At 43.6% G+C, this 104,910-nt stretch overlaps 6 protein-coding genes across 9 annotated transcripts; 5 read left to right on the plus strand and 1 right to left on the minus strand.

The window, feature by feature from the left end:
* Positions 1-7,118: 7,118 nt before the first annotated feature.
* On the plus strand, positions 7,119-25,437 carry LOC306802897 (uncharacterized protein C4orf54 homolog). Of its 3 annotated transcripts, XR_013774510.1 has the most exons (3): positions 7,119-16,735; positions 20,926-21,038; positions 25,322-25,437. XR_013774510.1 is itself a non-coding variant. In XM_079307544.1 (2 exons), exon 1 carries the CDS (start codon positions 11,998-12,000, stop codon positions 16,717-16,719), a length of 4,722 nt encoding a protein of 1,573 aa, XP_079163670.1. In that variant the 5' UTR covers positions 7,119-11,997; the 3' UTR covers positions 16,720-16,735; positions 20,926-24,579. The 3 variants fall into 3 exon arrangements, 2 of the variants coding, with proteins under 2 accessions (XP_079163670.1, XP_079163671.1); XM_079307544.1 differs by lacking the exon at positions 25,322-25,437 and having other exon boundaries at positions 20,926-24,579; XM_079307545.1 differs by lacking the exon at positions 25,322-25,437 and having other exon boundaries at positions 7,119-16,731; positions 20,919-24,579.
* A 2,575-nt stretch (positions 25,438-28,012) lies between these two features.
* On the minus strand, positions 28,013-54,287 carry MTTP (microsomal triglyceride transfer protein). The gene is made up of 18 exons (XM_079307079.1): positions 54,119-54,287; positions 49,508-49,695; positions 48,797-48,940; positions 46,696-46,803; positions 45,859-45,975; positions 44,685-44,824; positions 43,731-43,881; positions 40,236-40,393; positions 39,223-39,391; positions 38,553-38,660; positions 37,492-37,704; positions 36,272-36,483; positions 35,569-35,666; positions 35,346-35,467; positions 34,328-34,555; positions 30,412-30,536; positions 29,901-30,071; positions 28,013-29,405 (listed from the first exon to the last, which is right to left on the minus strand). The coding sequence occupies exons 1-18, from the start codon at positions 54,177-54,179 to the stop codon at positions 29,237-29,239; spliced, it is 2,682 nt and encodes an 893-aa protein (XP_079163205.1). The 5' UTR covers positions 54,180-54,287; the 3' UTR covers positions 28,013-29,236.
* Positions 54,288-57,979: 3,692 nt separating this feature from the next.
* TRMT10A (tRNA methyltransferase 10A) lies at positions 57,980-65,065 on the plus strand. Of its 2 annotated transcripts, none has more exons than XM_079307102.1 (8): positions 57,980-58,014; positions 58,990-59,288; positions 60,299-60,458; positions 60,882-60,953; positions 61,385-61,459; positions 62,440-62,589; positions 63,126-63,231; positions 64,520-65,065. In XM_079307102.1, exons 2-8 carry the CDS (start codon positions 59,017-59,019, stop codon positions 64,684-64,686), a joined length of 1,002 nt encoding a protein of 333 aa, XP_079163228.1. In that variant the 5' UTR covers positions 57,980-58,014; positions 58,990-59,016; the 3' UTR covers positions 64,687-65,065. The 2 variants fall into 2 exon arrangements, with proteins under 2 accessions (XP_079163228.1, XP_079163227.1); XM_079307101.1 differs by lacking the exon at positions 57,980-58,014 and adding an exon at positions 58,022-58,190.
* A 7,770-nt stretch (positions 65,066-72,835) lies between these two features.
* On the plus strand, positions 72,836-84,469 carry LOC306802619 (alcohol dehydrogenase 1). The gene is made up of 9 exons (XM_079307094.1): positions 72,836-73,000; positions 75,867-75,968; positions 77,155-77,293; positions 79,374-79,461; positions 79,570-79,789; positions 80,482-80,742; positions 81,241-81,376; positions 82,641-82,779; positions 84,216-84,469. The coding sequence occupies exons 1-9, from the start codon at positions 72,983-72,985 to the stop codon at positions 84,238-84,240; spliced, it is 1,128 nt and encodes a 375-aa protein (XP_079163220.1). The 5' UTR covers positions 72,836-72,982; the 3' UTR covers positions 84,241-84,469.
* Positions 84,470-87,623: 3,154 nt separating this feature from the next.
* LOC306802622 (alcohol dehydrogenase 1-like) lies at positions 87,624-92,373 on the plus strand. Its single transcript, XM_079307097.1, has 9 exons — positions 87,624-87,951; positions 88,737-88,838; positions 89,027-89,168; positions 89,485-89,572; positions 89,680-89,899; positions 90,030-90,290; positions 90,584-90,713; positions 91,018-91,156; positions 91,573-92,373. Exons 1-9 carry the CDS (start codon positions 87,934-87,936, stop codon positions 91,595-91,597), a joined length of 1,125 nt encoding a protein of 374 aa, XP_079163223.1. The 5' UTR covers positions 87,624-87,933; the 3' UTR covers positions 91,598-92,373.
* Positions 92,374-96,435: 4,062 nt separating this feature from the next.
* On the plus strand, positions 96,436-101,245 carry LOC306802621 (alcohol dehydrogenase 1-like). The gene is made up of 10 exons (XM_079307096.1): positions 96,436-96,784; positions 97,694-97,795; positions 98,253-98,394; positions 98,485-98,572; positions 98,685-98,904; positions 99,035-99,295; positions 99,589-99,718; positions 100,025-100,163; positions 100,580-100,732; positions 101,176-101,245. The coding sequence occupies exons 1-9, from the start codon at positions 96,767-96,769 to the stop codon at positions 100,602-100,604; spliced, it is 1,125 nt and encodes a 374-aa protein (XP_079163222.1). The 5' UTR covers positions 96,436-96,766; the 3' UTR covers positions 100,605-100,732; positions 101,176-101,245.
* The last annotated feature ends 3,665 nt before the right edge of the window (positions 101,246-104,910 follow it).

Genomic DNA, 104,910 nt, shown 5'->3' on the forward strand with positions numbered 1-104,910 from the left:
TGCTGTAAAACCAACAGAACAGCTGTTCCTCGGGTCAAAATGGGAGAAGGTTCAAATTTAGGGGCACCCAATCAATGGAAATTAACCAGATATGAGCCCAGGATATAGTTTTATTTCTCTAGTTTGCAAATACAAAATACCAGATAAACTTTTTTGTTAAAAGGATGCTGCGTTTTTCTTCTGTAAATGATACTCATTTGCAGGGAAACACTGCACAAAAAGAACAGCAAGGTTATACAACTGCAGAAAACTTTGGACTTGATGATCCTTGTGGGTTCCTTCCAACTCAGAATTTTCCACGAATCTGTGAATCAAAGCATTATGAGGAATACTAATAACTCTGCTGACTTTCCTGATTGATAACAGAGAAGGGGAATGGTGTCCTCCCAAGACAAAGCCACAGTTTTTGGCTTCAGTTAGAGGTTGTATCATCCTCTGACAAGCACAAAAGGAAAAGCTATTTCTTGAACCTTTAGTGTTTTCCTTTTTGAGATAGGGGCATTCTTAATATGTTCTTACTAAGTATTTTTTTTTCATTACTTCTAGTACTTAACTTTATAAATATGACATCTGAAAATAAGATCTGGGCAGAACATGATAAAGGACCAGCATGTCTTCACCTCTTGCAGCAGCATACTGTGACAGCACTAAATGTTTAGCTCCCCAGTCATTTCCTGAGTAACCAAGCTTGGGAACCAAACTACTTTGTTAAAAACAAGAATGTCATCACTTTCTTCTGGTACCCAGAGAGCTCTCTGTGAAAGCCCAGTGTGATTTGACTCCAGCAGGCATTAATGCATGTGAGGGCAGAAAGGTTTTGTACGTGTGCCCCTGCCTTGTCTGCTTGGCTTTTGTGCCAGCTGCACAACCGTGCGCTGGGGAGTGGCAAAGCTGCCTAACAGACGAAGGCAGCTGCCAGGAGAGCTGCTGCTGATCTCCCAGCTGCTTCTCCTGTAACCTTGGATGACCATGGTTTCTGGGTAAAGGGAGAGAACATGAACCTGTGGGTTGGGATCTGATAAATCGTGCCTTTCCCCCAAACATATGTGATTAGTTCTATCACGATGGCCTAAATCGTGTAACTTGAGAGCCTGGCCATGTACAGTAGAGATCAGCTTTGGTCTGCTCCCCTCAGTCTATGGGCTGTACTCTCTCCATCACCACACAGCTCTTCTCAGGTTGCCATCATATCCCTGTAACTGCTTTTGGCTGTATCTGATCACTAAAACAACTGTACAGCCGCAACAGGATACGTGTTAAGTAAGGCTTTATTGTCAAGTGATGCTGGATTTTTGCCCAACCACTTTAAGTGCCCGTTCTCTTCAGCTCCTCCACAGGAGGAGGTATGGATGTTTCAGCTGAGAGAGTGATTTGTCCAAAAAGATCAGCATGTGCTTCGTTTTATCAGCCAGGGTTAAAAAATCATTACGCTGTGCACTCTGCTTGCTTTATATATTCAATTCATGTGACTTACTGCATGGAAAGTTAAGTGGCTTGAACTGCTGGTGCACCAGAATAAGACCTTAATGGACTCCTCTTTTTCCAGCATGGAGAGGAACATGCCCTAGTTGAATGTATTTGAACCAGGGCTCAGGAGTTCATTCAAGCTAAATATATCCCTGCAGTGCTGTCAAAGTATCAGGCACTAAACTTATATATAACTACATTTTTTCCATACAAACCCACTCACATGGTTTTATATCAATCAATAAAACAGCCCAAAGCACAATGTAGATTTAATTTGCTTTCCCTTTAATCACATAGGCTCAGTGCAATCACTGATCCCAGCTCAGATACAGCTACCCATCTGGTAAATCTTTTTATTGAGACCCTGCTCTATACATAATTATGTATACAACACTTGCCTTTATGTGCCAAAGTGACTCATCTAAAGTAAAAAGCCAATTACTGTCTGCTAATGACAGACCAGGTGGGACTTCAGGTGGGTTGAACTCTCCCTTTGCCAATTGTCTTTTAAGTTTTGGTGAAAAGTTATACTCTAGAAGCATTTTCTCCATTCTGGGCTTAGTCCTGGCAGGGTTAGGACATAGGAATGGAAATATGTAAGGTAAAGGGATAAAATTCAGCTACAGTTCTAGTTTTCCTGCCTTGTAAAGTACAGAGTAGCAGGTGAGAAATAGCTCTTGTGGGGGAAAAAAAATCTAGGCTCTCTTTTTTATACATTATTTTGAATTTCTTTCCCATCACAAATGCTAAAACAAACAAAATCTCTCTGACAAGGAGCACATTGTCAGGTTTCACCCTTGAAGGGTCTCCATTGTTGCAGAAGATGTGTTGTGATAATGAAGAAAAAATGCTCACATAAAGATATCCAAAGATGAGGTACCCCAACTGAACTGCTCTGCTTTTGCAGGTGAACAAATGGGCAGCACCCCAGCCAGTCAATTTAAAACTGTCTCAGGAATCTCTGTGCTACGTGCTGCCATGCAGCCAGCAGCTAATACAGTTGTTACTTGTGTCACTGGGTAGCAACCTTTTGTGCCATCTAGGCTTGTACTGGTAGTAAAAGATAACAATTACTAGAGTGTCGCCAAATACAATTCCCCACTTGTCACTTTACTGACTGACCACTTCAGACCTTTCTGTTCATTTGGGTTAAGTTCAGCAAATGGTGCATAAGAGGAGAAAGAGTTGCTAAGTGTTCAAATTTTCTGAAACAGAGAGGGTTTCTTGCTTTCTTTTTCCAGACTTGATGCACAGAGAGGTTTGGAAATCAGTCAGAGACAGGAAGGGGAAGGTTTTTCTTCTTATTTCCCTTAGCCTTCAGAGTTATCCAAAGCAGAATACGATCCATGCCCAGTTCCAAGATCCCCTGGCTGTGGTGTGTTGGTGCAGGTGGAGGGATAAGAAGCCACTCATCAACTGCAAGAGCCTCCGAGCAGGAGAGGCTCCTTTGGAGGAGGAACACTGCTTCATGGGGGTTGGTTTGGCCCTGGGCTCTGGGGCTGAGGGAAAAGTGACCTGCAGCATGCAGCTGGGCTCTAGGGAGCCCATGGCCCCAGAGGGTTTGCACACCAGCCCTCACTGCCAAGCAGCTACAGACTTAAGTCACAAAGTGGACTTCAGTATTTTGGCAGAATGAACTTCACAGCAGCCAATATTTGCCCCAAATTCCCCCTGCCTCATTACCAGGATGATCAGTTTGTTAATGGAGAACTTCCACTAAGGCAACACATGAGGATGAGTTTGGTGCTTGCTGCAGAGAGGATTCCCAGGAGGGTGTCATGGAGATGTGGTCAGTGTCTGCCCGGCCTGGGGATGTAAGTCACAGGGATTTCTGAGAGCTCATCGCTTCCTGGGAAGCACTCAACACCTCACAGGATTAGGGCTGCACACTTTGTGCAGGGCACCCTACTAAACCCCACACCCCTGGGTGCTGAGACACCATCTGTGCTTTCAAAATGCTGTGGTAAATTAAAGCAGCAGACCTGGAGAGAGAACCTCAGCCTCCTTGCAGAAAAGAGAATACACCATTTTGGTGTTCAAAGTATTCCTACTTTTTCTGTTTTAAAAAATATTCCTATTTTTCACTGTTGATTAAAGGAATTGTGGGAAACACAGAAGTGGATAATCAAATATTGTATGTTTTGTATTATTATAGATAATATGCTATATCATATCTATAGCTATGTTTTGATTGAGAGGCCAAAGTTGAAACTGCAGTTTAATGAAAATTGCATTAAGCTTCAGCATGACAAGAACTGCTCAATTGATGAAGATGTGTTTAGGTGCTTGCAGTCTTTAAAGGGTGGATTAACTCGTTGCACAAGGTAAAAAAAAATAACCCAACAAATCCAGACTTTGTGTTGATACTGCTTCTTGGAGAAACAGCATTAAGATGAGAGAGATTTTTGTACTGCAAATGAGAAGGTATTTTTGCTCTGGTTAGGTGCACCAAGGCTTATTCTTATAGTGCACATGCATCTCCATTAAATGCATACATTGGACTACAAGCTCTTCTGGACACATCCTTCTGTTCTAGGCAGAAATGCATAAAATGGAGTTAAAATTGTGTTAAAATTCCTGTGTTAGAAACTCTTTCTATTTCTGATTCTGAGGCTAGCTATAGTTGATGTTTTATGCATTTTTTGCAAAGTATAGGCATTGAAATTTGTATAACTTGCAATAACATATTCTGCAAAAAAATATGTAAAACCAAATTTTATCCACCAAAAAATATTTTGAAGGGTAAAATTACAGAATAATGCCTCACATAAATAACCTTTTCTTACCTCACTTGTCAGCTGAGTGTGGGGAGCTACTTACACATTTTTCATCTCTGAGAGATCTGGAAGGATCAAGGACAAAATAAAAATAAATAAATAAATAAAAAGTAGCCCAATTTAAATAAATCCCTTGCTCTAATATTACTTGGCTTCTGCCAAGCTATCATTTTCCAGCCTCGTAAAACTGTCATGTCATTAGTGTTTTGGGATGGTCTCCTTATAAACCTGACCTTTACAATGGATTTTACACGTGGATTTAAAAATCGTATTCTTACTTTGCTCTGCAGTTGCCTAATGTACTGACTTAAACGTTTTGTCAGATAGAAACCGGCTGGATTTATAACTCTTCATTACAACTTCTCTGCAATTCTTTAATTTGTAAGCCAAGCCAGCCAGCGGAGAAACACCCACCAAAGCGTGGATGCGCCCTTAATTGCGGCAGGCGCGGATCACAATGGTGTTTATGGAGCTCCCCTATAAATAGCCCCTCCATCCCGAGGGAGATTCGCTCCGGGGGCTGCCCGGTGCCCTTGTCCCTGCCAGGCAGAGGGAGGGGGGCACTTCAGCTGGCTTTTGCTGGGAGCCCAGCGAGAAACGCCTCGGGACGGGGCTGCGCGCCCGCGCCCCGCTCGCTGCCCAAACACAGTCCCGGGGCAGGAGCTGGGCGCAACAGCCGGGATCGCGTTCCACGGGGCGCTCCCGCATCATTTACTGAACGCTGGGAGCAAATGGATCCCAACCCGGCGCCGGCTGCTCCCCAAAGCATGGCAATTTCATGTTAGGGCCTCGGAGCACATCTGCAATTGACGGCTCGAGAGAGCTGCTGGAGCTCTTGTCAGCAAATCGCTGCCAGAGCTCAAAACCCTTCTGCAAAGCAGCTGATTGCATAAAGCAATGGTATTATCCCATATAAAATCCAGACTGACTGCTGGCACTTTTAATTCTAAAGTAAGTGGGGGGAAAAAATGGTACTGCTTTATGTTTCCATGTGATGGCCCCTGACCAGTTAAAAACTGATTTTTTAAAAATATTAAAATAATAAAACTAGATTTAACAAAGCCTAGTAATTAAAAAAAAAAAAAAATCAAAAAAATTAACAAATAATGAGAAAATTAAGAAAAACACCCTGAGTATAAATAAGATATATTTTAAAATTTAGCACAAAACATCATATAAATACAATCCATTTACATTCACATCACTTCAAGAGATAATTCCTTGTTTTCTCATGTCCAAATACCCTGAACTATGCAGCCAGATTTTGAGCCTGAACTTTTCAGCTGAAATCTACCTCTATAACCAGTTTTGTGTAATTTTAATGAATGGTCATAAATCATCTCTCCTTCCCCCCACCAGCTTGGCTGATAACAACTCAAGGAAAGGTCATGGTTTCGGGTTTTTTGGCAATCATCTCCAAAGTTCAAATAATCAGATGCATCTGCAGTTCTCGGGTTACCCAATAATACTGTACAAAGAATAGGGTCACTGAGGGAAGTTCATTTCCTAAGCAGGCCCATGACTGCAGATTTGAACAGACCCAGCCACGCAAAGAGAGAGAACCATGAAGAACAGATGAATATCAGTGTGAGTTTGATGGGATTTGTTCTTGGTGAGTTCTTCTAAAATGGGGCAACGGGCTTTGCAGAGAGAGCAGAAATGGTGTTTGCCTTTCACAGGGAATGGTTGTCTTCTCTTAGCCAGGTAGGGAAGCACTGTGCTGGTGAAATTGTGAGGTGAGAAAAGACTGGGTTGTGCTTGAAGGCCAATGACAAATACTGCATCATTTGTGTAGTAGTGAACATATGGGGCTCAACACCATTGTGTTTGTTCAATATTTTCATTAGTGCCAGGGGGAAGAATGGAAAGCCCAGGGTAAGGCCCAAGCCAAAGAACACAATCATGCCAACATAAAAACAAGAGATGTTATTCAGGGAGGGGTGAGCAGGATGCAAAATTATTCCTTCCCTCTTCTCACTGAGGGGGAGGCTCCACCTGGTATCTTGTAGGCACCACTTCTCACTGCACCTAGAGATGGGATAAAGGACATCTGAGGAGCAGTGATGAGAGATGCTGCTGGCATGTCCCACAGGTAAAGTTAAAGTGAACCTAGGCCTAGTGAATGCTGGAGATTGAAGGAAGCACACTGGTCACCCTTAGTTATGAAAAAAACCACCTTTAACATAGAGTGGGAATCATCTTCTTCCTCCCTCTGTGGCAGAAATCATGGATTTCCAGCAAGGAGAAGCTAGAAAGACCAGAGGACCATCTTTCTAATATGGACAATCAGGTGCCAGGGAATTGGCCTGTGGAAGCCATGAAGCCTCTGCAAGCAGAAGTTTCTCAGTGCAGGCTGGAAAGGCACTTGCCAGGATGTTTGTGAAAGCAATAAAGTGTTTATAATTAGTCTTATTCAACAGATTCCTGCAGTTTGCATGTGCTATTGCTGTCTACATGTAATAGCCACCAGAATATTCTCTTATATCACTGACATTGTAGACACAGTTTAATCTGACATGCACAAAATTCAGCAAGTATTTGATTTATTTTGTCTGAGTAGCAGACACCCCATATAAATACATGAACACATATTTAGACTGTATTTGCAGCACAACTGGAAAGTAGGGCCGAAATCTAAACTCGTTCTGGGATTATGTTCCTGCCTGTTTGCTTTGGCATGAGATTTTGGGGTCTGGAAGAGAAGGATGGGTAGCAAGGGGGAGGATCTGTTTTAAAAGAATATATATCTTCTGCAGCCCTTGTAAGGCATCCAGCAGGAGCTGCTTTCGGCAAGGGCTGAGGGAGCTGCGGGCAGGGGAAGGGGTTGTTGCTTCACCAGCACTTCAGCCAGTGCTGCTCACAGGGGCTGAATGCACTGCAGGGTGTAAGGCAGTGGCCAGAACCTGATCCTATCTCATCCAAGGAGGAAAAGTGTCCTCCCATTCGGGGTGCCATGCCAAGGTTTTTGAATCCTGCAAGCTCAAGCATTCAGGTTAGGGTCTTGAAATCCAACCAGCTCTGGAGTTTCTTTTGAAAGGTCTGACTCTCACTGAGAGGGAGAGGTCTGCCAGGAAGGAGCACACATTTGGTTTACATTTGTAGGTCAAGTGTTAAGAAGAACTCTTCAATCTCTTCAACAGGCTCAGGATAGAAAAGGAAAGAAAGGTTCCTCTGACTAGCACAGTCTGTGAGAGAAAGGATTGAGCTATCCAGGCTTTGGTTTTCACTTAGTTTTAGCTTTTTCAGTCAGACCTTTGCTAAATGCCATGAGAAATGCAATTACAGCGCAAGCTACAAAAATCTCACTTTTTTTCTGCTTGGTTTTTCTAGAAAGCTTCCATACCAATACACATGTGTAGGTACTGTATTTCCTTTCAGGATATCTGGTGAACTTGGAAATGTATAATGTGTGCTGGGCTTCACTGTTTGTTGCTAAGCCACAAATCCACCTCTTCTATTCGAAAATGCTGTTTGCTCCCTCCTTCTTGGTCACTAGTCCAGAGAGAAAATCAGGGTGCTGTTTTCAGTTTTCCCTTCTCCTTAACACACACAGATAAATCCATCTAAATTCCAGTAATGTATTTTTTGCTTTGATTTCAAAGATTACCTCAGAGCTCACTTTGACAATGTGCAATGTTACCAGAGACGTACTGAGAGAAAAATTTAATCCAGCAGTATTGAAATACTACCCAAGAGAATAATCAGCCAAAAATTAAAGTTTCTCCCTATGACTCCATCATTCTCTCTGAACCTATAGTGAGCATCTTTTGCTGTGTGCATGGAATTCAACAGAATCCTTGTGCTGTTTCCTTATTTCTTGTGAAAGACATCACTTTCCATGCAAGAAGCATAACCTCTTCTGCAGACCATCCTATTTACTGGAACAGTGTTTGTCTTCTCCATGAAAATAATATTTTGATTTTTCTTCTGTATGAGTTTGATTTTTATAACTCCTTCGTGACGACTTAACACCGTAAGAGCTAAAATATGTGAAGTGGTATTAACATTTCCTAAGGTTAAATTAACACATTTTGCCTTTCCCTAGTCACAGAAAGCTCAACTAAATACTCCCCCACTGGTTGTTCATTTTCCTGTCTGTCTCACTTAAAGGGAAAAAAAAACCCTATGCTTTCTTCTGTATGGTCTCCTATGTGACTGTATAGTTACAGTCTCCCTAACCTCATTCTTCATCTCTTGATTCTGCTTTTAAGTATCTCTTCCCAAATACCTTTTAAATCCCACCTCCCTGTTACTTCCATGAGTAATGTATTTTGAGGAGCGGAGCTAATTCAGCCTTTCTGCATTTTCCACATCACCTTTACCTGTCTGACCTAACCTCTATGAGCAAAGGACAAAATGTGGTTAAAGAGTATATGTTGTTATTTTTACCAGAAAGCATTTAAAAGTAGAATACCAGCTATGTTACAAAAGGCATTAAACATACAGGTTTTCTGTGATTGTGAGGACATCTCCAGTAACATTTCATGATAGATCTGGATGCAGAAATCTTAGACTTTGGTACCTTTAGTGAGCAAGAGAGATTTAAAGGTGGAAGCCACAAGAGATTGATGCTAATGCATGCCTCAGCTGAATATTGCTAGAATCATAACAGGCTAGTTACTTATATTCCATATTATTAACCAAATCACATTGATCTGATTAACAGTCAGTGAAGATGTCATGCCAGCACAGAGCAAGAAATTGTTGTTTGTAGGAAGATGTGATGGAGCTGCAGTTTTCCTGGGTACTTTTGACTGTGACCAAACAAGCCTATCACTTTGTTTGCTGTAGAATTTTTCTAGCAACTGTAATAGACATGGAAAAAATCTTTTAAACTCAAAATCATCTACACCTTTGCAAAGCTGTTGAAGCACAGTCTGATCTCTTGTGAGGCAGTGCTACAGGGGAGCAGTCCTGGGGAGTCAGCTCCAGGTTCAAGCTGTGCACCCAAGCTTTGGATGTGATGCACAGATGCTATTAGACACCTTCAAAACAGGCTTTACAAACGCTGACACTATGGTAGCTAAGAGGAAAGGCTGGGCAGAAGGCATTAAGCCTAAACCCCATGGAATTTTACGCTTTGCTCGGGGCCAGACTTGCAGCAAAAGCATCTCTGAGAGAAGCTGGCACTACATCAGAAAAGAAATTTCTGATACAAAAAGACAGAGGGGGAAATCCTTCTCATTTCCCCCTGCTCTTCTAATGCCATACAGTGATTAGAGCACTTAAGCTGGGTGTCAAAGATTCGCTTTTTACAAACGGCATTTGGATTTGTGTGGCTCTGTACCCTGTAGCAACGTCTTAGTGCCACGGGAAATGCCCTGATCTGACAGCCTAAGGCATGCAGGCCTCCAGGGCTAGCCATGGCTGAAAGTGGAGAAGAACAGGTGTGGATTTTATGTATGTATTTTTGTCAGCAGGGGCATAAATTCGCTGTGCTGGAGACATAAGTGTGTTATAAACATACACGTGTGAGTGCTCATTGAAACACTCAGAAGCATTGTGGTTTCTGCCCCAGTTGTGAGAGTTATTGCCTGCGTTTGTAAGATTTAGTAGATCAAGTTCAAGATATCACCAAAGGAAAAGAGCAGAAAAAACTATCTCAAGGCCATAGCTAGAAATTAGAAAAATAAAATAGATAAATAAAGAGAATAGAAAATAGATAAATAAAGTGTCAAGTTTCAATGTTCATTTTGGTGGGGATCTTGTCTGGACATCTTGGCAGGAATACATGAACAACTGTTACTCAAAAGAACACCACCATTTTTAACTGTGCAGGTTTGGGGAGCAAAGATCTGATTCACTGTGTACTCTTAATGCAGGAAAACCAAATAGTAGAGGGGGGAGTAAAATGTAAGAGACTGACACCCGAGACCCTGGTTTGGGGATCAGAGTGTGGGGGCATTGAGAACTTGGGGTGGAGACCTTGCTTGAGAGGAGGCATCTGGTGGAAGGCAGAGGCAGAGCAGAAGGCCAGGCTGCTACAGCTGCCAGCAGTCACCCAAGTACAATGAATGATCAGGGTTTAAAACACATTCCTCGGCATCCCAGGCATTTGGAAAGGACTGTATTTGAGGATCTACTCTCAGCCCAGCATCAATTAAAACTAAGATGTCTCTTAATAATGTGCTAAAATATTGTCTTTCTCTAGTTATGTCATGATTTTATTGTGGCTGCTTGAGACAGATGGGCAAGCCTGTAACACGTGTGGATGGGACAGAAAACCCAGAGCAGTTGTTTAGGGATGAGGATGCCATTTACCACAGCTCTGTGGAGAACTGCAGTCGGTCTGTGTACCAGAGCAGTTGAAGCTACATAAACCTGGACTAAGATTATGGCTGAGGGAGCCTAGCACTCATAAAAGCTGATGCCCAGTTTCTCATTTACAGCACACTGGAGGCAGGACACACTCAGTAAGGATGGAAATCAGTTATCCCTGCTGCCTGGGGAGAGCCTCACTGCATGTGACCTGACTTGCTCCAAACCCTCCAGGTCTGGAGTACGTGTCTTTCTGTTAAAATATCACATAGTGCTTCAGTAATATTTTCCATCCTGTCAATCTACAGCCTAAAAAACAACCATGTATCTATGCAAAGTACTAAAAACTGGAGCCAGCTCAGTTGTTTTCTTCCAGACAGCAGAGACCCTTATCTGAAACAGGCTATGAACCTTCCCTTGCTGCAGGGAGCCTCACAAGAGGTTCAGTAAAGAAGGCAGGTCATTTTTCCTGAAGGCAGCAGGAAGACTGCAGCCCCATGGGGAGGACGGCAGCAGAGCAGCCTGGCTACAGGGTGGGATGAGGAGCTGGGAGCACTGGGAAACCCTTGTTTTGACATGGACAGTGCTGGGAAGACTTATGTGATGACTTGAGCTTTGCATCTTGGCTCCTCTGTTCCTGTGGCATCCCTGGCAGAGCTGCACACCATGCCAGTCCTGGATCCTGGTAATCGCTTTAGGGACTTCCACAACTCTCCTCCACCTTAGTTCAGTGTTACCAGCCCAGTTTGCTCACCTCAGGGTTCAGGTACTGTAAATTTGGAATGTTGTTTTCTAAACTGAGAATTTAGGACATTACTTGCTTTGTGTATCTGAGGGCTGCTCCTCGACATTGCTCATTTTCCTTTGTTACTCCTCCCCAGTGTTTAACAGCTTGCCTACACAAAACTTCCATGGTGCTGAACTGATTTTTGGGTGCCATCTTGGGGATCGCTCAGTAGAGCTCTCAGCCACCAAAGGTCAGGCATGCCATAGAAATGCCTATTAATAGGTCTCAGGTGCTGGTTGTGTCTAAACCGGCATTTCTAGGAAAGAGAAAGATTTCTTGGAGACCGGTGGCTGTCTGGGACCACTGTAAAGCTGCAGGACCAGGCTGCCATCCATAGGGCGTCCCCATGCAGCCACACCTCCTGCAAATGAGGACACAGGGTGCAAGGGGATAATTTAGGGAAGAAAGTAGCTGTTTAGCCACTGCTGCGTGTAGAACGAGGGTGCACTTGCTGTTGGCACGCTGTGCGCCCAGCCGGTGCCCTGGGAGTGTCTCCTGCAGCCGGTGCCGCCGGCTCCTCGGGGAGCTGGGCAGCGGCAGCATTTTTGTTGCCCTCCCCTTCCAAGGGGTGTCCGGGCGCCTTTATTCCGGCAAACACAGATGTTTAAAATAGGATTTCGTTCGGCCTAAGCGACGCCGGCTCTATGTATAGTCCGCGCCTGGGGCCGCCCAAGTGAAGACCATCTCGGAAAACCCGTAGGAGCCGGGATGTGCAGGGCCAGCTCCCCCGCGGTGGCCGCGCTGCCTGCCCCGTGCCGCGGAGCGCTGCGGGGGGAGCTGAGCCCGGCCCGAGCCCTCCGCCCCCCGGCGGCGATGCCCGCCCGGGCCGGGAGCCGGCGGCCGGGCGGAGGAGGGGACGACGAGGAGGGGACGGAGAGGAGGGACGGGAAGGAGGGGAGGGCAGGGAGGGAAGGGCAGGGCGTGGGCAGCCGCTGCCCCCCCGTCCCCCCGGCACGTGCCTGCCCGCCCCCGGGGCCACTGCCGCGCCCCGACGGCCCCGGCATGGACGCGCCCGGCCAGCGGCCCGCCAGCCCCCGACCCGGCCCGGAGGGCGCGGCGGCAGAACGGGACCCGAGCACCAGCCCGAACCCGAACCCCGGCCCGGAGGCGCCCATTCAGGAGGAGGAGGAGGCGGCGTACGTGGAGATCCGCAGCTCGCCGCAGGGGCCGGAGGAGAGCCGCCAGAAGCCCGAGCTGGCCCCGGCCGGCGGCGCGGAGGGAGCGGCCGGTCCCGCACCGGACAGCGGAGCCGGTGGGACTGGGGATGGCGACTCGGCGAGCGGTGGATCCCCGGGGGAGGAAGCAGGGCCAGCATCCCTGGACCACGGGCGGGATCGCCCTCCTTCCCCGGCGGTGGCGGAATGCGGCGCTGACACCGGCACCGGCTCCGTGGAAGCGGCGGGGAGCGGCGGGACGCCGGAGGCGGGGGGCTGCCCGGAGTCCTCCTCCTCCTCCTCCTGCCCCTCGCCCGTGACCAAGGCGGAAGACTTTCCCGCTATGAGCGACCCGGTGTCGACGGAGGGCAAAACCTCCTCGTCCTCCTTCGGCTACGAAAGCGAAGTGGAGGATGAGGTCGCGGGGCGCAAGGCGACTCCTCCCGGCGCCCCCCCGGGCACCCCTCCCGGTGGCGGCCGCGACGAGGCGCACTATATCAGCACGCAGGAGATCCAGCTCAGCGAGGTGGACCACGACATGGACTTCGACGCGGGGCTGGCCGCCCGCTGGGACTTCGAGGATAACAACGTGATCTACTCCTTCGTTGACTACGCCTCCTTCGGGAGCGACGAGACCCCGGGGGACACGCTGACGGAGGAGGAGGAGAATAGCTGCTACCTTAGCACGACCACCAGCGACCCCAACAACCAGACGGACAGCATCGACAACACCAGCAGCACCGAGATCGTCAGCCTTACCTCCGAACACGACACCCCCAGCGGGGACAAGCGCGCCAGCTCGGAGGAAAGCCGGTCCAAGCAGCCCGGCCGCCCCGGCGGGAGCCCGGGCGCCCAGCTTCTCCTATCAATCAAAGCCGCTTCCCGGGCTATAAATGAGTCTAGCAACGTGCACGGAAAGCAAAACACTGTTTACGCTGCCAAGCATGAAGGCGACATGAGTCTCCGTGTCGCCGCGGCTCCAGACCGCAGTGCGAGTTTAAAACAGGATGCGGTCCGCGACCACGCGAAAAAGTTCATCGCGGTGCCCGCGCGGCTGCAGACGCGGTGCGGGGCCGCCAGGGCAGGGGAGCACTCCAGCGGCGCCTCCAGCGCCGTCAGCGAGCTGGACGATGCCGACAAAGAGGTGCGAAACCTTACGGCCAGGGCTTTCCGCAGCCTGGCGTACCCGTATTTCGACACCCTGCGCCCCGGCTCCCGCGCCTCCTCCGCCTCCCTGTCCGACAATGCCCTGGGCATCAACCGCTGGTCCACCTACCTGGACCTCAAATGCGGCAGCCTGGGGCCGAGAGCCGAGCCCAGCCTGCTGCGCTCCGGCCGCTCGCAGACCAAAGCCCTCGAGTTCGTGGTCAGCAAGCTCGACGGGGAGATCGCCCACGTCGAAACGCCGCGGCGGCTGCGGGCGGGCTCCCGGGTGGTGACCCTGCTGGACCTCGGCGATGCCGCCGAGGCCGGGGAGCCGCCGGCGGTGGAGGGCGGCGGGAAGGGGTCCAGCAAGAAGTCCAGGTTCGCCTCCAGTCTCCTCAAAAACGTTATCTCCAAGAAGATGCAGCTGGAGCACGAGTTCAAGATGGAGCGGGGCGAGATCACCGACACCTCCTACACCGGGCCGGGCACGGGCCGGGAGCCGGAACCCACCGGCGGCAGCGGCGGCCGGGAGCGGCAGCGGGAGGGCGGCGTGCAGCGGCAGAACTCCCGGCACTCGGAGGCCGGCTCGGACTGCGCCGCGGCGCCGGCGGAGGATGCGGGCGAGGGCGGCGGGGGCCGCTCCCCGGCCTCCAAGGCGTCGACGCCCCGCGAGGGGAACCGCAGCCTGGACCGGGCGCTGTCAGAGGAGCTGTGCGAGGTGAAGCGCAGCGCCTCGGAGGCCATCAAGGCCACCTTCCTCCGCAGCCAGAACAGCGCCTTCAGGTCCTGGAAGGAGCGGGAGGCGGAAAGGAAGGAGGAGAGGGCGCCCGTCGGTAAGCTGAAACTCTCTCCCAAGCACGACTGGCGAGCCGACCTGGGTGAGATCTCTGCCGGCAAGTCCACCAAGATGTCCCGCCTGTTCGTCCCCGCCATTCAGCACACCCCTCGGGAGAAGGAACCCGGCAAGAGGGCGACCAAGTGCTCTACCGCGGCCGCCGCCGTCTCCTCGCCCGCCGCCGCGGCCGCCTCGCCCCCCGCCGCCAAGCCCAAAGCCCCCGAGATCAAGATCAGCCTGGGCAACCTGCAGCAGCCACGGGACGCCGCTTTCAGCATCGCCCAGCTGCTGACGCCGCAGATCGCAGGCCGACCACCGGAGGAGGGCAGGGCACAGCCCCCCAAGCCTCTCAAGGCCGGGGACGGCTCCGACAAAGTGCCACAGTTCCTGGTGCGCGACGTGAGGGACAGCAAGTACAGAGCCCAGGGGATCCTCCATCAGGTGCGGGACGTACGGAAGCTCATTAAAAGCTCCTACAGCGCTGACTCCGGAGATAACAGCAGCGACAAGGGCAGCGGCGCCTCCGAGCAAGGCGGCGCGGAGCAGAAGCCCCGGCAGCAACTGGTCATCGCCGGCGTCCCCCGCTCGCTCTCCCCCGTGGTCATCACCTGCCAGGCGGTCGGCCACACCGGCAGCAAGCCCACCGAGGCGGGGGCCAAGGCGGCGGGCAAAGTGCCCGCCTGCCCCCCGGAGGGCACCGTCCTGGTACACCGCACCTCGGGCAGGCTGCCAGTAGCCACCATCGCCCCGAACAAGAGCGATGCTCGCCAGCCGGCTGTGCTCAAGATCGTCTCCAAATCCTCCGCTCCCTGGCGGCACCAGCCCCCGCCGCCGCCCGCCGAGAGGAGCCGGGCGCCCGAGGAGGACCCGCGGGAGGAGAGCAAGGCGGCGCCGGTGCAGAACGCCTTGGAGAAGCTGACGGCGGCGGTGAGGAGCATGGAGGAGCTCTACAGCTTCAACAAGCGCGAGTGGAAGCGCAAGAGCGACCCTCTGCCCATCACCGACAGCCACGTCCTCTCCCTCATCGCCAGCCAAGAGCGGGACGCCGGCTCCCGACCCGCCGCCGCTACCGCTCCCCCGCCGCCGCCGGCCGACAAGGCGGAGGAGCCGTCGGGCAAGGGGCCGAGCGGCGAGCGGCTGCCCCGCCGCCCCTCCAACAGCGCCGCCGACAAGGTCTCGGCCAAGGCGGCCGCCTTCGAGAGCCTGGCCCGGCAGCGGCAGCGCGGCCCGCCCGCGCCCCGCGCCGAGCCCGCCGCGCCCCGCGCCCTCCTCACGCTCCGCGGGGCGGGCGCAGGCGCAGCCGCGGCCCCCGCGCCGCCCAAGGCCCCCCCCGAGGGCGGCCCGCGCGGTCCGGCCCCGCCGCGCTCCCCTCGCTTGCCCGCGGGCGGCGGCGATGCGGAGCGCGGCCCCGACTGCGGGAACTACCTGTCCCTGCCGCTGAAGGCGCCCACCGAACCCGGCTCGCCCCCGTCCCCGGGGACCGCGGCGGCGAGCGGCGGCGTCCGCCCCAGCGCGGTGTCGGCGTCAGCGGCGGCCGCGGCGCTGTGCAGCCTGCAACCCTTCGGCCCGGCCAAGACCCCCGGCAACCCCCGGCCGCCGCCCGGACCGCCGTCCGCCGAGGAGCCGCCCGCCGCCGCCCCGGCGCCCGCCGAGGGCCCGCCCGCCGCCGTGTACCGCCCGCCGCTGCCCCTCGCCGCGCTTCCCGGCGCCGCGCCGCCGCCGCTGCTCTGCTTCTCGCCCTCCGTGCCCGCCGCCGCCACCGCGGCCGAGCCCTTCCCGCAGACGCAGCGCAAGGTGCTGCTGGACGTGAGCACCGGGCAGTACTACCTGGTGGACACGCCGGTGCAGCAGCCCCTCAAGCGGCGCCTCTTCGACCCCGAGACCGGGCAGTACGTGGAGGTGCCGGTGCCCCAGCAGCCGGCCGTGGCTCCCGTCCCGCTGCCGCTCTCGCCCCTCGCCCTCAATGCCGGTGCCTACGGCGCCACGTACATGCTGTACCCCGGGCTGCTGCCCGCCGCCGCCGTGCTGCCCGCCGGCGCCCTGCAGCGCCCGCTGTCCCACCCGGGCAGCGATGCCAGCGCCGCGGCAGAGCCCGGCAGCCCCGCCGCGCCGGAGGCGGCTTTTGCCGAGAGCCCCTACTACGTGGCGACCAGCAAGGGCCCGCCGCCACCGCGGCACGGGGCAGCCGAGGCCAAGCCGGTCATCAGCATCACGGCGCCCGCCACCGGCCCGCGGATCGTCGCCCCGCCCTCCTTCGACGGCACCACCATGCGCTTCGTGGTGGAGCACCGGTGAAAGCGCGGGTGAGTGGGTGCTGCCCGGCGGGTGACGGCTCACACCGGGTTAGTGGCCGAATGACGGCAGTGTCACAGCTTCTCCCGAGGGGAAAGAGCGCCCACAGAAGGACCCTCACCAGGGCGTAAAATACAGAAAGGTTAGGCACAGCCCGTGGTGCAGTTCAGTATTCCTTGGAGCTTCTTTTTTTTGGCAGTTTCAGAGAAGAACACCATAGCTTCTCATCACACAGCCTGTATTTGTGTGGTTGGGCATCTCTGGATCCATCATCTTGCAAACCATTAAAGAGCCACTTCACCTTGGCATCACATCCTTGTCTTGTCTTACCTCTTACCCCTTCCTCCCAAGGGGAGGTGAACACTTCTCTCTTTCCTCTGAACCTGTTTCTCCCCAACCTCAAGAAGAGTGGGAGAGCGGTTTGATGGAAGCAAACCCTTATTTTGGGTCCTTCTTATTAGTGGGGTGAGGGAGCAGGATGCAGGGAGCAGTCCCAGTTGTGCTCTCCTGGAGCCATGGGCTGCTGGCAGGAGCAGAGGTGCCCACAGTGTTCCAAAGCAGCTCTGAGCTTGGAGTGACAGAGTCCTGACAGTGTCCAGCTACCTGGGCTGTAACCCAGGGCCAGACTCCCAATTCAGGGATGGGTGTGTAGGGGCACTGGGTACCTGTCTGGAGCAAGGAGGAGAGCACAGGACTCAGCATTCAGCATGCAGTGGAACCACAATGGTGCAGTATGGCCTGTGCAAAGTAACCAAGGAGCCATGACATTTCATTTTAAAAGACCTGAAATATCACAGAAGTGCCTTCAGGACTGGTGTCACTGCTCCTTGCATTAGAATGCATGGCTTATATTTATCAGGTGCAGTATTAGGCAAAGCTGACAAATCTTCTGTGGCTTACCAAAAACTCACAGAGTTGTTTTTTTGGTGTATATGAAAAGGCAAAGAGAAAGAGTGGAAGAGTGGCAACAGTCAGAAGTTTGGGTTTGTCACCAGTTTGTGCTCAGCTTTGTCCAGTTTTATGCTTGAGGGTAAATTTTGTCTTCTAGCACTTGAGTTACTAATTTTACTTTAGTATATATATTAATTTGCATTATCTACTACACAGTAGATTATTTGTCAAATGAAACTTTATTGATGTGATTCATACACTTACTTCTCTGCTTATAATTATTTTATCTTGAAAGCCCCATTCTTTTATCCTGACTGTGGATGAAATTGTTTTCATTGGCTCTTACAGGTCACTCAGGACAGGCAATATGCCAGTTTTACTTGAGCTGTGCTGTGCTACTTGAGTTCATCTTGCCAGTAAAGTCAGGGAATCTAGATGAAATGGTAAAAAGTAGTTCATTATTTTCCATATCTGGAGGCTGAATTTGGACTGCTAGCATAAAGAATTTGTTAGATTTCAGGTTAGAGACTTGATGTTTTTGAAATGACGGGGTATATAGTAGATGTATTTCTAACAGTAGCTATTTAAACAAAAACCTCCAGCTTTTCTTTTTGTCACTCTTCAAAAGTGAAAAACATCATATTTCCTGGTGTGCCCTGTCCCTCATTCCCAGAAGGTTTTCCTGTTATCATGTATTTAGCTTGCTTTCAGTGCCTGGTGAGGCAGGTGATGTTCTCACCAAATTGCTCTTTCTCACTGGTGAAGTTAAAACAGAAACTCTGCTTTGTTGTGCTGTGCCAGAGCTCTACCACTGCAAAACTGTGCAAAAAGCTGCCCCAAAAGACTGGTGATGCAAAAATGTGCATACTCATAGAGAAGGTCATTCAGCAGTGTGCAGACTTTAGTTTAGTTTTTCCATCCTTTCCATCTTTGATGGTGCCAAGGCACTCCTTGTCTAATACAGACAGGGTGCCCCCTCTGGGCTGGCTCAGACCTGCTGAGGGAGGTGTCCTGCTGCTGGACAATGGATGCACTTTTTTCCCTTGACCTGTTCTGACAGTTCTTAAAATAAATACTTTTAACTGCACATTTCAGGATGTGTGTAACTTGTCATTAGACTTTGGTTATTCCTATATCTTATGTCTCAGTGGAAAATTAGGTGCATGCCAGAGAGGAATCACATCTGTAGCTGCCTTCTTCCTGTTATTTTCATTCACCTACATAACTTTCATGTCCCTGTGGATATTTTTTTCTCTTCTTCTCTCTGTTTTTATCTTCTTTGCCTTTTGTTTTCCATTATTTTCCTCTATCTTTTGCCATTCCATTCCTAATGAAAAGCATTTTTTTTTCTCAGCGTCGAGTTTTGCCCCTAACAAGAACAGCACTATAATTTCATAAAAATCTAAGGGTGAACTGTTGTTAACTTTTCAAATTCCAATTAGTTGCTTTCACACCACACCAGGGTTTTTTGATTGCAGCAATGCTGTGCAGATCCTAAAATGGATTTTAAACCAGCCACATTTCATCCTTTGAGTTGAATAAAGTACTGTCCTTTCAGGTCCCTTTTTTTACTAGGCAAAACGAGCTGAATGGGATGCTCTTTTTCTCCACTCCTGAATCCCTTTCTGCACTGCACATATTATTTTCTTCCCTCCTTTGTTCCATTTCTTTCACATCTTCGTTCACAAACTGTATCACTGTGTTAAGAGCTGCTCCATCTTCCACAGCTGTCCTGTCACCTGTGGGAGGTCAGTGTGACTTGGAGTTTTGGTAATGGTGTGATGCCCATGGTGGATTGACACCAGATCCTCTGCACATCCACTGCTCTTCCAGCACTTCCCTTTGGATCTGGTGCTCTTTTCTGTTTAATCATTGGGATAAAATGGATCCTTTCACTCTGTGTTCTGACAAAATCCAAGCTGCCATTTCTGAACTATTCTTAAGTTTTTGATATGCAGAAGATAGTAGAAAATATGTTCATATTTCTGAGTGGTATCACAAGGTTGCTTCTCTCCCTCCTCTTCTTCACTCACAGTTAATGGGGAGCTTTAACATCATCCTTTCCTGCTGCACTTCTTCCTTGATGCTAATTTTCAGTACAAATAAACTTGCATCCAAGCCTAGACAGAACTGACCCGTACAGAGTGAACTGCCTGACAGGAGTTCATTCCCAGAATGAGTGAGTGAAAGTGTGCTTTTAACTTTTGTATCTATTCCCACATTTTACACTCTGGAGATACTGCCTCCTGTTAGGTAGATAAATGAGAAAAGAACAGGTAAAAGTAAAGTAGAAAGCAACTGTAGTAAATTGTAATGCCAATATTAGAAGGGCGTTTTTCATTGTTGGGTTTAAACCATGAGCATGAACACCTTATAGGTACAGGAATACATATGCATATATACTTATTAGTTGTATTTTCTTCCTAACTGCAAGTATATAATCTATACTTGCCTTTTGAAATTAATTTTGTGTGGATAGTGTATAAAAATTATTTTTAAAGGCTCATAAATTGATACTTTAAAACTTTGTTTTAGTTGTTCTCTGCTCAGCAGGATGTATGTTCTACATTACTAAGTCAAGAAGTCAACTTACAGTATAATATGCAGTACATATTATTTACTTATACTGATACCTTTGCTGAGAATTTAGTAAATAATTTACCCAGTTTTAGTGGGAAATACTGGAATATTCCAAGAACCAAACAGGCTTTAACATTTGATCTAGTAAATCTGTCTACAAATGGAAGTAAGCGTGACCTTGTGTTCAAAACTGTGGCTACTTAGGAAACATTTCAATACTGCTGAGCCTTGGTACCAATAAAAGTTCATGGTGGCCTTAATGACTCCTCCTGCCCAGGATGATTTCCTGACCCAGTATTTAACTCCACAAATCTTAGAGCATGTGGCTATGGGTTGTTTCCCTTTTCCTGCTGTATTCCATGCTGGATGCTGTGTTGGTAAGGAAAGTGCTCAGGTCTTTAACTGAGTGGATGGATTGCTTAAATCGTGCATGGGTCCCACTCCCTGTTTCCACCAGGACCAGTCTGCTGTGGGGTTTAAGGCACAGCTTGAGCAGCAAGGATGGGTTCTGCTCAAAAAACCCAACAATTGACTCCATTTAAAAGGTGGGGTGCCCTTGTCTGATGGTTGGCAGTAACTAGGAAATGAGGAGCAAGAATAGTGTGATGACAAAGGAGGTGTTTATGCACTTCTCTAGAGGAATAAAGATTGTTCAGATTGCTGTGGCAGCTCTCTTAACAATCTATATTAATTATGCTTTTCTGATTTTGTTTGTTTGTTTTTTTCCACAGGGATAAGGAAGAGGAATGCTTCTTTAATTTGAAATAGACTTGGTAAATCTTCCACATTAATCCTAAAAACTGCTTCTATAGTTTTCTCAATTTTTTTGCTTCATCATACAAAACAAGCATGTAAGTTTCTTGTTTTCTCCTAAATGCTCCTCTGTTTTGGAGTATGCCTACATTTAATTATGTAAGCAACACTAAATTACTGCATTATTTTGTCCAAAGTTCTTGTGAAGCTGATCTGCACGTTTTAGGCATTGCCTCTCTGCTGGTAGCAGAGCTAATGGTAGTGGTGCTCTTTGTAAAATGCAGGGTGTGAATGCAGCAATGTTTCAGTGTGGATCAAAAACCAGCTTCATTCAGGTCCCTGGAATGTGTTGTGATGAGCCCTGCAGCTCTTCCAAAAGTAAAATAAAGCCCTCAGCTCTCCTATTGCAGTAAACAAGGGTTATCCATACAGGTTTTAGTCACAATTTGCAATCAGATGTTTTTTTGTACTTTCTACTTCCCACTTGGAATTGCAAATGCAGAGAACCGTAGTGTTAAATTTATCTTTAGTGGGGTTTTTATTTGCATGGTTCAAAACAAACTGTGTAAATGACAGAAAACACATTTGATTGCTTTCATTTTTTGTTTGCTCCTCTGTACTGTGTTGAATATCACAAATTGCCTTAATTTTGATGGTGTTTAAATACTGGGAAATCAAAAAATGAATGTAATATTTTAAAATCCTGGTTCTAAAGAAGAGAACAGCATTTATTTTTCTTTAAGACTGCAGTCTGTTCTTCCTCAAAATTACACTGTTGTTGAAAACATACTCCTAGTCACTGCCCTGTGAGAGGAATTTTTAAATGTTCCAGCCTCAGTACTATGTGGTTGTTTCTTTAGCTGTTTGATGGGTTTATCTGAGGGCTACAATTACAACTAGCTAAGAAAATATTTACCTTTCACAAGAAAATATACAGTAAGATTACTGACAGTGCAGTGATTTACATGTTCAACTCTGCTCAAACTAATTGTTTTGTTATCAGCAACTAGTTTGTCTCAGCAAAAGAGAATTGTTATTATGAGAGTAAAACTGAAATTCAGTAGTCTGTTCCCTGCCCAAAATTTTGGTTAAGTGAAGCATTTTGGGAAGCAAATCAATATAAGAGCAAACCTAAATTATAAAACATAAAGCTTTCTTGAGGTAACAGATTAGAATTTTGAAGTCTAAATGCAAATCCCAGAAGTCTTTATTTAAGTATTTGCCCACAGGCAGGATTTTCCACCACCTGTTCTCAAGGTTTCCTGTGGCTAGGGAAATTTCAGTGTTTCCCATTTTTAAAACAAGCCCTGGGTTTTCATTTTCCTGAGTAACTCATGAGGTACAGAAAACTCAGGTGGAACTGTCTTTAACCATATATGTGAGATTGTATTTCAATGCAATTTATTTGTTTACAGGCACAAATTGTAATTGCCCTCAGGATGAAATGCACTACAAGTGTGCAGACAGCAAGTGATTTCTCATGTATCTTCTCACTCATTTTCATCATTGTGGAAATCCAGTGAATTTTCTAACCCTTTTTAAAGAGCCTGGTGTGCCCAGCTAGAGCACATATCATGTAAGGCTAATTCCTGTGCTCTTCAGCTGTACAGTCTGCATTACAAGCTTTAACTTCCCCCTGGGATTCGGGCTGACTGTCTCATAAAGGAGATGAATGCTTCTCACCTTTCTCATGACTGATAAGTCTGCAGGTGTTGTGATTAGAGAGTTGGTGTTAAAAGAAGAGTACTTGGGACTGCAGGACAGTGCAGGTACCAGAGTGGATGGTTCCCTGTGACACACACGTGTGCAGGACATTCAGTATAATACTAGCAAAAATCTTCCTGTCCTGCCTTTTCCTGTATCGGTGCTCGGAGCAGAGTTTCACATTGCAGTTTACAAGATATAGGTTTGCACACACAACCTCAGGTTTACAGTTTCACCCGGTGTACTTGAAAGGAAAAAAAAAAAAAAAAAGCATAGAAAGCAAGTGCCCAGGATTTCAGCATGTATTTGTTGGAGGAAAATTTTGCAAGGTTTTTTTTTCACTGCCTATGGAGCTGAAAGCAATGAAATGAGGGAATACCAACAGCTATTTATTTTCTCAGGGGAGATTACTTCAGTGGAGTGTGTCAATCCTAATGTCAAACAGTGTTTACTTGATTTTGTCTATTAATGAAAAGACTTCTTGTTTGCATCAAGGGGTCTGTTTTTCAAGGTGCTTCACTTCATAAACCCAGCAAAACCTTTGCACATATCTCCAGCTTCAGATAGTTAAGCAGACTCTTGGGGACTTCAGTGGAAGGATTTTTTTCCTTCACCCATCTATGCAAAGCTTTGCTGAACTCATCCCAGAGTGCTGAGTGCCTTTCAGACCTGAGCACTTCACAGAACCTGAGCTCTGGGCTTGAGTCAAGCCAGACCCAGCAGATAATGCCAAAAAAGGTCACCAGGACAAAACTCTGGTAATATGGTGCTCCTTCATGTATACCCAGTGGTGAATTTCTCCAGTGGATGGGGTAATGTGTAACCACATATCTTGGATTAGAGTCAAGCCCTCCATGTCAGGGCTCACAAGCTGCTGGTATTATATGTTTCACGGTGCAGTCATAGTATGTTACAGCTGAAATTCACCCCATGTGCAAAGCATGGCAAAATCCTGTGCACCACTCAAGTTCCCTCCCAGTCCTGCTGTCAGTGTTTGAGGGCTGCACCAGCCAATGTACATGCATTTTAGGTCAGGATCCAAATAAAAGTTTGAGTGGGACTGGAGTGATGCTCCAACCAGAATGTTGTTCTGGTCTTTTGCAACAGGGGTGGTTTCACTCAGTATCAAATTTAGCCCTTGGTGAATCAATTGGTGAATGATTTGAAATGTATTTGTGGGTTGTGGGGGGTGTTTTCCTCCCTTGTCTGTATTCAATGCAACCTTTATTCTTTAGTGTTGACGGCCAAAGTGTCATTCCTTATGCTTATATATTGCCATTAACTTGTGGCTATCTGAGAACACATATTTCAAAAATGCTTGTGATTTTTTTTTTTTTCCACCTATTTCTTTTTTTTTTTAATTTCTTTTTTCCTGCCCCCCACCCCCTTTCTTTTTCCTCTCATTCTTAAAAGGGTGGGTTAGTTATCAAAGATATTTAAAAGTGCAAATGTGAAGTAAGGATAATGACTGTTAAGAGGATGTGGGTGGTATGTCTGATGAGAGGGGTGGGCTGTAAGGCAAAGGGAAAATGCTGTGAACGCATTGTGTTGATGATTGCTGCCTGTGGAGGAAGAATTAAGAAACAGGAGATGTATAACTGGAGAGAAATGGACTCTTTGAGCTGCTTTCAGTGGAGACAACAGTGTGGCAAGTGTGGAGCTGAAACCCGAAGTGATCCCACTGCAGGGTGCTGTGGGCCTGGGATTGAAGGAGTTGCTCTGGGAATTGCACAGTGGGAACACCTCAGTGCATCACAGCCACGTGAGAACAGACTGACTGAAACTGCCAAGTACCAAAGTTTGTAACTGAATGAGTTGACATTTGTATTATGTTGGAGTTTGTTTTGTTGTTTGTTGTTTTGTTTTTTTTTTCTTGAATGTTATGATAAATAAAATGTATTTTTCAGTAAAAGACATACTGCAAGTAAGCCTGCAGTCCTGCTTGGTTGTATATTTGCAAAGTTACCTTGGCTGCTGTGCAGAACTAGTGAAAACAGAGTTATTTCTTGGTTTAACATGTGAATAGCAACAGAAAGGACTTCACCACAGAACAGATCAAAAACTCTGCACTCAGAGTCTCCCTGAGTTTGTCCCAAGTCTCTTTCTGACCTGATTTCTCTTTATTCTTTCCTCTTAGGACAAAGGGAAGTTGGCATTGTTATTTTTTTTTTACTCAAGTATAATTTAAGAAAGAACTCCTCAGTTTCAGTGAATGAACTTTGGTGTATGGGTTTGGTGATCCAAAGAACTGTTTCTTTGTCTGTTATCATGTTCAGAGAGAGCAACTGGTGGGGTAAATAACTTTTTTCTGCTCACTCTCTAGGTTATTTTCATTGCCTAATATTGCAATACAAGCAAAGATAAGATGAGTTTATTAGTGGATAGCATTACTGCTTGAACTATTACTAGGAAAAATCTTTTGCTGCTTTAGGCTGTTCCTTCTATCTTATGGAGATTGAGAAAGTTTCTGTTGTTAACTCCAAGTGTTTAAAAGACATGAGTCAAACACCAAAAACTACAGAATACACTTGAGAATTAGCTTATTACTTTTGCAGTTTAAAAGAACACTCAGTTTTCAGTATGTAAGAGGCACATTAAAATGATCTTTCCTTTTAATCATGTGACCGAGATACTTAAAGGATAACTGGTTCCCACCTCATTATTTATCTACAAGCAGTACAGAATGGAGACATCTGCTGTGAATTGGCTTATCATTCCCAGACATTGCTGCTTGACCATCCCACCTTGCTGGAAGCACAAGTTCACTGGTAAAACAGTGCTCTGGTGTTTGTGACTTTCTCCCTCCCTCTCTTTCCAGATTCATTGGAATTTGTACCTTAGCACTGCATCCACAATAGATATCATTGGTGGCTTCACTGCTAATGCCCAGGCAGTGATTCCCATACAGAGACAGCCCCAAAAGACTTAAGATTGGAGTGAGAACAGGTGTTGAGAGGAAGAATGGGGAAGAGGGAGGGAGGAATGAACTGGGAAAAGCACAGCCACATCAGCTCAGCTGAACAAGAGCAAGTGTCTTACCAGGAGATAAAAGGTGACCAAAACAAACACAAAATAAGAGTGGATGTATAGAGCAGAGAGAAAGGCCTTGGATCCCTTTGTTAAAATCAGAGAAGTCTGAAATTGCAAAGGGACCTGGGGTTGTGAACTGGAAAATTTGGGAACTACTATTCCTGAAAGAGAGCTCCTGGATCCTGATTTCAGTGGAGCTATGTTACAAGATCTTCACAGCACTGCTGGTTTCTCACAATAGATGGAAAATTTAATCTGACACCTCTACAAAAGAGAGGTCAAAAGTAAATAGAGACATGAACTTTAACCTTCCCCTAAGAGGCCCAGACTTGCAACCAGTGTTTGTAAAGCCACAAAGTGCCTCACACCACATGAATCCACTTAAATTAAAGTATGAGGATTTCTTACAACACCTAAAATGAACTGACAGGTGGAATATGTCTGGGATTTTCAAGGATTGTTGGAGAAAATCTTGTTAGTTTCTACACAGCCATTAAAATATCACTGGTAGGAATGACAAGACCAAGACGGTCAAAGTGCAGCTCTATTGTCAAAAGGAGTAGGAACAAAGTCAAATGAGAAGCAGATAATTCCCTGATGCCAGATCTAAACAAGCTATCCAAACATAGAACGTAACACTAAAAAAAAAAAAACAACCCACAAACCCTAAAAAAAACCAACAAAAACCACAAAACCTAAAAAAAAAAAAGGCACCTATTTAAAATTGCTGACCCCTGGGCTTGTTGCTATTGAGAACGTGTCATCTGCATGCCAAACCAAACTGTATCCCTATATAGATGAATATTTTTTAAGAGTAGATTAAAAATAATCTTTAAAAACTAGCACTCTTGGAAACCTGAAGAGGAAAGTTTCCAAGTGTCTATTGCAAGTGAGCTGCTTTTTGGACTTAGCTGGATTATCATTGCACTGTTCCTTCTGTGGCTTCCAATTAGAAAAGACTGAGCATTTGTCTGCTTCTCTAAACTTATTGTTTAATTGCTACCACTGCTGATTACTTAAAAGTTAATGTAATACAATTATTAAATACATATTTTACATCTTGATTAACCCCCACTCATCTGATAAACACTATGAACATTTGCTTTGTTTGTAACTCTGTTTTTTCCTTTCAAATGCAGCCTCGAGCAGTTAATTTCACCTTATTTTTAGAAGTTTGTTACTTTTGTTGTTTCAGTAGCTATGGAGCCCAAGTAAGGAAGCCATGGCCTTCCATTACCCAGCTGCTGGACTAAACCTCTCCTGGAATCCCCATTATGTCCAGCTGTTGGGGTCAGATAGCTTCAGAAGCATCTGCTGCCATGCCAGGGGGTATCCACGAAGACAAGTATCACTTCTGAAGGAGCAGTGTGGGTCTCAGGGGCTCTGTTTAAGTGTAAAAGCTGTGGGAGGGCCACAATTTCCCTTTACAGGCTGGTTCTTCAATTTGATAAAATTGAGAAGGGGTAAGCCTTGCAGTGGGATTGCTGCCAGACAAAGGTCTTACAGATATAAACTGCATTATCTAGAACCTTTTTATTCTGATTTTGGGTTGTAAAATGATCAGCAAGCCTGGCAGAGTGGGTCTGAGGTGTCATCTGTTGATATCTCAACCCTTTCCATGTAAAATAGTGACAGCAGCTATTTCATTGTCCATCTTCGATATTTAGGGTGTCAGGTCACTGCAGGAGGAGACTCTCTTGCTTTGTGAGTGAGTAGCTCTGCCCTCATTTCTGTTTTGTGTGACACAAAGAGCAAGTAGTAATAGCAAATGCAAAAGCTTGTCTTCAGTTTGCTCCTGAAGCAGCAGTGGAGGTGCCTACAGCACAGAGAGTGCAGACTGTGAGTGGATGTTGAGGGCAGTATTGACACTGAGGAATGCCTGGGTCCTGCCTCTCCTCTGGGCAGAGAGTTTGGGCAGGCACCTCCAGCCTGTGTGCATCCAGCTGGAGGTGTCCTGGTCAGAGAGGGAGCCCAGGACAAGTGAGTGCCAACTTAAGTTATTGCTCCGTATTGTCAAGGTGAGTAAAATGGTTCCTCTTACCCCAATCAAAACCATTCCTTCTCCAGTGAGGGGCTTCCTCTACCCAGAAAGTAACAGACAATAAGACTGGAAACAAGTTTTTCACATTGTATTTTTACCTGGTTTATTTAGGCTTTGGCTAGAAATGTGCCAGCATTTTTAGGAAAGACAACAAGCAGGCTATTTCATCCCACTGACAGTTTGATTTTTGCAGATTTCTGCACTCTTGGTTTTATACAACACCAAAGAACTTGGATTTTTTTCTTAATCTTGTACTAAATCTTTTTTCATGACAATTTATGAGGTTTTCCTGCCTGCTTCTGGGTTTGGGTTTTTTAAAAATAAACAATTGTTCTTGGCTTTTTATTTTACTTTTCTTGTGAACAGCACTTGCTTACCTTGTCCTATAAAAATTATAAAAAATTAAATCAGATGGATCAACTGAGCTGCAATGGGGTATATTTTTTTTGATCTGCAATGCTGATGTAAATGTAAAACTTTTTTTCCACAGATCCTATGAAGACACTGCTTGAGGTGTATAAGTAATTTTAATCAGAGGACTCGTCTGAGTAGTGATTGTTTTTTTCCATTGAAATAAAAGCCTAACTTACCTAGAAGAAAATGTTCTGGCTTGGCACAGGCTTTGCTAGCCTGTGCATCCAAAATTTATTTCTTTCAAGATCCTTTCCTTCTTTGTAGTTCAGAGTTGCCTTAGTGGGTGCTCATTTTTTGAAATGCATCTGCCTTGATTACAGGGAGACAAACTTTTAGGAGGCAACCTTGATGAGCAGCCAGTGTTGGCTTAACTCTGCTCCTGCTTCTGGTAGCTACAGAAATTATACCATTGATTTCAATGAGAACAGAATTAAGGCAACTGTAAGTCCTTCTGGAAACATAACCCCACACTGTTAATCAATTGTATTTAACTACAGCAGTTAATAAAAAAAACCCTCCAAAAGATAAATAATAATAATCAAGTTTTGCCTGCTTAAAAAAGCCCACAAAATCCTTTCAAATCATGTAAAATAAAACCTGTTTTGTAAACAGGCAATACTGAGTAGGCAGGAATTCATGGTCCTATCTGGATATTAATCATACTTGAATATTTGAATAGGGATTGGTCATAGGCCTAAAACACCTAAATACTTTAAAACACATTTATAAATAATCATTCTTTATACATCATAATTGTTCTTACTGCATGTCAAAAACAGACTCCTGTATTCCCCAAAGAAGGAAAAATGAAGGATTACTTTTGCTTTTGGCACAAAAAAGTAAGAATGAAGAACAAGCACCACCCTTAAGGGAGTGCATAGAATGCCACCAAATTGGTCTTTATTTGCCTTAGGGTCGTCTTTTTTACAAAAGTTTTAAATATAGGTTAACATGTAAACACTGTGCACGCACTGAGAGTTTGATCCCGGCCCATTGAAATCAATGGCAAATTTCCCACTAACTGCAGCAGTGCAAGGTCGAGCTCCACGCTGGTAAGGTACGTGCAGGCCTAAGTCATTGAGGGATTCAGGAGAGCAGGAGCTGAGCTCAAAACCAGCTGCCAGCAGAGTCAGACTTTGTGCCGATCACCCTCTTGCACATGTTGGAGTTTTCCTGGTGGAGAGGGTATTCGCTCCCTGCCAAGGAGGCTGCTTTCCCCCTCCTGGCAGTGTAGCGCCTGCCGGAGGGCAGGCTCTCGTACTTGGTCATCTGAGTCCTGCAAGACACAGCACCGGGCTCTGGCATTAGCAGGTTTATGCAGAGCTTGCACCTTGCTACAAACAGCCTGCACACAGGTGAGCTGGCACTTCCACAGTGAGCAGATATAATCAGCACATGTTTTAGCAGCTGCAGAATAGCAGACTCTGTTTTCTTTGGATTTCCTGACGATTCTCAAGGTCTTTGATTCCTCTGACTGCACACGAGGGCACTACTGCCCCACTACATGCAAAATTAAATTTAAAAATTGGACTGAAGTGCACATTCAGAGCTGATCAGTTGTGATCTTCAAAAAGATTATTTCTGAGCCTCAGGGGTGAGGGACAGGGAATGGGGATTAGCAGAGAGGTCTGTGTGTAACAACCTGTACTGCACTTGATTGTGTTAAGTTAGAATTTGGCCTCAGTAATTAATCTCTTGCATCTGTGAAAACCAAAAGTTCCAGCAGATGGCTGGAAGGACACCTCAGAAAGTGTGTGCTCTTAGTTCTTACCTGAATGGAGAGTCCACTCTGTCCATCTGCATACAGACCAAAAATGGGTACTGTGAAAACTGCACCGTGGAGATGAAGTCTAAAGATGTTTCTGTTTCCAAAGTGGTTTCCATACCAGTTTTTACAAAGAAGGAATCAACCTCAGTGTTACCAGATACAAACATGGCAACCCTACAAAAAATATAAAAATCAGGCATTACAATTATTTCAAAACACATTAAAAGAGAGGAAATTGAATTACAAACAGTCCTACCATACATACATAAAAACTGCCCTCAAAGGATCCTGTTCTTCATATAAATTCATGAGACCAGTGGGAACTGGTATTATCCAGATGGGAAGGAAAAGGGAAGTACAAACATTCTCCCATGCACATAACTATTTAATTCTATTTATTTAATTGCTTAATTCTAACTCATCTGCAAGGTCTTTTCTATTTCAATTCATCTCATTGGTGCTACCATGGCTGAGAAGCCTGAGCTGCCTAAAGCTACAGCTGGGAGTATCTCACCGGTTCTTGACATTGGTTTTGGATTCCCGGTACCACAGGCTGAACTCCATCCCTCCGGAGATGTCGATGGCCAGTCCACCCATGAACTCTGCACTGGCCGTGGGCCCAGACTGCAGCTGGATTTCCTGGAGCCAGGGGAAAGCACAGGTCACTGACTGCAGACCTCAGAGTTTCCTTATTCCTTTTGGTACTGCACTGACACCTCTTGGAATTTTGCAGAAACAAAAAGGAATAAAGGGATTTTCTGAAAGGATGGACAAAATATGCTGATGCTCTTCCCTCCCCCAAAAATGGGATGAAGCTACAGCAAGGCACCTTGCATCCTTCCCCTCTCCCCTGTGTGCCAGCTGGCATGATTTCTGCATGGAGTGTCACTGCAGGGAATATCATGTCGCCAAGAGCTACCACACAAGCCCCACGGAGGCTGTGACAGCAGTCCAGCTGGATCAGATTAAACTCCTTGCTGGAAGCCCAGCACAGGTGCAGTGCAGTGTGACTTCAGCACCCTTGAGCAGACCTGTACTGGCAGTAGGAAGCTGCCACTGGCTCCAAACCCATCATATGACAGGAATTACATCTTCAGTGGTTGGGTGACCAAACCTATCAGCTAATGCACCTTAATTTGCATTTAATGCATTTTCTTTCAAATATCATCTATGCTCATGGCTTCATGAAACCTGTAAGGCTGGACTGGAAACACATCAATAAAGTCCATTTTGGAAGTGGTAATATAGCTCAGGTTCATGGCAGTTCATTACTTTTAAGGTTTGACCCACAGCCAAGATTTTAAGGTTCACCCAGCTTGGCAATCTAGTTCTCTTTACATAGTTGTCCTGCTTCCCTAAGAACTGAACTCGCCATTCTAAAATATACATTAATTTGGGAAAAGCTTGTTTTGATCATGTGCCTCATATACAGGACACCTTTTGCAGTCTCATAAATAGTTTTCTCCCTCCTCCCAGGTTTCTGTGCCTGTGGTATTCTCAGCACCTGTAAGTTGCAGGCCTTTATAGGGAATGTGAATTTCCTGTCCCTTTTTGATGTCCAAGCACCCTAGAAATCTCTATTCTCTTCTTAGCTATTCAGTAGTCCAGTGGCTCCAACTAATGCTGTCCCAAGATTTAAGAAGGAAGCAAGCAGAGAGTCAGTTTAGCTTCCTAATCCCTATAGCAAGGAGCAACATCAGGGAAGGTTTTTGTTCAGAACATTAAAGTTATCCGGCTGTAACTGAAGACTTGGATAATTATGGTAGCTGTACATGGCTACTTCACCTTTTAGGGTAAGTTAACTATCCTTGAAATTATTTCCTTGACAGAACCAGCTTGGCAGAGCCATCTTGGCAGTCAGTTGCTGCTAAAGTGGGCTTGAGATTTAAGGAATGCAGTGGGCTGGCTGTGGCTTATAAATCCAGCGTGACCCCAGCAAGTGTGATCATATGATGCTCTGATTTCTTAATTCTTTTTCACCCAAGTTAAAATCATGGATTGAAATTGTGGTCTTTCTGAAATCAAAGGGAGTTTTTATACTGACTGCAATATACTTCTCTAGTTGGTCTGTTTAGATGTGAACATAAAGCTTGTTTTACTTTATTTTACTTAGCTTTTAATTGGGACTGGATTGGTGGGTAGCTGCTAATGAGTGAGGAGGTAACAGTATCTGCTGGCAGAGATATGTACACACAACCAGAGGAGCGGGTATTTTTAGATGTATTGTCAAATTGCACCCAAGAATATTAAAGTAGGCTGGGTTTACAAAGGCTGCACGGTATTCAAGGCTTAAATGCTACCTAGAATTAAGCTGTATTTGTCACTGAAACCAGCAGAGAAGCTAAGGAGCACTTGTCTTGTGTTTTACTAGCTCATCTAGTTCCTTATTTATAGCTCAGTCCTGTCCCTCGTCTCATGTGCAAATCCAATCCAGGCTGATGGGAGGTGTAAATCACAGGGACCCAGCCTCCTCAGGAGAAGTATTTTCCTTTCCTTTCCTATTTTAAGCTTTGTGTCTCATTTGCAGTGGAAAATGTGATCCAAAAGATCAGAATCAGTCAGTTGTTACTGTTTAAAATGCTGAAATGTGTCATGTTTCAATAAAAAACAGTGTCTTTATGTACTGCACAGTAATGCAACCTTACTGTAATGCAACACAGAGATGTCTACAACAAGCACTTCTCTGGGAACTGGCTAACTTCCACTGGGGTCTGGCTTTCAAGTGGCTTCTCTGACCTATTAATACAGTATTTAATTTCTCTGGGCTTCTGGCAGGTGTGTTGCCTAGGAGAACTATTAACACTGCTGAACTTTAATGCAGGTGACTTAGAAGTCTCAAAAACAGTTTTATGAGAGCTGTTTATTTTACAGCAGGAATATAACTTCTGGTTATTCTTAGCCCTCAGACAACACTGTGGCCATGTGGAAGTGCCAAAACCATGTTGCTCTGCTGATGAGCTGGAGTGTAACTGTAAGACCATTCTTAGAAAGATGTGCTGTACTTAAAAGGCAGCTCAGCCTGAAGGTGTGTTCAACAGTGCTTTAAATCATTCCTGCCCATGTAGAGTGTGGAGGTAAGACACTGCTGCAATGCTTCCAAACATGCAGTGACTGACTGAAAACACTGCACCCTGATCCTGTTAAAAATGGCACACAGTCCCAGCCCTGGCTGCCCCAGGCTTTTGAGAGGTTCTCCAAAGAAAAGGAGAGGAGAATTTGCTGGCAGACAGAGCACTGTGGGTGCCCAGCCAGTGGGTTCAGCTGGAGTATGTCTGGAGCTTGGTGCATGCACAGCAGTTGGAAATATTTAGTTCTCTAAATGCCCCCTGTGCTCAGGACTAGACATGATTATCTTTCTCACCTCTGCGGTCTGTTTGTTAAATAGGTCACGGTAAAGTTTTTGCCCATAATCTGTGTGTGAACTGTAAAGCACTGCTGGAATGAGCTTTACTTAGCCAATTTGGCCACTACTTGGAAAGCCCTCTGGACTTAAAACACCATTACTAGGAGCTGAGCTGGGTTCTTTATGAGAAACCTGTCATGTGCAGAGGGTATTTCTGTGTAATTTTGAACAGAGTGGATTGTCTCATCATCTACTTTTGGCATTTTCTTTTGTCAAGAATTAAAAGGGAAAGGCCAAAAGTAAAGTTTGCAACTGCAGATGTTTCATGAGCTAAGTAAAGCTGTTAAATCCACAGGTTCTAGGGAGATCCCTGCTTGGGAAGAGCAAAGATATCAAACCAAGTGCTGATCGTGCACTTTGAGAGAGATGTCTAGATTCTTAGCCCTCAATAACACATTATGAAGCCAGTTATATTTATATGTGAGTTTGTTTAAGCACAAAATTAGCAAATCATTTGGGGTGACAGTTGTATAAAAACGGTGTAGTCCTCATTTTAATTCCTTGTTTTGCCTAGAAATAAACAGCTGAAATCTGGACCTCTTAGCACTGTTCTTTGAAGGATAGTTACCTGATTAATTCACCTGACAATTATTGCCTAACTGGACACAAGGTCCCTGGACAACTCGTGAAGAGGAAAACTTAGGTGATCACGTGGGATAATACTGTATTACAAGAAACTGTGGGAGGGGAGGTCATAGCTGAGAGTAATATGAATTTTCAATAGGAAACTCAGTTGGAGTTGCTTTTGTAAAGATTCAGCTTTATTTTCTAGAATATCTTTTCTGACCTTTGTTTTAGGTTGCTTTTCATGTAATTTCATTCTGGTTTTTAATACTCATCACCTTTCTTTTGCTCTCCTCATAAGGGTAGCCTGTGTAACACTGGTCAGGTTTATCAGCATTGAAAATAAAGAAGATAAGGTGTCCTACAATAGCAGTGTGGGGGAGGAATAATCTGTGCTCAAGAGACAGAAAAAGAAGCAAATAGTGTGCTGCAAAAAATAGTGTAAATAGTGCAAATAGTGTACCTGTAGGAAATCTGTGAGGAGGACAAGGCCTTTCACCACGTTCATGGGATCTCCAGTTGCCGAGAGCATTTTAGACATTAAATCACCATACCCTTGGAAAAATGTCACTGGCCTGAGCTGGAAATTGAACAGAATGGCTGACATGCCAGCAAAGGAGTCCAGGTTTTCCTCGCCTTCATCAGGAGTTGCAGCTATTATGGACTCCAGACCCTGAGCTTCAATCACCACCTACAAATTAACAGTGATACAGAATCAATAAAAAAATCCTGCCTGACTGAGACTATTAACAACACCACATATTTTCTTAATGTCTAAGAGCCTAATTCTAATTTATCTCATTGTAGTGGAAAAGGTATGAGGTTAAGACTTAATAGAACTAGGTAGTGCACCTAGAAAAATGGAAAGTAAAATTATCTCATACCATGTTTTTGCCCTTTAGGTGCTGAGCAGGATTTACCCATATGCAGATCACAATCCTGACACTAGTTTTCTTTCAAACACACTTTCCTTTATTCATCTGACTATTTTTCACGGACAGCTGAGAGGAAAGGCCAGAGATGTTTCACTGCACAATTTTTGTCCTGCGTAAATTTAGGAAAATTATAATACCGAACCAACTTGCTAATATTAAGAAAAGTCTAAAACATAGACATTTAAATGGAATTGATTTTTAGATTTTATCTACTCCCTGAATTTCAATTCTGTGACATACCTGAACTGGGAACTGATTTTACAAACTCACAAAGTTTTTACTGATTACATCAGATAAACAACATAGGCTTTACAGACACAGACATTGATGTATGATGCAGAACAAAACACTTGTTTTTTTTATGGCAAACACATGCCACTTGCCAATTGTAGGGTTTTTCCCTGTGACTGGTTTTCTCCTGTTATTGGCTTGTTCTCTGCCCAGTGTAGCAAACTTTATGGTCTTAAGCATTAGCTGAATTGACTTAGAAGCTGTAAGACAAGGATCACATGCTGGCTTAGTTATTATGTACAGTGTGGCAATTACCTGGATGGCATGAAGCTCAGTGTTTCTGTCAAAAACATGGATGTTCACATTACTTCTCCGTAAAATGCCAGAGCCAGAGTAGAGGATGTCGAGGCTGTACGTAGATGACACATCAGGACCACCTTAATTAAAAAAGAAAGAAGGTGCCTGTGACTAAACTAGTGGATTAATTAAATGGTTGGGAATGCAAAGAGGGTTCAAAGGCAGTTTCATGGTTACATACGTGTGATATATCCAGTGTAGGCAGAGGAAGAGCCCATCTTGGAGAAGCGATCATAGTTGTGGGCACGCATGTCCTTCAGAACTTGCCGAACTGTTTTGCTGTGGTATTTCAAAACAAACAAACAAAATCACTGAGAGACAAAAATATTACAGTACCAAATGTATTACTTTTTAATAGAAAGATCAAATTTAAGAAAGGGTGAATTTCCTAGTAGGAAAGAGGGTGTCTAAAACCCTTACCTTTTTCCACTAAAAATCTGCCCTCACCTATAATCTCTTTCAATTTCAGGTATTCCCTGCAGTCACAGGAAGAAAGGCAAGCAAAGATCTTGCTTGAAAACTAATAGTTTTGAGAAGAAGATATATATTGATTATTTTCATTCTCACACTGATGTTTAAGATTTTTCCACATCACTGGTTCTTGAAATTTAAAAGCAAGGGATCCACTGAGAGAACTAAGATCAACAGATTACATTTTTCATAGTAATGCAAGTCAGATGCCTGATTATTTTTTGTACCTGTGAAAATGTGAATAGCTATTAAAAGAATTACTTTGAAATTAAGGGATCTATTTTGAAATAACAATACAAGGGACATAAAATTAAGATATCCTTTTATACTCTCCTTAAATTTTAGTAATTGATAAGAATCTGTGTGTTTTTCATAAGAAAGGGCTGTATTTATTTACACTGAAATTAATGTACCTTGAAGGCATTTCAAACTGCAGTATGTCTTGGATCATGGAGAGCATGTACTTGTTCATTTCCATAGGCAGTTCCCCAATGGAGAGCAGGATGTTTTTCACTTCCATGTAGGATGGGTTACTGTTTAAGATGATGGCAGCTGCTGTGGTTCTCACTGTCTTTTCGTGGACTCTGCGAGTCTGGTGGTATATCCTGTTCATTGTTTCTTTCACCTGGTCAGGAAACACATTATTCACTCAATGCTAATGCAGATGACTAGGCAAAGTACAGGTTGGAATCTTGTTTATAATATCAGCTTAAGTTAGCTCCATAGCTAAGGCTAATACATAAGGATATATTTTCAGCATCATGTTTTTCCTGGTCCTTTTGGAATGTTGAGACATGTATAGCTCAGTGACCACAAGGACAAGTGAGACATCTGTTATGTTCTCTCAGCCACAGACCAAATACAGCCTTACACGCTGGTTTTCAAAGCGGGGCTGTAAATAAGTAGCAGCACTAAGAACAAATGTTGCAGTGGTAAGGCAGAGATTTTCTTGACTGTTAAGGAAATATGTACTTTAAAAAATCAGGAATATTTTAATTTTCTAGATAGTGCCTGTGGTGGCCTAATGTCCCTGAGAAGATTGTGACACATCTTTGTTTCAGGGAAGTCTGTGGAAAGCCATGTAGCCCCACTGACAGAATGGCCTCCAGCAGGCTCATTGCAGAGCAGCACCCTGGCAGCCTCAGCCCTGGCAGCCAGGATTGAAAGGTATGAAATGAAATGCAAGGTAATGCAGCAGAGGCAGGACCTCGTCCCACCTTTTTCTATGTCTTTTCCAACTCTTGGAGGTTGCGGGTAAAATGCAGCTATTTTACCCTTCTCTTCCTTTGTGTGTTCTCCCTGACTATGTGAAAGCACAAGCAAGAGCAGGGGTTGCACAGTGCTCCCTCTGGCGAGCAGAGTCCCGTTTTCCCCGCAGATTGCATGCCACCCTTAATGGCTGTGTGTGACCCTAGAGCCAAGGGCTGACTAGCACATGTTCACCAGCCCACTCCTTGCCTTCAACATGTTGACTGTGTGGTGCACACAGCTTGGTGCCATCACCAAACTTACTGAGATTGTACTCAACCTCTCTGTCCATGTTGCTGATGACAAGAAATGAATTCTGCTAATTTATCCTTTATCTTTAATACAGTCTCCTGCACTCCTATTCTAGGGCAGTATATTTTCTTACCTCTTTGGTGAGAAAAGAAGGATCATATCTCTGCAAGGCAGTGGCAGCAAGGCTGCTTATGGGCCCTTCTCCTGACTCAGCATACTTCAGAAGCAGTGGAATTCCTTCGGGAAGGAGCGCGTTCTTCAGTGCCAGCAGGTACATCCGCACGTTGTCATCTTTCGAGGCCTTCTCCAGTCTATTTAGAATCAACCTTTTGGCTTCCCCAACAGCCTAAGAAAATCAATTGCACGTTAAACAGTGACCTTAAACCTCCCTTTTCCCCCTTGCAGGTGTAGAAGGGGCAGGGCTGGGTTCTGGTTCTGTTTTGTTGCACATGGTTAGCAAAGGTGTCATTTGTATGTTGATGGCTTCCTTCAAGCATAACCACAGTGACTGCAGCCACAGGGACATCTGATCCAAAGTTTTATCACTTGCCAGCTGCTCCTGCCAACAAGTCCCCACAAAAAAAGGCAAGGGAAGTGTTCTTCAGTGCCTCATGACATAATGTTCTCAAACTGCCTGGCAATTAACAAGGGAAATTAAAAGGGCCTGTTCAGGTGCTCTGTATCTTTTCAGCGGTGTGCTGCAGTGCTGAACAACACAGATCCAGCAGCCTTGTCTGATCACTGTCATCCTGTAACACCAGCATCTACTCAGTTTATGCTTAAAGTCTTCCTCTTTCTATGCATATTTGGGGCACAGTTGAGTACTTGAATCAATGAATTTTCTTCACAGAGGTGAAATAGCCTAAGGTGATTGCAAATAATAAACAGATCCTGATTTTGTCTGCATTTCTCTGAGGATATGCTAAGCTTTTGAACAAGGCAGCACAAGTACTGCTTCTGCTGACAGATTCAGCCAGAAATGGGAAGAGACAAGATTAAGGCCTAAATCTGACAAAGTAGAAGTCATTATTTAAAAAAAAACCTACAACCTCTATCAAACATAGGAGTTCATGGGCTTATTTTAAGTGGGAGAATCTGCTTCCCATGTCTGCCATGCTCTTCCAGTAACGTCACCAGGGATCAGTTATGTGTTGCAGACCAGAATTTGGGCAGCAATGACCATCAGATACTCACTGGCAGCTTGCAGCCTTCTCTGTCACACAGCTTTCTAATGAGTGCTCCCATGACAATGACAAGAGTTTCTCTGATATCTTCATTGGCGACATCCCCCTTGAACTTCTCCTGCCATGCAAAAGCAAAGCTGTTTTAGTGTCTCAGTGTAAACATGCCAAGCCACACTCTGCTGTGGGTTCAGTAGGCTCCCTCATTTTCTGTGAACATTAATGCAATGCCAGAGCAGTGATTACCACAACTAAGCACAGCACAGCCCTATCATTACACATATATTACATATAATAACTTAGTGTCGTTTTCATTTTAAGTTAGATTCAATGACTCAAGTAGATTTTTTTGGGGGGAATAAAAAAGGGATTTACAGTTCTGGCTACAGAATTTGCATAAGGCAACAACCAAACAACCCTCAAATTATTTTCCTAATGTTCAGTATTATGTTTCTTTTCCAAGTACTGGATTCTGGTAATATTTTACAAAGTAAATAGACTTTCAGTCTGGACCTAGGAATGCTTGCTGTTTGCAGGCTCTATGTTAATGGCACACTTATATGAAATCCTGGAAGGTATAAAGAAAAGAAAATTAGAAATAGCAATAGTTGTTTCTGCTCTTCCCCTTGGAACAAGGAATAAGAGTACTAGCTCTGTTGCATTTGTTTTGTCCTTGGACTTACAGTTAATAATTTCAGGAGAGTTTCACTGGGGTGAGAAGCAAATCCACAGGCATACAGGAAGCGCTCCTGCAGGATGAAAGTGCTTGCATCCTTAAAGTCAAGGAACTCCAGTACGGCCTCCAGTGATTCTGGTGTCTGAGCTGAAGTTACAGCATCCACTACCTGTGGGCTACAAAGAAGTGGAATTAAATGAACATATCATTGCAATGAGCCAGTCAATACTGAAAAGGCTTGGTTACATACTGAGAGAAAGAAGCTAATGTACTGAAATAACTCTTCATTGCAAGTAAGAGAATCTTTCACTCTTGATGGAAAAAGTGTCCCTGAACTCTCACCTCATAATGGCACACAAACTCATATCCATGGATAATATTTGAATTTATACAAATAGGAGACCAAAAAAAAGTATCAGAAAACCCAACTATCACAAGTGTATTAAAGTTTACAGGACAAGGTTGTAAATAAAAAAAAAAAGGCTTTTACTACTGCATGCTCAATGGCACATAGAGAAAAGGCTTCTAGAATGACTCTCACATTTATCTCCATTGCTAACTGCTACAATTTATTTGAAGGATCCTGACCATATGACTCAGAAATGCTTTTCAACTCTCAAATCTTGGTGTGCAGGCAGTTCACAACCAAACTCTAATACTAGGACAATCCCCAGGCATTTATCTTCCCCTTCTTTGTTGTCTTTCCTATTGAAAGAAACAAATGGGAAATCAAGAACAAGCTATAGGATGTTTGGGAACAAGTATTTGGTTTGAGAACCTACAAAGCATGTTGGCCTTGCACTGTAGATACAATCCTGATGACTGAAGGGTGTGCTAAAAATTTATTATATTACAAGAACAAGCATAACTTTAAAAAATCCCTTTTCCTGTAGACATACTAAACACTGGGTTTACAGTGCTAAGACATAACCAGGAAAGCTCAATCTCTTTGTATGCTATTTGCCCTTCTGCATTTTTCAGTAACTTAAAGATTTTAAAAGCTTGTTCATGGTAACTTACAGAAATTCTTTACTTTCACTTTTAAGAATTTTCAGTATCTCCTCTTTTGTAGCTTTTCTGATGTTCTGAATGAAGGACAAAAAGCTTTTTGCTGCTTCAGGTTTGGAAAGTCTGTCAGGATGCATATGTTCTCTGATGCTCTGCCAGTGCTCAGAAAGCTGCAAAACAATTCATATTATGTCAAATCTCTCAGATTGTGGTTTCAGTCCTCAAAATCAGACTAAATAAGTGCAGACATGTAGGTCATCTGTTGCTCAAATTAGCTGAAATCCAACAGATTGATGATCCTTTAGCTTAATATTAGTTAATTTGCGATAATCCCAGCACAAATATCTTTGAAACCTTTCTATAGCTGTCTCTCTTATAATTCTTTAGTATTTCCCTGATGTTGTACATGACCTTAAATGCAATATGTTTTGGAACAATAGAATTTATTTATACTGTAACTGGAATAAAGTGAATTCTCTTCTCTTGCAAATGTACTGTGCTTTCTGGTGAATATGGTGATTGCCTTATGTTCCCATTTTTTCCTAACTAGATTTTTTTTAAAAAACAGACATGCACAATTCCCAATCCATCAATTAATCATATTTTCTGAGAAGATGATAATTTTGGGTCAGTATAGAACAGCATTAAATGTCAATAAGTTATTCCCATTTTTTATTCATAAGCTTGCATACAAAGGGATTTGTAGATATTGTACAGAATGAAAGGTAAGATGGTATTAGAACAGGCAATTGGTGGTTGTTGTATTATTCCCACACCACATTTTTTACCTGAACCTGCAACCAACATGGTAGCAAAGCACCCATATCTGTCCTTCCAGATCCACTCCCATAAGAAACTAGTGCATGTATTTTGACCTTTCCTCTCTTCATTGCCTTTGCCTCTGTTATCTCAAATTATCGAGAACATTCCTTGTTGAAAACTCAGCTGTTCTCTGCAGCAGTCTTTACTGCAGTTTTCCTGAGTGGGAAGTAACAGCAGCACCCATTTGACCTTTGCTAAAATACTTCCCCTCTGTGGATTTTGTATTGGGCAATAGCACTTGAACTTGCTGGCAATTAGAAATATCATTCATCAGTACAGAGTGCAACTTCTATCGACTGTAACAAACAATAATTAGGCAACAATGATTGAGACATAGGATATTTCCTGAGGATTAATGACCAGCTGGGAGGAGCTCATGTTCTGAGGCACAGATGGGTCTTTTTAACTTCAACTGGTGATTACTGCTTAGCACCAAGGTCAGTATTGCTATTATTAACTGAAATTGGATAAACACATGGGGCACTTTTTATTCCCCTTGCTGAAGTTGCACCACAGTCCAGCAAAAAAACCTCTAACATCATTACTCCTGTATTTTCTCCTGTGCAGAGCCCAATTGTGTGAGCTGCTCTTAGTTTAGTCCATACCCTAGAGACAAGCAAGGTGGGAGATGCAAACTGGAGCCATCTCAAGCAAGAGAGAGTGGAGACCAAGCCTTCTTCTTTGGGGGGTGCTCAGACTGTTCAAAAGCTACAAGGAGCAGCTGCCATCCTCTGCAGTGACCATGGCATTAAAAACATCATTCACAGTTGACTTTTACAAGGGCTTTCATTCTCCTGATGTAAATCTCAGGCAGTTTGGATTTAATAACCCAAACATTCAAGCACAAGATGCACACACTTCCACATGGCAACTCAGCATGGACCAGGCCTGTGTTTCTCTGACAGAGAAATCAGGACAGAGATCTTGTGGGCACTCTAGGAAAACTCCAGCCAAACCAAGATGTTCCAAACCGAGCAGGAGTTGGTTTTGAATGTCAGTACCTGATAGTTGTTTACCAACATACAAAGAGTGGCTGTACAAGACAGAACCTCGCATTCAGAAGGGGCAAGAACCCTTTCCCATAGGAACCATGAGAATAAAAGAGTTAAGATGCATGAGCTCTTCTAAAAAGAGCATGCTTTATGCTGTCTAAACACAGAAATCTAGACCTAATTTTAAGTGCAAATATTTGCCATAACCTCAGAGAAGCTAGTGCTGCTGTCTGGGACATGAGGATAGTAATGGTTAATTTACCAAATTCATAAAGATTGAGATAAGACCTGTTACAATTTTAAAAAGGGCTTTGGGAATGTAAAACTCTAAGACATAGCATGTCAGCAGAGCATTAATGTATACTATGATATATAAGTACCATATGCTATGTTGCTGCTTTGGATACAGTGTTCTGTTTATAGAGCCTATCCTTTCATAGCAGTTACTGAAAAATACAGTGAGAAAACAGAACTTCATTCTCCTCGTTCCATTAGGTTTATAATGACATAGCTCAGACCCCAGGCAGCACTCTGGAATTATATCCTGTGTTTGTTATCTTGGTCTGGAAATTATAACTGTTATGACAAACTCAGTCCCAAGTGACAAACTGGTCAGCACAAACCCCGATGGACAGTCAGGGAAAAAACACCTGTCCCTACTCTGTTTAGGATTCCTTGATATTCCCTGTTCAGAACTGCTCCAGCACACATGCAGCACCATTTCTATATTCCCCAAATACATGTTTTTGGTATTCTCTCTGATTCAACATGCATTAGACAAGATAAATTATTACAGTGTAATGTTACTTCCAAATAACTAGCACAAGTTATAATATAAGAACATATTTGTGCTCATAAGGAGTATCTCTGGAGGATTAAAATTATATGTGCTGACTAGAAGCTATATCTTGCTTATCAGCACCAGAAAATAATGATCCTTAAATTAATGTTCCTATTCATTCCTCAATGATAATAGCATTAATATTGTTTGCTAACAGTTCACTGTAATTTATTTAGTTGATGATTAACACAATTAGTAAAACAAAAGATGATGCACTTACAGTGCCATGCTCTTAGCCTCCACGTCTTAAATACTTAAAAAAAAAAAGAAGGCAATTTTTTTTCCCAGGGAAAAATGAAAACATTATTGGACTTCCCAAGAATATTAAAGCCTCATTTTATACTTGTAAAATACCCATAAAATCCTCTAAACAAAAAATTTCCTCGGGGTCAGGTAATAAGAAGAGGTTAAATATACTACCAACAAATGTTTAGCCTGCCTGAGGAATGGCTCATGAACTAGAATTCCTGGGCACAGTTCAGCTCCTCCATGACAAAACTGTTTACAAACACCAGTCCGCTATCTTAATTTTCCACCCTGAGGAAATAAGCTTCTACCAGCTCAAGGTTGGCAAAGGTGAGATAAAACAACAGGGTGCTGTGTTTTCTAGTGATCTGGAGAAATACTGCAGTCTTTAAAAGAGAACAAAAAGCTTGGTACTTTTAGTGGTAGATGCTTACAACACTCTTATGGGGTGAGCACCATTGCAACACTTCTGTACTCCCTACCCCAGGGTGTATTTTATATTGATAGGTTGGACCTGTCCTAGTTCTGCTTGGACAAAAAAATTGCTTTCACCCTTGTCCTGCTCAGCTAAGCAACCTGATGTCCAATGAACCTGTGGTTACTTACTGAAGGGCACTTTTTGCATTCGGATTTCACTGGCTCTGCTTCCAGGGGAATGGCAACATAATTGGGGTCCAAGGTCTTGATCACACCAGCAACTTGCTTTGCAGCGATCAGTCCCGTCCCAGCTTGGACTGACTTCAGTTCCAGCCTCTGCCTGTACATCCACACAGTGAGGACACCATTAGAGTTCAACCATCAGCACAGAGATCCAGAAATCACACCAAGAGGAAACAACAAATCTCCCCACAGACAAAAAAATATAGATTATAGACTTATTGAAGTCTTACTTTAAAATGTTCAGAACATGGAAGTCTGTGAGGTTTTTAAGGTAACAGAAATATCTGATACCAGCAGAATTACTGCTAGAATTATATGCAATAAAATACCTCTATGAGAGACTTTCTAAAGCACAGATTTATAACACATAATAAACAGCCTTCAGTATTCATATACCTTCTGAAATGTTTCATATATTTGTTCTTAAAAGATCTGGAAAGTGAGATTCTTTAAAGTACTTTTTCTTTTAAATATCTACAATTACTGAGATACCTGAATCATTTATCTTGTATGAGTATCTCCACACTTTCAGTGCTTTGGAGTCTGGAGTCTAACACAGATTTAGGTTTCACTGTTGTTTCCTTTCTATGCAGCAGATTTTATTTTCTATACTTCCAAACTCTCACATACTAGAAATGGAAACCCATCAGAAGTATTTCTTGAGAAATGAGAAGACAGAACACCTATAGCACTAACAGGTAGATTATAAGGGTTTGGCCAATTCCTGCTGTTTTCAGTTAACTTCTTATGAATGAAATTATTTATTATTTGTGGTCTGGAAGAATTTAATCAAAGTTGGACCTGGTACCTGGCACAGTACATTATATAAGATCTACACATTAACCTGACTTGAACCACTAGTCCTGCTACCATTAGTGACAGTACAATGGCCCAACTTACTTTGAAACTATTTTGGCACCTGTTTTTCGCCGGTAATTCAGAACAAAAACAAAATTTTCTTCTGCCTTAATGGATTTAATGAAACTGTCTTCCAGCACATAAACTGTAGCAGATGTGCCTTTTGTACCAACATCCAAGATCTGAAAATAATTAAAAAATAAAACAAAAGAGGGTCATTCAACAAAAAACAAAATAGGAAAAGAGCTCGCAGCTCCAAATGAGGGCAAGTCTTGTAATGAAGCAGAGCCTTTTGAGGAAGGTGCATATAGGCTGCCATCTCAAATTAAGCCTGTGAATCAGGTTTTCAAGAATTCCCTCTGCAGTAAGAAGCCCCTCTCTTCTATACCACATGCTTCAAATTCAGTATGTATCAGGGTAAAAGACAGTAGGAGCAGGGCAGGAAGTTATGGAACAGGCTGCAACTGAGAAAACAACCAGTACTACATTTAGTTTAAGATATGCTTTAAATAAGACAAGAATTTTTTCCACAGAAATGTCTTGTAAATGAGATTGTCATGTTCACACTCAGATCAAACAAAGTAGCTGGCTGTGCTTCTTGTTTTGAAAACAAGATGATGCCTTTGTCGTAAATGTGAAAATTGGGAATCCCAGTCATAGTGTTAAGGCAGCTTATTAAGAGTGTGTGTGCTGTCTTTGTACTTCTCTGAGCTGAGAAAGGTCAGCTTATGATGTAGAGAATCCCATGCCTTCAGCAGGTGTCCAGTCTGCCCTCAGCAGTCACTATTTAGAAAGATATTTACTAACAGTGGAGGACCATTAGGGCTGTAGCAGGGCTTCAGTTATCTCTATGGCACATCTCCCCTGTTACACCTGTGCATTAGGGAAGCCGTTGACCTTCCAGGCAAGCCTGACCAGGCTCCATTCAGGAGTTAGCATCTTGCCTGGCATTTACAGCAGATGGGGAAAAGGTTACTGTTATCACTATGACTGTATCTGTATCAGCTGAGCCAAAGCGGTTTACACCATAGGAGAATCCATTCCCTGTTCTCTCCACACGAGCTACATATGACATTTGGGCTAGTAAAACTGCAAAATTCACCTATAGAATTTGCTTTCTCTAATGCAAGAAGGACTTCTGAGAAGATGAGTAGTAGCTGCTAAGAGTATATTTTAAATAGGAAGAATAGATTTTATTTTGTTAAAGATGTCATACCTGGTTGTGGCTGTTAAATCTTTTCCTTTCTATTTCACAGGAGTCTAGGTCTTTTACTTTAGTCACTTGATCTTGCCGCACGTGGTAGGTAGTACTGCATTTCCCAGAAATGTCCACCTTGGAAAAGAGAGTTAGATTAGGACAATTTCTTTAATTTATCTTTAGGATCCCACAACACCTTCCAAAGATGAAGCATATTCCCCACCCTTGGAATCCTGTACCTGAGATGCTGCACTGCTTGGGTTTATTTAACTGTTTTGAGGATGACAGTAGTTCTAACTGTCTGCTTTGGATTGGCAGGGGTACTATTCATTAGATGGCTGGGAAGAAATGTAACAATGGTTGTTTAAATGCAGCTCACACTATACTCACAAATTTGAGTTAAATTCAAGCTTTGTTCAAGGGGACAGGTTTAGAATTTTAAAAATGGATAGCAACTTAAATGGATACAGCTAAACCAGTGCTAACTTTATGTGGGTACTCAGATTTAGAATGGGACTCCACTGAATTGAATTTAGGAATCAACCAACTTTAAACAGCAGTATAGTCAACTTTTATAGTGACCTGGTTTAAAGTGGTTTATTACCAACTTGTGCTAAATTTATAAAGGCTTTTGTATGAATTGTACTTCTTTGTGCTAATTGCAGCAATTTGACTTGTGTCACCAAATATTCAGAAGACTGTCTTTACGTCCCTAACCTCTTATGTGATCAAAGGGCTGATTTCTATCACAGTTCACTCCTGAAGTCAGCAGGAGCCACAGGTCTGCCTTTCAGAGCAGATCAGGCTCTGCCTGTTCCTCAGGTGATGATAATCTTGCCTGATGGAGCACCATACCTCAGTGGAAGAGCCAGAGTGCAGCTGGAGCTGGAAAAGGCTAGCCAGACCTCTCTTAATGTTCTGAGTAAAACCAGGTTCATTTTGATACGAGTAGAAGGTTTTAACCTGTAGGAATTTAAAAAAAAGTATATAAAAAGCATTCAAAAGTGTATAATAAATCTGGTTAAATGAGAAAGGAATAGTGAGGATCCACTCCAGAAAAACTCCCTCTATGTTTTTTTCATTAGGAAGTTGAATTTTGAACTGTTGCCCTTATTTAAGCAGACTGCAGAGGCTACAGGGCCTGACAATAACAGTACAAACATATTTTGCCCTTCAGCTGAACCTATGTGCAGTTTCAATGCAGTGAGCATCTCTCCACCTGGAATTACAGAGAATTTAGATGGGAAACGGGAAACTCTTCATAACTTCACAGGCAACTCATTTTCCCACATAATCCTGAAGTAATTGCTCCCCACGAGGGAATAATATCTGTTGCACTTTAATCAGAGGTTCCAAAACTCAGGATGAATCATAGATAAAACACGGATAGACTGACTTCAATGACGTGTCAAACATATCACAACCTTTGCACTTCATGGGTCAACTGTTATGCTTGAGCTTCTCTTCTGGTAACAAGACTTTGCACCTCCACTTTGCATTCAAGGTGCTTTAGAAATGCCCCTTTTTCTGGAACTGTAAGTACAATCAGTGTGTTATCTCAGGGCAACCCTGAGAGGTGAAATTACTGTGCCAGGGATGAAAGTGTCACACTACAAAGAAATCACAAAAGGAGGGTATAGACTCTACTGCCTGAGAAAAAGCCCAAGTTTTTAATACTACATCTTAGCCTTAGCATGTAAAAGTGTGCAATGTATGAGGAGCAGATGCATTCTGACATCTATTCTGTGTTCTTCTGGTACCTCTGTTCTCATGTAGGGATGTGTACAGTTCGCAGCCAGTGCTGTCCTGTTTGTTTTTATGTTGTGTAAAACTGATGACAGGGCTGAGTCTGAAAGTTACTGAGCAGGTCTGATAGCAGCTGCAATTCAGCAGGCTGAGCTGGTGGCCAGGGTATGTGCTCAGTGCCTATTTACAGCAGTAGGTAAAGATCCTGCTGGGATAGAGTGTCACAGACCTCACTTCACTCTGCAGAAGGGAAAAGGGAGTGTGACCTTCAACCCTCCTCCTTTCTCACAGCCCCTCTGCCCATGTCCCACCTGCTGAGCATTGCTTGGGCTGCAGGGGGGGAAATGGGGCTCTTGGACCAATGCCAAAAGCAACAGGAGGGTGAAGGACAGGAGGCAGGAGCAGCCATGGCTCGAGCCTCACCACTCCCTGGGCAGAAGAGCAGGCTGAGTACAAGGGGGCACAAGCAGCTCTGCTGGGAAAAAGAAAGTGAGGTGGATGTACTTGAAACCCCTTCTCAGAGAAATAGGGACTCTCAGACCTACAAATGGACATGAGTTTTCCTGTGCCGGGACAGTGCTTTGGTTTTTTATCATGGCATGATATAAAACCCAGCCACATTTGAGACACACCTGCTCTCTGACCCTTCTCTTCTGATTTTTGGAGACCAGCTCCCAGTGGGGAAAAAACATGTAAGGCTGTAGCTCTTTCAGCATCAAGCTCATTAACTTGGGACCATTGAAACTGCAGAGTAAACAAGCAAACTAAAGAGCTGGGAAAAGCAGTCCTGGTAAAATACCTGATAAGGGTTTAAAGTGATTAACATTGTTCCTCACAGACTCAGTAGAACATCCCTCATGACAAATTGTATCTTCTTTTCTGCCTTCAGGTCTTGGACAAAATCCTTCCCTTGCTGAAGTCAACAGCACAAATCCCACATAGTAACTGTGCATACATCCACATGTGTCCACCTTTGTGGACAATCTGCTCCATATTTCCCCACTGTGTGGTGGTCTCAACACACAACAGGCTTGGGCTAGAAGGTAAATTACAGTCTGTTCTAAACTACTGTATTTCACATAGAATGATAGGACACAATGGCTTATTAAAAAGACTGAGTGAATAGTGAAGTGGCAAATTCTTCAAGTCTGTTACAAAAGATTTGTGTCATGTTTCTTTAGGGACTGAATTTTAAAAGACTGGGTCTTACTTTTCCACGGACTAGCTCAATCATTATGGGCCTCTGTAAAGCCTCCAGATATTCTTTTCCAATAATCTTCTCTGTGCTTTTTCCTTTGAAGATGTTTTTATCAGCTGGACGTTCATTTATATTTTCAACCTTAACATCCTTCATCTAGAAAAGTAAAAGCAGAGAAAATTAATGTAGAGAGCAGTGTAGAAGTGGCCTGGAGAAGGCTAGATAAGACTAAATCACACAATAAATGTTCTTAATTTCTGCAGTTCTGGTTCTGATCGTTTATGTTCCAGGACTACTATGTCAAAGTTTACAAAAGAAGCCAGTGGTCTCCACTGGGGAAATAAGTGCCAGAACATCTCACCATAAAGCTAAATACCAAACTCAGTTTCTATTTAGAAAGTGTCATGAACTGTAGCTAGAACTGAGGGCTTCAGATAATATACTGCCCCTCAGGTAAGGGTTTGTACACCAGTTGTTTGAAGCAATAGGTGCTGTATGAAGCAATTTCTAAACTGAAGTTCTGGTTTATGATGTTAGATAGATACTTGTGAAATCTTATTCTATAGGAATCAGATCATCAAAGCAGCTGGGTTTAGTTGATGAGACTAGAGAATAAAAGGTTTAGCTCGTGGTCTGAAAGTAAATTCTCTGAGATTAGATTAGCAGCTAGATAAGTGCAGAAAAGATTCTGTATATTTCAAGTTGTCTGAAGACAATAATTACCGCAATTTTGATCAGCTGGTCATCATCGTTCTCAGGATTTCTCCATAAGAGGTTGACATCCACACCAGAAGAAATCCGGTATCCTGCACTTTTCTGCAGTGATGCTTTCACCTGATCAACATAGACTTCAGCTGAGTAAGCAAACTTATATAGCTTGTCATTATTTAGGCTTGGCCCAGTAGTGTGCCCTGTTTGGAAAGCAAAAACAAACAGCATTTTAGAACTAACTCACATAATCACCATTTTCTCTAAGAAACACCTTTAGAAAAATTAAAAATTTAAGATTCGTGGGACTGATCCTGCTGCTCTTGATTACAGAGGCTGTATCACTAAAGCAGCTGGGTTTTCTGTGATTAAGCTGACACTGATTGTACAAATGCAATATAAGAATGGTCACAAAATAATCTGTTATAGCTCTTTAAGATGCTCAGATTCTTTTCTTCAGTGATGTTAGCAATACAAATTAATCCAAAGTTATTAGCAACTCAAAATAGTGTTATTAATCACACAATTTGTGTGCTTAGCAATGTCAAATGCACTGATGTGATTTGTTGGAGCCAACTGAAATAATTCTCTCCATCTCTTGCAGGTTTATTGGGAATCTATCCATTGAGAGTCTTGTCCAAGGGCGGCATGAATGTAATGAAAACATTAAGAATGTATTTTTTAGATTAAATAATAAAGATCTAGTTCTTTCAACAAATAATTGTCCCCATAGCTCTGTCTCTGCTGTTTATTTATATATTTTAAGGAATATGAAGGGAAGGGAAAGGGAAAGGGAAGGGAAGGGGAAGGGGAAGGGGAAGGGGAAGGGGAAGGGGAAGGGGAAGGGAAGGGGAAGGGGAAGGGGAAGGGAAGGGGAAGGGAAGGGGAAGGGGAAGGGGAAGGGGAAGAGGAAGGGGAAGGGGAAGGGGAAGGGGAAGGGGAAGGGGAAGGGGAAGGGGAAGGGGAAGGGGAAGGGGAAGGGGAAGGGGAAGGGGAAGGGGAAGGGGAAGGGGAAGGGGAAGGGGAAGGGAAGCTGGCTAACTAACTGCTCTTAACATTCTCAAAGCAAACACACACAGAGTGACCTTAGGTGCTATCTGTAAGCAGCACAGCACCAGCCTCACACACCCAAATACTGCACCACTGAATGCACTGGGAATTTCTTCATGGAGTTCAGTAGGTACAGAGCAGAAACAACAAGTTCACAACAGAGTTAATCTAAGAAACACGAAGTGCTGTTCTTAGGGACATGCTTCTCAGTTTTATGACAAGTGCAGGGAAGGGTGGGGGAAAGAACAAAAATCTCTCACAATATCTCAGAAAAATTCTTAAGCATGCGGTAATGAAATCAGTGTCTTCCCCTGCAGAGGCTACCCTGATTCATGCTGCATCCCCGTTTTATCTGACTCACTTAAATAAATTTCAAATGACTGCATTGAGAGAAAGGAAAATCAGTCACTATAATATTTTAAAGCCCATTTAGATGGGTGCACAGGGTAGTTCCATCGTGGTTGAATGAACGAATTCTGCCGTTTTTAAAGAGTCCAAAACCCCTGCTTCATTAAGATTTTATTCACATCCTCCCCCTGTTCACTCAGATACCATGGCAGTGGATCAAGGTCAGCTTCAAAGAACCTTTCCCTGAGCAAAATGGACACTCCACCAAATTTAGTCTGAAAATTGTATAAACTGGCAAAGTTACAAAACTAAATGGACTGTGGTGCAGCCAGTCTGGTGATCCCAGTGGGTCCAGCCTGTTTACACGTGAGAGGCCAAAGCTGTAACTATTGATTTTTTTCCCAGGGAGGCTGAAGGAATCTTGCTGGCACAGATGGGCTGGTCTGTTTTTGCATGCCTTGTGTGTCTTTCAAAACAAAGTCACCAAGAGGCATACAACCCTTCCTGCAGGTTATTGCAAATTTCCTAGCTCATTTCCTTCCCCAGTTCCCTGCTTGAAGCTACATTACCCTTGAGAGCAGAGGATGCTCAGTGCCTGCTCAGAGGTGGCTGTGCCTTTCAGGGACACCCCTGGTTCCCTACAGTCCCTTGGAGCCAGTTGCTTCCTGGTTCAAAATTCTGGTTCCTTCATTTGCAGCAGAAACTGCAGTGCAAAGGTCTTAGTGTTGGCTGAGATTTTAGGAATAACACCCACTAGGTGCAGAAAAAAAATAAGGCAATAGCACATGCAAGAGAAATTTTCTGTGTGCTCAGAGACAAGCGTCTTATTAAGGTGCATGTTGTGGTTTTGCTCCCTCCCTATTTTCAGTTAAAAGCACCTTTCACCTACCCTCTTTCCTTCCCCATAACTGAACACATACATAGTTTTATTCTCCTTTTGTGAGAGTTCCTTCCTTTTTCCTCCCTTTTAGCATTTGCTTGTCCCCACATACAAAAGAGCCATTCCATCATAAAGGAAACAGATGAGCAAATGATGCAGCAGCTTCTTGCAAGTGTCATGGAAGAAACAAATAATTGCAAAGTATTCCTGGGAGCTAAAAGAACATGCAGTTTTGAAAGCCTTCCCCATTTCACACATAGAAAACACTGCAGGAGCCAGGGCAGAACACAGCTTTAGTTGCCAGAATGGGAAAGGGGAGGCAAACAGTGGATGATAATAAGAGAAGCAGTAGGAATGAGGCAGTATTGAAAGCAGTCCCAAAGAGTTACCACTTTTCCCTGTGGAAATGGGGAAGCCAAGAGAGACAACTGAATAGTGTGGTCAGGCTGAGAGGCAAGGGGGATCTTGACAGATGAGAGACAGAGATACAGGGCCACTGACAAGAACCAGTATTCAAAACAGCACAACTAAATTTTCATGCCAACTTCCATGAAGAAAACACCAGTACTATTTTAAAAGGAATATTGCAACACCTTTCTGATTGAAACTTTTCTTAATAGAAAGCCCTCCTTTTAGAAGCTACTTCCTTTGTATTCAGCACAGCACTGGAATCCATGCTGCCTGTGCAGCCATTGACATTTCAGTTGATGGCAAGTGTCCCACTGCCTGAGAAGGGAGGAGAGTCAGAACACAGACTGCCATCAGCCCAGCCATGCTCTCTGGGGGTCAGAAGTGCTCCTTCCAAGGTGGAGTGCATAACACATAGCTTGACTAGTAATGTTAAGTGTCTGTCATTAAGGGTAACATGCCAAGTCTATAATTAAATCATGATACTGTATAATACAGAAGGTTACACTGCATGAGTAGAGACAGCTGTCAAGTTCTGTGCCTTTTATTAATACATATGGCATGCACAGCATGTGTGTCTCTAACTACTTGCTAGCTCTACCTTCATAAATCATATTTGCCACTGTCTCTGATACCAGATAGCTTTAAAAAGCAAACCCCATCCGCTTATTTGAAAACACTTTTCAGGTGGAACTGCAATAGGAAAGTTTTATGTGTTCTGACCAACCTGAATTGAACAGAATAATATTTTAATATTTCCAAAAGGCAGTATGGCCTGATGAAAAAGTAAAACACTAATCCTAATCTCAGTTCTCACACTGAGGCCCTGAATGGTCTTTGGGCCAGCAATTTAGCTCTCAATCTCTCTGCATAAGAGAAAATCTGGCACAGCTGAAGAGAAGACTAATTAAAGACAAAATGCTTCCTCAGTATCCTGAGGTTGTGACAAACAAATATTGCTTCACATCAAGAAGCTTTGCTTAATTGATACTAAGTGGAAGCTGGGAAGTTCAGACACCACCATGTACCTAGCCATAAACTGACTGTGGCAGTTTCATGAAATAAATTCACAGGTAAAGGCACTGCCTGCAAATTTCTCTCTTTTGTAACTCCTGTCATGAGGGTGTACAGAGGCAGGGAGGAAGGAAGGTTACTGCTCTGTGCTTGCACAGTGTCCTGGACTCCCTGCAAGAAGAAGGAGGTGGCACCCATGAGAGCAACTCTGCCCAGGATGCTTAACCCAGGATGGTGTGTCCCCCACTGCTTCTCACATGATGAAGACATCCTCATTAAACTAAAACCTCAGCTTATGTTACAAGGTTGCTGCTCCTCTAATGTCAAGTTGTACATGAGGGGTCACTACTACAGACACCTTTCCTTGCTTCATACATTGGCACTGCTGAAGCAGACAGTCTCCTAGATTTCATACCCTTGACTTTGTCAGGACACCTGAGCAAAGTTCTGCTCACAGGGTTTCTGCAGACATCCAGATTTTCAAGACTTTCAAGCAAGGTTCTCATGAAATTAACAGGATGCTTCTTACTGACTTCAGTGGCAGCTGAGTCAACTGCTCAGGAGCTGAAACCTGGAGAGCCCTGAGCACTTTCTGGCTCTGCTCCACCAGAGCACTCCGTGTGTTTAACTTCCGAGCGTGTGAAAAGTCCCTTTGAAGTCAGTGCCCCCACAGTATGTCCTGATTAAGCAAGGTCAAGATCCCTGATCTCCTGGTCACACCACTGTGCACTTGAAAACATCATCTCCTCCATCACCTCTGCTGAGAGGAATGCCACAAACACTTAAACCTAACTACTAAATGCATCTTGTATTACTCAAGCACGTCTGAGTAAAGCTGATAATTTTTGAGGCAAAACAGATCTGCATACACATGCGGTTATGCCTCTGCTGAGGCAGAAGCTGAACCAAGTCCAGTACAGACCTACCTTTAACAGAGGCTGAGTAGGTGGAAATGATGCAAAGGAACAGCACAGTAAGAAGAATCATGCTGGACTCTGCTGAGCTCCTGACTGCAGCATGAAGTGTGAGAACCTCCAAGAAGTGAGCTGAGAGTGGAACTTGTAGAGAGAGCCACAGGCTCAGCCACACTGTTTATCTAGATGTAGTAAAGGTCAGATTCCAAATTCCACACTCAGGTACTAAGTTCATGAAAGGACTTCCAGTTAATAATTAAGAACTAAGGTAACTGGTGGTTTCTACCCCATTTTATAGATCACCTCAGCTTTCATTTTTGAATACTGAGCCCACATATACCCATTTCTGAGCAGCAGAGCCCACCTCCAGTGCTGGAAGAACCAGGAGATCCTGCCACCACTCCTCTCTGAATGAAAGGACGTTCAGGTGTGTTGCTGCCACAGGCCAAATCCTCACCACTGTCTCCACTGTCCTGCATCATCTGTCATCATCTCTGTGAGCAACCACAGAAGCAGAGGTTTTTTAAGGGTCTTCCTGGAAGAAGTACATGGGATTTATCAGTGCCATCCCAAAAACTGATCCTACTTCAACACAGACTAAGATGTGATGTCAATGCCTGCTACATTGTACCACAGTAAATCTGTTCTTTCTTTCAGCAGCCCCAGCCCCCATCTTACATCATTGCAGTGGTGGAAGTTAGACCCTGAAAGATGAAACAGAACAAGACATTTTGTCCCATCTCACTGAAGGGTACCTGCTTGGCAAGGTCTGTGAGCAAGACAAGCCCTTTCCCCTTTCTTTATGCTTAGTTCACCACCCCCCTTGAAAAGGCCCTGGCTGACTAACCCATGTGCTTCCCTCTGACAGTAATCCCAGACCCTCTCACACTAACCTCATGGCCACAGGGCTGGTTAAAGCATGTCCTTCAGCTGTCCCTCAGGTGTCAGTGGGGCAGCAGGCCAACCCCCCGTGTCTCTTGGCACGTTCTGGCACACAGCCTGCAAGGCTGCATGCCTCTCTCCCAGCACAAAAGGCCTTCCCAGCCCTGTGAGGAAGCAGGATCTGCATCAGGGATGGTAAAGTGAGAACAGCCTTCACTTGAGTGGTGTAAATGCCTCCTCTGTTTTCTTGTGGTAAAAGAGAAGTCAGACACTGTGGATGTCAATCATTGCCCAGCAGTGGGAAACAACAGGTCCATGCCACCGCTTCTCCCTTACACTCATCCACACCTTGTGGAAGTTCCCCCTGGACCTCTTCTTATATTTTGTTTGTGTGTGTGCACACGTGGGAGGGAGGAGATTAGGAAACCCCAGGGGTCTGCTATTGCTTCTTCCCCATTTGTGGTTGGTTATGCTGCCTTCTCAGCACGGTTGTGACATGCTCCTGAATTCAAGGGGCTGAGGCAGAGGACTCTTTTTGCTGTATTTAGTAAACAAAGAGCTTGCCAGGCTTTCTGTGCCGTTTTGAAAAAAATCAGAACACTACCCTGGTGCAAAACCAACTCCATCTAGAGAAAGACCAGAGATATGGATCCTGCTTTCAAAAAATAGCATTGACATTTTACTCAGAAGAAGGAGGTGGTGTTGGTCTGAAATCCAAAGAAAAGCAATTGTCCTCTTTCTGTGCTCTTGAGACACAGGAAATCTACTTCTTCCTTCAAATAAAAAATATACAGTTTTAAAAGCCTTTGTTAGAATATCCCTGGCCAGATTCCCTGCCGATGTAAATCCACATCTCTCTTTGGAAACCACTGCAGCAGTGCCAGTTATAGAACTAAAGATGTACATGCCACGTAAAGAAATGTTGCACATACATTTCCATGTGCACACACATTTATACACCTGTAGGCATACCTATAACACAGAGCTGGAGTGTTCTTCAGACACCTTAGAAACAGGAGGCCTGAGCCTCACCTAGTTATGGCCAGAGTGAATCAGCAGTGACTTCCTTTCAGTTGGATGACACCATGAAACCAGCACTGTGCCCACCAAAGTCCACACCACGTACAGGTTGTGGGACCAGCCCCTCATGGATGCTTCACGCCATGCTGGCATACAAACTGGGGTCAAAGTATTGCTCCTGCTGCACATTTTACAGAGTCCAAACTATAGGGCTCATATCTTTATATGGCCTAATAAAACTAATGAGATTTCCTCCCATGTTCTGAGGTCAACCAAATGGTTCTTCCTGCCTTCTCTTCTCAAGCAACAGCATGAAGATCTTGCTTTTCAACTCAAACTTTCAGGTGTGAGCACCTAAGTACTCAAGTGCATCTTTGCCCTTCAGCTGGTGCCTTCGCCAGCTCCCAGGTTTGGGGTGAATAAGACCCCCCTGTTTCTGCCACAGGGGGTCAGAGATGCCCATCCAAGCCACTGGCCAAAGCCAGTTTGCACCCTAAGCCTTCCTCAGGAGTGCTGCAGCCAGACCCAGAGCACAGGGAGTAATGTCATTGTCCACACCTGAGCCTCCCCTGAGCATCTGTTTTCATCTCCACAGTCTGCCTCTTGAGCTGCAGCTTTAGAGTATTATTTAGAGTATTTAGTTCTTTCTGTTGCTGGGGGGGAGGGTGACTCACCACTGGGATCAGCATCTTGAAAAAGTCACGTTAAGGCCCTATCAAAATAATGAAATTTAGACGGACAGATCTTTCTCAATATTTGCGGATCTTTCTCAGTTCTTCATTTCACTTTGTCACCACTTGGCAGACTTCAGAAAACATTGCATTACCCTGTGTTGGTGTCTGAGGACATGAGGCTGGATGAGCAATACTGACGCTCTGCAGAGTGCACTGTGAGAAAAACAAACTGCGTAAGCAGCTTCTTCGTTCTAGGAAAAAGCACATCTGAGTATTATGTGCTTTGTCAGATGTCGTTTGCTTTTTTTTTTTTTTTTTTTTTTTTTAAGGCTTCTATCAGTAACTTGTCCACTGCCTTGCAGAGATCAAAAAACACCAAAGGTTTTTCCACAAGGAGACTGGAGCATTTAGACTTGTGTGATGCTGGCTTGTCAAGCTAGATATTAATAGTAACGTAAGTGAGGTTTTAAATAGACCCCAGCAAATGCAAATCTAGCTATTTTTAAAGTAATGCACAGAATAGGAATCACAAATTATACCAAATACTACAGCAAATATTAAATTCCAAGAGCAGTTGAAAGGTCAGTGTCTCACTATGGTGACACCACGCTGTTTTGTGAGTGCAACACAGCTGTAGTGAACCTGAAACCAGCACTAAAACTGTACGAGTGTGTATATCTGGCACCAATGAAACCCGAGATAAACACTGATGCACATGAAAAGGGGATTATGGCAGCGCACGCTCGTGTGTTCGCTAACTTGGTGCGCCTCGTTAACCAGGGGCAAACAGAAATCTACATACTCAAAATACATTGTTCCCATAGACTATAATCCCAGTCTCCAGAACCGACTCCTGTAACAGGGCAGCGTTCTTTTGCCGCCAGATAACTTCACGAAAGAATCCTGCCCTTCGCTGGGCATCGACACCGGACTTTGAAAAGCTAATTGTCAGTGGCCTTTAAAAATAGGAAGCACGAAGGCGCGTACCTCTCTCGCGGGGGCGGAGGGAGGACCCCTGCAGCTACAAATCTGCCCTGAGGAATGACACCAGTTAAAAATACTTCGCTGCCCCCTGCGTGAACTCAGCGGTGCCATCAGAACCATCGGATAAAAATAAAGTTTTCTCTTCCTTTTCGCTGTCCTTTATCCCCACGGAGCCCCCAGAGCCACGGTTGGGGGTGGGGGGGATGCGCGTGCCCTGACAACACTCGCCGCTGGGGGGCGCCCTGCCCTTGCGCCGTCACGTGACCGCCGCCCGGCTGCTCCGCGCGCCTGCGCGTGGCGCGGCTCCGCCCCCTCCCACGCCGGGCGCGCGCGCGGGGCGGCTCGCGGGTACGTTGCGGCCCCTCGGGGGCGGGGGGGGAACATGGCGGCGCCCAGGGGCGCCGAGCGCGGGTCCGCACCGCGCCCGGCGCCGGCAGCCTCCAGGGGCTATGGCGTGTCCGTCTATACATACACGTGTGCTTGCGTGTGTGTAAATGCGCGCCTGTGCGCTGGATACGCGCAGGGCTCGCTGTGTGACCGCCCTCAGACGGGAAATGGGGATGTGCAGCCGAACCTCCGCTGGGGTTCTGGTCCTGTGTGTTTCTGGCCGCCGCCGCTGCAGAAAGCCGGGGGTTGCTGTTTCCTGCCTGCTGTAGGTGCAGCGTTCTCCCCTGAAGTTGTCCTTGGGGAATTGTGGGGGTGTCGAGCACAGAAAAGCTGCTAGTGCGGAAAAATCGTGCTTGCCATTGGAAAGGAGTGGTTAGAACTGTAATGTATTTGAACCCAGAGTGTTTTGCTGAGTAACAATTGTTCATCCTTTTACTTGTGTTTGTCTACTGACAGTGGCCGGTGTCTGATACTGTTCAGTGTCTTCTGTTTTCAGGAGAAATAAAAATTAATTTTGAAGGAATACAGCTTGTTCATACTTTTTTTCTCCCCAGATGGCTTTAGTGACTATAAAATTACATTTCTCTCATACGCTGCTGTAGTTATGTTGCAAGACACGTCTTTAGTTTTTTGTGTTCGTGTACACATACTGCTAATGCTTTTTTTTGTATTACATTGATTCGGTATGTTTCCCTAATTTTATGCTGTTGTTATTTTGCAAAGTTTTTAATTCGAAGCTACTACCTGCAGATCTAGCAGGCAGAATTTTAGACTAGAACATAGGCTATAATCTTTCTAAAATGTTCTATGTTACTATTTGCAGAGGCTTTAAATAAACAAAAAAAGGCCTTCTCTTATTATTTATTCAGGCTTGTAGGGGTTGAGTGGCATTTGTTCTAGTTGAGCATCTTGTTAATGACACTTTGTTTCCTACAGAATTGCTGAGCAGAAAACTTGTTTTTAATGAAATATCCTGCACGGGCTGAGAAAGAAGTCAGAAAACCCAACCAAAAGCTAATGTCTGAAACACCCACAGACAGTCCAGAGGTGCCGATGGAAAATGCCCTGTTCCCTGAAGTTCCTGATGCAGAAGGAAAGGCGAACTCGAATGACAATCCAGCAGAGAGACTGGAGGCAGGCTCCGGCAAGGAAGAGTGCCTTGAGTCCATGTCCAAGAGGCAGAGGAAGAAGCTGTTGAAGCAGAAGCAGTGGGAAGAACAGAAGGATCTAAGGAGGTATGGTTTGCAAAGGAGCTTCCCGTGGTTCACATGTGATATTTAGTGCTAATCATTCTGTCAGCAGAATGTGCTTGTGAATTGCTTCATCAAATCAAGGCAGTTGAAACAGTTTTCTCCCACACCAGGTTTAAAGCAGTAGCCCCAGGCTACTTCATCTGCACTTGAAGAGGCTGTAGAGGTAAGCATCCCCTCCTCGTACTAGAATTGTTCCTCGGCTTCAAGAGGATGTCAGGAGGGATTCAAACCTGCATGTTTTTCCTTTGTCAGAAGGGAGACACAATGTATGGCCTTGTCCTTTTCTGAATGGGCTGCACCTCTAATCCTGGTGGTGTCAGACTTCAGAATCTTACAAAGACACTGAATAAAAGTAGCTACATTTGACACGAAGTGCTGTGCTACAGAAGTAGCACTGACTTATGTATACACTATACACTGACTTATGTATAGCTTCTGTTTTGTTGTGCTGAGAGAAAGTGTATCTGCAAATGCATTGATGGTAGTTTATTCTTATCCCACTGACTGCTGGGTGCTCCTTCCCAAGACAGTGGTTATTGCTGTCTCTGAAATTTGATCTCCCAAGTGCCTGCTCCTATCAGGAGGGCAGGAGGATGGAACAATTTCTTCAGAAGCCTTTTGAAAAACTGTTCAGTGAAACAGGATGTAAACTGCCTTCCTCTAATCTTGATACTGTGATTTTTGTCAATCTTTTTGTTTAGTTCTGTTATGGGACTTGACTTAAATCTGTGACACTCTCAGCATTGAGTTAATTGAATTTGTGGCAGATGTTTGTCTTTGTAGGTATTTACAGAGCTTCACAAAGGTGGGGAATGGGAAGGGTGTTTTGTACTGGTCTCAGTGTAGCACAAATACAGGCAACAGGCTGAGTTTAAACTGTCACAGTCACAGGACAACGACTTTGGCCCTAGATGTCTGCATTTGTGTGCATAACACTGTACCTCAGCAGACTTGGCAGCACTTTTTGAGGACTGATTTGTTTGTTTACTTAGGCAGAAACGAAAAGAAAAACGCCAGAAGAGAAAACTAGAGCGTCAGTCAAAATTGGATTCCAGTGAGGGGAATGACAGAAAGTGCATGCGCAGGGAGGTTGTTCCTAGCACGCTTCGCCTCATCGTGGACTGCAGCTTTGATGACCTGATGGTGTTAAAGGTAAAAGGAACTTCAGATTAACTAGGTATATTTTATCTTCTTATATAGACTGTATTCTCTCAGGATTTTCCCATGGGTTAAAGACCAAGGATTGTCATAGTGATAAAGCGGTTTGATTCCTCAGATTAATTTTGTATACTCAAATCCCTGTGATTTTTTTTCCCCTAGAATAATGTATATCAAGCACATGCATAGAGGTTGCTAAATACACCTGTGTGGAAGATGTGTGTGTCTCCTTGTCAGCATAATCCCCTCATGGTGGGTGTTTTTTCTCTCAGGATCTGATGCCCACACTCTCTGAGTAGTCACTTTTGCCAGTTAAAAGCCTCCTTTTTATCTCTTTAGCTTCTGACTGGCTCATGAGAAAGCATTTTGTGACGGTCTGTAAAAAGGACTAAATAAAACAAATTGTGTTGTGTACAGGATGTTAAGAAGCTTCACAAGCAGATTCAGAGATGTTACGCAGAAAACCGCAAGGCATTTCATCCTGTGCAGGTATGTTTGAACAAACTGGACACTGACTGTTGCCAAGTACCAAACATGAGAACTGTAGTAGGAAAAGAAAATATTTAAGCTGCCTCTTTCATAAGAAAATTACTTCTATTGTAACACCCACATGTTATAAAGATACCCCTATATATGGAACAGTGTGTGCATGCAGATGTCAAGTGCCAGATCCAGGTATGCCACTCGTTGTTGAGACGTTGTTGATACTTTTGCTTTTAGCTGTGGCATTTTTTAAAAAGTCATTCTAAGTCCAGATTTGTCTTTTAAATGTATTGCTAACTATATGAATGGTCCATAGTACCACTTCCATCTAAAAAAATATTAAAGAGTTTTAGCTAACAGTTAAGGGTAGAAAGAGAGGAAACAGATTGTGGCAAATTGACGTTTCTGTATTTTGTACATCTTTGTCCTGTTTGAAGTTTTACTTGACCAGCCACGGGGGACAGTTGAAGACCAACATGAACGAAAATGACAAAGGATGGGTGAATTGGAAGGTGAATAATTGAGTTTTTCTGTAAAAAGTTAAAGCATTGATTGTAGTTGTTAACTGTGTCTTTAGTTGTGAAGAACATTATTTTTTCCACATGGGTTTTTCTAATATGTGAGCAATAACATATTTGAAAAAGTGTAGCTTTTTGTCCTTTTAATTGATTTAACTTAAATAAGCCAAAGACTGCTTCTCTTGAATCTAGAGTTGATTTTTGCTTGAAAAACTATACACAGATCCATTTTCACTTATTTTTATTTTAAAAATTCCATTCTTGATAGACTAAGCAGGACTCCTTGATTTAGGCAGTTCCAGCAGTTGTCTGTCTTGACAGTGCTCTTTTATCCATGTCCAAAATAAGGCTTGCCAGTCAGGATGTGACTCTCTCGTGTGCACCTTCACTTCTATCACGTTGCCTCTCAGCACTGAAATGTTCTGGAGAGAAGTAGCTTCTCTTATGGTTAAACTCATGTTGGTTTTCCTTGTGAATCCCTGTGTTAAGCCACTATTCCAACAACTTCAAAGGAAGAACACTTAGGAGAAATAAAAGCAGTCCTGTTTCCAGCAGTTCTTGTGCAGTAGCTGCTTCATGGGAGCTTAGCATAAACTTCTCTTACCAAATAATTAATGTTAACCAAGCATTTGCTTCTTGGTTCAGTTTTTAAAATGGACTTGAAAATTGCTTGGATCCTTAGGAGAAATATGGCAACGTTTGAAGGGAATCACAAGAATTTAAGGATTTGTAAAGTTCTTTTGGGGTTTCAGAAAATTTCCTGTTGATTTTTACAGTTCAGTGCTCTAGGGTCTGGATTGTTTACACAGAAATTAATCTGAACTGTGCCACATATTTGAACATGAAGAAGGAATGTGGAATGAAATCCAGCACGTACTGTTTGATTTATTTTACCAGTCTCATCTTGGGTCTGTAAAGCTTTGCCAGCAATTCGTCAGTTGAATGTAACTTCTTTTAACTACCTTTTTTTTGAGGATATCCAAATTAGAACAGAGCACTATAGTGAGCTAATAAAGAAAGAAGACCTAGTATATCTTACCTCAGATTCCCCAGACATTCTCAGAGAGCTTGATGAAAAGAAAGCCTACGTGATTGGAGGACTAGTGGATCACAATCACCACAAGGTAAACTGTGGATCTGTTTCTTTGTAGCTTTTTTGGCACCTTATTTGACATTATTGCTGTTCATGTGTAAACTGGTGTAATTAATAATGAGAAAACTTCTTCAGAAAATAATTCCAAAAAATGTTGAAGACATGAAAAACGCTTGTGGTGGTAGCAGTGGCTTGTGTTCCTGATTTTCTTACCCTTTACTCTTCCTCTGAAAAAATACCAAGTGACTGCAACCTGGATAAGTTTGTACTTAAACATAAGCTCACCTTTAAAACAGGCTATGGCTGATGGTTCTAGAGCTGCAGCTGCATGGATAGGTTTCATTTACAATCTGTGTGACATATATAGAAAATAGTTTTCCAGAGGTAGTAGCCCTTGAGGCAGGTGCTGTCCAATCAGGCTAAGTTTCTTTTTGTAACCAACTTCTAAAGCAACATCATGGCAGCACAGGCAAAACTCTTGCCAGAAAATTATGCATGTAGTAAATCAGTATGGGCTAATCTGAAACAGTAATTCTCAATCCACTTGTTTTGGTATCTTTTCCCCAGGGAATTACTTACAAAAAAGCTGTAGAGCTGGGAATTGGTCATGCACAGCTCCCACTTGGAAACTTTGTCAAAATGAACAGTCGGAAAGTGTTAGCTGTCAATCATGGTAAGTTCTAAATCATAAAATAATTGCATTATTTTAGAATATACCTGTGATAGTCACAGATTGAACCCTCTGCACTGTAGTGCAGATACCTAAACCTTGTTTTATTATGTTGGTATTTCTTGAATTTAGTTGCCTTCAGAATACACTAATTGCCCTGACCTTTAAATATTACTGATATGGTTAATGTAAATGATGGTGTTTTAGCCATGTAGAAGGGCACATTGTATCCTGTTGACTTGTCTGAGGATTACTTGTGGCTTTCTTACCATCCTGGTCTTGTTTCCAGGCTTATAAGTGAGTAAAATGTTGGAAACTATCAAACATTGTATTTTAATGCAGTGTGCACATTTTATGCCAAGGGAGGATGAATGTTTGTGGTGTTTTCACCTCTTTGGACAGCTTTGCTTAGCAGTAACTGCCTCAGTACCTGTAGACCTTCCTCAGTTGGTATCAGGAGTACTCCAACTACTGAACTTTCATAACTGTATTTTTACCTGATTTCCTGGTTCTGATTGAAATATTCAAGTGCTAACCAAGACTTGAATCCTGCTCCTTTTAAATTTTCAGCTTTATTATTAGATTGTCTTTCAATGTCATTAAACAAAAATACATGCAAAATGGGGCCTACTTAGACCTTCATGGAACCTTTTGACATGGTGTCAAAGCTTTTATTGTGCCCCACTGCACCTTCTTTAGCTTATCTTACCTTACTCTATTTCAAATTTATTTTTTTATGTAATGCATTGCTCAATGATAACTTTATTTTTTGAAAATGCTGCATTAATGAGGCTGGCATTTGCATGATAATAACAATTATTTCAACATGGAGGAGAATATAGTATGGCATGAGACTTAAAGATTATCAAACCCTATGTATTTGTAAGATTTTACATGTTTCTAAAATTGGATCTTTCACTGTTGCTTTATATAGAATTTAATTAGAGCTAATTATAGGAGGGGTCAAAATCTTTGTTGAAGTGCATCCACAGCAGGATTCTTGTCAAACATGTGAAACACTGGTGCCTGTACAGAAGGCACTGGTGAGACTGAAGTATTTGTCTCAGTCCCCAAGAGAAATATTGTCATGCAGCTGGGGACTCAGGGTGTGCTTGGCTTCAGGTTACAGTATTGCTGTATCTGTTCCTGACTGCATTTCATCAGCTCTGCTCTGAAGATGCCACAAGAGAATGCACATAAACCTCTGTAAAGATGGATTTGGGGGTGTATTGCTGCCAGCAATTCACTTACCTCCCTGTGAAAGAGCTAATGAGCTTTTCTGATGTTGCAGTGTTTGAGATCATCCTTGCATACCTGGAGAAGAGGGACTGGAAGGAGGCTTTTTTCAGTGTCCTGCCACAGAGGAAAGGGGCTGTTCCTTTGGGAGAAGCCAATGATTCATCCAAACATACTCTGTCTGGAAAAGAAGATGAAGACAATGACTCAGACAGCAACTAGGCTTCAGAATTGGATGATGGAAAGAAGAGACATGTTTGTGGAATAAAACTGGGACATGAAGTAGTTTTACTTCAAAGACCATCTGTGGTCCTTGTAATGCTGAATTGTCTCAGTGCTGGGTAGTCCCAGAGCTATTTCTGTGCATGAAGGGTTAAGTTAAATACAAGTTTTTACTCTGAAACTTCAATATAATAGCTTTTAAAAAAAATAATAATGGCAAATGCAGCATTTATTTTTTCCCAGGGAAGCTGTTTAATTTAATTTTTTAAATATTTTTATACATACCAAGTTGGGTGTAAATGCCAAGAGCATCAGTAGTTACTCTTTTAATATATGCATTGCTGTCTCCATTTTTGTTCAAGAGTTTTCTTAAAAGCAATGAATGGTTCCAAGACCTGTACCACTAGTGCCTGCTGCAAAGTGTGCATGAACACTCAAAACAAAAATTCTGATTTTCCTCAGCATCTCAACAGACAATCACAAGCAACTGAACTGCCTGATTTATGTATTGTTTTTAGTTAGCTGGGGTCAGTAGGTGAAGTATGTGGGGTTAAGCCAGTGCTTTATACTTGAGCTTAAGAGGGATGGGTGTTAGCAGAGGTGCAAATCATGTGCCTTAGTTGGCACATGGTGCAAACTGAGGTGACTCAATTACATTCAATTTTTTCTCCATATTCTCAGCAAAATTTATCACACAGCCTCAGAACACCACCAGGAGAGAGCAACTCTTCCTTACAGGTCACTCAGATTCAGTATTCCTGTGTAATCACATGATCCTGTATGTATTGTGTTGTCTGTCAAATACTTAAAAAAAAAAAAAAGTCATGATCTTATTCTTGGCTGGATGTTCTGATTCATCAACTGACTTTAGTGCTTTGGCAAAGTAGTGAAGTGGACACCTTGGAAGTGAGGTTTTGCTTCAGCCCTGAGAGCCTGCCTACCCCTTTCTTCTCCAGGGAGGAGCCAGCTAGCTGCAGTGCCTGAGTAAGTGCAGCTCTCACACGTTTCTCATGCCTGAAGAGCATGAGGATATGGCATCCCAAGTGTTCCTCTCTGCTGAGCTGCAGTCAGAAGGCTGATTCAAGTGTGGCTTGCCTTGTGCCCATTTTTCTTCCTCCCTTTGTTGTTACTGCTGTCAAGTGGAGACTTCAGGTGGGATCCCTATGGGTCCCTATGGTCTGTTAAGGCTTGGCAACAAACTAGTTATGACTTATTTACACACTTAGTGCACTTCTCTACACTTTCTATAAGGCCAATAGAAAAGTTTCTTTTGTTAAAAGGATGCATTGTGGTTTGTTGCTGAAGTTCCACGGGGCTTAGGCTTTACAAAACTGTGGTTGCTTTGTTGCAGAAACTAGATCAGCCTTTTCATAAAAGTATTGCTGGTTTTATTTCTGTAACAAATAAGGCAGCATAACTGTATCCAGCATGCATTACACTGATTCTCTAACTGAAAGGTGTAACATTGCAAGGAATGACACCTTTGCAGCTGATGTTCTGCATGTTAATACATGTATCACCTATTAAACCTATCTAAGACTCCTCAGTCTGTCCAAGGTTTCCTTAAGAACATTTCATTCATGTGCCTCATTTACTTAGGCTTGAGAGTGTAGGAGCAGATGGCTCAGACAAACTGGGAACTTTTAGAGACATGCTGAAAAGGTTCCAAAGCATCTTACAGAATTGTGCAACTTAAACCACAGCCTTACATCATTACCAGTGAAATTAGATACACACACCCACACGCATACAGGTGTGTGTATCACAATTCAGCTGTTTAAATCTGAAGCTTACCTGTCTATGGAGAAATAAAAGGAAAACATAGTCTGGTGTTGCTGTTCAAAGGTTGCTCATGCCAGCTGCAGTGTCACAACAGCTGCTGCCTGTTCATACACATGGCTTGTCTCACACACCTGGTCTTCCTGGGAGATGATCCTCCTGCTCTGCTCTAAAGAGAGCCCACCTGGACTGCTGCATCCAGAGCTGGGGCTCAAGACATATGAAGCCCATGGACCTGCTTGAGCAAGTCCAGAGGAGGCCATGAAGATGCTCAGAGTGCTGGAGCACCTCTCCTGCAGACAGGCTGGGAGAGCTGGGTCTTTTCAGACCAGGAGAAGAGAAAGCTCTGGGGAGATGTTACAGCAACCTCTAGTACCTGAAGAGGCCCTACAGGAAAGTTGTAGAGGGACTTTTTACAAGGATGGATAGGGATAGGACAAGGGGAAGTGACTTTTAACTGACAGAGGGTGGGTTTAGATTAGATATTAGGAAGAAATTTTTCACTGTGAGAATGAGGACTTTTAATAGTTTTTCTTTTTGGATATACATATTATATACAAGTTATAGCTCTGTTTGGCACTCAGGTGTTCTAGCTTGTGGTATGCTTCTTAAGAAAGCATGTTTATTCTTAATTTTCAATCTACAGACCTGGATGTTGTTCTCAGTATTTTCAAGGTGGTGAATTACATATTTCAGGCATGGCCCACTAATGCATTACACTGGAAGCAGAGATAAATCCCTGTACTGTTTTATAATAAGAAATTACAAGGAATTTGTTTCTGAAAACAGAAATAAATATTTGCATGCAGTGCTTTAGGACACTTCTTAAAGAAAGATCTTTCTTTGAACCAGCTTTAGCTGTACAAAGTGAATGAAACTATAGGAAAACACACTGGAAGTTCTCTGCTTCACCCTGCTGTCCTCAGGGAAAATCAGCTCTGACATGCTTGTCTAACTAAGACTTAGACACTTTCAGTGTGATTTGTTCCCAGGCCACCACGATGTTGAAGAACAGAACACTGCAAAGACAATCTGCACAGCTCTAGAAGAACAGGATTCCCGTGTTTCACCACCAGGCGTCATTGCTGTGCTTAGGAAAGCTCTGACTTTCATCACTAAGCGTTGTAAAGTTCCACGTACTGCCACAACTATTGCTTAGCAATGCTGGGCAGCAGAATACATCCAGAGATCTTTAAACCTGTGTGTAAACCATTAAAAAGGCAATAAAGATGGTATGGCTCAAGGGACCTGAAAAGAAAGAAACAGAAAATAGGAAGAGGATATGGCAGAAAGTCAAACCCGGCTGAAACAGGCAAACTTGCTTTTAGTTGCATGCAGTGTGGAGATCACAGCAAGATGCCAATGTAATGTAATCCTGTTGTATTGTTCCCTTCCCACTGAACCTCAATCCTCTTGGTTCAGATTTCTGAAATAAGGGAGCCCAGCAGTGTTATCTGCATCCATGTTGTGTAAATTTCCCAAACACTGTATTGCTGCAGGTTACTCTACTTTCCCCCTTCTTCTCCATTTCCTGGATCCAGGTCAATTTGCCTTTGCTTTGGCTTCCATGTGTCCCATGTCTTAATATATGCTCATTGTCCCTATGTTTGTTTCTGGAGTAGTAATGTTTGATTCTAGACATGACTTTGCAGAAGGGCATCTGAACAGAGTCTCTCTGAACAGCCCCATCTCAGAGGCTTTTGGTCACAAAGTTGACAAGGATGGTGGGTCTTGCACTGAGTACTGGCAGACTGCACATGGGATCCACACTGATGGTTATTCCAAAATTCTGAGTGCATGACAAGTCACGTGAGCTCAGGGCAGTCTTGGGGCAATGTGACTGACAGCTGCAGGAGTGCAGGATTTGGCATTCCTAAAATCCTTAGAGCTTGAGAATAAGGTCAGGGAAGTTTGAAGAGGTCCAGTGTTTGTTTGATTTAAACAGAACTTTTTATTTCTCAGGCTGGGCTGTAGATCACGCTGAAGATAACAGGTTTACTCCACCATTATTGGTATTGGTTCATATTATTGTAAAGTACCTGCTTATTCTGCAGGAGGGTTTGAAAATAAGCTATCAGTAAGCACACATTCTTCTTGTCATAAGTTATTCTGAAAGGCAGAGATGGACTTCAGTGTAACTTCCAAATCTAAAGCTGAATAAACTTTGGCCCATCTTTGAAATGTGTACCTTAATTGTCTCTCTTCCAAGAAGGTGGCTTTGTTAGCTGGAACAACAGCATCTACTACTGACAATCCCAAAGCCAAATAATCAAATGCTCGATTCATATTCATTCCATTTTGCTGCATTTTTACTTCAAGTAGTGTAAGATGTGCTTTATAATTTCTTGTTTGCCCTTCGGCTGTGGTATTTTTCAGAAACCTACGAGGAACAAAAGGCATTATTTAAAAAAAGGGGTGTTCATACTTGATTGTGTACTCTCCTTGGACTTTATTTTCCTTCAAATTCTTCTAATACTTGCTCTAAACCCACAAGCTAACTTGCATCTTGCAACTTAAGCTTTTCTTCAGCTTAATAAAATAAATAAGGCATTGTCCCGTGAGCGGTTGATTTATTTCCCGTGTGTTTGGGAAAGGTGTTTATTTCCAGATGTCTTTGTTCATGTTCTCACAAAACTGGATGTCATCCCGTATGTGCTTAATTCAGCTCCACTGCCGTGTCATGCACATTTGTATAATCTTCTGTTATGACCCCTAAGCTTTTTGAAGGGCATAACCTGCCCTGCCAGCTAGTTCTGCTCAATCTCTGTGCTTCAATAATAATGTGCACTTCCAGCTTTTGTATTTTGTATACCTAATCTTTTGGACATCCTTAAATGTGCGGATGGAAAAATACAAAGGGGTTGGACCAGTCACAGCTTCTATACTGTGTAGGGTGAGACTTCAGAAATGTTGCACTTTTTTTACTATCTTTTACTAACATGTGTGTCCCAGAGCTTTAGTGTTATCACGTTCTTCAGAAGTGACTCATAAGAGAGTAACTTGGAAATTGTTATCACACAGTAGGAAAAAATGCTGGATTTTCAATTTAAACACCCCTATAAGTTTTATACAGAATGTACAGTTGTGAAATCTGTGATGCTTTACTGCCATTAAAAGCTTTGTTTCCTCTAAAGAGTTATGTCACTTGAACTGTGTTTAAAATAGTCTCCTGTTAAATAACATCAGGTTCAGTGCAGAACTAATTTTCCATTAAAATAAAGGTGTTTCAGAAAGCACTAGCTCTGTTCACCTGGAGTCAACATCATGCACTGCTTCATGCAAGCAAGCAATGCAAGGCTGCTCAGCCCTGGCAGGATTGGGAAGCAGACTGTGCTGCCTTGAAGTGGCAGTAAAGAACCACTTTCCTCTACAAGTGTCTTGTAGTCAGAAACTGTAGCTATGGCTACAATCTGCTGAGTATGGTCCATGTTCCATAGCATTTGCCCAAGTTAAAGTACCCAAGTGAAGATAACCTGGAGTTGCAAGAACAGGCCTTTGTCCACTGCTTCAAACTTCTTTTGGGTGCAAGCTCAGCATCCATGAACACCTCCAGTATGTTCTTTGTCTTCAGCCTCTGATACACATTCCAGTGGAATCTGCTGAGTTCAATAAATCACTGGAGAGGGAATATTAGTGTATCATGTCCAGCTGGATAAAGTGAGATAAAAACATGATAGAGGAATTATGTATCATATATCCATAGAACTACAGGTTATCCTGAGCTGGAAGGGACCTGCATCAAAGCTTAACTCCTGGCCCTGCACAGGGCAGCCCCAAGAGTCACACCCTGTGCCAGAGAGCATTGTCTAAACCCTTTGGGCTGTGTTGTGCCCACGGCCTTGGGGAGCCTGTTCCAGTGCCCAACCACCCTTTGGATGAAAAACCTTTTCTTATTATTCAGCTTAAACCACCCCTGACACAATTTCATGCCATCCCCTTGGGTCATGTCACTGGTCACAAGAAAGAAGAGATTTTAATTGTACAACATGTAGATAAACATAAAGAAAAATTCTCTTCATAGTGAACAGCCTTAAAAGTGGAGAGATCTAGGGATCAGCTAAATATTTTCTGGCAAAGGGTTGAGCAAGGGCCTGTGCAAGCTAGTTGTAAAGGGGCGGCTCTGTGGTTTCCCTGCATGCCAGGGCCACTGTATGCTCCAAGCTGGAGCCTCACCCTTACTTATCTTTAGGAATTGGGCAGAACAAGGCAAATAAAGCAGCTTCTCCAACATGGTTTTACAAGTCTGATCGTGCTTCACTCGAACCCTGTGTCTCTTTTTTTGTTACCTTTTGCCTAAAGACAATGACACCTATCCCTGCACAGGCTGCAGATAGAATCCTCTGTCTGATGCAGTGTTCTCAGTTGGAGAAAAAAAAGTCATGGTCTTGATATGCATATAGCTAAAGATATGAGGAAAGCTTTGAGTGGAACAGAAATATAAAGGGATATGAGAAATAAGCCAATAAGTAAAAGGGATGGGAACTTCTCTAAATTCTAAATTCTTCTGGAATCACAGAACAATTAAGGTTGGAAAAGACCTCTAAAATCCTGTAAAAGTACAAAAGAAGGGAGGAAAGGAGAAAGATAAACATCAAGGAATAGAGTGGACGAGAAATACTTCATTCTAATACAAGTTATGTTAGGAAGTGCAAATCACTAGGTCACACTTCCTGAAAGGACTGGAGAGCTTTGGCTGGAACTCAGAACAAAAAAAGAGGAGTTTATGGCCTTTGGAAAAAAGGGCTGAGAGCTCAGGAGGATTACAAGGATGTTATGAGTTTTTGCAGGGAGAAAATAAGAAGAGCCGAATCCCAACTAGAACTTAATCGGGTTACTGCCATTAAAGACAATAAAAAATGTTTCTCTAAATACATTAACAGGAACAGGGTCCCATCATGTGTAATGGGGATTTGGGAGGACAAATGCCATGACTCCAAATGTCCACGCCTTCCTCCCTCTTCCCCCACTTCACATACTGAGTATGATGTCATATGGTCTGGGATAGTCCTTTGGTCAGTTTGGGTCACCTGTCCTGGCTGTGTCTCTTCCCAACTCCCAATTTCCTCACCAGTGTGGCCACATGAAAAGCAGAAAAGGTCTTGGCTCTGTAAACCATGCTTAGCAATAACAAAAACATCCCTACATTATCAGCCCTGTGTTCAGCACAAATCCAAAACCCAGCCCCAAACCAGCCCCTGTGTGAAGAAAGCTAACTGCACCAGTCAAAACCAGCACAGAGGTTCAACGAGGCCAAGTGCCAAGTCCTGCCCTTGGTAACAACAACCCCAGGCAGTGCTACAGGAAAAGCTGCCTGGAGGAAAAGGATCTGGGGGTGTGGGTTGACAGCAGCTGAACATAAGCCAGCATGTGCTCAGGTGGCCAAGAAGGCAAATGGCATTCTGGCCTGGATCAGAAATAGTGTAGTCAGCACGACTAGGGAAGAGAAGAATTTCTTCTTGAATGAATTACAGTCATACAGCTAAACATGAGAGAGTGCTTTACTTAGTAATTACTAGTCAGGTTATATGCAGCATTCTAACTCTTCTTCACTTTTTTCCTGAAGGAAAAATCTTGATTTCAGAATGCTGGGCATAATTTAAAAAAAGATGGGGTTTGAAGTCCCCAGAAAAGGTATGCAGTGCTGACTTCCACCCAATAGGTGGGAGGGCAAGTGTGTAGGCATGCAAGCAGTGATGGGGTCTGTGCTTGTGGGTGTTGATGGAACCAACAGGTCAGACACTCACAAAACAAGCAGGGTGTTGCCTGTGATAAGAAAGATTCGGTTGCAGCACTTCTGACTTATTGATTTTTGTTTTTCCATCAGCATGATTGGCATACTGTCCTTGGACAGAGTGAAGTGAAATCCATTCAGATTAATGAGTAGCTGGACTGTAAAACTAAGAATTCAGGAGCAGACACAGCCACAGCCAGTCAGTGTATGTTTCTTAAGCAGCTTGCACAATCCCATGTTTTAATGGATGATCTGATCTCTTGTGTCACCAAAGTTCATAGTCAAAGCCTGAATGTTCTCACTGTATCTCTGCTGCTGCGAATTCAAAAGCCACTCTCTCCATTTCTCTTTCCACCACTAGTGCCACTGAGAGTAGTGGGTTTGGAGGGCAGCTTCCAGTGAGGTGGAAAAAGGGAAATAGCTTCCAGCCAGGGCTGTTGCTTTTGTCCCATGATGTCGAGGGCAGCCACAGGTGGGCTGCAAAAAAGAATAGGGAAGAGCATGAGAAAAGAGTCAGGAAGACAGAAGCACTGAAAGAGTGAGGTTTCATCAGATGAGTGGTTCATTCTCATTCTAGCACTTTTTCTGATTAAGGGGTGGGACTCTGAGCTGGGAGGCTTGGCTAAAAGATCAGAGCAGTCCACTTGTGGGAGCTCTTCACACGTTCAGCTTCCAGTGTGCTGGAGAGGATTTGGGGTACCAGCAACCCAGCTGCTCTGGGAGTGACTGAGCTCTTGGTGCAAGAAGTCAGCAGTGGCAAGATTTGAAACAGACACACTGGTCAACATGAGCACAGCAGGCAAAGTAAGCAACATTTTGTATTAGGAAAGTTTCTTTGCTCAGATGAGAAGTGCATTTTTAAATGTGAATTCTCTGCAGGAACAGTGTAAATCCTGGTGGTATAGCACAGATTAGAGTTTAGGATGAAGCTGGTACAGAAGAGCTGCCTTTATTTGCAGGCTGCTGTAGCTTCCTAGGAAGTGGCTGTTAACTCTTTAAGGCAATGGTTTATTTGAGGCAAGATAAGGTAACAGCACCAGGATAAAAACATCCTGTCTGAGTTAGCAACTCTTTTTAACTTCTGATTTGATATTCAAAATATGATAGAATGTGCTAAGTGTTTAGATCGATGCATTTATCTGCTCTACCAGTTTCCATGCTGAGATACAGTAGCTTAAACTTCCTACAGTAGCTTAAACTATTTTTAGTTTATTTATAATTCTATCAGCTTGTTTTCTAAAAAGAAGATATGTCAAATATTGTGTTAAATTGCAGGGTGAATTGTGCTGGCATTAGGACAGTCATTAAATTTGAATATGCATATAACAAGTCTCTAATTAATTAAGACCAGAAGTAAATTTCTCATGCAGTGCAGTACTGAGCTGGGATTGAAGTGAGTAGTTTCATCTTTGCCAGAAATTAGATGACATGAGAGATGGAAGTTGATACCAATACATGTTCCTTCTTGCACTGCTGGTGAGATGCTAACAGACACCCAGGGACCTGCAAGAGGGGTTAAGGGATAAGTAACTAGAAATGGAAAAAACTGAAAGCATGGATCTTGCTAGAATGTGTCTTAAGGTAGTACCAGGATCATTTGTTGTTATTGCCAGCTGTCTTCACTATTCTAAAACCAAAAGAGAAAGGGAAAAAATGCTCTCTTTAACTCTGAGTTACTGCAAATGCAAAATTAATTGTAGCTTACTTGTAGTAAGTTCACCAAGTAGTTCAGTCCTCTGCTCAGCATTGAATGGAGAAGGGTTGTGATGTAGATTAACTGCTTTGATTTCATGGTGTTTATCTTGGAATAACACAGGTGTTACAGTGCAATTTATGTAACCAAGCAGCATAGCCTTTGTGTCCTGTACAAGGTTGTGTTTCTACACCTGCCCTCCCCCACTGGTAGAACACAGGAGCAGAGTGAAAATGGTTAAGCCAGTGCTTGTCTTAGCAGATTAAGTAGGTGATAGCGTGCTATTGCCGCATCTGTGGGATCCTGTTGCAATCCATAAAAACTCACAGGGACTAAACAGTCAGAACAATACATAGTTAACTAATGTCTAATTATAGAAGAGATTTGTTCGTTCTCAGCAATCCACACTTCTTGGCCACCATTTTTCTTAGAAACACAAAGTGTGCTTTGCATGTGCAAGTAATCAAATCATCCCTGTCCTGTGTGGGATACAACATAAGTACATAAACTGTCTTTTTTTTTTTTAAAGTAATTTTCCTAGAAAATGGTGCCCTTTGAAATGTGGCCTTTGACCACATTTGTAAATGTGTCACTAATCACACTTGCATCTGAACATTAAATTTAAATTTAGTGTAATATATATCTCTTGAGGCAGTTATTTTCATATAACTGTGCCCATCCCATTTCTGTGTCTAGCTGCTGAAAGTCTGGAATTTTATTTCATATGTTTAGTATTTCCTAATAACTATTTTCTTTGTTACCAGTTTTGAGTTTGTGGATAATCAGACATTATTTCTATTACAAAAGCTTTGATACTCAAAATTTGTTTGTGGTTTTCCCCGGTGAATTCTGCAGAACACTGGTGTTAAGTTGTCCTGGTCACACAGAACAAATATGCATGTACTAAACTTCTTGTATCCTGGATTTGATTGCCCTCCATTTCCTTCTCAAGATAATGCCACCTGAACAGTTGTACTCAGTAGACTTAACAGAATGACTGAGGACTTTGCTGTGTGTCACCCAGGAAAATCATATTTCAGGCACTGGGGTTGTTAAAGACCTAGGATGAGATCTTTAAACACCTCCAAGGAGGAACAGCAACTATGGGGACAGAGAGTTTTGAATACACTAGGATTGAGCTTGCAGGGAGGAAACCTGTTTGTGACTCTGGCATGAGGTGTGAACAGTGCTCTTCTCTTTCCTGAGGGCATTTTTCTCTCAGTGGCAGATGGTCAGAAGAACCCTAAGGCCTGTCCTTACCAGGACAAAGCCTGAAGAGTTAATGGACAAACTTCAGTCTAAGAGATTTAAAAAAAAAACCCTGTTTTGAATAGTTGAGTAGAAAATCCACTTGAGTTAAATATTCCTTCTGAGAAGGAGGGTACCCAGCATGGGTAATACTGCACTTGAAGGGACTCAAGATCATCTCTGTGTAGTGCTACATCAGTTTGTGCAGGTGTCCTTTCAGCCATCCCCTCATGGCTGAACTTGGGCTTTACTGGAATGTTTATAAATCTGTACTAGGCTCTGAATTCCATTTTCAGCGATTCTGTCAGTTCCCAACACAGACAGTTCTAGGCAACTTTATCACAGCCTGATAAGTGACATCATTTAGTGTGCCATCTTCAAGAAGATACAAATACAGACAAGTAATGCAACACAGCAAAAGAAATTGACCGGGGAAGTTTGCAAAGGAGCAATGAGAATGGGTAAGATATCCCATTACCTAGGAGACTATTACACATGCAGCTGAAAACTTGATGTGATAGAAAGATGAGCAAAGTCACACATCTTGGTGGGAGGAAAAATAGGCTTACACTTACCTTTGGTGTTCACTTTTTGTTGTTTAGTTTGGTTTTTTTTCTGTAGTTTCCCTCACTTTTTCACAATTATGAGCAAGAGTTTCATATGCAAAAACCTGTCTGTATGCTGACTTGAAAATGAAGTGCCATTCCCCATTTTTTGCTCTGTTTGCAGGTTATTAAATGCAAGGCAGCTGTGTTGTGGGAAGTCAATAAACCATTCAGTATTGAGGAAGTGGAAGTTGCCCCCCCAAAAGAACATGAAGTTCGCATAAAGGTACTAAAAATAAAATTTAAAACAACTCCTATGACTTGCATTCTATCTTGCTTTTAATCAGAATTAGTTTTATAATTTCTTAAGACCCAGTCAGAAAACATTCTACTGGAAAGTAGTTACTAATTGGTGAGCTCTGATGGAAAATGTTTAAAGGCCTTAATTTTATGAGGAGGTTCTTTAAAAAAAAAAAAGTTTTTCAAAAAGGGTTGTATTTTTTGTTTGCTGACATCTGTTTTTCTAATAGGCTGAAAAAATTACAGTACAAGGCAAAATTCAGAATTTCCTGTAGTGTGGAGCAAGAAAATTTCAAGGAAATAGCTCACTAGGCCTGGGAGCTTCTTTTTCTATCTGGATATTTGCCTTAGTGGAATTCAGCAGCTGCCTTAATTTTTGAGCAGTTTAAAGTGTTACAACACATGACAAAAACCCTCTTATGGGGTTTTTCTATTTGTCAGAATCTATTTGTCAGAATAAAAGTTCTAAACACATACCTGAGTATTTCAAAAGAAATAGTGCTGTTCTAGTTGCAAGAAAAGGTAAAGTGTCATATAAAACACTATGCAGCTTAAATTTTTTTAATGTATCATATACAAATATTTTAAATATATACACAGTGCAATAATAGAATTATTATGTAATTATCTAGAACATAAAATCATTGTATAACATATCATTTATATTAAATATCTATTATGTATTGTCATATAATCTAAATATAATAAGCATAAAAGTTCTATTTCTAATAAAATCACAATATTTCTATTTATAAATAATATGTGATTGTTAATTTGTATTTACTAATTTTATAATGTTTTTATAATATTACACACTTTTATTTTTAAGTATTTCTATCTAAATATTAGGAATAATTTAATTTATTCTGTTTTTCCTATATAATTGTATTGCTAGAACATAGATTTTCTATAGAAAATCCATCAAACTCCCTATAGAGCTTAGTACTGCATAGCAAACATCCACAAAGGAGCTCTGCCCTGTAAATTAAAGACTAAATACAATGAAAGTCTTAAATCAGACAACTAAATTTGTTTTACCTGTAGATTCACTGTGTGTATATTGAATTTTGGAGAGAATCAAGTGACTTCTCCAAACATAGAGCATCATTTCCCTTCTGCATATGACCTGACATAGTTAAATGCAGAAATATTCTTGTCTTTCTGTGAATCAGATCATGGCCACTGGGATCTGCCGCTCTGATGACCATGTGATAACTGGTGCACTGGTTGAGCCTTTTCCAATAATTCTTGGGCATGAAGCAGCTGGTGTTGTGGAGAGTGTTGGGCAGGGAGTGACTTCAGTCAAACCAGGTATGAAACAGCACTGAAAACAAACCCTGTGCTGAGTTTACAGACTCCTTCTTAAATCAAAAATATTATATTCGTGAGTATTTTTACTGCATGGGAAAATATTCCAATTTCAATTTTTTCAAGGATACCTCAAAGGATATAAACATGTTCATTATGTCTTTTTGTGTTCCAAGTATTGATTTGCTTTCAGATTTTCTACTCAATTTCTTTTGCTTTTAGCAAAAACGTCTGCAGCTTGTTTTCCACCTACATAGTGCTTTTCCTGTCGTGGGACTAAGAATGTAGAGTTTTTGCTGCTGTTCATGTGAAATCAGGCATTAGCTGCAGGTTCTCTGAACACAGTTTATACAGCTCACCTTTCTCAAGAATAAGGCAAAGCAAAGCACTAGATGACAAACATGTCAAAGCACCTTTTAATTTTCATAGCAGCTAAATAATCCATTGACTTCAGCTGACCAGAACTTAGGTCTTATTTAACTTTAGAAGCTTCAGGGCACAACTGGGGTGCCCATCCTGCTGCAGGCTTTGCATGTGGGCAGCACCAGTGCAGGTGAGGCAGCACTATTCCCTGAGGGCTGGATTGCTCTGAGGACACTCATCTGGACCAGCTGCTCCTCTCCCTATGTTCTTATTGAACCACACTGCATAGACAGTCAGTGAAAGATGACAATTTTCAGCCAACTGCTGCAAGATGAGATGGGATTCCTCCACACTTTGGTAGGACCAAAAAAATTCTAACAGGGGCTAAATTATTAAGTGAAAATATGCATGAAAAAAAAAATCTATACAGAATCATTCAATTTCCAGGCAGTTTGTTATGATGCCTGAGTTGCTCACTTTTAACACCTCTGAATTTCCAGTGTTTTTGTCCATACTGATAAGTATGAAGTCTGTCCAAAGGAGGTTGGTATGTAGAACAAAAAAATTTATTAGTGATTTCTGCTTTAACTCCAAACAAATATGCATATTGCAAATTTCAATGACAACTCTAGCTGCTTTTTCTCTTATGTCTGGGTTCATAAATCTCTCTGTTGTCTAATTGTAGCTGCTCCATGATTCCAGGTGAGCTGAAATAGCAGGCCTGAACACATACATACACAAAGTTACATTTCTCAGATGTTGCTTAATTTACACCTCCAAGTTCTAAAAAAAAGGCTTCAACTTGTACAACGTTTCTTTAGCAAAATGGTTACTTAGCCCATGCCACAGTTCTAAGCTAACTCACGGTCGAGGTAGTGGGGGGCATTTAATGTTCTGTAGGTATTTTTCATTTTTTGGTGGAAACAAAAAATTTCCCTTGATTTTCAATGTACGAAGGATTAGCCACATTTTAAAACTGACAAATCATAAACTGATATGTATTGGGAAATACCTGTTTAGAGATTATTAGGTGTTTACCATACATCATTGCCTTGGAAATTGCATAGGAGTAAAAAATTGCACTGGGAAGCTATGTGCAACTTTGTTAATCACATAATTATGCCAGAGAATTAGAGATGCTGGCTTAGATTTTGTGTGACACTGCTTCTCAGACAAGTATTTTACCCACCTTTACTCAACACAACAGTAATAGGACTGCTATATAGCAAAGATGCTCAAAAGGACTGGCAAATTAATTCTTAATTTCCCATTATTTGTATGCATGGTTAACGGCCCTGTTATCTTGGCACTCCAATCTGCTGTCCTAGTGTATATCAATTTTTATCTCAGTTTCTTTACTGAAATAAGGTGTATTACTACCTTCTTTTTACACAGAAGATGCAATAAACTGCTGAGTAAGTACTTCAGAAGTGTCAGTAGGTAACATGGTTTTATGACATAGGACTGACTCAATGCTATTGAAAGACACTAGAGATTTTGCATATCAAAACTAGTTGTCATAACTTTGCCCTAATTATGTCTTTTATAAAAAACACAGAGAGATGGTTCATCTTACAAAAGCAGCAGAAGGAAATAAAACTATTGTGCGTTCCTAGTGTATATTTGCCTGGGGATTAAATACACTTGCTTCATATTTTTACCTGCATGCTTCTTGTTTCCCTTGTTAAATCTAATTCTGTCATTACTGTTTTATTTCTAGGAGACAAGGTTGTTCCACTCTTTGTTCCACAGTGTGGAGAGTGCAAGAGCTGCTTAAACAACAAGGGTAACCTGTGCATTAACACTGAGTGAGTTTTCCTGGATTACTTACAACCCTAATTTGATTTGACTTTATCCAAAACTGATTGCAAAAACAAATTTCACTTTGCCATTATTTCTGGTCATCTTTCAAACAGCCTTGGTAAAAGACGTGGATTAATGCTTGATGGCACCACCAGATTCACCTGTAAAGGAAAAGCAATTCACCATTTTCTTGGTACAAGTACATTCACTGAATACACAGTAGTGCATGAATCTGCTGTGGCCAAAATCGATCCCGCCGCTCCTCTGGAAAAAATTTGTCTAATTGGCTGTGGGTTTTCAACTGGTTATGGGGCTGCTCTGCAGACTGCCAAGGTAAATATTGTCGTGGGTGTTTGTGATATTTTATGATGTCTGTTCAAGATTGTGTAATCTGCAAGTGGGTTGTCAGCATGGCAGCCAGGAGGTGTAGCCTCTGTTTAGTTCAGTGTGGTAAGAAGATACTAGTTCTTTACCTACTTCAGATTCTGTCTCTAGGCTGTCAGAAGTCTTCAGTTCAAAATCCAGTAAAATTACTTATTACCATCTATAATGTTTTCCCTCATAGCTTATCACCCCTAAAAAAATATTACAACAGACTTCATTTTTTTATTGTAACTGAACTCCAGGAATACATAGAAGCCTATATAAAAAACACAATTGTAGTAATATAGGAATGTGAATTTTAGAGCTGGCTCTGTCTCCATTTGAGTGACACTACAGATCTTAACACCACTGGAATATAAAGCATCATGAAAAAAGAGGTGTGTCTAAACCTGAAGCTGAGACATATAATGAAAACCTGGTCTCAGAAATGTATTTTAGGGACAATTTCTCTTAGTCACATGTAGCATTATAACAGCACAGCTGGCTACTGCACTAGCAGGCATGCATGTGCAATTCCTTCTCAGCAGGTAATCTCTAAATTGTGAGAAGTGGCTTAAGTGAAATCATGTTGATAATGAGGAAATTCATGGTACTTCCCCTAGCCTATAGCAATATGCCATGCCATGTGGTTTTTATTATAGGTGGAACCAGGCTCCACCTGTGCTGTCTTTGGCCTCGGAGGAGTTGGCCTCTCTGTTATCATAGGCTGCAAGGTGGCTGGAGCTGCTCGCATCATTGCTGTCGACATCAATAGCAACAAGTTTGCCAAGGCCAAGGAGCTGGGAGCCACTGACTGCATCAACCCTAAAGACTTCGATAAGCCCATCCACGAAGTGTTGACGGAAATGACTGGCGGGGGTGTGGACTACTCCTTCGAGGTCATCGGCCGTACAGACACCATGGTATGCAACCCAAAGATGGGGTGACACGAGGCATTAGCTCATTAGCACTCCCTTCACCAGGCCACCAAGCACCGGGGAGGAGGAGCTGAGAGCCACTGGCAGAGTGCTAAGCTAACTTCAAACCTGTTAAGCCCAGCTATTGACCAATGAGATGCAGGGACAGAAGCACACTCAGAAATTTAGGGAAGAGCGCTTCACTGTACTGCCCTGGCCAAACCAGTGTGGCTACATTTCAAATAGCCCATTATCTGATTTCCAAAAGTGGCTTATCACTAATAACTTAGACAAAATGGGCAAGAAGAGCAAAATTAGGATATACTTAACCAGTGAGAGCAGATAGAGCGGTGTGAGCAGATACACTGGACAATTTTTTAAGTAGTTTCAGTTACAAAAAATTAATTGCAAGCAGAGCCCTGAGAGGATGAGATGGAGTTTAAATTTCCGTGCCCCAAAGACAAATATTGCCTGACTCTGGGTGTCCATCTGTTTCTAATGCAGACTGCAGCCTTTGCCTGTTGCCATTATAACTATGGAGTCAGTGTGATTGTGGGAGTGCCCCCTGCAGCACAAAATATCACTTTTGATCCCATGCTCCTCTTCACTGGTCGCAGCTGGAAAGGCTCTGTCTTTGGAGGTAAGGACTTGGAAAGATGTGATTTATCTGGCTTGGGAAACTTGTAAATCATCTTGAATGAAACAGGATATATCAAATTAATTGTTTAGGCTGTCTTATTGGAAGTAGTATTGATGGATATTTTGCTGACAAAGAAGTTGAAAGGTAATTAATTATGGGAATTGTTAGTGAATGGCAAGAGAAGGAAGGTAAAAAACAGAAAGGGAGGGAAGGAGGGGAAGAAAGGGAAGAGGAGACAGAAAGAAAGACATAAAAAGACAGAAAATACAGAAAAAGAGGGAGGAAAAAAGAAGATGGGAGAATGAGAAAAAAGAGAAGCAAAAGAAAAGAAAATGAGGGGGAGTGAAGAGAGGAGGATGGATAAAATAAAGAAGAGGGAAAAAGAAAAGGAGAGATATACGATGAGATAAAGGATAGAAGATAAAGGGGAAAAAAGGAGGAAATCATAAAGAGGGAGAGGGGACAAAAGGAGGGGAGAAAAAGAGCAAGTGCAAAAAGGAGAATGAGAGGAATAGAAAGAGAGGGAGAGAGCAGGAGAGATGGAGAGTCAGGACTGTAGAGGATATCAGGGCTTATACTCAGCTGATTTCCACAGAGGTCAGACCCCAGCTTAGCCCCTGGCCAGCTGCCAGTCCCTTGCCATTCTTTCTCTTTTTGGAGCTCTCTCAGCAGTCCTACACTCAGCATGTCCTAGCTCATGCAACACAAAGGTCAAAGAAAACTTGTTTCCAAAAACAGTTTTTCTCACTTGCAACCAGTTCCTCCCATGTATTCAAAAGACAACTGAATAAAATAGCAGAGACAAATCAGGTTCCTATAGAAGGGCATCCTACTATTTACAACAGCTTTATCTTGTGGTGCTTGTAAGAAAAGAGAGACACACCCACCACCCACTCCCCAGTCTGAGCAGGCAATCAAGTTTCAACTTAGCAACATGGATGTCAACACTGGCTTTTGTATGAAATGTGATTAAGCTGAAACATTATTTAATGTGGGGCAAAGTTTGGATTCTGTAAAGACTGACATTTGTACTGGTGTTCTGCTGAGTTTCTCATATGTGGAATAGCTGCACTTTGTGACATGGGCACTTTGTTCCCGTGTTTCCTGCTGGCACCCTGTGTCACAAAGGTAAAGCCATGCTGCCACATTTCATTCTATTACTCTGCTATAGAAAGTTTATCTAAAAATTTAAGCTGTCTTAGGTTTTATGTATTTTCAGAAGCATTTATTTTCATTATGCATTTTCTGTGGGGTTTTTTTTCAGGCTGGAGGAGTAAAGATGCAGTTCCCAAACTGGTGGATGACTATATGAAGAAAAAGTTTGTTCTGGATCCATTAATAACTCACACACTACCTTGGACAAAGATCAATGAAGGATTTGATCTTCTAAGGACAGGAAAGAGGTAAACATTGTTTCATTGTAAAGGTTCTGTACAAATGACCTAAAGGAGATGTATGGTAAGACAAAGTCTGACTTCCCAGCAAAGCATGGGGAAGGCAGCCCAGCGTGCCCCTTAATCCCTCCCAGTGTGTTCCCATGGGTTGCAGCTGGACTAATAAAGCCAGCAAACCTTCAGCTTTTGAAATGCAGTGGGCCCTTGCAGAGAAGCTTTCCTTGCAGAGGAACTTTCAGATTCTAGTTTGAGCAGACACACTGGGTACCAGAGGGAGAAAAGACTACAAAATTGAGGAATTCTCTTCCCAGTATCCATTGGAATACACAACCAAGGGAGCATGGGAGTGTCAAACTGTAGAGTGCCAAGGGTTAGCTACATTATATTCTAAGAAACATTTCAGGATGAAGATCAGGAACACAGAAATAACCTATTCCTCTTGTGAGTTAGGGAACTGAGTCCCTATCCAATTGCCCCTAAAGTCACTAGGTACTTTACCTTGAACTTCAGAGCTTTTAAAAAAGGAAAGTACTTGGTCTATATATATGCACTGCAAACTCAGAATTTGGCTCTTGTGCTTTCTCAAATATTGTGAAAGTTCAGCTCAGACTGTTTTCACAGGGTATTGAAATTGGAAATATTTTTTGATGGAGAAATTAGACAAGATTCACCATGGGAATTGGAAATTGTCCTTGGCAGAACTAGGAAATGCATTTGTATATCTTAGTATGTGTGGAGACTACCCTTTTTGAAAGTTCTAGATGTTTATAACTTATAGAGTCTGGAGAATTACATTAATGTTATCTTTTCATTGTCATTTGCTAGCAGTTATTTTAGATATTACTCGCTCTGAATATAGTAAGCAAGTAACAGAAGAATTTCAGCCCCTGAGGTTTGTTTTCATGTTCTAGCGATGCAGCACACACTTCATTTTTGATTGTCTTTATTTTACATAGGCTATAAATGTTAGTTTTAGTTTTTAGTATAACAAATGGGAAAGTGATGAGGACAGAGATGCCAGCAGCTTTGCTAGGATACTGATAGTCAGCCTGAAAATGGAGGCACATTGCAGCTGATCATTTTTATGGACTATAATATTTCAGTGTTTCAGTGCAGAATAAGCTGTACCAGTTACCCTGTAATTGGAAAGATGTGTATAGGCCCCTCTCTGAGAAACTTCTGAGGCTGTAGCTTGTAATTAATTACCAGGAGCCCTGGGGTTCATCAGTGAAGGCTTTGCAGTCTTCTGTGAATTTTGTTCTCTACATCTGCAGCAAAGTTTGCACTTCTGCTCTGTCATTTTGCTGCTAGCTGGGGCCAGGGGCAGGCTGGGAGGGAATACCTGTTTGACAGCACTAGCACAGATGATCAGAGAAAACATCAGTGTTCTGCTGATGTTAGCCCAGGGGATTTTCTAGTCACTAACTTGTCATTTTATACTGCAGCATCCGCAGTGTCCTGACGTTTTAGGACTCCCAGACGTGAAGCAGCAGATGGCTCAGCACCAGTATGAACTTCAACATCCTTCAATACATCCTAAATAAATGCAGACCAAGACCTTCCTGAAAGATCTACCACTACCCTTGAATAAAATGATCAAGCTCAAACTCCGCATTTCAAGCACAGAATTTATAAATGAAACCATCTTTTTCCTTCTACCGCTTTCTCCTCCTTCTTTTTTTTAAAAATCCTTTCTATTGTGCTGGATTTTTTTTTTTAATAGCCAGTTATGAATCATAGAAATTGCTCCTGTCACAGGTATTATAAAAAGTTTGGATTTTTAAAAATTACTTATCATATGTAATCTTTTAATAAAATAGAAAGGAAGGAACTGCTTCTTTGGGCTTCCATAACACTGCAAGCTTAAGAAATTTGTACATGCAGTTCAGCACAGTAAAACTCTAGGTTAGAACTGTGTATCCATCCTGAATGACTGTATCATTCCAGTGCCTAATAAGCAGGGAATGATATAGCAGAAATTAAAATTTATGGTGACTATATGTTTGAATTAATAATTTAAGCAAATCATAGACTTAGGTACTGGAGAATGTCTCACTACTCACTATTTTACCAGATTAACACTTCTAAACATTTTATGCAAAATTAGTGTGTTGTTGTTCTGTGTGATGGTTTGTATTTGGTATTTGGGTTTTTTTTTACCTTTATGCCTCTTTCTTGGGGTTATTTTAGTTGTTGGTCAGTGGTTTAGCTTTTAGACCTTTTGCCTCTGATGTTTGGGAAGCAGTGTGAAGAAATAAGAATGTGCACCAAGTATTGTTTTTTGCTTCCATTATATAAACGGGAGGCTTCTTAATTTCTTAAGTATGAATACACTGTGAACAAACAGGTGACTGGTAACAATTTGTAACAACTCAAACATAAAGCATCTTACTGTTTTCTGAAACTGCAATGTGGAAACAGGAGCAGAAGCTACTTCTATCTCAGCAAATATGGTCAATATTAATATATATTTAGTATGGACTAATAAGAGCTCAAAGGCACTCACACGAATGGCAGCTGGGTAGAAGAGCCTGTGAAACAAAGGTACTGTGCTACTGATGACTTAAATGCTTGTGTCAGCAAAAAGAGTCTTTGAGTGGCCCAGCTAGTTTAATGATTTGAGGATCAAGAGATTACAGTTTAACAGAAGATCCTTAAACACGTCTATAAACTAAGTTTACACAACAATTGAGAGCTGAACTTCAGTCCTCAATGAAAAGAGCTAAAGTACAACACACCTCACTTCTGTCCTCTTCAGGGTGATGCAAAGCCCATTTTTGCAGTTGTCATCTGCTAAGCATAGGCAACACCAGCTGTTAGTATCTTCAGTAAAACAGTTGCTGGAGTCCAAAATAATAAACCCATTAAATCATTCTTATTAGGGATATTTTATAAGGCAGCCATCTAGATCTGTCTTCACATGGAGGAATGAAGTGTATTCACACCAGGAAACAACAAAAAGTTCATACTTTCCTAGAGTACTTTGCCCTGCAGACCCTCATCAACACTCAGCAGAAGATGAATTTATTTGTGTCATTGTATAGCTTGGACAAAAGGTTTCTGATGGCCCTTCCTAATGACTCTCTGGCTCTGAGGTAGTCCAGGGGAGTCCAGGAGCTCTGGACAGCTCCTGCACAGCTCTGTGTAAGCCTCCATTTAGGAGCTTTCCTGGGAGCAAGTAGAGACCATCAGAGCACCAACTGTCCACTATCTCATGATGACACCACGAAAAATCCACAAAAGATATGAAAAATCCAGTGATTTCCCAAGAAACAAACTAACTACCAAAGCACAAATGGTGTTTCCTCAGACCATAAACTATGGTAGTGTTTAACTGAACATCACCTGGCTTTGCCTACTGAGCACTCCCATGTTTCTGCTCTCCCACTACATCCCACCCACCCAGACAATCCCATAGGAAATGGCACATGCTCCAGTGTGCAGCTCTGTTTTCACATGCTTTTAAGATCATGCTCCCTGACAGTGCATCAAAGCCAAATGATCATTCCCACACAACATAATTCCCTTCAATGCTTCCAGGTTATCAGATGGACACCACATATCTCAGTAATAAAAACAACTGTGCTACACAGATACATGGGAAACAAGTCCATGTTTTGTTCAGGGGGTATCACATCTTTCAACAAGTGAAAAAAAAATTGCTCTGGACAAGTAAAAAAATTTTTTTCTCTAAGAAGATATATAAATCATACCATAAGTCATGATAGATTTATTTCTTTTTTAATGCAGCCCATTCACCAGGCTGAATACTGAAAATCTTTAAAACTTCATTCTAAAACTCCTTATTCCTGGTAAATGATCATTCATTTTCTGATTGAGGCTACTAGAGATGTAGAAATTCCTTGGGAAACGCTGCTACGCATCCCTGCTTACCTGAAATGCAGAAAAAGATGATCCACAAGTGCATGTCTGCTCTAGAGCCAGCTGCTCACCTCCAAGACAGGAGCATGTCATCACCTAGAGGCTGGGTTGACCAGCAGGGCTGGGGAACTGAATGCCAAGCAGCACTTCCATGTGACTGGGACCACTGCCACACCACATGGCTGCCATGCTCTGTGCAAGAGCTTAGACAGCTGCTGGGGCAGGATAGAGCAGCCAGGCTGCATCCCTGAAGCTGGAGATGGATTCAGGGAATTTGAGAGCTGGGGGCTTGGCCTGCCCACTCTGAGTCCTGCAGCTGCTACTGACCTTTCCCGTCAGCCCATGAAACAGGGTTGGGACATTGAATAGCAAGCACCAGCAGGCAGTCAGCTGAACACATAAACATGGGGCTGATGGCTTCCCAAACACAGGAGCAGTTCCCAAACACACACTGTGCTCATCTTAGCCTGCTCCTCCAGCAAGCTCTCGCTAATGCTGTCTCCCCTATACATTAGCTTGGCAATGTCTCAGCAGAAAACACATCTGGGGGAACCTGAAGAGGCGAGGCACTGTGAAACCACAAACCTGGTTACACAGGAGTGATGATAATGTGTTCTTGGGGGGAAAAAAATTTATTAACACACACTCCGCTTATTGCTCTAGTGAAAATAGCAGCAAAAACACAGACAGTAAAGACGATAACGCTTCAGCCAAGGGGGTGGCGAGGTGGTGTGGGTTTGTCCACGCCATGACATTCTCACTGTTTGGATTTTTGGGGGTTTTTTTTTGTTTGTTTGTTTGTTTTGTTTTTTTGGTTTTTTTGTTTGTTTTAATCTATTTTTTTATTTTTAATATCTGCGCAACTATCTTAGTGTGAATGGCCAGCAAGCCGAACGCTCCAACGTGGCAAAAAGGGAACACCAGGAAGCACCAGCACTGCCAAAAATCTCCTCCCACCACTCTTGCCGGAAGTAATTTGAAGAAAAAAAAAAATCTCTCTGAACTCTCTGAGCCTTTAAGGCGGGGAGAGCACGGAATGGCCCAAGGGCAGAGTAACTGATAAAAGCCTCCCCGGAGGACTTCTGCCCCCATCCATCTCCCTGCCGCTATCCAGCTCCTCCCCTCAGCATCCAGCATCCCGCACAGATTAACCAGCGCTCTCCAGCGACGGTGCCGCACCGGGACTGCTCCCGCTGCACGCCGGGGGGATTCTGCAACACGCGGGGGCAGCAGCTTCCCTCCAGCCTGCGACAGCGACAGACACAGCTCTGCTAACACCCCATGGCCACTGCGGGAAAAGTAAGGACACGGCATTTCCCCTGCTGCTTCCCGAGGTGCCCTGCTCTTGGCCAAACGCGCTGCAAAAGGCTCAGCCTGCACACCACTCTGCGTGCCCTCTGTCCTCCGACCTTACTCCCCCACCTCTTCCAAACCTCTGTCAATGGCCCCACATTCTGCTTTCGGACAACTGCACGTGTCCATACCTGCACCAGGCAGTGCATTCCCCCTCTGTCCTGCCCACCTGCTCAGGAGACCAAACACGGAATTGTGCTGCTCTGCAAAACACTCTCCTGCTCCATCCCACTCTGTGCTCCTGCTCTGGCAGCAAAAGCAGCTCTTCAGTGGTGCCCTCTTCAGCCACTCATCTCCTGCACCCAACCTTGTCCATGGCAATGCCCTTTTCAAGCTGCAGGCTCCATTTTGCTGATGTCAAACTGCTTTGAGTTGGTCGGGGAAGGGTTTGAGTGATGTTGCACATAAGTCATCCTTTTGGGAAGGAGAGAAATTATCCGAGTCACTTCTTTCTGCATTTCACACTCCACACGAATCCAGTGTTTACTGAACATTGTTTGGCTTCCCATAGATCTGAGTACTCCAATGTTACTACTCTCCCGCCACATCCCACCCAAGCAGCAACCCCCAGAAAACTGCACAGGACTGTTGTGTAGCTATAGAAGTGTTTGCTGCAGTGTGCTGAGATACATGCTGTGCACCTCTGGCTTTCATGATTGCAAGACAACTGTCCTGGCCTTTTGTCAAAGATGAACCTTTCCCTGCAATGTATTCCTCTGGGTTGCTTCCAGGTGATCAAGTGCAAGGCTGCTGTTGCCTGGGCCCCCGGCAAGCCCCTCTCTGTGGAGGAGGTGGAAGTTGCACCCCCAAAGGCAGGAGAAGTCCGGATCAAGGTAAAAACACACATGAATTATATTTTCTCCCTTAGGGAAGTTCCTCTACTTGTGGCTGTACCTTGGATATAACCAAGTGAGCTGTGTCCACCCACGGGCGTTAACTGTCCACAGAAATTCTGTGGAAAACCCTTCTACACACTGGACTATTTCTGGAAATCGCCATTTACTCTTTCTTTTCCAAACAGATTGTGGCCACAGGCATCTGTCACTCAGATGATCACGTTTTGAAAGGTTCCTTGCCTAATGTAGAATTCCCAGTTATATTAGGCCATGAAGGTGCTGGGATTGTGGAAAGCATTGGAGCAGGAGTGACCTCTGTGAAACCAGGTAACCAACACACATTCAAAAGCACACCCTTGATTCATGCCTCAAAGCTCTGCCAGAACTCAGAAACTTCCTCCTGCTCCTGAGACAGTGGTTAAAAAAATGACTGCATACTCATTGCACTGGACTCTCATTTTCCAATTTCCCAATCTGTTCCTCATGTAGACTAGTGGGGCTGTGAGGATTCATCCTCACAGGGAAAGCAGAGGGCTCATGGTTGGTTTCTGCCCTCGAAAAGCTCAGGAGAGGCAATTCAACAGGCAATGCCCTCAGGGCCTGTGGAGAAAAAGGCACCTACCAGAGATCCACTTTGTTGCAGGAGACAAAGTGATCCCCCTTTGCCTGCCACAGTGTGGGGAATGCAGCTACTGCAGGAATCCTGAATCCAACTACTGCCAGAAGTTCCAGTGAGTTCGCTTTAACTTCCCCTACACCTACATGGGATTGACTTTATGAAAAGTTCTGACACACCTGTCAGTGCTTTAGTAATATAATTGGTTGTACCTCCTCACAGTTTCTCTGAACCTCAAAACCTGCTGCCAGACAAAACCAGCAGATTTACTTGCAAAGGGAAACAGATCCACCACTTTGTGTGGGTCAGCACCTTTTCTGAATACACCGTGGTCCCAGAGTACGCCGTTGCCAAGATCGATGCTGCGGCACCTCTGGACAAAGTCTGCTTGTTTGGCTGTGGGTTTTCCACAGGCTATGGGGCTGCCATCAACACTGCCAAGGTTGGTACTCAGGCATGTTTAGCAAACCACAGCCACCCTCACAACCTCATCAATCCCGTGCAAAAGAAACCTCCCCCTCTTCCTCCTCCTCCTCTCGCTGCTGGACACTCACAGGGTCGCGTCTGTGCAGGTAAAACCAGGCTCCACCTGTGCTGTCTTCGGCCTCGGAGGAGTTGGCCTCTCTGCTGTCATGGGCTGCAAGGCAGCTGGAGCTGCTCGCATCATTGCCGTGGACATCAACAAGGACAAGTTTGCCAAGGCCAAGGAGCTGGGAGCCACTGACTGCATCAACCCTCGAGACTTCAAGAAGCCCATCCAGGAGGTGATCACTGAGATGACCGGGCAGGGCGTGGACTACTCCTTTGAGGCCATCGGGCACAGGGACACCATGGTAGGTGGCACTTCAGCACCTGTCCTCCCTCCCACATCATCACAGGCTCCTCTCAGGGCAACATTCACCCCTGTGGGGATTTCCTTGTCTGCTGCCTGCACTGTTGGGCACATTTTTCTGAGTGAAAAGAGAGCGTGAATCTTAAAGGAGGCCACTAGCGCTCCCGGTCTAATCCACAAGAGGGGATGTGTATTTTTTCACAGTTCTTGAGAGGAGCAAGAGATTGGACAAAAAGTGCACTGCCCTGACAAACACAACAGGGCTTTCCCTAATTCTCCTACCTGTCCCATCAGATTGCTGCCTTGGCTTCCTGCAATATGAACACTGGCGTCTCTGTGATGATTGGGGTAACGGATTCAGAGATTACCATTGATCCCACACTTCTGCTGACTGGCCGGACCTGGAAGGGAACTATGTTTGGAGGTAGAAGACTTAAGAATACAATCTAAATATTTCATTTTTCCCTTACATGGAAGTAAAAGTGGGTTTTCAAGAGGATGACAACTAAAGAGGAGTACAGCATTGCCTGTACTAGACTTTAGCATTACACATGCAAATAATCACCTCTTCTTGTTTCACACAGTAAATCACTCATCCTAAAGCGTAGAAAATCTCTCACAAGAGACTGGAACAACCACTGGTCACTTGGCTCTGTGCACACAGTAACACTGTCTTACAAAACAGCCTTTCTCCCATTATTCATGGAGACGCTTTCTCCTGTTTCTAGGCTGGAAGTCGAGAGAATGTATCCCTAAATTAGTTGCCAGCTATTTGGAAAAGAAATTCAATTTCGACTTGCTGATCACACACACGCTGCCATTCGCTAAAGTGAATGAAGGATTTGAGTTGTTACGTGCAGGAAAAAGGTGAGAGAGACCCTGACCAGCAGGACTGAGGTACAGCAAACCTAAACACCTCCTCCTAAAATTCCAACAGGCAGAGCATGCAACCCTGACTTCCCAAAGAGCACCTGAGTCTTTTGAGGAAGCAGGGCATTACAGCTGTGTGATGGCAAGATCTGCCATAGCCCAGAGGGAAGAGCCCACACTGAGCACAGGGAACCCTCCTGCCCATGGTGCAGCTCAGCACAGATCCTGTGGCCTTATCCCCTGAGGGGTTCCCCCCAGCAGGGATTTGAAGGCTGCCTCACTGCTGCCCATCTCATGCAGCTCTGTCAGGAAGAGGCTGGATGACAAAGAAGTGGCTGGTCCCCAGGCACACCTGCCTGCCACACTGGTGCCCCTGAGCTGCAGCAAACCCTCCCTTCCCTTCCACTTTTCAGCATCCGCAGTGTCCTGCTCTTCTGAAGGACTCGGCCAAGGAATCTGCGTGGAGGGACCAGCACAGCAGATGCTCTCCTGGCTCGGGCCCTGCTCAAGCAGCATCTCACCTTGGGGAGCACAAGGAAAGGACAATGAGGGTCTCACCTGTGTTGGTGCCACTGCTGGTCCTATTGTGCCTGGACAAGATCCAGAAGGATGTCTCTCTAAAGAAAATGCTTTCACTAATAAAGGTTTTTAAACAACCTCATCCAAAACAATGCCGTCCATCAATAATGCCTTGGGACAGTTGGTTGATGGATCAGGAACACAGAGAGTGATTTCCTTGACCTGGCTGTAACAAGGACTTATACTGGTAGAAATACACAGATCCATCAGGTCAATGCATGGCTCTGAGGCTGGTTTAAGCAAAATATTGGGATTTTCGACTGTGGGAATGATCTATTCAACACCTGCTCTACTGACACCTGACAGGATGAGCCTTTCTCAGGGAGGAAAAGGAGTTCTAGCACAGGAGCTAGCAGGGCTCTTTGGCAGAGCTTTAAACTAGCCTGGGAAGGGGAATGGGAAAATACCAAGCTGGTCTGTGATGAGCAGTGAGATTGTGTGCCAAAACATGAGCAAAAAGCACTATTTGGATACCTCAATCTGCTTCACAAGTGTTAGCTACAAAGTACCACATGTGGAAGTATTTCTATACTAATAAATGCAGCTTAAGGAACAACCAATGATGACCTGGAAGTTTCTGCCTGTTGCCACAGACTTCATATCTGTGAGGTTACGACCTGCAGTGCTCCAGAAACCAACTGTGCATGGTTATTTTCTAAAACGAGCAAAGCAGTTAATAGTTGCTAGAAGTTTATCTATTGCAGAAGCACATCACTCTCAAAAGGCAGTTACAGACATCAAAGTCTTAGCTAAGTTTTGGTATAAGGTCTCAAACAGAAGTAGGAGCTGCTCTTGTTAAAGGTCCTGGGAAGCTGATGTTGCTGCTCCTGTCTTCTTCTCAGATGGTGACTGATGACAGAGAGTAAAGGCAAAATGAAAAGCAATGGCAGGAAAAGCAGAAAAGCACTAACTCTCCCCAGTACAAACTCTTATACAGGATCTTCCCAACTAAGCTAAGACACAAACTTGGACCTCCACTCCTTAACCTATTAGAATTCTAGTTTCTTAACACGCTGGGTTACGTGTAGACTACGCATACGACCTATCTTGTTCTATCTGAAAAATGTAAGCAATATTCTTACTATGGCTCTATTATGTCTAAGTACTGTTTGCAGCTACTGTTTGGAGCCTCTACTGAAATCATTAGTATGTTTTTAGCCATCCTTACAACTCCCACTTCTACTTTGGTATCAAAGTCTTTTACTTACCAAAAGCATTAGAGCTCATACTAAAACTCACTTATACACTCACTTGCTTATCCTAAAACTTAAACTTACACCTCCACCTTATGTGTGAGTAGCTGAATATACTTCAATCCATCTACAGGCTTTTATTCAATCTGTGCACTCTGATTTCTCTCCTAAGGATTCAGAGACCCCCGACTCACTGACTCGCACAGATATGGTTGGTGTCAGTGAAAGTGGTGGGACCAGTCCTGTGACTGGAGTGCCCTGTTGCATGGCTACAGGCTCTTCAGGAGGGAAAGGCAGAGCAGAAGAGGCAGAGGGTGGCACTGTATGGAATAGGAGCATTGGAATGTATGGAGCTGGAATGGCACAGTTAAGAGCCTCTGGGTGAGAATCAAGGGGGAAATAAATAATGTGGATGTCACCACGGGTGTCAACTATAGACCTATCCCTCTGCTCTGTATTATTCTCTCCTAATTTTTCCTTCTGTGATTCATATTTGTCCTCTTTAGATCCTGATCTTAGACTGGAGGCTTTTCTCCTGAACTAGGTTTGATCTTGGAACAACCTCTGAGAAATTTACAGGCTGTCATGGGGAAAAGACATGACACGTGCATTTACATTCCCATCACATACAAATGTGGGTGCTAGAGGTGCTATACCTGGGCTATCAGAAATCATAAAATAAAATTCCTCCTTACGTTGCAGAGTGAAATTCAGTACGATGTACTATGATCACAGCTAGTCTGACAAAGAAATTTGTTCTGAGCACAAAAAAAAAATAAATAAAAGTAATCAAGTCTATGATCCTAAAGGATTCCCTCCAAGTTGAAATATTCCATCCTTCTATAATAGCATGGACTCAAAAGAAGCAACTGCTCTATGAGACCTCTTCTGTATTTAAATCTTTTTCCCATAGCCATTCTCCTTCCTTAGGGTGAACAGAATTAAAAATTGCGTTTCAGTAGACCTTTATCATTATTTTTTAAATCTCTGCTATGTATAGTATATCAAGGCTCAATCTAAGTCCCCCTTTGCTTAACTCATTTGTTTCTTTCTGCTATCATTTGTGGACAATATTTCTGTTCTAGTGGGAGTTAAAGCACCAGGGCATCTTCTAGAACAGTGAATTACCAATACTGCTAACAAACACAAAGCAATACCTGCTAGGATATGATCTAGCTTGTCCTTCGCAGTAGAATGCAAAAATTGTCTCTGAAAAAGGTGCCCAGTTACACTGTGGACAGAAATGTAATGCTGGGTCATCAATGAAGTCACTAATATTGGGCTCTGACTTTTAATTAAAATATTATTGAAGCCTGCTGCAGGCAGCAGTAAAGATAAGATTTGTACTTAGCCCTCAAAAGTGCATTTCACCATTGATTCCACAGAGATCTCTGTCAAATATTCTTCCGTCTTTCCACCTCTTTGATACAGGCACCAAACATCCAGAACGTAAACAGGGGGACAGAAAACTGACTACCAAGGTGAAGACAAACACCTTCAGGTCTGTGCCTGTGTGACTAACATCTGACCCCACAGATCAGCTATTTACACTTATAAAATGCATGACTATATACAGCAAACAGGGCAGCACATATTGTAGAACACAGATTCACAGCATCTGCCATTAAAAAAGTTAATCATTAAAGCCATGCCTGCTGGCATACAAATTTGATCTCTATTACCTGGATAAGAAGAAAACAACAACAACAACAATCTCCTGTCTGTAATACACACTAAAAGCTGCACAGCAACAGGATCTCAGTATCAACTCCCTGCAATAATTACATACATTTCAAATGCTCTGCAGAGGTGCCAGCTCCCCATGGCACTTAACAAGTGCAAGCAGGGCAGACAGCAATTCTCAAAACTATGCTCTCTCCACATCAGTGGTGCGTTTGCAAGTTTGGGGGAATAGAGCATCACATGGATGTTTTAAGGGAAAATCAGAGCACACATTTGAAAGAGCTTTTTAGAACCATTATTCTAAATTCAACAGCAGACATTAGACACGTCTTAAGAGCCATGAAATGCCAGCACAAGTAGCACATTGATGTCTTTATGTGTGAGATGAAATCATAAGCCATATCTGTGGAATGCTATCTAGGAAGCAGGTGAATGATTCCATTCTCTGACACAGGACATTTGAAATTTGTTCAGCTTCAAACACTGCCAACCATATGGGATATCAGCCACACAGCAATTGTCCTCTGGAACTGCTTTCCAGCTCTTGTGCAATGCAGAAAACAGAATGGGAATCAAGGCCAACTACTCTGTGGCTCAGGAGTTCTGTAAAGTGGCTCTGTCTCAACAGCCTACAGAGTATTTTTGGTTATGGCTGAGCACTTAAATCAGTCCACCTTCAGGCTGAAGTGAGGATTGCAATAAAGTACATGGAAATCTTGGAGAAGCACTGTCTTTTTGCTCCACAATACCTTGGGGGTGACCTGATAGAATAGCGGGCAAGAAAGAGAGTAGGTTGAGTTATTAGGAAGAAATTCTTTGCTGTGACAGTGCTGAGACACTGGAACAGGCTGAGGAGAAGTTGTGGATGCCCCATTCCTGGCAGCATTTGGGGACACTTGGATGTGGCTATGAGCAATTTTGCTTAGTGAGAGGTGGTCCTGCCCATGCAACGACATGACCTTTAAGGCCCCTTCTAACCCAAGCCATTCTGTGATTTTGTGAAGGACATGTGACTCAACTGTGGAGCTGAGTGTGCCAAGCTTGAGTCCACAGAGTAATGCCCTCCTGATTCATTAATGCTACATTTTTTTCTCATCATGTCTAATCCTCTTTGTGAATCCAAATGTCAACAGAGGAGTTTTGATTTAAGAAAAAAAAAAACCATATATATATGTATATAAATGTATGTATATATAATCTTTCTCAATAGCCAAAGAGTAAACTTCTCCTCATTACAGCATTCTAAATGGCTAGGGATCCAAAAAAGGGGGGTATATGTCATTAGTGGCAGTCTTCTAGCAAATTATCCCATTCCTTAGGTTTGCAAAAGTCTCCTTTCAGCCACACGGAACAAAGGTTCTTTCTAACTGTGGGAGTCACATCACACTCAGGATGCTCATCTTAGCCTGGTCCTCCAACAAGCTCTCACTCATCCAGGCTCTGCAATACATCACCTTCTCCAATGCCTCAGCAGAAAACAGCTCTGGGAGAACCCAAAAAGCCTGGGGACAGTGAACTCAGTCACTAACCTGGTTACACAGAGTGAAGCAAATGTGTCCTTGGGAAGAAAAGGCCTCTTCTGACACGTTCTCCCCTTACTGCTGGGGTGAAAATAGCAGCAATAACACAGACAATAAAGCTTCTACACAGGAGGATTCTTTCATCCACCACACCACATTTTCGCTACCATTTGTTTCATTTATTGATTTTTAAGATTTTAATCCTTTTGCAAATATTCTGCTGTGAATGGCCAGCAGGTGGAATGCTCCAACCTGGCAAAAGAAGAACAGGAGGAAGCTCCAACTGTTCCGCAGATCACCGCCCTCCACACCTGCCTGTAACAACTGGAGGGAAAAAAAAAAAATCTCTCTGAGCTCTCTGAGCCTTTAAGGCGGGGAGAGCACGGAATGGCCCAAGGGCAGAGTAACTGATAAAAGCCTCCCCGGAGGACTTCTGCCCCCATCCATCTCCCTGCCGCTATCCAGCTCCTCCCCTCAGCATCCAGCATCCCGCACAGATTAACCAGCGCTCTCCAGCGACGGTGCCGCACCGGGACTGCTCCCGCTGCACGCCGGGGGGATTCTGCAACACGCGGGGGCAGCAGCTTCCCTCCAGCCTGCGACAGCGACAGACACAGCTCTGCTAACACCCCATGGCCACTGCGGGAAAAGTAAGGACACGGCATTTCCCCTGCTGCTTCCCGAGGTGCCCTGCTCTTGGCCAAACGCGCTGCAAAAGGCTCAGCCTGCACACCACTCTGCGTGCCCTCTGTCCTCCGACCTTACTCCCCCACCTCTTCCAAACCTCTGTCAATGGCCCCACATTCTGCTTTCGGACAACTGCACGTGTCCATACCTGCACCAGGCAGTGCATTCCCCCTCTGTCCTGCCCACCTGCTCAGGAGACCAAACACGGAATTGTGCTGCTCTGCAAAACACTCTCCTGCTCCATCCCACTCTGTGCTCCTGCTCTGGCAGCAAAAGCAGCTCTTCAGTGGTGCCCTCTTCAGCCACTCATCTCCTGCACCCAACCTTGTCCATGGCAATGCCCTTTTCAAGCTGCAGGCTCCATTTTGCTGATGTCAAACTGCTTTGAGTTGGTCGGGTACGGTTTGAGTGATGTCACACGTTAATCAAACCTTTAGAAGGGAAATAATTTATCCAGTTGCCAACCAGATGGGGACAATTCCATAACCCCTCTCATTCACCTTGAGCCAGGGTGTCACCAGGCTGACATCAGAGTTCACCATAGGCATTTCCACCAGGGAGGATCCACAGTCCCCATGACAGCACAGCCTGCCCAGTAACAGGTGGGGATATGGGGGAAAAATCCACCAAAGCCATCAAAAACCAATAATCTTCCAAGGCTATACCTGGTACTCTGTGGGTGGCAAACCACAAATGAGGTTTACTTAGATCTTAAACTAGCCCAGTGTTTATGGGACATCACTTGGTTTCAGGGGCAGTTGAGCATCACCAAGTTTGAACATCTTGGGTTCAGGTGATTGCAGGATGACTTCCCCCAGCATTGTGCTGAAGGCAATGCTCCCATGCAATGTATTCCTCTGGGTTGCTTCCAGGTGATCAAGTGCAAGGCTGCTGTGGCCTGGGCCTCAGGCAAGCCCCTCTCTGTTGAGGAGGTGGAAGTTGCACCCCCAAAGGCAGGAGAAGTCCGGATCAAGGTAAAAATGTATTTCAATACATTTTTCTTCCTTCCTTGTGGTAATTGCTCTTCCTCTGGTTATATCTTCAGTATAATTCAGGGATGTGTGTCCTCCTAGAGGCTTTCATTGTCCAGAGATGCCTTGGCTCAAATGTACCATCTCCCAGGGACTCCTTTCTGGACTAATTCTTATCTAAGCTGTCACAAAACACCATGTCACATGTCCTCCAGCCCTTGTTCTGCTGGACAGTGGCCCTGGCCACACTGTGGCCTCCCTTCCATTTCCACCTCCAGCTCAGTGCAGAGAAAATCCACATGGAGCCTTCAGGGTGAGCAGAAGGGGAAAGCCAAGCCTGGGCTCAGTGTGCTGCCATGGAGTGCCAGCACTGACAGACATCATAACACGCCTGAGAAAATTGCTTCCACAAACTGAGTAAGAGAGAGGACAGGACATCTAATTTTTCCTCTCCAAATAGCTTGTGGCCGCAGGCATTTGTCAAACTGATGAGCACCTTCTGCAAGGCAGCTTTCCCAAGGCAGAATTCCCAGTTATCCCTGGCCACGAAGGAGCTGGAATTGTGGAAAGCATTGGAGAAGGAGTGACCTCTCTGAAACCAGGTAACTGACACACAAACACACCCCCAGGAATCATCTCTCACACAGGCAGATCCTGAGAGCCACCTAACAGGGGATATTGTTTTCTTCCAGGGGACAAAGTGATCCCGCTTTGCCTCCCACAGTGTGGAGAATGCAACTACTGCAGGAATCCTGAATCCAACTGCTGCCAGAAGTGCCAGTAAGTTTACTTTGCCTTCCCCTACACGTAAAAAGGATTGAATTTCTGACAACTCTGACATCCCTGTCAGTGCTTTAGTCAATCAAATACAAATGGTTGCACCTCCTCACAGTTTCTCTGAACCTCAAAACTTGCTGCCAGACAAGACTAGCAGATTCACCTGCAAAGGGAAGCAGATCCACCACTTCCTGTGGGTCAGCACCTTTTCTGAATACACCGTGGTCCCAGAGTACGCCGTTGCCAAGATCGATGCTGCGGCACCTCTGGACAAAGTCTGCTTGTTTGGCTGTGGGTTTTCCACAGGCTATGGGGCTGCCATCAACACTGCCAAGGTTGGTACTCAGGCATGTTTAGCAAACCACAGCCACCCTCACAACCTCATCAATCCCGTGCAAATGAAACCTCCCCCTCTTCCTCCTCCTCCTCTCGCTGCTGGACACTCACAGGGTCGCGTCTGTGCAGGTAAAACCAGGCTCCACCTGTGCTGTCTTCGGCCTCGGAGGAGTTGGCCTCTCTGCTGTCATGGGCTGCAAGGCAGCTGGAGCTGCTCGCATCATTGCCGTGGACATCAACAAGGACAAGTTTGCCAAGGCCAAGGAGCTGGGAGCCACTGACTGCATCAACCCTCGAGACTTCAAGAAGCCCATCCAGGAGGTGATCACTGAGATGACCGGGCAGGGCGTGGACTACTCCTTTGAGGCCATCGGGCACAGGGACACCATGGTAGGTGGCACTTCAGCACCTGTCCTCCCTCCCACATCATCACAGGCTCCTCTCAGGGCAACATTCACCCCTGTGGGGATTTCCTTGTCTGCTGCCTGCACTGTTGGGCACATTTTTCTGAGTGAAAAGAGAGCGTGAATCTTAAAGGAGGCCACCAGCGCTCCCGGTCTAATCCACAAGAGGGGATGTGTATTTTTTCACAGTTCTTGAGAGGAGCAAGAGATTGGACAAAAAGTGCACTGCCCTGACCAACACATCAGGGCTTTCTCTAATTCTCCTACCTGTCCCATCAGATTGCTGCCTTGGCTTCCTGCAATATGAACACTGGCGTCTCTGTGATGATTGGGGTAACGGATTCAGAGATTACCATTGATCCCACACTTCTGCTGACTGGCCGGACCTGGAAGGGAACTATGTTTGGAGGTATAAAACTTAAGAATACAATCTAAATATTTCATTTTTCCCTTACATGGAAGTAAAAGTGGGTTTTCAAGAGGATGACAACTAAAGAGGAGTACTGCATTGTCTGTACTGAACTTTAGCATTACACATGCAAAAAAGCATCTTTATTTGTTTCACACAGTAAATCACTCATCCTGAAGAGTAGAAAATCTCTCACAAGAGACTGGAACAACCACTGGTCGCTGGTTCCTGACCCACACAGTAACACTGTCTTACCAAAACAGCCTTTCTCCCATTATTCATGCAGATGCTTTCTCCTGTTTCTAGGCTGGAAGTCGAGAGAATGTATCCCTAAATTAGTTGCCAGCTATTTGGAGAAGAAATTCAATTCAGACTTGCTGATCACACACACGCTGCCATTCACTAAAGTGAATGAGGGATTTGAGTTGTTACGTGCAGGAAAAAGGTGAGAGAGACCCTGACCAGCAGGACTGAGGTACAGCAAACCTAAACACCTCCTCCTAAAATTCCAACAGGCAGAGCATGCTACCCTGATTTCCCAAAGAGCTCCTGAGTCTTTTGAGGAAGCAGGGCATTACAGCTGTGTGATGGCAAGATCTGCCATAGCCCAGAGGGAAGAGCCCACACTGAGCACAGGGAACCCTCCTGCCCATGGTGCAGCTCAGTACAGATCCTGTGGCCTTATCCCCTGAGGGGTTCCCCCCAGCAGGGATTTGAAGGCTGCCTCACTGCTGCCCATCTCATGCAGCTCTGTCAGGAAGAGGCTGGATGACAAAGAAGTGGCTGGTCCCCAGGCACACCTGCCTGCCACACTGGTGCCCCTGAGCTGCAGCAAACCCTCCCTTCCCTTCCACTTTTCAGCATCCGCAGTGTCCTGCTCTTCTGAAGGACTCGGCCAAGGAATCTGCGTGGAGGGACCAGCACAGCAGATGCTCTCTTGGCCCAGGCCCTGCTCAAGCAGCATCTCACCTTGGGGAGCACATGGAAAGGACAATGAGGGTCTCACCTCTGCTGGTGTTGTGGATGATACAAATGTCCCTTAAAAGGGCCTCTGGGACCTTGTACCCTGAGACAATGAAACCTTTCTTGAGAAATGCTCCCCCTCCATACTGAAGCCCCTGTTACAATTTAGGCTTTCTCTTGTCCTTTAACTTTACTTTATGAGTGGTCTTTTCTCACCTAGAATCTTAATGTAATTGGACATTTCTCGACTTATAATTTTGCTGCTTAAAATTTCAATCCCTTGAAAATCTATAAATCCCCTTGCTATGCTATGTAACTGGATTTTGCTGGTAGAACCCTTTGAAGAAATAAAGCTACTTTCTGATCCTCTATGGCATCTCCCAAAGTCTTATTCCTTGCTAGCTGAGAAGCGGAACTTGTGCCTCGGGGGCCCCCGAGCTATCCAAACCCGGTACCTGCCCAAAGCTGGAACCCCCTAGACCAGTCAGCTACAGCTGGCTCTGCTGGTCATCCTGACAAGATCCAGAAGGATGTCTCTCCAAAGAAAATGCTTTCACTAATAAAGGTTTATAAACAATCTCATCCAAAACAATTTCGTCCATCAATAATGCCTTTGGACATTTGGTTGATGGATCAGGAACACAGAGAGTGATTTCCTTGACCTGGCTGTAACAAGGAATTATACTGGTAGAAATACGCAGGCGATCCATCAGGTCAATGCATGGCTCTGAGACTGGTTTAAGCAAAATATTGGGATTTTTGACTGTGGGGTGATCTATTCAACACCTGCTCTACTGACACCTGACAGGATGAGCCTTTCTCAGGGAGGAAAAGGAGTTCTAGCACAGGAGCTAGCAGGGCTCTTTGGCAGAGCTTTAAACTAGCCTGGGAAGGGGAATGGGAAAATACCAAGCTGGTCTGTGATGAGCAGTGAGATTGTGTGCCAAAACATGAGCAAAAAGCACTATTTGGATACCTCAATCTGCTTCACAAGTGTTAGCTACAAAGTACCACATGTGGAAGTATTTCTATACTAATAAATGCAGCTTGAGGAACAACCAATGATGACCTGGAAGTTTCTGCCTGTTGACACAGACTTCATATCTGTGAGGTTATGACCTGCAGTGCTCCAGACACCAACTCTGCCTGGTTATTTTCTAAAATGAGCAAAGCAGTTAATAGTTGCTAGAAGTTTATCTATTGCAGAAGCACACCACTCTCAAAAGGCAGTTACAGACATCAAAGTCTTAGCTAAGTTTTGGTATAAGGTCTCAAACAGAAGTAGGAGCTGCTCTTGTTAAAGGTCCTGGGATGCTGATGTTGCTGCTCCTGTCTTCTTCTCAGATGGTGACTGATGACAGAGAGTAAAGGCAAAATGAAAAGCAATGGCAGGAAAAGCAGAAAAGCACTAACTCTCCCCAGTACAAACTCTTATACAGGATCTTCCCAACTAAGCTAAGACACAAACTTGGACCTCCACTCCTTAACCTATTAGAATTCTAGTTTCTTAACACGCTGGGTTACGTGTAGACTACGCATACGACCTATCTTGTTCTATCTGAAAAATGTAAGCAATATTCTTACTATGGCTCTATTATGTCTAAGTACTGTTTGCAGCTACTGTTTGGAGCCTCTACTGAAATCATTAGTATATTTTTAGCATCCCTACAACTCCCACTTCTACTTTGGTATCAAAGTCTTTTACTTACCAAAAGCATTAGAGCTCATACTAAAACTCACTTATACACTCACTTGCTTATCCTAAAACTTAAACTTACACCTCCACCTTATGTGTGAGTAGCTGAATATACTTCAATCCATCTACAGGCTTTTATTCAATCTGTGCACTCTGATTTCTCTCCTAAGGATTCAGAGACCCCCGACTCACTGACTCGCACAGATATGGTTGGTGTCAGTGAAAGTGGTGGGACCAGTCCTGTGACTGGAGTGCCCTGTTGCATGGCTACAGGCTCTTCAGGAGGGAAAGGCAGAGCAGAAGAGGCAGAGGGTGGCACTGTATGGAATAGGAGCATTGGAATGTATGGAGCTGGAATGGCACAGTTAAGAGCCTCTGGGTGAGAATCAAGGGGGAAACAAATAATGTGGATGTCACCACGGGTGTCAACTATAGACCTATCCCTCTGCTCTGTATTATTCTCTCCTAATTTTTCCTTCTGTGATTCATATTTGTCCTCTTTAGATCCTGATCTTAGACTAGAGGCTTTTCTCCTGAACTAGGTTTGATCTTGGAAAAACCTCTGAGAAATTTACAGGCTGTCACAGGGAAAAGACATGACATGTGCATTTACATTCCCATCACATACAAATGTGGGTGCTAGAGGTGCTATACCTGGGCTATCAGAAATCATAAAATAAAATTCCTCCTTACGTTGCAGAGTGAAATTCAGTATGATGTACTATGATCACAGCTAGTCTGACAAACAAATTTGTTCTGAGCACAAAAAAAAAATTTATAATATTCAATTCTAAGATTCTTAAAGACTCCCTCCAAGTCGAAATATTCCATCCTTCTATAATAGCATGGTCGCAAAATCAGCAACTGCTCTATGAGACCTCTTCTGTATTTAAATCTTTTTCCCATAGCCATTCTCCTTCCTTAGGGTGAACAGAATCAAAATTGCATTTCAATAGACCTTTATCACTAGTTTTTTTAATCTCTGCTATGTATAGTATATCAGGCTGGATTTAAGTACGACTTTCCTTACCTCATTTGTCTCTTTCTGCTATCATTTTGTAGACAATATTTCTGTTCTTAGGGGTATTACAGCACCAGGGCATCTTCTAGAACAGTGAATTACCAACACTGCTAACAAACACAAAGCAGTACCTGCTAGGATATGATCTAGCTTGTCCTTCGCAGTAGAATGCAAAAATTGTCTCTGAAAAAGGTGCCCAGTTACACTGTGGACAGAAATGTAATGCTGGGTCATCAGTGAAGTCACTAATATTGGGCTCTGACTTTTAATTAAAATATTATTGAAGCCTGCTGCAGGCAGCAGTAAAGATAAGATTTGTACTTAGCCCTCAAAAGTGCATTTCACCATTGATTCCACAGAGATCTCTGTCAAATATTCTTCCGTCTTTCCACCTCTTTGATACAGGCACCAAACATTCAGAACGTAAACAGGGAGACAGAAAACTGACTACCAAGGTGAAGACAAACACCTTCAGGTCTGTGCCTGTGTGACTAACATCTGACCCCACAGATCAGCTATTTACACTTATAAAATGCATGACTATATACAGCAAACAGGGCAGCACATATTGTAGAACACAGATTCACAGCATCTGCCATTAAAAATTAATCATTAAAGCCATGCCTGCTGGCATACAAATTTGATCTCTATTACCTGGATAAGAAGAAAACAACAACAACAACAACAATCTCCTGTCTGTAATACACACTAAAAGCTGCACAACAACAGGATCTCAGTATCAACTCCCTGCAATAATTACATACATTTCAAATGCTCTGCAGAGGTGCCAGCTCCCCATGGCACTTAACAAGTGCAAGCAGGGTAGACAGCAATTCTCAAAACTATGCTCTCTCCACATCAGTGGTGCGTTTGCAAGTTTGGGGGAATAGAGCATCACATGGATTTTTAAGGGAAAATCAGAGCACACATTTGAAAGAGCTTTTTAGAACCATTGTTCTAAATTCAACAGCAGACATTAGACACGTCTTAAGAGCCATGAAATGCCAGCACAAGTAGCACATTGATGTCCTTATGTGTGAGATGAAATCATAAGCCATATCTGTAAAATGCTATCTAGGAAGCAGGTGAATGATTCCATTCTCTGACACAGGACATTTGAAATTTGTGGGTTTCAGCTTCAAACACTGCCAACCATATGGGATATCAGCCACACAGCAATTGTCCTCTGGAACTGCTTTCCAGCTCTTGTGCAATGCAGAAAACAGAATGGGAATCAAAGCCAACTACTCTGTGGCTCAGGAGTTCTGTAAAGTGGCTCTGTCTCAACAGCCTACAGAGTATTTTTGGTTATGGCTGAGCACTTAAATCAGTCCACCTTCAGGCTGAAGTGAGGATTGCAATAAAGTACATGGAAATCTTGGAGAAGCACTGTCTTTTTGCTCCACAATACCTTGGGGGTGACCTGATAGAATAGCGGGCAAGAAAGAGAGTAGGTTGAGTTATTAGGAAGAAATTCTTTACTGTGACAGTGCTGAGACACTGGAACAGGCT

Source organism: Erithacus rubecula (assembly GCF_903797595.1).
Source record: "Erithacus rubecula genome assembly, chromosome: 5".
NCBI lineage: Eukaryota > Metazoa > Chordata > Aves > Passeriformes > Muscicapidae > Erithacus > Erithacus rubecula.

Coding starts and splice junctions, on each gene's coding strand:
- LOC306802619 (XM_079307094.1), top strand. Junction 77,294..79,373: donor AGTGACTTCAGTCAAACCAG/GTATGAAACAGC, acceptor TTTTATTTCTAG/GAGACAAGGTTGTTCCACTC. Junction 80,743..81,240: donor TCGGCCGTACAGACACCATG/GTATGCAACCCA, acceptor TTTCTAATGCAG/ACTGCAGCCTTTGCCTGTTG.
- LOC306802621 (XM_079307096.1), top strand. Junction 97,796..98,252: donor CAGGAGAAGTCCGGATCAAG/GTAAAAATGTAT, acceptor CTCTCCAAATAG/CTTGTGGCCGCAGGCATTTG. Junction 98,395..98,484: donor AGTGACCTCTCTGAAACCAG/GTAACTGACACA, acceptor GTTTTCTTCCAG/GGGACAAAGTGATCCCGCTT.
- LOC306802897 (XM_079307544.1), top strand. CDS start 11,998: ATGTGCAGGGCCAGCTCCCCCGCGGTGGCCGCGCTGCCTGCCCCGTGC.
- LOC306802622 (XM_079307097.1), top strand. Junction 90,714..91,017: donor GAAGGGAACTATGTTTGGAG/GTAGAAGACTTA, acceptor TCCTGTTTCTAG/GCTGGAAGTCGAGAGAATGT. Junction 91,157..91,572: donor TTGTTACGTGCAGGAAAAAG/GTGAGAGAGACC, acceptor TCCACTTTTCAG/CATCCGCAGTGTCCTGCTCT.
- TRMT10A (XM_079307102.1), top strand. CDS start 59,017: ATGAAATATCCTGCACGGGCTGAGAAAGAAGTCAGAAAACCCAACCAA. Junction 60,954..61,384: donor AGGCATTTCATCCTGTGCAG/GTATGTTTGAAC, acceptor TCCTGTTTGAAG/TTTTACTTGACCAGCCACGG. Junction 63,232..64,519: donor AGTGTTAGCTGTCAATCATG/GTAAGTTCTAAA, acceptor CTGATGTTGCAG/TGTTTGAGATCATCCTTGCA.
- MTTP (XM_079307079.1), bottom strand. CDS start 54,179: ATGATTCTTCTTACTGTGCTGTTCCTTTGCATCATTTCCACCTACTCA. Junction 48,941..49,507: donor ACCAGCTGATCAAAATTGCG/GTAATTATTGTC, acceptor TTACTTTTCTAG/ATGAAGGATGTTAAGGTTGA. Junction 30,072..30,411: donor AAAACCAATGTCAAGAACCG/GTGAGATACTCC, acceptor TATTTTTTGTAG/GGTTGCCATGTTTGTATCTG.